The sequence below is a fragment of the Fistularia commersonii genome, chromosome 15 (genome assembly GCF_037954325.1).
Source record: "Fistularia commersonii isolate RoL2024-O1a breed Wild chromosome 15, RoL_Fcom_v1.0, whole genome shotgun sequence".
Lineage (NCBI taxonomy): Eukaryota > Metazoa > Chordata > Actinopteri > Syngnathiformes > Fistulariidae > Fistularia > Fistularia commersonii.
This window is the reverse complement of record NC_141298.1, coordinates 9,225,363-9,365,012: the sequence shown is the minus strand read 5'-3', so window position 1 is coordinate 9,365,012 and position 139,650 is coordinate 9,225,363. Positions and strand designations below refer to the sequence as shown.

General features: G+C 41.0%; 15 protein-coding genes and 3 non-coding genes across 29 annotated transcripts in view; 11 read left to right on the top strand and 7 right to left on the bottom strand.

Moving 5' to 3' along the window:
- havcr1 (hepatitis A virus cellular receptor 1) overlaps positions 1-8,113 on the top strand; it is an 8,756-nt gene extending 643 nt beyond the window's left edge. Inside the window, exons 3-8 of one of the 2 annotated variants that reach the window (XM_086160617.1) lie at positions 597-944; positions 1,658-1,747; positions 3,682-3,740; positions 4,249-4,333; positions 5,523-5,553; positions 6,859-8,113. In XM_086160617.1, the coding sequence (XP_086016743.1) occupies positions 597-944; positions 1,658-1,747; positions 3,682-3,740; positions 4,249-4,333; positions 5,523-5,553; positions 6,859-6,988 (743 nt within the window). In that variant the 3' untranslated portion in view covers positions 6,989-8,113. The remainder of the gene's footprint in view (positions 1-596; positions 945-1,657; positions 1,748-3,681; positions 3,741-4,248; positions 4,334-5,522; positions 5,554-6,858) is intronic. The other variant, XM_086160618.1, reaches the window with a different exon arrangement.
- Positions 8,114-12,088: 3,975 nt separating this feature from the next.
- On the top strand, positions 12,089-14,930 carry nhp2 (NHP2 ribonucleoprotein homolog (yeast)). The gene is made up of 4 exons (XM_086160619.1): positions 12,089-12,378; positions 13,261-13,330; positions 13,434-13,539; positions 14,162-14,930. The coding sequence occupies exons 1-4, from the start codon at positions 12,219-12,221 to the stop codon at positions 14,285-14,287; spliced, it is 462 nt and encodes a 153-aa protein (XP_086016745.1). The 5' UTR covers positions 12,089-12,218; the 3' UTR covers positions 14,288-14,930.
- Positions 14,931-25,355: 10,425 nt separating this feature from the next.
- foxi3a (forkhead box I3a) lies at positions 25,356-26,645 on the bottom strand. Its single transcript, XM_086160745.1, has 2 exons — positions 25,979-26,645; positions 25,356-25,893 (listed from the first exon to the last, which is right to left on the bottom strand). The coding sequence occupies exons 1-2, from the start codon at positions 26,529-26,531 to the stop codon at positions 25,385-25,387; spliced, it is 1,062 nt and encodes a 353-aa protein (XP_086016871.1). The 5' UTR covers positions 26,532-26,645; the 3' UTR covers positions 25,356-25,384.
- Positions 26,646-28,430: 1,785 nt separating this feature from the next.
- Positions 28,431-38,832, bottom strand: lcp2a (lymphocyte cytosolic protein 2a). The gene is made up of 21 exons (XM_086160381.1): positions 38,517-38,832; positions 38,014-38,076; positions 37,709-37,755; positions 37,525-37,605; positions 36,913-36,941; positions 36,648-36,685; positions 36,198-36,384; positions 33,044-33,138; positions 32,865-32,925; positions 32,566-32,643; positions 31,821-31,840; positions 31,268-31,287; positions 30,976-31,086; positions 30,874-30,892; positions 30,768-30,783; positions 30,589-30,661; positions 30,467-30,519; positions 30,005-30,072; positions 29,402-29,476; positions 29,136-29,285; positions 28,431-29,052 (listed from the first exon to the last, which is right to left on the bottom strand). The coding sequence occupies exons 1-21, from the start codon at positions 38,592-38,594 to the stop codon at positions 28,909-28,911; spliced, it is 1,506 nt and encodes a 501-aa protein (XP_086016507.1). The 5' UTR covers positions 38,595-38,832; the 3' UTR covers positions 28,431-28,908.
- A 1,534-nt stretch (positions 38,833-40,366) lies between these two features.
- On the bottom strand, positions 40,367-43,041 carry zmat2 (zinc finger, matrin-type 2). Its single transcript, XM_086160432.1, has 6 exons — positions 42,984-43,041; positions 41,846-41,945; positions 41,551-41,674; positions 41,396-41,469; positions 41,140-41,285; positions 40,367-40,829 (listed from the first exon to the last, which is right to left on the bottom strand). Exons 1-6 carry the CDS (start codon positions 42,999-43,001, stop codon positions 40,686-40,688), a joined length of 606 nt encoding a protein of 201 aa, XP_086016558.1. The 5' UTR covers positions 43,002-43,041; the 3' UTR covers positions 40,367-40,685.
- An 886-nt stretch (positions 43,042-43,927) lies between these two features.
- Positions 43,928-48,982, top strand: slbp2 (stem-loop binding protein 2). 2 transcript variants are annotated; one of them, XM_086160430.1, is made up of 9 exons: positions 43,928-44,134; positions 44,954-45,106; positions 45,243-45,323; positions 45,530-45,610; positions 46,299-46,442; positions 46,579-46,740; positions 46,910-47,045; positions 47,494-47,620; positions 48,831-48,982. In XM_086160430.1, exons 1-9 carry the CDS (start codon positions 44,082-44,084, stop codon positions 48,893-48,895), a joined length of 1,002 nt encoding a protein of 333 aa, XP_086016556.1. In that variant the 5' UTR covers positions 43,928-44,081; the 3' UTR covers positions 48,896-48,982. The 2 variants fall into 2 exon arrangements, with proteins under 2 accessions (XP_086016556.1, XP_086016555.1); XM_086160429.1 differs by having other exon boundaries at positions 45,243-45,329.
- A 1,548-nt stretch (positions 48,983-50,530) lies between these two features.
- On the top strand, positions 50,531-60,117 carry fam53c (family with sequence similarity 53 member C). 4 transcript variants are annotated; one of them, XM_086160367.1, is made up of 5 exons: positions 50,531-50,861; positions 54,315-54,630; positions 54,791-54,848; positions 55,045-56,045; positions 56,410-60,117. In XM_086160367.1, the coding sequence occupies exons 3-5, from the start codon at positions 54,842-54,844 to the stop codon at positions 56,698-56,700; spliced, it is 1,299 nt and encodes a 432-aa protein (XP_086016493.1). In that variant the 5' UTR covers positions 50,531-50,861; positions 54,315-54,630; positions 54,791-54,841; the 3' UTR covers positions 56,701-60,117. The 4 variants fall into 4 exon arrangements, with proteins under 4 accessions (XP_086016493.1, XP_086016494.1, XP_086016495.1 ...); XM_086160368.1 differs by lacking the exon at positions 50,531-50,861 and adding an exon at positions 51,021-51,038; XM_086160369.1 differs by lacking the exon at positions 50,531-50,861 and having other exon boundaries at positions 53,979-54,630.
- Positions 60,118-61,101: 984 nt separating this feature from the next.
- Positions 61,102-61,916, bottom strand: hspb9l (heat shock protein, alpha-crystallin-related, b9-like). Its single transcript, XM_086160371.1, has one exon. It carries the CDS (start codon positions 61,828-61,830, stop codon positions 61,201-61,203), a length of 630 nt encoding a protein of 209 aa, XP_086016497.1. The 5' UTR covers positions 61,831-61,916; the 3' UTR covers positions 61,102-61,200.
- Positions 61,917-63,457: 1,541 nt separating this feature from the next.
- On the top strand, positions 63,458-63,530 carry trnaa-agc (transfer RNA alanine (anticodon AGC)). Its single transcript has one exon. It is a non-coding gene; the product is annotated as a tRNA-Ala (tRNA).
- An 832-nt stretch (positions 63,531-64,362) lies between these two features.
- LOC147226400 (uncharacterized) lies at positions 64,363-67,200 on the top strand. Its single transcript, XM_086160616.1, has 2 exons — positions 64,363-65,203; positions 65,709-67,200. Exons 1-2 carry the CDS (start codon positions 64,414-64,416, stop codon positions 66,830-66,832), a joined length of 1,914 nt encoding a protein of 637 aa, XP_086016742.1. The 5' UTR covers positions 64,363-64,413; the 3' UTR covers positions 66,833-67,200.
- An 804-nt stretch (positions 67,201-68,004) lies between these two features.
- On the top strand, positions 68,005-68,077 carry trnav-cac (transfer RNA valine (anticodon CAC)). Its single transcript has one exon. It is a non-coding gene; the product is annotated as a tRNA-Val (tRNA).
- A 281-nt stretch (positions 68,078-68,358) lies between these two features.
- Positions 68,359-68,431, bottom strand: trnav-aac (transfer RNA valine (anticodon AAC)). Its single transcript has one exon. It is a non-coding gene; the product is annotated as a tRNA-Val (tRNA).
- A 1,012-nt stretch (positions 68,432-69,443) lies between these two features.
- Positions 69,444-76,526, bottom strand: timd4 (T cell immunoglobulin and mucin domain containing 4). Its single transcript, XM_086160667.1, has 8 exons — positions 76,439-76,526; positions 75,282-75,460; positions 74,506-74,668; positions 73,751-73,852; positions 73,409-73,470; positions 72,287-72,401; positions 71,710-71,743; positions 69,444-70,370 (listed from the first exon to the last, which is right to left on the bottom strand). Exons 1-8 carry the CDS (start codon positions 76,512-76,514, stop codon positions 70,286-70,288), a joined length of 816 nt encoding a protein of 271 aa, XP_086016793.1. The 5' UTR covers positions 76,515-76,526; the 3' UTR covers positions 69,444-70,285.
- Positions 76,527-78,426: 1,900 nt separating this feature from the next.
- pgap2 (post-GPI attachment to proteins 2) lies at positions 78,427-82,932 on the top strand. Of its 2 annotated transcripts, XM_086160994.1 has the most exons (7): positions 78,427-78,457; positions 78,629-78,771; positions 79,785-79,953; positions 80,193-80,442; positions 80,930-81,036; positions 81,252-81,360; positions 81,439-82,932. In XM_086160994.1, exons 3-7 carry the CDS (start codon positions 79,786-79,788, stop codon positions 81,567-81,569), a joined length of 765 nt encoding a protein of 254 aa, XP_086017120.1. In that variant the 5' UTR covers positions 78,427-78,457; positions 78,629-78,771; position 79,785; the 3' UTR covers positions 81,570-82,932. The 2 variants fall into 2 exon arrangements, with proteins under 2 accessions (XP_086017120.1, XP_086017119.1); XM_086160993.1 differs by having other exon boundaries at positions 78,427-78,771.
- Positions 82,933-83,403: 471 nt separating this feature from the next.
- Positions 83,404-90,508, bottom strand: rhogb (ras homolog family member Gb). 2 transcript variants are annotated; one of them, XM_086160996.1, is made up of 5 exons: positions 90,401-90,508; positions 84,692-84,787; positions 84,480-84,623; positions 84,217-84,387; positions 83,404-84,122 (listed from the first exon to the last, which is right to left on the bottom strand). In XM_086160996.1, the coding sequence occupies exons 3-5, from the start codon at positions 84,606-84,608 to the stop codon at positions 83,847-83,849; spliced, it is 576 nt and encodes a 191-aa protein (XP_086017122.1). In that variant the 5' UTR covers positions 84,609-84,623; positions 84,692-84,787; positions 90,401-90,508; the 3' UTR covers positions 83,404-83,846. The 2 variants fall into 2 exon arrangements, with proteins under 2 accessions (XP_086017122.1, XP_086017123.1); XM_086160997.1 differs by lacking the exon at positions 90,401-90,508 and adding an exon at positions 88,735-88,843.
- Positions 90,509-91,689: 1,181 nt separating this feature from the next.
- On the top strand, positions 91,690-112,238 carry LOC147226394 (stromal interaction molecule 1-like). The gene is made up of 14 exons (XM_086160840.1): positions 91,690-91,980; positions 92,897-93,025; positions 103,019-103,149; positions 103,231-103,345; positions 104,008-104,119; positions 104,411-104,526; positions 104,708-104,882; positions 106,803-106,980; positions 107,089-107,256; positions 107,480-107,580; positions 107,674-107,909; positions 108,840-108,926; positions 109,534-109,597; positions 110,840-112,238. The coding sequence occupies exons 2-14, from the start codon at positions 92,899-92,901 to the stop codon at positions 111,222-111,224; spliced, it is 1,995 nt and encodes a 664-aa protein (XP_086016966.1). The 5' UTR covers positions 91,690-91,980; positions 92,897-92,898; the 3' UTR covers positions 111,225-112,238.
- A 6,544-nt stretch (positions 112,239-118,782) lies between these two features.
- Positions 118,783-125,421, top strand: dub (duboraya). Of its 5 annotated transcripts, none has more exons than XM_086160375.1 (7): positions 118,783-118,884; positions 121,830-121,910; positions 122,560-122,628; positions 122,813-122,881; positions 122,966-123,208; positions 123,728-124,022; positions 124,102-125,421. In XM_086160375.1, the coding sequence occupies exons 1-7, from the start codon at positions 118,879-118,881 to the stop codon at positions 124,356-124,358; spliced, it is 1,020 nt and encodes a 339-aa protein (XP_086016501.1). In that variant the 5' UTR covers positions 118,783-118,878; the 3' UTR covers positions 124,359-125,421. The 5 variants fall into 5 exon arrangements, with proteins under 5 accessions (XP_086016501.1, XP_086016502.1, XP_086016500.1 ...); XM_086160376.1 differs by having other exon boundaries at positions 118,817-118,884; positions 121,833-121,910; XM_086160374.1 differs by lacking the exon at positions 118,783-118,884 and adding an exon at positions 118,917-118,967 and having other exon boundaries at positions 121,833-121,910.
- Positions 125,422-126,508: 1,087 nt separating this feature from the next.
- On the top strand, positions 126,509-138,785 carry guca1d (guanylate cyclase activator 1d). The gene is made up of 5 exons (XM_086160379.1): positions 126,509-126,544; positions 126,882-128,422; positions 131,732-131,881; positions 132,923-133,010; positions 135,972-138,785. The coding sequence occupies exons 2-5, from the start codon at positions 128,228-128,230 to the stop codon at positions 136,094-136,096; spliced, it is 558 nt and encodes a 185-aa protein (XP_086016505.1). The 5' UTR covers positions 126,509-126,544; positions 126,882-128,227; the 3' UTR covers positions 136,097-138,785.
- The last annotated feature ends 865 nt before the right edge of the window (positions 138,786-139,650 follow it).

Genomic DNA, 139,650 nt, shown 5'->3' with positions numbered 1-139,650 from the left:
ATTTAATAGCACATAATTATTCATTTAAAAAATGAATAAACAATAAACAATTTGGGGTGGTATGGCACAGGATGATAGAGATCAAATTTCCCCACAAGGGATTAATAATGGATAAATTATTATTAAACAGACACCCAGACAGACAGACTTAGATTAGATAGATAGATAGATAGATAGATAGATGGATAGATAGATGGATAGATAGATGGATAGATGGATGGATAGATAGATAGATAGATAGATAGATAGATAGATAGATAGATAGATAGATAGATAGATAGATAGATAGATAGATAGAGTGTAACTCTTCCCTCTAATTGAAAGAGTGAGCATTAAAACAAAAAAGTCAAAATTGCAACAATGAAGGCGCGAAAATCTATAATTTTGCATTATAACTTCATAATTCAAAGCGTGAAAAAAAACATTACAAGAAATAAACAAAATAAACACATCAGGGTCATTGTAAGGGAATAATATTATAGTTTTAGGAGGAATAAGGTTCCTGAATTTGGAGGTTGATGGTAGCACAACGAAAGGGAAATAGTTCCTGATCCATAATGACGGCAGCTTCCTGTCTAAATGTCGCTTCTCTCCAGTTGGTGAATCCAAAGAGAGTGAGGTCACTGCCGTGAGCGGTCAGGACGCCGTCCTGCCGTGTCGCTATGACACCAGTACCTACGGCCTGGTCCACGTCTGCTGGGCCCACGGACATTTACCTTCCTCGGGCTGCGGTGACCAGATCCTCACCACTGACGGAGAGAAAGTGCAAAAGCACACCAGGACTTCGCCCAGGTATGAGCTGCGAGGATCCATACGAGACGGAGACGTGTCCCTAACCATCGTGGGCGTCAGGCCGCAGGACAGGGGCTTGTACAGCTGCAGGGTGCAAATAGTGGGCTGGTTCAACGACCAGAAGCATACCGTCCGTCTCACCGTAAACACCGGTAACTACCCCGCAGCCGGCACGTTGGACCAACTCCATCTCATCACTTGTGATTTATTCTGAGCATCGACGTGAAATAGTATCTGTATTTCACTGAGAATAAAGTGGTCATTCAACCAGCACAACACTGTGCTTTGATACAAATAAATTATTCAACCACAGCTATGATGTTACCACTCAAGGTTAAAATCATAATTCGGGTAAAATTGAGAGACAGATTTCGTAACCCTAATAAATCAATTTAATTTAATTTTGTCTCGCTTTATCTTTATTTAACTTAATTACAAACAAACAAATTAAAGGTTGTTTTGTTTTTTTTTATCTAATTTAACTTCATTTTTAAAAAAGGGACGATTGAATCAGATGTCTTGATTCAATGTATTTTAAAGAGACTAAAATCAGCAAGAAATTTACCATTAATTTGAGCAATAATAAAGATTGAATGGAATGACGATAAAGTAGCAAATTAAAAATTCAACTATAATGTTACAGTTTTCCTTTTTTTTTTAAAATAGCATAAATGTATACTTTAAGCAGTAAATCAACCAGAATAAAGTTGGAATTATATTTAAAAAATGAAGGTCACTTGCCGGTTCGAAGAAAACAAGATATTTCCAGAACACTACTGGGATATTAATGCTGCCAGAAGGGCTTCAGATTCAGTTGAATGGGTCCAACGTTTGACATTAAATGATCCACGGATTTCTGTTTTAGCAAGTCCGACTTCACCGAGCTCAGCCACCGACGCAAACACTTCCTCGCTACCGCTGATGACGGAAACCAGCACAAAGACACACATGCACAGTAAGTGAATTTTGTTTTCCGGTTGCAGTTGTGTGCATGCCGGCGCGTTTGAATGAACACACACTTGACCGACCTGAGAACGTTGGTTGGAGCTCCTGAACATGCTCCTCATAGCGCCAACTGGACTTAAATCTATGGGGCTTCATCCATCCATGTTCTGTGCGAGGTCTTGATCCAAACATGGATCAATAGGGTTTTTGCATGGTCCTTGTCCATTTGGGCAGTCTTCTCGAACGTCCACCACTTAGCTCCTTCATCTCCGCCTCCGACCCGTCCTCCTTCGCCCCATCTTTCCCGACGGAACCTCAACTACGACATGGTCCGAGATGGGGTTGGCTTGGATGCCAACCCCGATGTGTTAGCCAGAAGTAGAAGCTTGGCTCTCCTGGACGACTTCTCCATCCTTCACTCCACTCATGTCATCCTGGACAGTTTGTTGGACAGATCCCCTATTCCTATCGTCACCATATCAATAGACTCCGCCCTTTCCTCGCCATAACCTCGTCCAATCCCCCCATGAACCCCACAATTCTGAATCTGGGATCACACAATCTGGGCCCGACCCCTGAGAGGACACATGACCCCAGTCCTTCAACAGCTCCACTGGTTTCCCGTACAATCTAGGATCGGATTCCCAACCTGGAACCATCTATCACTGCTCATACCGCCACTCCCTTCCGCGAGGTGTTCATCCATGACTCGGGTATTATGGGATGTGGGGTCAGCCACTTTGCACCCCGCCGGCTGTAACTTTTATAAGGTGACCTTGTGTTTCGAAAGACGCCCGAAGATAAAATCCGTCATTAGTATTACTATCAAGAGAGAGACATACCTTCAGCATAGACACTGGCATTCAGCTCTACCAGACCGTGAAATTGAACTCACACAGTGGACACATCGCCACATCATTCACCATGGAGCCCGCCGATCAGACACACACACAGCTGGTAAACACACACAATAAACGCAGTGATTCACATGTTAAAGAGAAAGAGTAAAGTCAAAAAAAAAATTCCATACAACATGTTATAACAGCAAATAACTCGATCTGAATCATATTTCTAAAAATTGCCAAGGTCCACTAGAGGAAGTCTGACTGTGCCAGCATCAGGATTTCCAATCTGCCCGGCAACATCGACAAGAGGAGGCGACCCGATGATTGTTTACTCATTTTTTTCCCGTGCGTAAAGCCAGGACGTTTTTGAAAACTTGGATGGAGCCAACCATGGCTTGGATGTATTTAAAAGTCAAGGTTTGCCCCCCAAGATTAAAATAGCTGTTTGGCCCAGATATGGCCGACCACGTTCTCAAACCTGGCCTAGAAGCCGGTGTTGACTCAATATTGATCGCCTCCAGTCAAACTCAGGTCACGAAAAACTTCTCCTAATCTCTAATTATGACGCATTATGTTTCCTTGTTCATCCCATTTTCCTAAACCCAACTGAACATCTGAGCCCGTGACCACCACTGCAAACGCAAGATTAAATTTATCTGAGTTTATCTAAATTTATCTTTAGCCATCTGAGTGATTCGTAGCTCCACCTTTGACACGGTAGTTAACAGCAACTTCTCCTTCCGTCATCATACCCCTCCTTTGGGTCTGACTCGGCACGCAGGAAACATCAGTCCAGGCCTGATCTGGATTTCCTTCAATGGGTGGCTCACTCCCCCTTCTACCTCCTTCAGGATTTGACTGGACATCAGCGAACACCACCAAATTGGAGACCAATAAATGAGAGCAGCCTGAAAAAATACGGAAGTACAATGGGGTTATAACACACCTTCACAATGCTCATATCATGAGCTACATGAGTTTCCCCTTACTCCCTGGCCCATGACTCTTTGAGATGCAGATGAACACATTAAGTCCAAGTTTTCAGCCTCCTGTTGCTGACACAACCCTGACCATCTGCTTTCACTTCCCCATCCCGCAGGTCAGGTGATCCCCACAGAAACACTCCTGACATCCTCCGTGAACAGCATCAAGGCCGTGGTGAGCTAACCACAGAGAAGGCGGGGATAAATGCTATTGTTACAGAAAATAATATACCATCAAAACACAAGAGGAAATGAAACAGGAACTAGAGGCTTGTTTATCTGAAATTGGAGAAACCCATTAAATCATTGGGAACATATTAACCTTGACCCATATCACACACACGAGAGAGCACAGATTGATCATTGCTAGCCGTTAACTGCTAGCCTCCCATATTAGCAACTACAGCTCGTTTATTTAAAGGTATTTAAAAGTAATCGTACATAAAAGAAGGTGCGTGTAGGGTCCGTCTTTGGCGGGAGCAGAATCCAGAAGGTGCCGGACGCCTTGCCGTCTCCTGAAAAAGTGGCGTGACAAAAGATTCTCGAAGCAGCTACGAATTATTTGAGTGGGGACTAGCATTCGCCCGATTCTCCATGATTTTGCGTACAAACAAAACAAACGACTAAACTGAAATTGACTGTCTAACAGGTTGGTTTCTATGGTTGGTGTCTATGTTGAACAGGGAGGCAGCGACGGGATGCTCATCACGGCGTACGTTGCATTGGGGCTGCTGGTTTTGGCCACCGGAGGTTTCGTTGCCGTTATCAGTGAGTCAACCTTGGTGGTACTGACGACACCTTGAGTGTGATTCTTCCATTCCAGATAGGTTTCAGTTTGATTTTGACGTTGCCCTGTACCCGTGACAGAGCATGAACTTAATTTCTTCTTTTTGGTCGCTCCCTTCAGGGATCACCACAGCAAATCAACTTCCTCTACCCAACCCTCTCCTCTGAATTGTCCACTTTCTCTGGATTCCTGGGACACCAGAAAACTCAAACGCGTTTTTGAATTATTTTGTGTCACTTTGTCACTTTTGTGTTATTCTGGTGTAAGAAACAACTGCAAGGCAACGGTCTGAGTCCCTGAAAATTTCAAGTTTACTTTCATTAACTAGAAAAAAGGAAGAAATCCTTCATTTACCCCTTCAGCTTCTCGTCAGCAGAGAGTTAGCTTGTAGTGACAGGCTAGCACTCCACAGCTTGGACCAAAACACTTCTTCTTTCGACTTCTATGGCAAATCAACTTCCTCCATTTACCCTCTTTATCCTCTTATCTTGGATCAACAAACTTCCTGTGCTCTTTCACCACAGCCATAAATCTCTGAACCGTTTTAATATATTCATTTTCAACATGAGTTAACAGCACAAAAAAAAAAAAAAAAAAACGCTGACAAAGCTCATGAGATAGTTATTTCCAAAACTTGAAAAACCTGAGAAGGAGCGGAGGGATGCTGCAACCAAGGCTAAACTTGGGGCGAGGAACAGGTGCGGATCATTCGCAGCTGTCTAGTATTGACGGTACCAGCCGAGCAAAACTATCGGGCTAAAGGGCCAAAGGGCCAAAGGGCCAAATGCCTGCACATGCTGCACCAGAAACAAGAACGTTGTTCTTCAGTAGTGACATTTCATACTTCGGGTTCAGAGCTTCAGGGAAGGCCTCAAACGCCCGCCCACACGTCTTGTTAGCTAAGCATTAGGGGAAATCTGACAAGGACAACAAAAACCTTTTCAGAAATTTGCTTCCTCCAACGAGACAAATGACACAAGGGTGGAAAATGGAGCTTTCCCATTGGCCACAAACCCCAAGGAATCCAGTTCTTGAGAAGTTACTGCTGTATGTCTTTTTTTTTTTTACAGTCTGTCAATAGGTGAATTAGGGATAAAAAAAAGTTTAACTCAAAATATTCGTTTTATTGAAGTGCTGATGATTTGTTTTTCTTTTTTTTTTCCTTTTTAGCTGCCAGAAGATGGAACCGGCTCAAAGTAATGTAAGTTGTGATTTACATTAGTATTTTTTCTTATTATGAATTTCACGGATTAATTTTGTTCTGATTTCTGGAAACTTCTCATAGATAAGTACATGAAGAAATAGATATGTATAGGTGACTTTTAAATGGCTTTCAGTCACTGTTTAACCTTCCTTGAAATAAACAAATAAATAAATGAACTGCAAAGCAAAACAAAATAGATAAAACAAATGAATGAATAACTATCTCTCTCCTTCAAATTGCTTCCAACCATTTTTACATTTGATGGTGTTTTTAATGTCTTCATTGAAGGGTGGTGACTGAAAAATGAATAAATTGATACATAAGTTATGATTAATAAACAAACAGACGGATAAATAAATGCCTTAAAAAAAGATACAGTTAATGGCTCTTTAAATGGCCTCCAATATTTTTTTTTAATTTAATGAATTATTTTTTTTTACGTCTTTATTGAGGCCCTGGGGCGGAAATAACAGAATAAAAAAAGATGAATAGACAAACAAACAAATAAATATATAAATGAGACAAACATATTAGTTTTAGAATCACCTCACACCAGGGTGCATCTAAAAAACGACAAACCAGAACCCAAAAACGTCCTTGGCCTTTAGCATGAGGCTCTACTGAACAGAAAGCGTCCTTGCCTGCTGCACAGCGAAGTTATAGGGCTTCATGACTCAGCAGCTCAACTGTATCCATTTCTGCACGATTTCAAACGTTAAAAATTAGATACCTATGGGGATCTGTGACTCCTTATTTCGATATCAGCCAGTCACATAAATCAGCAAGGAACCTTCTTTCAATTCAACAAAAAAAGACTTAAAAATAACGTGAAATAACATAAAAATACTAATTAACAAAAGAAACAGATACTGAAAATTAGGCAGTTTTTGTTTTATCTATATGTAAATTGATATATATATATATTCATATATTATGAATGTAATTCTAGTTTATAACTTCTGAACACTAGCATCAGAGATGCTGTGGTTAAGAGGCAATAAGATCATTTCCACTTGGTTTTGGTTTTCTTTCTTCATGTGCGGAGAGGAAGCATCACAAGCGTGCATCGATCCCATGTGTCAGCAACAGACGTCACCTTTTAAACGCAACCAGAAACTTAGATTCTGGGTACAGGAAGGAGTTAGAGCCGACAGAAAGTCGTGAGAATTATTCTCACCTCAAGCGTGATGTGACTAATAACAAAAAATGATCATGTGATTACGGAAAAAGGTCAGAAAACTCGTGACGTTAACAAAATGCTAGGAGAGGTTTTGGGTAATGAAGATGTCGCCATTGTCTCAGTCATCAGCAGCCCGGGCCCTCGGTCCACTTCAGGCCCTCGTCCCCGCCGGCGCAGCTGAACAGATGGGCCCAGGCCGTGGACAACGTCTACCAGATCTACGGCGAAGGAGAGAACGAGTACGAGTACTGACGCGTCATCACCGTCACCGTCCGTCCAGGTTGGACGAAGGAATCCGAGCGAAGGGAAAGAGAGGCGCCGGATCCTGGCGGTCGACTTGGAGCCACCGCTGAGATCAGCTTTCGCGGGGCAAACTATTTGAATTCCCGGGACGCACATCGCCAGGAAACCCCACCTTCCTCCATCTTTTCAAATGAGGGTGTGTTATTGTGTCACTTTCACATCATTTTCCTGCAGAGACTTATACTGAGATGAGAAACGGCTAGGAGGAGCCTGTCTGAAGGTTCTGGAAAATGCTAATTCGCTCGGAGGACGGTTGAGGCTAATCATTAGCTCATTCACTGACACAAAAAAAAGAAAAAGTATTTGACCCATAACAATGAAATCCATTTCCAATCCCAGTCATATGGGCCTTCTTTTGTCACTTAGAATTTTAAATTATAACCTGGAAGTAATCTTTTATTCAGCCCTTTGGCTGATTGCTAGCTGGTAATTAGGGAGCTAGCTAGGATAGCGCTCCACTGCTTGGACCAAAACAAACAATAATAATGGTTTTCACACACCCGATGTTGTTATCCAGTGAATTCACCAAATAGCTAATAATAATACTAATTATCAATATTTTTAGGAAAGATGTTTGTTAATGTTACAAAAACTTTATATCAATATCACAACATTTTCTTTTTTTTTTACTTCGACGAACTTAACAGATAATTTCTCAGGAAATAAAACAACTTCTTGCTGTAGGGGAGGTGACCAAGTGTTCACACACAAGCCCCCACACACACACACACACGTACGCTCACAGGGTTTTGTCCTTTGAGTTCAGCCGATCAATGCGTCTTTTTCTTTTTGATCTAAAAATTGGAAAAGAAATAATACAGGTCCGTAAAAAAAGTCAAACGCTGCAATGACAGACGTCTTTCTAATTTATTTTTTATCTGAATGTGTGTGTGTTTTTGTTTTTTTTTTTACTTTTCATGTTTTTAAATATCCTTACTCAAATACAATCCTCCATGAGAACAAATTTCATTTAATCCCTTTATTTTTTTTCCTGTTTTTATATGTATTATACTCACTGAACAAAGAATAATGCATATAATATTTGAAATAAACATTTCTTGCACTTTTGTAAAACATTTTACATTTTTTCAAACATTGATAGCTATATTTACTCTATATACAACATACACTACTTCACTGTTTATTACTATATATATCTATAATTTTATCTAATCCCCTATCTGAACTCATGTCTGCACATTTTGTTACAAATATATGATAGGAAGGATGTCATAGTTGGTGACATCTTGAAATTATGTCATATGATCACAGTTCGGTAAAATGCCACCCGGCCGGTCGGGCAAGTTTTTCAGAAACTTCTGTTACCCAATGACAGCGTCTCATTTGGGCTAACAGACGCCCAAGAGTGAGTCCATACCTCTGTGTCCTTCTTCGTCACAGCCATTAGGAGTTTTTTTTGTTGTTTTTGTCATTGAAAGCGGATGAAGAGCCAGATCGTCTGAGCATAGAGGCAGAGTGGACGTCGGTGATCCATCGGTGCAGTTGATCGATCCTTGTCCCGATCAGGAGTCACGGACGTTGATCGCTGAAAAATATGGCTTTATGTTGTAGCATCAGTTCATTTTCTTTCTAACTTCTGGACAGAAAAAAAACACTTTTTGATATTTCTTTATTAATTTCAAATATTTTCTTCTCTGACAACCAGGTAAAGAAATATTTTATTTATTTTTGAATTTTATTAATCCGTATTAACAGTGGCGCGATGGTTAGCACTTCGACCTCACAGAACAAAGGGCCCTGGTTCGACTCCGACAAGGGGACCTTTCTGTATGGAGTTTGCATTTTCTCACTGTGTCTGTGTTGGTCTTTTCCGGGTTCTCTGGTTTCCTCCTGCAGTCCGAAAATATCCAGGTTAATTGGAAAAAAATCGCGAAAAAAAATCCACAAATTTTTTTGAATGAGTGAGTGAACAGTTGTGTGTCTATATATGTGGCCCAGTGATTGACTGGCGATCAGTCCAGGGTGAACCTTGCCTCTCGCTCGATGAAGGCTGGGATAGGCTCCAGCATCCCCCGCAACCCTGAGTGCGGGATAAGCGGCAGAAGATGGATGGATGTATTATTTTAGCTGTTTAATGAATACCATTTTTTTGGCCTTTAATCACAAAAAATATAATACAAGAAGATTCTATAAAAAATAAAATTTAAAAAAAGGATCTACATATTTATATTCATAGATGATCCATAGATGATACCAAAAAAAGGTCTGTTTAGTCTTTGAAGAGGAATAATATATTAATAATCAGGACATTAGCAAAAAAATTATATATGAAATGTGTATATCATGTGTGTATATGCAATATACAAATACATGTATCTTTATATATATCACATAGACATATGTACGTTTCACATACATATATATTCAATTTGTTATCTATTTTTTTCCCTTCTACTGTTTGTGGGTTATCTATTTTTATCCTTCTACTGTTTTTGTCTCTGACCTTTTTAATGTCTCTATTTATATTTATTGTTATTACCTATTGTATGAGTTCTGGAGTGGCAGAGAAGTATATTAGACTGGTGCAGGACATGTATGCTAGCTGTGAGACAGTGGTGCAGTGTGCTGTAGGGGTAACAGAGAAGTTCCAGATGGAGGTGGGACTCCATCAGGGATCAGCTCTGAACCCCTTCTTGTTTGCAGTGGTGATGGACAGGCTGACAGATGAGGTTAGACAGGAATCTGCATGGACCATGATCTTTGCAGATGACTTTGTGATCTGTAGTGAGAGCAGAGAACAGGTTGAGGAAACTCTAGAGAGGTGGAGGTATGCTCTGGAAAGGAGAGGAATGAAGGTTGGTCACAGCAAGACAGAGTATATGTGTCTGAATGAGAGGAACCCGGGTGGAACGGTGAGGCTACAGGGAGTGGAGATCAAGAAGTTAGAGGATTTCAGGTACTTGGGGTCAACAGTCCAAAGCAGCAGAGAGTGTGGAAAAGAGGTGAAGAGATGGGTTCAAGCAGGTTGGAATGGGTGGAGAAAAGTGTCAGGGGCACTATGGGATAGAAGACCATTGGCCAGAATGAAAGCAAAGGTGTACAAGACAGTGGTGAGACCAGCGATGATGTATGGAGTAGAAACAGTTACAATGACCAAAAAACAGGAGGCAGAACTAGAGGTTGCAGAGATGAAAATGCTAAATTTCTCTTTGGGAGTGACCAGGATGGATAGGATCAGGCATGAGTCTATCAGAGGAACAGCACATGTCAGATGTTTTGGAGAGAAGGACAGAGTACAGAGGAAGGATAGTGAATATATTGGTAGACGGATCTTGGAATTAGAGCGGCCAGAAAGGACGTCTCGGGGAAGACCAAGGAGAAGATTTATGGATGTAGTGAGAGAAGATATGAAGGTAGTTGGTGTGAGAGAGAAGGATACAGAGAATAGGGTTCGATGGAGAAGGTTGATTCGCTGTGGTGACCCCTGAAGGGAAAAGCCGAAAGGAGAAGAACTTTTGTTCAATGTCTTTTGCTACCTTTCCTCTGCCCTGTACTGATGCGAAAACTGAATTTCCCCCATGGGGATCAATAAAGTATTATAGTTTGCATTATAAACTCCCGGCCATATTGCTTTCCATTGATTAAATTGCATGGGGAAGGAAAGCAGAAGTCAGCAGTTTGTCACCTATATGTGTGTTCACCAGCAAGGATGAGCTGGACCGTGACGTCGCAGCCGGACAGTTTCCCACTTCATGACGACGAGTGGACGTCCGGCTTGTGTTCCTGCTGCAAACACCCGAAACAGTGTAGGGCACGACGCACACACACACACCAACACACTTGCTTAGGGTTTGGGGTCAGTGTTACGCTTCGTGATATTCGGTCGCTATTTTGTTGATGGTGTGCTGATGTTGTGTTGCAGGCTGTATCGTCTGTTGCTGCTGTCCCTGCTTGGCCTGCAGTACCAGCAGAAAATTGGGTCAGTGTTTATGTCTCCCGCTGTTGGACATCTTCGGCTGCATCCCGGCAGCCACCATGGGGATAAGGATTAACGTCCGAAAGATTTACGGTATTAAGGTGAGGACGGACTTGAAAATACGACAGTAAGATGTGTTCTTTTCCAAGTTTGATTAGAAAGCAACACTTGCCGATGTTCAAGGTCTTTATTATGTGTGAAAATTTTACAAAAAATTAGATTTTATAATTAAAAGTATGTAGATCGGAGCATTATGGCGGCACAGTGCACAGTGGTTTGTCTAACAACAAGAAGGTCTCTGGTTAAATTGACGTGTGAATGAGAAGGTTAAGGGCTGTATGTCTCTATATGCATGGGAATGATGCAAGGACAGTTTCATTTGATGTAAGTTTATACTTCGGTTAAAAAGAAATCATGATTGAATCTTAAAATAAGGGGACTATCTTGTCACTGTGGTCGTTGCGTCGTCAGGGCTCGCTGTGCAACGACTGTGTGTGTGCCACCTGCTGCGGTCCCTGCGTCTGGAGTCAAGTGTCCACTGAGATGAAGAACAGGAAAATCCCCACCTTGCCTGGCGACCTCATTGGACAGTGAACACACCACAGTTGTTGGCGATTGTTGATTTGACTTTTCAATGGTTTAAAATGACTTGGAGCAAGAGAAGAAGAAAGGGACTGCAGGATAAAACTCACATTTTTCAAAAGTCTAATTTTTTGGGGGGGGATTTTTTTTCTTCTCTTGCCTTTGTTTAAAAACCGCAGCATGCTGTACCTCCATCTAAAAACTGACTTTGAAACACACGTGTTTACATTTCGAATTGTATTTATCAGAATCATTCTTTGTTTGTAATACATTAAATATTGATATTGATACTATCGTTGGAGGATTAAAAAAAAATCCAAATATTGTTCACGTTTTTTCACACATTGTTTCTCCTTGTTTGTGTCATATAACTATCTAACAATGTGTGTTTGTATATTAATTAGTAATGTGAACCTACTTCGCCGGGATGTTTTGTAAAACTACGCATTAATAAGTATTAAACTATGAAATATTTGATTTTGAAACGTTCTTCCCCGCCTCGCCACTAGGGGGCACTCTTTGGACCCTGTCTTTCGATAAAGCCAAGAAGAAGAAGCCGCTAAACACGTGTGTTTGTCACGCAGCGTGTGTTGTGAGCAGATACAAAAGCCAAAAAAAAAACATTATTTTTGCTGGTGTCGATTATAAACTTGTTTTCAGATGACGAAAGTGAAGAAGGAGAAGGCTGCGGCGGAAGGAGAGGAGGCCGTCGGTGGCAACGAGAAATCTTACCAGGAGCTAATAGCTAACGTCAACTCCATTGCTCAGCCTCTCGCGTCCAAAAAACTCAGTAAGAAGCTCTACAAATGCGTCAAAAAAGGTAAATACATTAAAAAACAGTTTGCCTGCTAAGCGGAGAAAAAACTGACTCGACTCTTTTCAGTCTACGGTGGTTTAGCGGTAAACAACACCGAATTAGGCTCAACAATCCCATGTTTTAGCACTCAAGCAACAAACCATTGGATTGCTAGTCATACGTTCCACATGCATTTATGGAAACTTTATTAGGTTAATATTTAGTATAAATCAGAAAAAAATGTGGTTTGTAATCAATTATATTATACTGGTCTATGCTGTAGCTATTCTGATAACCCCAAACAGTTAGAGAGAAACGTGGACGCGATTTAATACATTTCGGCACAAGCTACCGGTTTTAAAACACTTAAGTTCCGTCTGAGCGGTATCTCCTGGACTTTCGCGCCAAACTCCGTTTTAAAACAGGCACATTTAGACTTTCTGTACATCTGCAGGTGGTTAGCTTGCAAAATAACAACTCGGGTGAAAGTCCGAGTTGTGCTGGTGAATTCGGGTCGCACTTCATCACCGTAAAAGCCCTAAAGTTTAGAAACAGGCAGTTGTTTGGCGTCGCAGACATGGGCAACTATGAATTGAGGGATCGGGCTTCCGGTCACGTGGCCCGCCCTCCGTGGGACAATAACATGGGACCACTGCTTGCTGCCTGCTGAGGCTCCAGGGTGGAAGTAGTTCCACTGGCATGTAGTCTGTCGTGCTCAGACATTTTTAAAGGCTCTTAATATGAATCTGTGGTCTATGCAGCACAGATCAATTCCTTGTCGTTCTTAGCCCTGATGGACTAGACAGCTCTGTATTACCTTCCCTTTTCTCCATTATTTCATATTAGCATAATAAAGGATGGGTGGAATGAGTGCATTGTTAAATCTTTGCTTTTCTGGTGTTCCAGCTGCAAAAGTGAAGAACATTCGTCGTGGCGTGAAGGAAGTTCAGAAATTCATCAACAAAGGAGAGAAAGGGTAACTGTCATTAGTGGTCAGCTGATGTTTGGTTTCAACTGCAGTGATGAATAAGCTGTCGCCAGGCGCGTTGTCAGTACTATGTCTCCGTTTCTTTGTGCAGCATTGTCGTGTTGGCGGGAGACACGCTGCCCATCGACGTGTACTGTCACCTCCCCATCATGTGCGAGGACAGAAATTTGCCGTATGTCTACATTCCGTCTAAAGTGGTGAGTCTGAAACCGCCCTCTGTTTTTACAGATGAGCTTTTCTTTCAAATTAGCAAGATATCGTACATATGCAGAAAATCCCACTTCAGGTGGTCTGATGAATGTCAGTGTGACAGTTTTTTACGGATAAGATACATATAGTCTTTTCACAGAGGTGAACAGGATAAAGAAAACATGAACACTTATGATTTCCACGGCTGTTGTGTTGCACACCTTGCATTTCTTAGTCCATATAAACGCCTCCACTGTGGAGGGAGGTCTAGAACCACCCCCGACGTCATACGTTTCCCTGGAAACAGGAACGGGTCCGCTGTGTTGGAGTTGTCATACAGTTGTGCTGCAAAGTGATTGATATTGTCAGTAATATTAATAACAGGGTCATTGTAGATTAATTAAATTGATTAATTTGGATGGCCAGTAATGAATTACTGTAGGGTCATTTAGCCATCTGTACCACTTATCCTGATCGATTGCGGGGTCCCACATCAAGACTCGTCATATAAGGTCATGCAAACATGAAACATAATGTGTAGGTGTTTTTCCCAGATGTAGAACTTCAAAAATTAACCCAAAAAGTACAGTCTCCTTTTAACTTCAAGATTTTTTTTTTTTTTTTCTCTAGGATTTAGGTTCGTCAGCGGGATCTAAGCGCCCAACCTGCGTGATCCTGATCAAGCCTCACCAGGACTACCAGGATGCGTTCGACGAGTGCAATGAGGAAGTGACCAACTTGCCCAAAGTTCTGTGAGACCATCGCCACCCCACGCCCCCCTCCTGTCCGTCACCACGCCTTAAAGCAACAGTCTCGCTTGTTTTGCCTCTTTCCCGGCAAAAGTCGGAAAGCGGGGCACTGGACCCGGTTAGATGTCTGATTCCGTTACAGAAAATAATTCAGCAAAAGACTGGGACAGAAACACAACTCAAAGTGAAAGATGACAAGACATCACTTTCCTTTTGGAGGGGATAAAAAAAAACACCTCCCCCTTTTCTCATTTTTTTTTTTTTTATTTTAACATAAATGTTTTAAAGAAAGTGTTCTTATGTCAGGAGGAAATAGTCTCAAACTGGATTTCCTTGCATTTTCAGTAAGGCAGAAATTCATTGAGCTTTTCTTTTTTTCAGATGATGGATTACTGTCTGACTTTTTATTCCCCATTTTTTTCTAACGATAGATCTTTTTCAGATGTGTTTGTCCAATTTAGCAGATAAAAAAAAATTTGTGTGATTCACATTTGTATTTAATAAAGGAAACATGATTATTTGTGCATCCACAGTATTCTCTTCCCCTCATCGGGAAATATCACCAGTACAATTCAATTCTTTCAATAAGTACCAAAAACAAGTTAAAAAGTCAGCCAGCGGTTCGATTGCGTGTTTGCAGCAACAGTCGAATTTCAAAAAAGGAGTTTTTTTTTTTTTTTTTTTTTTCAAAAATCAATAACAAAATGGAGATTTATTTATTTATTTATTAGTTCTGTTTTTATGGGGGTGTGTTTAGGTAATGGACTGGATGTAAAGATAAACAGTAACTGGACGTCTCTCAAGGAAAAAATTGTTTTAATTTTTCCATTTTAGCTGAACCATTTATCACTACAGACCAAGAAATGCAGTCAGGGGTTCTGGGTCCGCTGGTCGGAGTAGTTCCACCTGCTCACCACCGGAGGGCAGCAGAGCGCCACGAATGCTTCCCTGCGGTGTCCTAAATTATTATAATATAAGGAAACCGCTTTTAAATCCCTAACAAATACTGAAATCAGTATGTTTCTGATGAACGGTTTATGTTAACACCTGAATGGCAATGTAAAGGAAAATACAAAACTAAAAATTGTTCAATTTGGTTCAGTTATAAGTCACTTAATGATTTCTGCACCAAGATGCACTAGAGGTGACCCCCCCATGAAAAGTTAAGATGGTACAAACCTTTGACCCCCCCAACTATCCCTCCTGGTGGTTGAGACCATTTGTGTTTAACCAGTTTGCAGAGATGGTGTGTATTTGCTCATTCTAAATAGTAAAAAAAAAAAAAATCTGTGCATGGAAACAAATGTATGTATACATGCTCACAAATTGACAAACACCCTACATATATATATGTATATATATGCATACACATACACGTATATTACTGTGCACACACAGATACATGCACACACCTCCAGGTAGGTGTGTGTTTCAAATTCCCTGCAAATTAGCAATATACTGATAATAATGGCAAATTTCTGGTAATGACTTGAGTTCATGGCTGAATTGTGCTCAGGAGACAGTTGATGTTTTGCTCCGTCTAATTCCTGAACATCTTCTTTGAGTTATTTTGCTAAAAATCAAAGACTAAAGACCGGAAACAGATGTAAATTGCTTTCAATAAGAGGGGACAGTGAAATAAGTTAAATAGGTGAATCAAAGTTATATATTTTGCAAAGAAGGTGAAAATAATTTGTGCTAAAATGAGCTCAAACGAAATTATGAGAAGCTGTTTGGTGGATTTAACCCTAAAATTGCTGGACTTTGAGGCCAAAGGTCAGACTGAAAGTCCCCCTAAAAGTTTCCTGTCCGGGTCGAGTGCCGTGAAAAGAAGTTCTTTCCAAAAAAGAGAAACAAGTCCGGGCGCGTCGACGTTCTTCACTCTGATTTTCATAAACTCCTGTCAACATGTCGCCCGCAGCAACAAGAACTTTCCACAGTGGAGCGACGCAAACGGATCCATGCGTCTCCAGAAGAGAAAGTGGTCATTGGATGGGACCCCTACCTCGTCTGTTGTCTGTCTCCGAGGCAGATTTTAACAGAACGAGGGTTGGGTGGTAGGTAAGGGGTTTCTAAAAAAAAAAAATTTAAATCATCTCAGAGTCCAAAATGATGATAAATAGCCTGGCTAACCGTCAGTTGTAGAATTTTGTCAATTATTTCATTGTTTGGCTCTTCTAAGTGATCTGATTGGCTTGTCAAAATAAAATAATCATCCAGCATTAAATTACCTTTCAAAATAAAATCACACTGGATTTGACCCTGGAAATAGAGCATCAAACGCCAACTGAATTACAAAACAATAGAAAACAGTAGCCAAATGAGCAAGAGGCTGATTTATGTTGAGGATTTTATCTTTATTCCCAATCCTCAGTTTTAATAGCACAGTTTTGGTTATGTTTTCATTTCTATGTTTCAGCTTTGGCAAAACCTAGATTGTAATTCAGTTGCACTTCTGACAGTCAACACACACATTCACATACACACCGTGGCGCTGTCAGGGAAAGACATGATTATGGGATGGGAAAACGGCCTCCCTGCTCCAGTAGCGAGACGAACCCAAACATGCAGCAGGTGACTGTCAGACTGAAGATGAAGCTGATCATGTGTTTGCAGGTTAACGGGCGCGGGAGGAGATACGGGTCGTCAGGGTACCAGCATGATGCGGCGCCACTCAGACCCCCGCCACTTAAACTGTGCAGGGCCACCTTCCTCAGGACTCATAAATCCTTTTTTTTTAATTTACTAAAAGTTAACTAAATTAAAAAAAGAAAAGGGGCTTACAATCACAGAAATAAGATGAAACTAAATACGGTGAAAATTCCCTTTATTAGCCCTACAACTGGGGCAATTCACAGTATTAACAGCAGCAAGGACTGTAAGTTTATAATTAAAAAAGATATATAAACATGCAGTATTTTACAAATAATTTTACCAGCTGATTCTCAAAATTTGCATGCAAAGTTTTGAAAATGCAGCTGGGAAGGTTTGAATCATTATATATATATATATATATATATATATATGCATTAAAAATCATTGTTTATTTTTACTTTAATTTTTTGAAGAGATATAAGTTGTTTTTATATCTCTTATAATTTTTAATGCATATATATGTGTGTGTGTATATATATATATATATATATATATACACATACACACACACATACACGCACACACACACACACATATATATATATATATATGCATTAAAAATCACTGTTTATTTTTACTTGAATATTTATAAGAGAAATTGTATCGGTTTAATATAATTTTGATTCTGATGAATCACAATATTTAATTTAATTTTATCAGGAAATGGAAGTTTTTTGTTCAGTTCAATTTTTTTGTAGAGGGTATAAGTTGTTGTATTCTGTTTTATATCATCTTAATCCTGATAAATGCTGGCTAATTACAATATTTGATTTAATTTCATTTCATTTTAGTAGGAAATGGAAGTTTTTGATTGGTTTTATTTGATTTTTTATAGGAAGTTTAAGTTGTTGTATTCCATTTTATATAATTTAATCCTGATAAATGCTAATAAATTATGATATTTCATTTTATATTATTGTGAAATAAAAAAACTGTTTAGGTTTATTTGATATCTAAAGGAGATCTATAAGTCATCGAATTCTGTTTTACATCATTTTGAATATAGAGGGGAAAAAAGAACTGAATTTACTGGGGGGGTTGTTTTTATCATTCAACATGTAATAATCCTACCGTTACAGGTGAATCACTGTGTGTGTGTGTGTGTGTGTGTGTGTGTGTGTGTGTGTGTGTGTGTGTGTGTGTGTGTGTGTGTGTGTGTGTGTGTGTGTGTGACGTTATGCAAATGGCGGCCGTTGGCATCCAACCACCCACAGCGCTCAATTTGCTGCTAATCCCCTGAACCTGCATTCACGTATGACCTCTCCAGCTGCCTTGTAGATTTTGATAGTTTGCTATTGTTACATCTGCATCTACAAACACAATATTCTGCCCATCTGACACCCCTCATTACTTTTTATCCCCATATATATTTACTGTATATACCGCACAGATACACACACACACACACACACACACACACACACGAGCGCGAACGAATGTTTCGTTGTGTCCTATTCACATTTCCTCTTGTTTGTCCGGCACTTTAGTGGGAAACACTTCATATATATATATATATGTATATGTAAATACATAACATACAAGATAACAATACATATACATATATAGCATACACAACATATTTTCTGTTTATATATCTAAAATATTCAACAACATATACAATATTTATAATATGATATAAACATATACAATTTATTCAACACATACAGGTGCCTACACATATATACATGCATACACAAAAAAATAACGTCTGGGAAAAAAAAAGAATAATTTTCTGTTTTTAGCTACAAAAACTGTTCGATTTAATAAATGCTACATCCGAGGACCCATCAGACAGACAGGGGGTTCCAGGAGGTCTCCCATGGCAACGAAGGTAACCTGCCCAACCTGGCAACCAGTGGAACTGGAAGCAAAGCTTTTAAGTCCGTACCAATTGCAGCTGTGCGTCCAGGTGGACCAAATCAGCTGACAAGGTGGAACCAGCCGGAAAAGCACTGAGTCAACCAAGTCGAGTTTTATGCCGGCATTCAAATCAGCGTTTTCCAAACCTCCGGAGGACGGCACATAACCTCTCGTGATGTTTGGCTCGACCTACAAATGTGAGAAGATGTTCAGCGTCATGAACTCCAATGAAGCCTGTCGCAGATCCAAGTTAACCGGCCAACACTTTCAGATCCATCCTAAGAACGGCAGCGACCGAACCAACTCGAGACTCTGATTCACTGGCATAAAAGGGAGATCAACAACGCTGTTCCCATGGAAACTGAACGTGAGTTTCTCTTACTGTGTTATGGAATCAATGCATTTGGATGACAATTTGTGCAATGAGCCTTGCTGATCAGGCTCTGCTAAAAGGTCACTTTCTTTCATATATCGGCTTAAAGATGCACTTCTGTGTCTCAGGCCTGGCCAACCCATGGCTCTTTGCTCAGTTACACACAGCTTTTACATTCATGCCGAATTTTGACTTTTTATACTTATTTCCGGACTATTGAGTGCTCCTGAATATAAGCAGCACTGGTTAAAAATAAACAAATAAATATATGTGTACATATATAGGCCACACTTATGTATAAGCTGCAGGTGTCATGAGATATTTACACAGAAACCTTTTTTTTAATTTTTAATTAAACACATACCGGTAACATTCACAAATATGTACTGGAAATGCTTTTTTTCAAAACAGTGCCTGTAACACAGCTGATGAAAAAGGATAATATTAAATAACACAAGGAAAAGTCCATCCAAGACCAACTTCATTGGTCCAATGTGACGAGGCTAAATGCTTTTAGCCCCCCAAAAAATCCATAAATTCGGCGCATCATTGTTTAAGCCGCAGTGTTTAAAGTGTGTGGGGAAAAAAGAGGAACGGCGTATAGTCTGGAAATTACGGTATATGTGTGTACACAAGTTTGCGTAGCTTGAGTTCAATCAGTATTTTCATCTCGTGCACGTTTGATGCATTTTCAGACGGGAAAATGCATCAGGTGTTTTACCTGAACTTTAACTCAACACACTGTTCCTGTTTTCACTGTTTCTCCGGATACTTATGGCTTCAGCACCTGTTCCACTGAATACTGCAATTCAGATTACTTTATAACTGATACTCTACATAATTCCGACATTCCCCCATCTGGTCATTTTATTCCAGATGCTGTTTCTTCAAGTGTTTTTCTCCCAGATTCATATTTAATCGGACTATTAAATTTAGACACTGTTACTAAAGAAACTTTTTATGTCAAGTACTGTTACATTAGGTGATTTTACTCCTGGACTGGCTGATTTTTCCCTCACGTTTATAGTATTGCAAACCGCATTGTTATTCTGAGTTGGAGGTAAACCAGAGAAGAGATCAGGGCAAAGACAAGCTGGGACACAACCATGACACACACACACACACACACACACACACACACACACACACACACAGGAAGGGGAGATGCAACCAAGACGTTATGGCAGTTAGAGGTTTAACTATCGTAACTTTAACTGTAAAAAGGGGGGACCGGGGAGTGTGCTCCATCTACAGGGGACCAAACTCCCCAGCCTCCCTGGAAAAGTCTACTCTGGGTCCCGCCGGGTTATTAAACCTCAGATCTCGGGGGAGCAGTGTGTTTTTCGTCCTGGATGTGAAACAGTGGACCGGCTCTCTACCCTCAGTAGAGTCCCTGAGGGCGTATGAGCGTTTGCCCAACCAGTCTGCATGTTTTCTGTTTTGCGGACCTGAAGAAGGCATTGGACCGTGTCCTCGAGGGGTGCTCCGAGAAAATGGAATACTGGATCCTGTAATACAGGCTGTTCAGTACTTGCATAAGAATAAACGTTATTTATCCCCGAGGGCCAATCGGGGGATATATGTGGCAGCAGCATCAAATTATAAGCATTAAAATAAAGTATATTGTACAATTGGTAAGAGACTGTGAGGTGAGCTGCACTCTGCATTTATATGATAAATATATCATGAGTGGCTTTACACTCTGCAGGGGGGGTGATGAGGGTGTAAGATGTGGGACCGTTCTGCGAGGATCTTTTTGGCTGTTTTTAAAATTTCGCCGTCATGGAAGCGGAACAGAGGTCTGAGGGGTTGGACGATAATTTCGCTCCGGGCGATTCCTGTCGTGTCGGTTGATGGAACGGAACCAGCAGGTGAATGAGAAGGTCATTACATTCTCAATGAAGGGGTAATAGAACGTGGTTATTGTGCCGGTAACCTCAAATGACCTCAGCTTCCTGAGCAGGAACTGCCGTACGATCGGTGCCCGAGCCTGGACCGCATTGCCGGTTGTAAGTCGGATTCATTTCTGAGGGTTGGATTCCACCAAACCCGCCCTTTGTCACTGATTCTGTTCATAACTTTTATGGATCTTTACGCAGCCAGGTTGGGTGGCCTCATGATTGAGCCTCTGCTTTTTGCAGATGATGTAGTCCTGTTACCATCATGATTTCTAGCTCTCACTGGAACTGTTTGAAGTCGATTGTGAAGCGGCCGGGATGAGGATCGGCACCTCCAAATCCGAGACCAAGGTGCTCAGATGGGAAAATGTGGAGTGGCCACTCCGGGTCAGAAGAGGTCCTGCCTCAAGTAGAGGAGTTCGAGTATCTCGGGGTCCAGGTGTGGTGTCAGCAGTGATGCCGACTGGTGAAGAAGGAGCTTAGCCAAAAGTCAAAGCTCTCAATTCACCGGATCTATGTTCCTACTCTCACCTATGGCCAAGAGCTGCGGGTAGAGATGGAATGAGGGTGAAAATGAGGCCCAGTTCTCCCTTAGAGATAGGGTGAAGAGCTCGGGCGATTGCAGAGGGGCTCGGTAGAGTCACTGCTCCTCCTGGAGGGGAGACGCCTCCCAAGTGAGGCGTTCCAGGCATGTCCGACTGGGAGGAAGACCTAAGAAACGCTGGAGATACTCTCTAGGCTGGCCTGGGAACATCTGGGATCCCCCGGAGATGTGGACCAAGTGGCTTGGGAGAGGGAACTCTAGGCCTTTTCTGCTTCGGGCGCTGCTGCCCCCATGACCCGACCCTGGATAAGCGTTAGAAGATGGCTGGAACTTTGACTGTACTTTTACCGCCTGCCTCTACTTGATGACCCGGTGATGATGAAATAACATAAAGATGTTTGATTTGAATTTTTATCAAATGTCAGAATTGGAAATCGGACCAGTTCAAAAGTCGACCCGGCCCGTCCTCCAGATGTGAGCAAGAGAACGAGGGACAGAGGAGGCAAACAAAACATATTAGGTCGGATGGGGATCAAAATAGACTGAAATTATAAATTAGTATTAAATAAAACACAGCAGACCCGGCAACAGCACTCTCATCACAGCATTGCAAGAACCCTCCACTCAACTGTTTAAAGTACTTGTGTAGACTGCATAGGGTACTCCCATGTACTGATAACAAATACAATTCTAATATAAAAAAAAACGTTTTTATTATTGTATGCAGCTTATTTTTTATTGTGCATTCTTTCATCATGTGGCCTGTTAATATACTGAGTTTTCCTTGTAGCATAACATGTATACTTTTAATGGTGAAACTGTGGTGCAGTACCGGTAATGACCACTAGAGGGAGATAATGCTGTTGCTGCAGACGCGAAAGTGTAGTTTCACAGTGAATTCTCTCTGATTTCTACATTTAAAAAGGGATCGACGAATTATAATTATGACAATTCACTTGTCTGTGTGTAAAGCTGGAAAATAGTCTTTGTCTGATATATCAGTTGTTGTTTTTTTTTATTTAATTTGATGCTTGAAAGTAATCCTTTGACCCACTCCATAGCTCTATGACGCGCACACACACACACAAATAAACCTAACCAATTTTGACAAATGCGGCAGAAATAGGCCATTTCAAATAATTAGAATGGATATGCTTTTGTGTGTGTGTTGAACAGGGTTCAACCTGTTTTGTAGAAAAGTTTATTTTGAATACCAGCCTTTATTTTTTTTTTTAATGTAACCAATGACATTTCTCATGGCATTTTAAATGAATTTTTTCCTGGAATAAGTTATCAAAATATAATTTATCTTCAGTTGTATGTAATTCAAATAAAGCACTGTGTTAAAAGATCAATGACCAAATGAATGATGTCATTTTCACTTACTACGACGTGATGATGCTACACGGTAAACAGCACCAAAATATCTAATCATTTAAGTTTTGTTTTTTGTCTGAAAGAGGTCATCTGATGACCCCCATTGGGAGGGATTTTTTTCATTTAGCAATTTTCTGCCCATTTTTAATTAACCAATGAGCTTTCTCATGGCATTTAAAATGACTTTGCTTCTGGAATACTGGTACTTCGGATCTTCGGTGACTGAATTGCACTTTTTGTAAGTCGCTTTGGATAAAAGCAGTCGTCCTTGGAACCGAACATTCCTTGTTCCTCCTTCCCTGTCAAATTGTTGTTGAGCAAAACAGTGACCCCCCCCAAACTACTCCCCTGGCGCTGTTCCTTTGCTGCCTTCTGCTCATGGTGTCATCCATGATGTGTTAAATACAGTGATCAAATTTCACTGTTGTTGTGCTTTATGATAATAAAAGGCATTTCGTCTTTCTTCTTTCTTCTACAACACGGTAAACAATTAGCGCCAAAATATCTGTTCATTGAAGTTTTGTTTGCATCCAAAAGAGGTCATCTGATGACCTCCATTAGGAGTCCGGTTACCCCTGTAGCCCACCCCCTGCTATTGTGAGCACCTGCATGTTAATGAACGAGGAAGCAGGCATGTTCTTGCATAGTTACTGCTGTTGTAATGTCTGCACATCATCAGGAAAACATACATACTTACACATCAAAGAGGCTGGCATCATGGTTTCTATTGTCACAATAAACGAGCAAAAGAGTGTGTGTGTGTGGGGGGGGCGTCTTAGGGTACAAGGGTGTAAACAAACGGCACACTTTCACTCCCCCGCCTCCTCCAAATGCACGCAGCCACACACGTCACCTTGTGATGTAAACGCATGGACTCTTTCAGCTGTATCGATCAGCTGATGCTATCTGTGCGTCAAAGTGTGCCGCCTGTTTACTGACACGCACACACCAATGGGCGGGTGATGGCTAAACAGACCGTGGAGACACACACACAGGCAGGCGTGCACACAGACATACACATGCACACAAAGATTTCAATCTGATTGGGTCTTAAGTTGGGACTCATGTATGTAATATACTTCAAGTTAAGGATAATTTAATTCAGTGTAATATATATTGTTTTTAATGTACTGAGGGCTGGATCAGTGTTTACATGAATTGATGCCCGTTAAGCTATTATAATAATAGTGTAATATACATAATATAAAGAATAGTACTGCAATGGAGTTTGACACGAAAGTTGTATTCGTATTAGAATTAAACTTTGTTTTAATTTCTTATTTGCTTTTATATATTAAGCAGAAAATGTGTCAATATGTAATATATGAAGCAAAATGCATTTAATCTATGTTAATGGAATTGCATGGTAAAGAGGAGTTTGCGAAAAGGTTAATTTATTTTGAAAATAATACTGAAATAATAAAATGCAACAAAATAACACTGGTCAAATTGTTCATACCCACTGAAGGTAGGAATCTACAGAAATAAGAGCATTTATGCTACACGTGATACAGTATGTTGTAAAATCCTGCAATCAACAAAATACATCCAAGTTTCCAACACAGGTTTCCTTTATTTTTCTTGATTAATGACTGGAGTGAAATGGATTATGTTGATCTCAACTTCCATTTATCTCGATTATTAATTCAGCACTGGGACTGCACGTCTGAAGTTACATGTCGTATCCAATACAAAAACTCCTTTAACTGGAAAACTCCCTCGACCAATCTCCCTTTCGTGGATCCGTTTGGACAGGGGAATCACAGAGAGCGTACGTCGATGAATTTATCATGGTACTGGTTGCAAGATGAAGAAATCAACTGATTTTTCAAGCCCTGACAATTAATAATATCTTGAGAGACATTGAGAGTCATGAGGGGAGCGCAAAGTCCAAATGTTATGAAGAAAAACGGACTATGAATGAAAGTTGACAATTAAGGAGACTTTTACTATTTTATGTAGTTTTAATTTATTTTGTCCAGTTTGTCACAAAAATGACTATATCATCAGCGAAACAAGACATTTAAAACTGTGCCTTTCTTCAACATTTAAGACTAGAATTCGACTAGTGTTATATGTGCTTTAGACACAGGTTGTTGTTTATAAACCTATAATATATTGTATCTTATGACAATTAATTTGTTCATTTTATGTAACTTATAGCACTCACTCTTAACTATTAGTGTACTTAAATATAAGAAAAATAGTTTCACAACTAATCAAAGAAGACCCACTTTATTTAAATTATTCATTTAATTTATTCAATCACAAACATTTGCATTTTTTTTTTTCTACAGAAAATATAAAAAGGAAATCTAACACCATCGTCAGACACAAACACTGTTTCTGCAGTAAGTGTAAACAGGAGATCGGTTTCGACGCCGGAGCAGCAGCAGGTCACTGAAGGCCCCAGGGCAGAGCCGTGGGGGCGAAGGCGGGGGTCTGCGGCTCGTCCTGCTGCAGATGAGGGGTCGTCTGCAGGTTAGCGTACAGCGGCGGCGAATAGGAGGGGGCGGGAGACTGGGAGGCGAAAACCTGGGGCGAGGAACCGCAGGCGTCCCACTGCGGCACGACGGCGCCGGGTGAGTAGGCGGGGACGAAGCCCTGGGGAGGAGGGGGAACCAGGTCCGGTACCTGATTCCCCGAGGGTTGACTTGGGAGGATGGAGTCCGGGAGGTCCGAGAGGAATCTGCTGAGGCCGCGGTCTGATAGGACGGAGAGTTCGGGGTCAGCGGCGGGGGGCGGCGGGGGATCTGAGGAGCAGGACGACGAGTCGGATGACGAGGACGAGGAGCGTTTCTTGGCGCCCGGCGCGTTGGTGGACCTCCTCTTCCTCTTCCTGCAGAAGTTGCCGTTGTCGAACATTTTCTCACAGTTGGGGTCGATGGTCCAGTAGTTTCCTTTCCCTGCAGCAGCAATATCAATCAATCAATATGATCAACATTCAAAGAGGTTGTGAATGGAAACGTGAAATAAGTATGTCGTGCTCACCGGGGTCCTTCTCGTCTCGGGGAACCTTCCAGAAGCAGTCGTTGAGCGACAGGTTGTGGCGGATGGAGTTCTGCCAGCCCGCCTTGTTGCGGCTGTAAAAGGGGAAGTTGTCGGAGACGTAGCGATAGATTTGACTGAGGGTCAGCCGCCTCTCCGGCGCGCTCTGGATCGCCATGGCGATGAGGGCCGAGTAAGAGTAAGGCGGGCGGACGAGTCGTAGCATCTCCTCCGAGGAGGCCATGGAGAACCAGGGGGCTCCGGGGAACATCGACCCCTCCAGGCGGAAGAGCGGATGGAAGGCGGCCCCGTGGGGGAATCCCGACAAATCCGCCCCGGGATGGAGCCCCGGGTCCGGGTTGGCGTAACAGAGCGAGGCCTCGGCGTGGAGGCCGGAGGCCGGGAGCCACGGCACGGGAGGGTCTGGCGGGGCAGGCGGGCTGTAGAGGCTGATGGAGTCACACGGATCCAGGTAAAGCGAGGAGAAGTCCTGCTGGGGGAGGGAGGCTCCACACGGCAGGTCGAACAGGCTGAGCTCAGGAACGGAGGAGGCCATGGCGTCTTCGCGGCGTGAGACTTTCTGCGCTCACCTCCAGGTGTTTAATATCCTGCCGCACCTGAGTTTACACCCTGATGCCCTGCCCACCCTGCAGCCGATTGGCTGCTCACACACACACACACACAAAAGTGCACGCGCATGCATGCTCGCTGATTTGAATACCCCCCCCCCAGCACACACACACACACACACACAAACTCGCAGACAGCCCGGGGATTCTGCTCAGCTGTGATGACAGATTGAGCGTCTTTTTTTTGTTTTCCAGTTCGAGACGTTGAATCTCATTCGATTGAAGTCTTGGATTTCCAGACATTGAAAACAAAAAAAAAAAAAAAAGAAAAAGTCAGTCCGGAGGCAACACAAGAATTTGTTTTTTGATTTATCTACGGGTCACAACTAAAGGTCGTTAGCGTTTAGCCACTGATCTAGAATAGTCTCAGACAGCAATTCTAGCTTTTTAAGCTAAATAATTTGACCTAATAAAATCAGCAATTTAGGTAATAAGATATGTTCATGATGGATCCTCCTTGAGATCGGTATCTGGTTTTAATCTGAAACCATAAACACATAACTCAAGTCTAAATACTGTTTTTTTTTTCTCGTTGGAAATCAAATTAATGTGACCAATTATGTGATCAATTAAGACTCAAATTTTTCGAGAAATGAAACTTGTTTTTTCAAGTCATTTTTCAACATCCCTTTCTCCACCTCGCCAAATCTTATCTCTCGGTTAAAGTTGTGTTTAATGACCCGCAAGATGAAGTGACATCAGAGACCTCGGAGGGCTGACATCAGTGGTTGGAATGTAACTTTAATGAACTGAACCATTTGACGTGTTAATGAAAGCAGACGTGGCGGCTTTTGGGGTGGGGGACCAACAATGGTTGGGGGCGACACCACAAACAGCAGCTGATGGTTCGTCCTGCTCCGAGCGGCAATGAATAAACATCATCGGCCAGAAAAATGAAACTGAATTTTACTATTTTCCTACATTTCTATTGAATTACATCAATTTTTTTTTTTTTTTTTTTTTTTATAGAAATGACATGCAACACAAATTGAAAAATATAAAATTAATATAATGTTTATATGTAAAGAAAAATATAAAATTAAGTTGATGTTTATATATAATGAAAAATTTGGGTGCAATGCTAATAATTATGTGGCTGCTTAATGTTTGGGGTCATAATTCCTTAATCTGAACTGCATAGTTATCCACACACGTGTTTTGTTTGTGGAATAGTAAAAGTAAACGGGTGTAATTGTGTCGTGTGTGTGTGTGTGTGTGTGTGTGTGTGTGTGTGTGTGTGTGTGTGTGTGTGTGAGAGAGAGAGAGAGAGAGAGAGAGAGTGAGAAAGCAAGAGAGAGAGAGGACAGAAAAAGAGGGGTGACTGAGCTTTTTTTTTTTTTTATCAGAGGATAAAAATCTTTCCATCCAGGATAAAGGCTTGAAGGCTATAGTAAAACTTGTGCGTATGTGTGTGTGTGTGTGTGTGTGTGTGTGCGCGCACCTCTGTGGCAGTTGGCAGCATTAATCTTCGCCACGCAATGAGTTTTAAGGGGGATGCAGACAAAACAAAATGTCTGAGCTGTAACTGATGACTGGGATTATGGGTGTGTGTGTCCTTCGGTGTGTGTGTGTGTGTGTCGGTGTGTGTGTGTGTGTGTGTGTGTGTGTATAAACCTTAAGTAACAATGACAGATTTGTAATTCCAGCGGGACATGGTGAACATGGGACATGGTCTCTTGTGTTACTGCAGTTTCCAATGCGGAGGCTTGAAAGTCACATGTTGAAAAGCTAAGAACAGAACTGACCAATCACAGCAACTACTGTCAGATTATCAATCAGTAAACCATCGATCTTTAAAAGTCACTGGAGCATTCGAGAGTCCAATATTTTTTTTAATCCGATGGATTAAAAACTTTATTGACCATGGACGAATCATAAAAGATGGAATACTTGGCTGTGTTCAGATCATCTGAAGTATCAGAGCAAGTTTGAGAGCAAATGAAAAGTTTGACTGTGAGAAATAATACTGCAACAAGGAATCTGACAAAAGATGTTCAAAAAGTTTGATGAGAGAAGTAGCGAGAAGCGCGATGTGAAAAAAATCAAAAAATGTCCTTTCCCTGAACTGTCCCCCGTTCTGAATCAGGATGTTACATCGTGAACCGCTGGCAGGATCCGGTTCCAACCCGAACTGTTGGATCCAGTACGAACTGGTGGCAACAGTTTCAAACCGACGCGGATCGTTCAAAATCAGTTCAACGTAATACCGACCTGTGTAAAGCGGTTAGTAAACTAAAGCTGATTTGTGTGGATTTAGACTGCATAGATGTTCAGATCTGACTTGGTTGGGCAGCTTTGTCCAGGTCACTTGAGTCTGGTCATGTAGACGCCGGCCGGGTCAAGGAGCATACACTGGTTCTGGTGGCTTGGAGTGCGACTCTTGGCATTGATGAGGACCAGGGGTGACTTGGAGTAGTAATTGATGATGTCGCAGACAGCCGGGAAGAGCTGCAGGAGGGGATAAGAGAACGCCTGATTGGCTGAAATCCCAATCAGATCCATGCACCGCGGGGTTTCAGAATCCGGTTTACCTCCTGAACCTTCAATCCCGTTCCCAGCTGGAACTGCTGATTCTGCTCTCGGATCTGGATGTTATAGACCTTGTCCTGGTACAGGACCATGAGGGTGTAGGGCTGGTTCTCCACCTGGCGAGAACTGTCCCTCACAAGGAAAGCCCCATCCTGGTGGATAGATAGATGGGAAGATGTGTCAGATGCCGTGTGTGTGTGTGTGTGTGTGTGTGTGTGTGTGTGTGTGTGTGTGTGTGTGTGTGTGTTTGTGCGTGTGGGTGCATTACCTTGTTGACCTGTTTCAAACATCGTTCAGCCTGACCTCTGGTCACTTTACCGACATACCAGCGAGGATCCAGCACCTACACACACACACACACACATGCAAACACACATACACAAATATGCACACACACACACACACAGGCACACAACATTTTGGAAGTATTTGTATTTACATTGTTCAGTTTTCAGGGACACCCCCCCCCCCCCCGCTCACATTGACAGCAAAAGACACATTATTGTTGTTATTATTATGATTATTATTATTATTATTGTTATTTTTGTTTGGGTGCTGTACGACTTTTTATAAAACCAAAACATTTCTAAATTATGATTCACTCATGGTACAAGAGGCAGAACAGCACAGGACAGGCCTCTATTTCATTGTAATTCTTAAAAATATTTTGCATCCACTCAAAAATTCAAAGATGCTGTGTGAATATGGTTTTTATTTTTACGTGCACAGGTATGCGTTTGCCCCCCTGGTGTCTGGGACAGCACCGCCCTCTGCTGGTCACATGGGCAGTGGCAGGTCAAGTGGTGCAGGGATCTAAATCCACACAGGAACTGATAGATTCATGACAGAGACCAAAATGTGTGCGACTGACCTGCGTATGTGTCTTTGGAAACGGTGGGCGAGAGCGATCCGATCCACTGAAGCTGCCTCTGCTCATCACTAGGCGCACACACACACACACACACACACACACACACACACACAAACACACACATCATCCCGTTGTAGTACATCATCCCGTTCACTTGAATGTAAATACACGTTTTAACACATATTATCGATGAAGTCGGAACCCCCCAAACTGTATTTTGGACCATCATGTACTTATATCACAGTAGTTTATTTATATCATATATCACTTGAAATAGAGAAAAACATATAACTATTTTTCTTCAGATGGTGAAATAACACGTTAAATTGAAAGTCAAAATAACATGTTATTAGATTGGTATAATATCTTTGAAATGTTTATTTATATTCATCATGTGTGGATTTTTACTGGAAAAAAAAATGGATTGATGTTAATGGAATGATAAAAAACTTGGTATCCCACCTGAGGGCACTTTGGGAGGCAGCGAGGTCGCTGAGGCCACAGAAGGGGGAATCCTGTCAAAAACACAAGATTTAATACACAAGTTGACTTTTCGTGTTTTATCTCGACGGGGGAGTTTGTACCCGGGGTGGACGGCCGGTCCGGGCCGGGGGGACGTGCTATTTCTGATGAGGGGGAAGGTGTTGTGTTTGGGACCTGTGAAAAACAAACAGAAAACCAGAAGTAAAATGAAGGGGGATATGGATAAGTCAGCGATTTTTCTTACTTTTGTTGCGATGAATGTAATGCGAATGTGCCTCACCGTCATTCAAAGGTTGCTGCAAAAAAAAAAAAAAAAAAAACAGAAGCGAAGTGAGAATTTGCTTGGGAAAAAAATCTGAGAAGTGACAAAGAAGCGCGGGACTCACCTCTTGCCTCATGTCAAACCTGTTGAACCAACCAGAAGGAAAAAATATAGCGATCATTACGATTATCGTGTTTATCGGGAAATGTAACGGGTTGGAGCTGACCTGTTGAGTGGAGGAGGCAGCGAGGAGTTGCTCCGGCTGACAGAGGTAGAAGATGGCGGGGGGATGAGAGGTTTGGCCCTGAAAGAGGTGTCCGGTACGTCCAGCTGAGGCCTGGACATTTAGCATATATGCAACCACAAGAACGTCAAAACACTCGGCATAAACACACAACTAAAATCATGCATTGACTTGTGTGTGTGTGTGTGTGTGTGTGTGTGTGTGTGTGTGTGTGTGTGTGTGTGTGTGTGTGTGTGTGCACGTTTGTGTGTGTATGCACGTTGTAAGTGCTCACCTCCGTGGGTGTGTCCCAGGCTGTGAAACAACATGGAAGCACAACCAAGTTAAATAAAACTAGCAGTGAACTGCTGTAAGAAGCTGCTAGTGGCTAGCATGCTAACATTCGTTGTGCTAACATTTGTATTTTCTATGATTTCATAAAGAACTATGAATATGTAATGATACATAGGTAATGATATATAAATATGGCAAATTTTACATTGTATACCAGTTTTATTATATTTTTTGGGGTTATTTTATCTTGTATTTTACCCCCTAATGTTATGGATGAGCACGTTGGTTAACATGATCATTACATTGCATTGAGGCTGATTAAACATATCTGGTTATGAAAGAATTTAGTGGAAAAAGGTAATTTCTATCAAAGACAACATGAAGTGAATTAATTTTAATTAAGTTAAAACTAAAAATCTTGAATTGTGTGATGAATAGCCTAAACCTGAACAGAATAACATTCGATTCAATTGACAGGCTTTTGACCTGCTAATAAATTACAGTAGTGCGTTGCATAAAATAGAATGAATTGAATTAATTCAGAAGAAACGTACTCTCTCTGGTGTGTTCAATCCTGGCAAGACAAAAAGAAACAAGAATTCTAAATATCGGGATAACAGAAGCGTTTTTAGATCAACCAAAGTCCATTCATATACAACTGTGTGTTTTCATTCATGATCGAATACAAGTGACATTAGAAATGAGACAGAAGTGAAAACATTGAGTTGTTATCAGTAAACAGAACTCAAAACTCAAATCATGCAGGTGAAACCATGTCATCCTTTGTATTTTCATGATAAAAAAATACAAATACAATTTTTTTTCTAAAAATGTGATCATGATTATTAAATGACCAAAACTACTGTTGTGTTGGACCAGCACTACTGCTGCTACCAATGATAATAATAATCATAATAGTTTTAATAATAATGCTGATAATGATAAAATATAACACCTCCACCAACAACAACAGTAATAATAATAATAATAATTATTATTATTATAACAATAATAATAATAAAGTTTTTATTAATTCATGAGAGGATGGCGATACCTATATCATATACCTATACCTATACCTATACTATATCAAATCTTTGTACTTAAGACCTTAAAACACTTGATAGCCTTAACCTTGACACTTTATATTTTATTGTATTTCTTATTCTCCCTCCTTCCTGCTTTTATCTATTATTGTTATGTTTTGCTTGAAACTCTGGCACAACAATTTCCTTAGGGATAAATAAAGTTGTTCTTATCTTATCTTATCTTATCTTATCTCATCTTATCTTATCTTACCTCTGACAGAGTGGAAGTTGGATCCGGACATTCGTCCCGGTTTGTTTTCTCTGAAGACTTGCGGAGGTTCTGGAGCGGCTGAACAGAAGAGCAGATTGAGGTGTCAGAGTACAGCTAGGATGCCACCAAAACATCCTCAGTTTGATTACTCCTTGTTGGTATATTGTGTAGGAAGCAAATACATAAAAGATACATAAAACCCATAAAATTCTGTTAAATGAGGTTTCTTAGTTTCACAGGTCAGATTACCGATGGAAGATTTAAAACAGTAAATTCGCAGTTTATCAGTGGATACTGACGTTTCCCTGCGGGGAGTCCAGTGCTGCGAGGTGAGGGATCTCTCCTATGCAACTCTCGGGGCTGCAAACACACAGCAACTTTTTAATAATCAATAACTGCTACTGGTTAGTGAGCAGTGTACTAGCCTCTCTTTTTTTGTAAGGCCGCCATATTTTAAAAAATTGCTAAAAATGCTCACCATGCGAGGGGACAGCGCAGGGTCGGCGGGAACCGGGGGGCGAGGACTGATGGCGGGGGGCCGGCCTCTGGTCGACACATGGTTGTCTCTGTTATCTAAAATGGAGAGGTAGTCAGCCTTCACGCCAGGAAGCAGCTGGTTCCTGACTGCGTTATAAAAACTCAGCTGTTACCGCCTTTTTTTTTTTTTTTTCAAATGTCATTACTGTAAGTCATACATATTCATGATGTTGTGGGGGAAATAAAGCAGAACGGTTCATTTCATCTTGCATTTTTAATGTCAAGTCATAAAAACGCTAAACTCTAAAATCTTCACGTGTAAAGATAAAAACAGAATTTGACCATGGACTGCAATAGCGGCCGTCTCAAGAGGTGGGGGTTTGGCCTGAAGATCAGTCGCGGCAAGACAGAATACATACAAGAGGAGCGGTGAGGTTACAGGGAATGAAGATGAAGAAGGTGAAGAAAAGCAGAAGTTGGAGAAAATTGTTAAGATAGTGGAGAGGTGTAAAACAAAGAGATGAGTGGCGCCATTGTGTCTGGTTTACAGATGGTGAGGAGATAATAGAAGATGAGGAGATTCTTTTTAGGCGCAAGGAGGATGGAGAGGATCTGGATTGAGTCCATCTGAATGGAAACACCTGTTAGATGCTCTGGAGTTTAAGTCAGAATGACGCGTTTTGGACACCGTCGCTGAGGGACGGTGAAGATCTGGGATCCTGAGCTCGGAAGGCAAGAGAGGAGGTTAATGGATGACAAAAAAAAAGAGGAAGAGACGATGATGATGTACATGACAAACTACTCGCAGTTTTTACGATAAAATACTTGTGTGTTCGCTATTCAACTTGTTGGATTTGCAGTATTGCCATTCATTATTAGTACCACCAAATATACATGGTATTACAAATTTTGTACTTGTACCAACATGGGTGTCATCTATGCGTCAGAGTACCACAACATGAGAGTAGTACTACTCGCATACCGACACATTAGCGCCATATTGTTCATGATTTCTAGAGATATTACTGAGTGGATACCACCCATCCAACTATCTTTCCCCCCCTGGGAGGCGTCCAAAATGAAAAATAAGCACATCCGCTGCCCAGTCAGGAATGGGTGCTGGACCATAAAAAAACAGAAAAGGTTGAAAATATCTGCCCACCTAGGGGACTCCAAAGGAAAGGTAATTCATTTCAGCGCGATTCTCCTTCAGGTACTTAACAAAATGTTACCATGGCGCCATTTTTAAATGGGTGATTCCCCACATTTGCTGCCCATCACAAATTAAACCAGGGGTGTCAAACTTATTTTGGTCTGGGGGCCACGTATGGCCCAATTTGATGTCAAGGGGGCTGGACCAGTAAAATCATTAACTAGTAGTAACACTAAGTAACACTAAGTCCAAATTTTTCCTTAGTTTAAGTGTAAAGGAGGTAAATTCTAGAAATCTTTATATGTAATGAACTGTTCCTATAATGAAGATGTTGAGGTTCTCTTTGGGAGTGACCAGGATGGATAGGATCAGGAATGAGTCTATCAGAGGGACGGCACATGTTCGATGTTTTGGAGAGAAGGTCAGAGAAGCCAGACTGAGATGGTTCGGTCATGTACAGAGAAGAGATAGTGAATATATTGGTAGACGGATGCTGGAATTGGAGCTGCCAGGCAAGAGGTCTCGAGGAAGACCAAAGAGAAGATTTATGGACGTAGTGAGAGAGGATATGAAGGTAGCTGGTGTGGGAGAGGAAGATACAGAGAATAGGGTTAGATGGAGAAGGTTGACTCGCTGTGGCGACCCCTGACGGGAAAAGCCGAAAGAAGAAGAAGAAGAAGAAGAACTGTTCCTATAAAAAAAATACATGCCGAATTAATACTAAAAATTAATATTAAAAAAGAATTGATGAAATTGCACCCTAAAAATATTTTTGAGTTAAAAGAGAAAATCTTGTCCCTATTGAAAAATTTGCCACTAGAATTTATTGCAAAATTGATTGGTAGCATGTATAAGAGGAGGTATAATGTTTCCAAGACTAATGATGGCTATTCTAGTTATTAAATCAGTCTTTAATTTTGACCCTTTTTTTTTGCTATCATTTTTGTGTTTTTTATAGAAATAAGAAAAGAAAAGATCGTTTTAACAATGTCACCAGGCGTTTTTTTTTTCATAAAAAAATCATTTTGTTTTCAAATTTTGAAGCAAAACTACATTGCAAAGTTACTTTTTAATTTTTTCCTTACCCATTTTTTTTTAACCCACTGTATAAAACCCCCAGATGCATGTGAGAAAAAATACGGGCCGCACTAACACAAAGATTTGATTTCAGGCAAGGGGCTACAAAATATTGTTCCGAGGGCTGCAAGTCTGAGACCCTTGAATTAATCACAGCCTCTATACCAGCAGTTACAAAAGGCACCTCTTGCTAAATATATATTTCTTATCTTCTTCTTGTTCAGATATAGGGCACAAAAATAGATAATCCTAAATATGTAAAGAGATGGAGCTAAACATTATTGATCAGAAAAACATGACAGGAGAACATTGAAGAATCAACATTAAAAATAAAGTCAAGAGGCTGTGGAGGAAATGGAAAGTACATGGCAAAAACAGCAAAATAGACAAAATCATCTCTATAGACATGGTCTGATATCAAAATCTTCATTTATACCTTGTGTTCCCAGTGTGTAGATCCAAAAAAGTTCACGTTTTAAAAGCATAGAGTTTGGGTCCCCACCCATTTTACAGCCTCAATGCTTAAGTACATTAGGGTGGAGACATTATGTTTGGCTTCTTTAAAATATACCGCTATCAGGTTTAAGGCCACTTGATTTCTGATGGCACTGTGATGCTCAGTGATGCAGGTTTTTAACTATTTGTTTTTCCAATGTATGTTAAACAAAATGGGCATTGTAGCATATAAATAACATGTGTGGCGGAACAGTGGCGGAACATGAAATCATACCTCTTATGTTGTATTTCTTACCTGTGTGACGATGATAAAAAATGCTAGTTTTATATATATAATGTATAAATATATAATGGACATCCAGCCATATCATGGTTACTCAAGAAATGAATTTTTGACCTATTTCAAAGTACAATTGGGGATTATGGAACATACATAAGTGTTTTTTGATTGAATTGGGATTTTATTTACCGATGTAGTCTCCATGGGGCAGGGTAGAGTTGATCTTTGGAGGCAGGTCTTCTGCCGGCTCGGAGGGAGGAGGCTCGTAATCGTTGGCGCCATCGGGATCATCGTTGGGCGACTCGTAATCGCCAGCACTGCCGTCTTCGTCGCCACTGTAGGGGCTCTCGTAGTCATCGTCGAAATCGTCGTCGTCCTTCGTGTGTAGATTAAAAAATTAAAAAAAAAGTGAAAGGCATTTTTGAACTTTTTTAGATTTTTTTTTTTTTACTTCTTTTTTTGGGATTTCCTGTGATTTGTTAATTCAGCTGCTTTTCTCCCGTAATTTTTTAGAATATTTTTAATGATGTTTTTAGATTCACTAATTGCGTTAGTAATTTTTTCAAATGAAATCCAAAAAGCACTCGATCACGCCATGAGTTCAAGCAAAATAATAAAAAGTTGAAGATAAGTACTTACAAATTCGCCGTCATCCCAGCCTGAGAACTCTGCTGCAGCTGTAAGATGAGAAATAACTTGATACATATGTGATAGTAAGCTCATAAGTCACCATGAAGTTTATTGTTTAGTAATAAGACACTATAATGACATTACAAGTGACACATTCGTAAATGCTCAGAATTTGCCCTTGAAAATCCTCTGGTTGGATTTTGGTGCGACTCCTGATAAAAAGGCCGATAAGTTATCGATAATATCATCATGACTGATGCAACTGAGCTCCCACCTGGTTCATGGAATTTAGGAGGTGTGATCCTGCAGGAGAAAGAACAACACAAAACACACACACAAAGACGGTCAGTCGTCCGGAGGGAGGCGATGAAAAGGTTGAATTATCATTGGCTTTGACGTGAAACTAATTTAAAAAGGGGCCAGAACATTTTTTTTATCAAAAAGCTTGAAGTGATGTAATAGTGTTCCCATAATGGTAAAAAAAAAAAGCGTCACGCTTTATTGTAATAGGAAGTGTGGTCACATTAGTTAAACACAAACAAGCATTTTGGGCCAAATAGTAATATCAATAATTCTAATAATGAAAACTATAAACACTATATTACATATCACTGAGCTATTTTTTTCTAAAAATGTGACCGCAATAATTATTCAATGATGACAGTAACTACTACCCTGTACTACTGCCACTGCGAGTGATGATGATGAGAACAATAACAATAATAATAATAATAATAATGATATAAATAATAATGATGATAACAATGGTGATAATAATAGCCATGATGATGATAATGATGGAATTAATAATTAGTTCAAAGTGAAATTCGGAAAAAGGTGGTTTTCACATCTCCACGGCAACCAGGATGAACCAATCATTTCTGACCTTGTCGGGGGAATTTTCTTGCCGAACAGGCCTCGCCGCTCCTCCCTCTTGCTGATCTCGGCGCTGAGCTTGGAGACCAACCTGTGGAGGACGGAGAGGGGCACAGGGGAACCGTCACCACCGACAGAGTGAAACTGGAGCACCGGAAGGTTATCCAAAGGTATGAAGGAGGAGAGGAACTTACGGGACGTTGAGTTTGGGGAATTTCTGGAGGTCATTGTCGCTTATGTTCTGAGGGCAGGGAAAAAAAAACACTCGTGACAGAAACTTCGTCTCGAAAGGAGGACGGGAAGTTCTCCATCTTCACCCACCCGTCTCCTTCTCTATCCCCATGGAGTCTTCTCCCAGAACACCCCCCCCAAATTCCCTCATCTATCACCACATCCTCCACCCCTGCCTCAGACCTTCCCTTTCCTTCTACCCCTACTTTTCCGGTTCCCTCCTCCTCTCTATTTTTTACCTTTCCCCTCAAGACAGAGACAAACTCACCACAAATCTGCTTCCACTGATTGAATACTTCAGTACCGCCTTATCGCATCCAGTCAGACTCATCTGCGACACACACATGCACACGCACATGATTGCAAAACAAACACAAAAAAGTGAAAGAGTGTTAATATGTGGTCTCAATTTATACAGTGCTCTATGCTAGCATTCAGCTGTAGCATTCACCCATTCACACACACAAACACACACCAGTGGCAGAGCTGCTGTGCAGGGCAATAACCGGGCCAACCTGGGCTTCGGTGCTTTGCCCGATTACACTTCGGCGTGCAGGAGCAGGAAAATGGAACTGTCAATCATTTCTATTGTGATGTCATCTAGCTTTGTGAGTGTGTGTGCGACACATGGGGCCCTGTGAAGTCGGCCCGCCGACAGACAAACAAGGCTTCCAGAAGGATAGATTCTGACCACGAGCCAAGGCCTCACTTGTAAAATCGAGGAAGTTGAGCGAGAGAGAGAGAACAAGAGAGAGAAAAAAGATGGCTCACCCTCTTTAGGTAGTCGGCGAGCTGCTGAGGGCTCCACGACATGACCTCCGACCTGGACGGCACCCTCTCACCACTCATCCTGCTCAGACGGCCCACCGATCCAGTCCTGTCAGGGGAGGTGTTTTATGGAGATGGACGGAGGCCGCGTCGTCCGGGCGCCCTCGCGGCAAAATAAAAGCAGACGGGCGTCACACGTGTCACTTCCTGCCTGGCTGTCCGTCCAATGTACAAACCGAGAGCGAAGATAAAACAGCCGACATGTCGGGACGGAACCAAGATGGCTTCCTTCTCTCTTGCACTTGTTCCGCCGCCCCCCTCCGCCGCCCTTATCCTTAGAGGAAGTGACTCTGTTGCGGGGGAGAAGTGGTGGTGGGGGTTGAAGCCTCTTTTGTGACCACAGAATAGAAAAACGTCAACTGCTGCTTGCTTTATGTAAATTATTTCCACGTCCTGGACATTCAGGAGGTCCTTGAAACCAAGGGGGGGCGGGGGTTGCACTCTCACTTCTCTCTGCCGTGACCCAAAGGCTTGGACCCTACAGGCAAGAGTTGGGTTTAAAAGGGACCTCTAAAAAACAAAGTTTCCTGCGGAGGCCTGGAGGTCACAACATATCAGACGTGTCCAACATAAAAATAGAAAATTTCCTGTATCTCCATCCCACATCGCTTATTATCGCCATCTTTGGTGAAATATCTTAACCCATTACCAGGAAACAGTGGTGATTTCATAAGTGGAACTACAGTCATGGCTGTAACTGACGTACAACAGCCAGACATCTATCCTTAAGATCTGGTAGTTAAAAGTCTATTTAATATTACCAGCTTGATGAGCGATGAAAAAAAAAGTTTGATATCAGGGTCTGATTGGCTGAAGTGTCTTTCCTGATTCAACGCAGGCTATATTTTGATTGTTCAGCACTGCCTCCCACCAATACTCACACACACAAACACACACTCCTACACCACTGCCTCCTTCCTTCTGTTTGTAATGATTCATCGTGCGCAAACTTCAGTGTGTAGGTGAATAGTTTGTAAAACTGCAAAGACAATGTTAAATGTCATTTCTCGTGTTTCTTGAGAGATTTCCTCTGAGGTACATGTGATTTCGGGGCTATTTTAAAATGTGAATTTTCTTATTTTACATTATTTAAGGGATTTAATCGAAAATTAGTCATTTGGAATATTTATCTATGTTTTTGTAGTTCGATGCATGGCTTTTCTGAAGGCAGTTGGTGTGAGAGAGGAGGATACAGAGAATAGTTAGATGGAGGTCTATTCGCTGTGGCGACCCCTGTAGGGAAAAGCCGAAAGGAGACGAAAAAGTTCTATACATGGATTTTGTGTGTTAGCTTAAAGCAATTGGTTCAGTCTGCCTCCGAATTAGGATCACGCGCACGCAGTTCTGCTTACTGGTAAACACAGTGGACGACTTGAGGCGTTGCGATGTCTCGCTCAAAACCCTAATGACGGTAATGGTTGCATGTGTGCGTGGGGGTAGTTTCCATAGTAACAACCCCAGCCCCAAACTTCTGGCATTTTCACAACTGATTAAGAAAAAGATTAGCAAGATAAACTTTAACACGAATGATATTTGCCAAATGAATAAAAAAATAATCAAATGAGAAATTCGTAAAGCATTATAGCAGGAAAACACCCATTCAAGTTCTAAGACAATTAGGAACATACAGAAGTAATGTCAAGGACAGGGATAGAAAGGAGGATGCGTTTATTTTTAATCTATCTAATTGATATCTAATACAGAAATAAACTGGCAAAATGAAGTTGAATGTTGTCCAAGTTTCTTGTGTGAAATTCAACAAATTAAAATAAAAAATGCATTTTAAGTTTGCATTTACTGCTTTAAAAATACTTTTTATTTTAACCTGTTGAAAGTGTTTACACACAAAAGATTGAATTTTAGGTTTAAAAAATATACAATGCATAATATGTCATCCACTGAAAGGTACATCCTGGGGAGGTTTTGGTCTGATGTTCCTCCATTTCCATGAGGTTCTCTTCAGTTTCAGCAGTGCGTCTGTCAGCAGCAATTGACAGTTTTCTCAACAAACGGGAATGAGGTGAAAAAAAATGAGCAAAACAAGAGTCTGGTTGGGAAAACAGGGGGGCAGTGCAGAAAAAGACTTCCTGTCCCACTGTGCCGCCATCACTGTCAGTGGCTCTTCTTTGACGAGCCGAAGCCAGAGAATCCCATCACGGCCGCCATCTCATCATCCTCTTCCAAGTCCACCTCATCCTCCGCCCTCCGCTTTCTGTCCCTCTGCTTCTCCTTCCTGTAGGCCTTCGCCTTCTCCTCCTTCCCAGGACGAACACAAAACATGTTCAGGTGTTTCTCAACAGTTCGGTCAGTAACAAACATAAAACTGAATCACTATTGGGGTCCACTGCGGGCAAAAATGGGTCCCAGATGCTTCTCAGGTATTTTACATATTAAATCTGCAACTGGCTTGAGCTTGTTTGAATACAACCGACCTTTGTGTGTGTGTGTGTGTGTGTGTGTGTGTGTGTGTGTGTGTGTGTGTGTGTGTGTGTGTGTGCGTATGCATGTCAAGCCCTCACTATCACAGTAGTAAAGTTCAACACTCCTTGGTGGGATAAACTCTCACCTCCTCCCTTAGCTCCTTCATCCTCTCCTCAAAGTCGTACTCTTTTTGTTTCTCCTCCATCTTCTTCTTGTTGACCTCAAAGCGCTTCTTCACCTGATCTAGAGACGAGCGTTCCACACGCATGGACATTCCCAGGTTCCTTTGGTCTGCATATAGGCACGTTCAAACACGACACACATATACATGAGAAAATAGACATGTACAAAATCTGTTTGTAAAAAAAAAAAAAAAATACACATAATAACCTTGCACTTACGTTTCTTTCCATTAATATGATCCAGGAAGTTGATGGAATCTTTCACCACACAGTCGCACACATTACAGTAATAACTGGGAGAGAGCAGGTAAGCAAAACGTCAGGGTCAGACCAGGATGAGAGCGTTCATGATGTCATGTGGCAAGTGGACATACCCCCCCATCTCTGCCTGTGGTGTGGTTTTGGTGATGACAATTGTCTTCCCAAGTTTGGACTCCAGATCCACTTTGTAGTCTCTGTGCCGAAGCAGGTCTCGTTTGACCGGTGGTGCAGTTTTCCCTTAAGAAGAAGAACTTTTAATACCCAACATAGCCTACACTTGCAGACATATGTAACTTTGACATTTCACATAATTTAGATCATAATTAACTCCAGTGGGAACATAAACTACATATTAAGAACTCACTCTTTTGACTGATTGGCATTCAAACAACAATGACTGTCTCTCACCATCTCTCCTTTCTCTTTCTCTCTCCTCCACCAATCGCTTCTGAGCAAGATTTTCATATTCATCTTTATCCCACTTCCTGCGGAAGTCATTCTTACTGGACTGAATTGTAGAAAGAAGAAAAGCCAAGGTGATGGATAATAAAAACAGATGAACAAGGGGACAAAAAAAGAAGAGAAGAAAAAGGAAGTATAAGACATGTGCAGTAAGATAACCAGGAGGTGGGAGAAGAAGTGAAGAGAGAATGAAAAGACATGGAGGATAAATTAATAATCTTTTCCAAATTTCACACAATGTATTGTCTCTTACATGTTTATTACAGATCTGATAAGCGCCCTAGTTCTCTCTGACATCCTTGATATGGTTTATTTCCAAATATATTATTGTCATTGCAAATCAACTTAATTTACTTTTAAACCAGATTTTGATGCATGGATCAATAGAAAAACGTATGTATAAATGACTAGATATTCAAAATAAGACACAACAAATAACTGACATGACAAATCATTTTGGAATTACATGAAACATTTTTTCACGTGTTTAAAGCCCTCCAGTAGGAAACATAATTTAGATCCCTTTAAATGGTTTACGAATCCATAATAAAATAACTACAAAGTCAACTATTTTCTTCATATGAAAAGCAAATGGGTTGATGGGCTTATTTTACGGAATGTTAAATTCTTTTTGAATTGATATTTAAGGGGGTTTCATAGTCATTTTCTTTTTTGATTCACGGTCATGACACATTTCCTATGTGGACCGGAAGTGTGCTTGTTGTTGTTGCTGCTGGCGAAACAAGGGCTAACTTTCTTTAGCATATATTGTCCTAAGACGGCGATACGTGAAACAAAGTCGCACAGATCCAAATAGTTAATTTTCCTGTTAGTCCACATTAAAACGCTATGCTTGGCTGGAACGGAGTTCTACAGATTTAAGGCTTACGTTTGTGCCCGTAATGAAGCTAACTACCATGGTTGCTAGGTGAGTTGGCTCAAGCCTGTTCACCCAGGTTCAATCGAAGAAGCTTGAAAAACTATTAGTAACTGAAATACGGCGAACATAGTAGTGCAATTTCATGTTAATAAATTGCTGGATATTTATATGTTGTCAATTAAAAAAGAGAAAGAGAGAACGAACCCCACTGCCGGACGCCATCTTGTTTACTTGGTGACAACTTCCGGTTGGAGCGAGTCAGCGTGGATCTTCGAAGAAGAACAACGCCGCCTGTGGACCGGAAGACGACCGGATTCATAACAACGTATTTAGGTCTGATTGGAACCCCGATGTAAAGTTTTGGTAAAAACAACCACACCAATCAATATTTAATTCCCAAGAGTATTTAACAGTGGAAACATCAGCACATTAATTGCTGTTTTGCATCACTGTCTTGCAATATCGGGAACTTCTCTGCAGTTTCATGGTAACTTTTTTGCCAATATTCAGACACTTGCTCTGTGATGTGTTGCTACTGCTTGTTAGTCATGAGATTAACCTTGACTTTTTTCTTAAATTTGTCAAATAACAAAGACTTTTTTTTCAAAGCTATTCAACAAGACAGACATTATGTTGGGTATTTATTTCATTAATCAACTTTACAAAGTTTTTCTATAGCTGTAAAGATATATAATGTTCAACTACAATACATGCCTATTCTTTTCTATTCTATTTACAAAAGTGGCAACCAGTGACAGATGGATGCAGGTGACAATATAGTAACTCAGTTTTACGGCCATTGCATCAAGCAGTCCTTTCCCTCACTGTGTAAATCCCCAGATGACATCTTTCACGTTCTTTTCTTCTTTTTATTGAACTCTATACTTTTTTTTATAATTAATGTAATTAATCAATATTTAATTCATTTCAGATTTTTACTGTATTTTTTTAATATCCATTTTTCTCTAGAGCATCTGGAGACACTTTATGATTCTATGCATGTAAAGGCAGATAGATAGGTAGATAGATAGATAGATAGATAGATAGATAGATAGATAGATAGATAGATAGATAGATAGATAGATAGATAGATAGATAGATAGATAGATAGATCATCTATTTTTTTAAGTTATTTTGTGTTTTTTGTCGTTCTTTAAAGATGAGCATTTGGACATTTTCAGGTGACCTGGCCGGAAGTGGCCTTTGCAGGCCACGCCCCCTGCAGGTGCGACTCATTAAAAAGCATTGAAAGCGGAACAATGGCGTCTTAGCTTTCGGAAGGCGCCAAACTCTGAATCCATCATGTCAAGCAGCGGCGTGGAAACAGCTGCCCAGAGCCCACTACTCTCCTCCAGGTTGGTCAACCCCTAAAATACCAGATTAAGCGACCCCACGAAACCCACGGGTTACACGTACACGCCTTCGTGTCAGAGGAAATCTGTCGCCAGCACGTGGAAAACTGTTTGGTTTGAGCTGTCATATACGCGCGTCAATCTAACAAGCTAAGCGAAATGTTCGCTTCCTCTTGTAGCTTTTCACATTAAAAGACAGTGCTTTTTTTTTTTTTTATCTTGAAAAAATGTAGTTTTATATCAGATGAGTTAAATCACATCTCTGGCCACATGTTTTTTCCTTCTTTTTTTGTGCCGACGATGTGCGCAAACTTAAAATGTTGAAAGATTAAGTTAAATTTAGAACAGTTCAAATATGCTATTCAGGACTGGATGAAAAGCCTGAGATGATTTGATTTTAAAATCCCATATTTTGTCTTCAGTTACTACAAATAAAAATATGTATACACACCAACACTTCCAATCTACTACAGCAGTGTAAGTCCGTACCTACATGGGTAAAATTTCATAAATTAATATATACGCACATTAAACACTTGTACCTCAAGGATCCTTAAAGAGAGGATGAGCAAGGCGGACACGAGTGGTATCCTGTCACATTTGTGTAGCTTTTTAAAAATCTCCTAGATGGTGGCACACTTTTGAACTGCCATTGTGAAGTATGGAAGCCATAGAGCCGTGCAAACTGTTCAGGAAAATATTCCAGCTCTCAACCATTTCAATGTGATAAATGTATGAATATGATTATAAAAAGCATTTCCAAGGTTTGAAGAAGTTTGGTGCTTCACTTATCTAATGTTGAAATTGATCCATGTGTCACAGCTTCTGCTTCAGCCCACGGTCCTGTGTTTGTGCAAAGGGCTGGTCGGCCGCGGTTTGGAGCAGTCTGTCCGACCCACTGCTAGCCGCCGGGTGCGCTGCTCCCGAGCCGTGGCTCCTCCCAGAATGCAGTTCTGTCTACGACAGTCTGGTCAGGTGAGTCTGAGAGTAAGTGCTGTTGAATTGAGTTTTATTAAGAAACTAATCCCAGTGGTTGGACACTTAAAGCTTTTGAATACAATGTCATTGCAGAACAGAAATTTATTTCCAGTAAATGTTTGTCCTTCCACAGTAACATGTCTCCCATCTCATCGTCTTCCCCTGCTCTGGGCCTGCCAGGAGCAGACCGAGCCTTTGGGAACAAACCTCGAAGGTTTAAGTTAATTTTAAGTTTACTGACACCAAGAAACAACTGGCACGATGATTTAACTTTCACGATCTTTAGGAAACTTGGATTCAGGAGGCTTAAAGTCCAAATGAACACAAGGACATTATCTATTGTTCTAGAGAACTCACTTGACTTCTACATAATCTCTTGTCTCAAAGCAAGTTAATATTGATCCAGATTCTGTCGTTCAGGCCGTCCATCTTGGAGCGATGCATCCTCAAAGTTTCTACCAGCAGCATCGCCGTGGGAACAGATGACCTCGAAAACAAGAGGTTAGAAAAGGAAACCACCAAGATGTCACTTAGAAGGGGATTATGTATTTTGGCTTGGAGGAAAGACCTTTATAAGAAACTAACCATTTGAAAGCTAAATTTCAGAAGGGGTCAGTGTGTTATTTACCCATTGCAGGAAAAGTTTCTCTGTAGCATTTTAGACAGGGAAATCACCCAGTTGACGGTAAAACGTCCATTTAATGAGCAATAGCTGTTGTTGGCCACAGCCACGCCACACAAGACTGCAATACAACTAAGTGTTTCCGCTCAATTCCAGGTGAAAAAAAAAAAAAATTTCTTGCACCCCAAACGACACCCACAAAATTCCCAGCAACCCCAAAATCACACAGAAAACCAGCATCAACATAAACCCCAACATTCGTGACCCGCTACAGTATTTTACCCATCATTAATGAACCATGAGCAGTGGGCCGCCACGGAGCTGTGTACGGGGAACAGTTAGGGGTTTAGTGTTGGCTCAGCAACACTTCAGCAATGAGCTCAGGAATGGAACCAGGAATATTCTGTTCCAAGATGACTGTTCTTAGCACCTAAGCCACACCACCCTGAAATTGGTGTTTTCAAACTATTTTGAAATCCCTCAATTTACATAAAAGTATAGCTTCACCCCCCCCTTCCCTTTCTCCCGCCTTTTTTGAAACTGATCCTTAAATCTGCAACAACTAAGACCGCCCCTGGGCCGCTGCTTCTCCCGCCTCCCGGACCCGGCCAACACTGAGACCAACGCCGCGGTTCTAAAGCGACGACAAAAACAGATCCAGTACGGCAAGAACACCAGCGGCTACCAGAACTACGTGCAGCAGGTTCCCAAGTAAGACCCCCATAAACCGCTCAAGACACATTATTGACCCTCACAATCTGAGAGTTGGAAATTGTGTGTGACATTCAGCTTCCTCACTGGTAGGACACCAGCAGACGAATCATTAACCCCTACCTCTCCTCCTCAGACACCTACGGGACCCCAAGCTCCACCCTTCAACCCCCAACAAGTACAGGAAATATAGCCGGCGCTCCTGGGACATGCAGGTGCGTCTGTGGAGGAGAGCGCTGCATCTGTGGGACCCGCCCCAGCTGGACACCGTTGAAGCTCCTGATCCTGTGGAGCAGCTGTGGGTGCATCTTTTTAAAAAAAAAATAAAACACACGCGCACCAACAGAGCCTCTTCCTGCAGAATATACATACCTTTTGAGCCTTTTTTAACTCTCCTTCCCCCCAACCTTTATGGTTTCATACTGTAAGACTCTTTGATTTCTTCACTTTTCTTCTGCCTCTTGCAGACAGAGTCAGCTGGCTAAGATGACTTCTGACCTCTGCGAGGACCGAGCAGAGAAGCAAAGAGAGACCCCAGCCCCCTCTGTGTCCCCACTAGTGGCGGGGATGTTGCCTGGACCCTGGACTGTCCCCCTGTCCCCGGTACAAGTAATATTGATCTCAGAAGGCAAAAAAAATCAAAGAATATCATAAAAAAAATCAAAAAAGTATTGTTTTCGAATTACGTTTTTGTTTTTTGTTTTTTTTTAACAGATCTTTCTGCAATGTATCTGCTAGCTCTTAGTACTTTTCAAAAATCTATCTGTTACTTTTTACTCTACAAAATAGGTTAGAGGGAGGGAGAACTAATGACTTTAGGTTACGATTGGTCTGGTGTATGTGGGAGGGGTTTGACATTTAAATTTGATGTTTGGGTTATTTTTATTCTTTGAAAAATGTTCCTTTTCTATTCAATTGCATTTTATTATTTGCAAGATGAAGCAAAACATTAATGCAATGGGAAGTCTAGTGTCTGGCTATTTGGCAGTCATAGCCAAGGGGGGAGTGGGAGGGAAAAAAAATCTGCGGTCTGAAACTTGTTTATCTCCAGGAGCCTGAAAGTAGCCACCGGCCTCCTCGTTCTCCTCCCGGCCTCAGCTACTCCTTGAGGAGTCAGCTGACGAACGACAACATGACAGACTGGCTCCACCTCCTGCTGGAGGCCAACAGAGCCCGAGGTGAGATGCTCAAATTTTCAGTTTTAGTCCATTGTTGTGGTTGTTCCGTGCTGTTCTGAGACCCGCCAGTAGAGGATGCCATGTCAACGATGCATTAAGCTGTTGAGACACTTAAAAAGATGGACGTGAAAGACTCAGATGTACTGTGGGGAGTTGTTAGCATTTCAGAGTTCTGAATTTTCTAATAAGATAAATAACAAGCTCATCTCTATCCCTTGACCCCGGATGCTGTGCTGGCACTTTATAGTCAGTCTTCACAGTTGAAATCGAAGAGGATATCAAGTACCCATAGTTTTACCAATAAAATATAGTACAGAAATATATTACATGGGTGTAAATGTTCAATTATTGTTAATCCTAATACTTTATGCAAGGAGAATATTTGACTCTTCTACACAAAAGATTTAGCTTGTAAGTTATATTTTATAATTAAATACAAAGTTCAATTTTCTTTTCACACATATGCCTCAAAAACTCTTCCATGAACATACCCTATTTCAAAAATGAGAACTTGTTATTTGACTTTTTTTTTTTGGTCTATTTGAGACTAATTTCTGTATATAAAATGAACTGAACTAACACAATCTCAACAAAATTTTGTGTAATGTGAATGCTTTCTTCCAAGCATTTGAACTGTGGAAATATTATAGCATGCTGGGCACCTAAGGTTATAGGAATGAAGTTGCAGTTTAATCTGAGGATGAAAATATGATTTAAGACTTCTTGTTTTTCATATACATATATGAAACAGTAATACTAGATATTATTTCTCACTCTAATTTCTATGAGGATATTGAAGCTTTTTTTCTCTTTACCCCAATCAATTGTCCATGAATAATAAAACGGAATTTTAATGTCTGTGCAGAAAGCTAACTTAGACCCCACTGACTTCACAATGCCTGCATGGCTACAAAAAACAAGCTTACTTAATTGAAATTAAGATACACAAAACTGTAAGACAAACAGATGAGGCCCCCTGCAGCTGGATGCATTATGACCGCTTACATTGACTGAGTCGGAATAGTTTCACGCTATCTAAGGAGCATTTCAAGATGTTTAATAGATATGTAATGCAATACTCTGACAGAATAGTAATTGGTTACATTGGGAGTACGTTGTAACACTTACTTAAAGCTCTTCCGACCTTAAATGCAAAAAGTCAAACCATTTATCCTGACCAGCTAATACTACACTCTGTTCTGTGTTTTAGATCTGGACCAGGATGACCAGCAGGTCCCTGTGGTTTCTGACCAGTTCTTATGGAATCCTTACTGATGTGTGTATGTGTGTGTGTGTGTGTGCGTGCCCCTTCCAGTGTATATTTGTCTTTTTAAGATTGGAGGCGTTAATAAAACCGCAGGGGTGTGATTGTTATCCAACAATGAGCCCGCTGCCCCACCTTCCTGGGTGGGGTGGGGGGAAAAGGGAGGGTTGAACACATTTTTGCACTTTGTTCTGAATCAGATGAAGCACATTTCACCTTTTTTGTTTGTTTGTTGTTTTTTTTTTTGTTTGTTTTTTATTATCACTGAACCGCTACTTTCACCAATTTTGTCTCTGAACCCTTTTTGATATCACTTCCTGCTGTCACTCCCCCCTCATCTGTTAGGCTTTGGCCCCTCCTCTTCCTTCTCCTTGTCAACCTCCATGTTTTTTCTAAAAAACAAAACCTGAGTATCAGGGAAAATAGCTGTCGCTTTTTGTTTGAGGTTACTTTTACTTGTTTCTCAACTTGCGCTGCTTTGAATGTTAAAAGCTGTGAAATTAATAAAGATTTAAATAAAGTGTTACAAATTGAAATTCTCTTGTTTTGTCCTCCTTACTTGGGTTTTTTTAAGTGTTTAATTTAGTACAGATTTTTTTTTTTTTTTTTTACCCTGAAATTTTAATGCTCTGCATAATGTAACACTTTAATTTGACATCCCCCTCTCCTTTGTTTTGGATCAGGGACATTGGTTCAGGTTCTCCACAAATATATTTACACGATTGCTTGTAATGTAAAGCCACTTCAAACTGTGGTTCGAGTCCATCAATCCATCCATTATCTACCACTCCTCCTACACTTGGGGTTGTGTGGGATGCTGGAGCCTATCCCAGTTGCCATCCGGCGAGAGGTGGTACAGGTATACACCATTGACTGGTCACCAGTCAATCACACATTTAAAAATAACCATTTATTGTGCAAATAAGGTCTTAGGATGGGTAAATTACAAGATGATTAAGCTATCTATGAACACTTCTATTTCAGATTGGAGGGTCTCTCTGCCAGTAGAAATACAGCATGGCCCATTCAATAAAACTAAACCTGTCCTTGTGCTTCAATATTTTAATTTTAAATCCTTGCAAGAGCCCCACAAAAAAAGGCATTTAGAAACACTCACAAAAAGTGTCTGACCAGACTAAGAAATTAGTTTTTGAATACCAATGTGCTGTTCTTAGCTACACCTGTTTGGGGGATTTTTTTAACAATAGTCTATGCTATTTTTGATTTTTTTCGGCAAATTAATGCTTTTTTCAAAATCACAAAGGCTCCTTTTTTAAATTTGTTTTATTTTTTTAGGCCGGAGGCCTCGCATACAGTGGATCCGTCCCTGACCGGCGAATCAGACCGCAGAGCTGCTGTAAACAACCTGCAGCTGCCGAACTACAACTCCCATCAGCACCCGCCGACCCCCCCCCCCCCCCTCCCCCTTTCCCCGGTGCTAATTCTGATACTTGGACAATATTTATATGAAGACATATTTTAATTGTAACCATCCGCCGGTGATCAAAACGTCGGGCTGAATTAAAAATAATAGCGACGGTGTACATAAAAAAGCAGGTGCCGAGCGGGGATGAGGTGAAGCGACGCCCCTCCTCCGCCACCCCCCACCCCCCCCGCTGCCACCGTAAATGTTATTTATGAATGCCTGCCGCTCACGGGCGTGTGCGCGTACATATCTTTATTATTATGTTGCGATATTTTAACGACAGCGGACATTGATCGCGCCCGGTGTTTGGACTCGCCGCGGAGCTACCGACGCCCGCTCCGCGTGGTTACATCGAGGCTTTAATTCATCGCCGTCGGTTCGGTGCGGACCGCGGCGGCGGGCGGCAGGCGGAGCGGCACACGGCGCGGTACGCTCTTTAATAATCCTGGGTCAATACACCGCGAACCGCCGCTGTCTGCCCGCGCTGCATCCACCGGCATCACTTGGAGAGACCACCCACCTCCACCTCCACCACCACCCCCCGCGGACAGGTGAGCACACCGCCCGGCTGGAGAGGGAACCCCACGCCGGCTCGTTCGGCGGTTCTGGATGGGGGGGTTAGCGAGCCTGCTCCATCCCGCAGCATCCCGTCGTGTTTTCCTCCTCGCACGCCGCTCACAGAGCCCGCAGGCCGGCCAGTCGCGCATCACCACGAACCGTTATTTCTGGTATTATTATGATTTTATTATTATTATTATGAGTGGGCGCTGGGTCCAGAGTGTCAGGGTGCTTGTTGGTTTTTTCCTTTTTAAATCAGATAAACCCTCTGTGAGCAGGACGTTGGAGGAGGGACGACGAGGAGGAACATCCCCTCTTGATATTTACAGTTTCAGAACCACCGCGGCTAACGCTGCTAACCAAACGCCGAGAGCAGCTAGCTAACGCTGCTAGCTTGTCTGGGCAGGTCAATTAGCTGCCGCTAGCTCGCTGCCGTTGGATGGAGCAGGCGGCGGCTGTGGCTGCCCGCTAGCCTCCGCGGTGGAGAGCAGTCCGACCCCGCGGAAAGCTGCCAGGGGTCGGTAGAGGCACAACACCTGGCGGACAGTGTTGCTTAATCGGGCCAAGCGGCAGACTTTTATTGTGCCGACCTTGAAAAATTATAAGGAGATGACATATTATTTATAGCTTGCTAACCGTTCAGGTGAGCATCGCTAGCCAGCTCGCCGATGCAAGTTAAGCGTTTGGTCAAATTACGGATTTTAAAATGTTTTGTTAAACGAAGCCGCTGTTTTATTGTCACACCGAGCCCTCCTCCGCTTGTCTTGTGTTTATCATACAAATACACAAGTCGTTTGCGTTAGTGTCCCTCCCTCCCCCCGTGAATATAATGTAGTGGGTTAGCCTCATGCTAGCCGTAGTTGGAGATGGCCAAGCGGCCTGAGTCCGTTATCAGAGCGGGCACTGTGCTCGTCAGGCCGGAGGTTGAGGTGTCAACCTCCGGCACATCACTTTTCCATTTCGAAATAAACCCTCAACAAATAAGTCATCTAGCATTTTTTTTTAATCTTCTAAAACCACAAGGTATAAAACTATTATGGCCCCTGACCTCACCAAGGACCCACAACTCCAGTCCTTTTTATCATGTGATGTTTGTTCTGTCACGTCTCCTTTTTTAAGCGTAAACATAGCATCAGATCCAAACTTATTTAAATGTGACCCTCCCCTCCCAAAATGTCCTTTCTGTTTTACGATGTAGTCTCAAATTGGATGATCTGTTCTTTAAATACGGCTTAAAAGTACACTGAGGGTGAGAGGGGTTGCTGGAGCTGGTCATACCTGATATTGGGGGAGGCAGGGTTCATCCTACAGAGGCAAATTTGATGGCAGTTATTTTATAATAATAATAATGATACTAACAATCATAACTGAAAATGAAAGTAAGTTAAACAATGTGAATCACAGTGATGACGGACTGTTATCATCACCATCAAATAATGTTTACATTTAATGGCTGACCTCAACGCCAAACCCGGATTTTAAAATCACTGTCTGCAATGTCCACTGGTCAGGGTTTTGTATAATTTTTTGAAATGAAGTCCACAAATACCAAACTATTTTACTCACGAGTCATGACGAAAGTTGGACCAAAGGCAAACATAGTTGTCCGTGAAATGTAAATAAAACCATGGATATATCCAAATATCACTTTTATTTCACTGTCAGTGTTTTAGAAAAACCTAAAGACCCCTGTTTTCATTCATAGAATCCGGCTATTATTGGATTTCTAAAATATTCTTTTTTCTTTATCTTTCTTTGAACTTTGTTCATGCTACAGCTAAAATTGTTCAGCTCATTGTGTTTACAGTCTAAGCTGGAACTAAATATTTAGGTGGGGATATGTGGTTAAATGTATGTTGTTTTGTCAATATTAGTGTGTCTAATGTGGTAATTTGTTTTAAATACTTACCATCGCTTAGGTTGATATTTTGCAATTATAAATTGTGTTTTTAATTTATCAAAATGAGACCAATGAAGGAAAAATTCATTAACTTCTTCAATGCATTATATTTTGACCTCTCTTTATTTTTTAATACATATATATACTTGATTTTTAATACATTAAAAGCAATGTTGGATATCAGTGCCATCAATTTTTTTTTTTTTTTTCAATTTTATGGTAATGCATGCTCATAGCAGTCTCAGGGACAACTGCCTGGGTGTCTGCTTTCACACTAATGTCACAAAACAGAACAATAAGCAGAAAAGTGATTAAAAGGGTGAAAATCCCATTGATTTTTTTTCCAACTCTACATCTGACATTGTGATGAAAATCCCATTTTCAACCTCACGCCCAAAAGAGATGTCTTTACAATTTTCAAATACCAGAATCACTCGGATCACTGCTAAACTGCCACAGCACCAAAACAGCCTGAAACAAGGGAGCACAAAATGTTTGACACTTTGACATTTGGCAGTCTTCTTTATTTCTCATAGTCACCTCTCACATTCTGTGGTATATTTTCTCCGTGAAGGGGAGAGGAGGGAGCCAAGCAAAATGGTGTTTTTAATTAAGTTTTAATGAAATAAGTAAACACAAACATGACTGGAGACGATGGAGGGGTGGTGCAGAGTTCAGCACTGTTGCCCCACACCGAGAAAGCTCCTGGTTTGGGGCCTTTTGGGGACTTTGCATGTTCTCCTCGGTTCTCTCCACTTTTCTTCCACAATCTAGAAACAGTCAGTTACTTGACGGCTCTGTATTATCCATAGGTGTGATTTTGTGTCATAATGTCACCCCTTCCCCAGGTGAGCTGGTCAGAAAATGACTAACCCAATGAATGAACAAAAAGGGACATGTGCTCCTTAAAATCATTATTCTCACAAGCTGTTACTTGTTCATATAATAATGTTGTTTGGCTACTTCTGTCCAAATGCTCATATATATTGTCATTTTTTAAAATTTTATTCAACTTTTTACTGATTTGAATGTGATTGGAAAAAAGCACACCCCAAAACATAGAGAATAAACAACCATTTATTGAATCCTAAAAAAAAGGCAAAAATTCTAGTTTGTGGAACATATTTGTCTGTGAGTGAAACTGCATAGAAACAATCATGAATTAAGCAAAGTAAACATTTTCCTTGTGTTAAATCAGAAACTATGTGGTACGCACTTTGACTTTTCCGTGTCGTTCACACAAACAGTACCGTTTTTGTTTTGCTACATGCCACACAGTGACTCATTGTGTCACTTCCTGAGAACCTCCTTGTTGGGTGAAGACATGTGTGACCCTTCACACTTTGCATAGATTTCACATTACAATAATAAAGATGCCTTTTCACAAAAGTCACAAAATAGTTGTAAATGCATTAGATTTTAGCCTGCTGGCATTTTGTCCAGGACCTAAAACTGTTTCATTCATATTGATCTCATCTGATTGGCTGCAAATGTTTGGTACTTGAATGTTTTTGATTAACACGTGATCTCCCCTTCCCCAACCTAGGTGGGTTGCCAAGGGCAACAGCTGTTGGAGGATGTCCTTGTAATAGTGGACGGGGCTACCTGGCCCTGATTTGTAAGGAGGAGGCGGTGTCTCCTGCCATCAATCCCTCCTCTCTCCTTCAACAAACAGACACAGAGGCAGGTGTGGCTCTCCCCTCCCTCTTCCTCTTCCTCCCCCTCCACTCCCCATCTTCCCCCCGCCACCCTTCCCTGCCTCCGGCCTCGGCCTCCTTCGCCATGCTTTGGTCACGCTGCTGGTGGAGACCCTGAGGAAGAGTCTGGAAGGGGACCCTGTTCAGACGGGGGACGTTGAACTGGTGAGGCCTGGGCCTTATTTCAGTTTGCTCCGTGCCGGTTCATCTGAAAAACATCTGAGGTCAAATTGACGTGTGACCTGGATTTGTCCAGAGTTAGATGATCAGAGTCCTTGTACTTTTTTTTTTTTTCTTATTTTCATATTTTTAACATTTCTTTTAGTCCCTGCTGGACCCCAAAACCCTGGCAGAGACCTGGACCCCAGATGGCTTGATGCCTGGTGAGTCTGAGTGCGAAAATCACTGATTTTGATCCGTAAGAAAGAATATTGATGCAGAAACCAGCAACCCAATTTCCCATGGTGTGTTTATGCATCACGTGTGTGTGTGTGTGTGTGTGTGTGTGTGTGTGTGTGTGTGTGTGTGTGTGTGTGTGTGTGTGTGTGTGTGTGTGTGTGTGTGTGTGTGTGTTCACAGAAAGCAGTTACTGGCAGCTCTGCCCTTCCTCCAAGTCTGGCCTGCAGGGGGGGTTGCTGAGCTCCAGCTTCCCCCCGGGCCCCCTCCCACTTGTGCCCCCAGATGCCCACCTGCAGGAGGGGGGCGACCCCCTGGACGGCCCACCCCCACAGCCTCCACAGCATCGGCCCTTGGTGCCCAGCACCTCAGCATCAGAGCTGTCCCTTCCCGGAGCGGCACCTCCGCCCGGCCTGCCTCCTCCTCCGCCGCCGCCCCCTAAACGCCACTGCCGCTCGCTGTCAGTTCCCGAGGACCTGTCGCGCTGCCGCTATACCTGGCGGCCAAGCGCCTCTCGGGTCTGGACCCCTGTCAGTCGCCAGCAATGCCATGGCGGGGCGGCGGGGGGCGTCACGGGTGGGGGGCCCGGGCCAGGGGGAGGGGGTATAGGGGCAGGTGTATCAGGGGGCGGTGCCTGTCCTCTCCGTGCCCCCAGCTCCTCCTTGAACTCGTCGCTGCACTCCTCATCCAGCCCCACCTTCTTCAGCCTGGCGCTGTCTCCAGACTCGCCGCTGCCCTGGAGCTTCCCCTGGGACCCCAGTGAGGCTGCGGCAGGGGGCGGAGCCTGTTGCTGCTTCTTTCCATCGCCGTCCTCTTGTTCCTCTTCTCCTTCACCCCTCCACCCGCCGCCTCCCCCACAGAGGCGTTTCTCTCTCTCGCCCGTGCTCATCAGAGACTCAGCAGCCGCCACCTTCTTGCCTCCACCTCCCGCCCCGAGCCAGGCAGTGCCACCACCCCAAGGCTGCTGTGCCACCGCAGGAGGGATGATGGGGGGCCCGGTGCCCGCCTCACCCTCCTCGGCCTGCAGCACGCCGTCATCACTGCGCCGCAGCCTCCCACCTCAGCTGCCACGCTGCCACTCGCAGCCATGCGACCTTCTGCTTCTCAAACCAGGTCTGAAGAGACGCCGTGACCCCGACCGGCCCTGTGCCCGCCCCGTCCTCGACTTCACCAAGATGACTCAGGTATGTCTGCAGCACCCTCGGCTTCAAAACAACAGAGAGCTCGGTTTAGTGGTGTTATCTTAGTTTTAGCTGTAAGTTTAATAATCTTCGATGCACACTGATAATATCATGATACACGCACATAGATGGATGTAACTGGAGAAGTGATACGATTTGGGAACTCTATTAATTACTCATTTGGGAAGTTCATGCCAGCTGGGCACCAGAGGAAGGTGAACAGGCTGCTTGTTTCAGATGCACACAGTCTAGCTCCGTTTCCTAGAATGGGCCCAAGCGTTGGCCGTGATCCACTATCCGGAAAGTGAAGTGTCCTGACCTGTGATACGACTTGTCACATGACCAAACCCTCCATGTCATCCCCCAGACCCGCAGCATTGACCCGCAGTGTTTGGAACGTGGCGGCAGGCTAGCCTGCGGTGGCGATATCTGCATGGGCATGGAGTCCTTCATGGGCGACTTCCGCGGCTCTTGCTCGCCAGCTGAGTGCCTGGGCAGGACGAGCATCGGGCCGCTGAGCGAGAGCGACGAGGAGTGTCGCGAGGATGAGGACGATGACGGCGAGGAGGAGGCGGACGAGCGCGAGGCGGCGGCGCAGCAGGCCGTGTTCGAGCGGGACTGTACCGAGCTGGACCTGAACTTAATAGAGGAAAACTGACATGTTTGTAAATGAAGGCCGTTCCCATTTTTTTGGAGTTTAGTTTGGATTTGGATCGGAACCCCACCCCTCACCCCCTCCTCTCCCGGACCGTCCTGGACCCAACACTCCGGGCCTCCTTGCCTCCAATCAGCAAGGCTCTCAGGAACAACACCGTCTCTCATGGAGGAGCTGCAGAAGCTGATTGACGACAGTGATGATGTGGCTTCCGGTGCCGCAGCTTTATTTCCCGCCGCTGGATTTGAGGGACCCCTGGAGACCAGCTGAGGGCACTTGATCGACCTGCTGAACCGGGGCTCATTTTTCTGTACAAGAAAGGATAAATAGAGGCATATTTTAAAATCTTCAAGAAATAACCTCATAATATATGTTTCCAAATGAACTCTTTTTACATATTATTTAAATTAAAGTTTAAACAAAACATGATTAAACAATAGGAATGAGTTCAACTAAATTTTTATGAAAATTTGAGAACCATATGGAACAATTTTGCAAAAAATGGAAGAACAGATTAAAATAACCTAAAAGAAGGAGCGAAGGATAACAACAAAATTTCTGAAGTGATACGAAAGGGGTAAAAGAGCGCATTAACCTTTTTGACACAAAGTGTCCTCCTGGCATCCAGGTGTCCCTCAGCCCCGTTGCTTCCTGGCATCCAGGCATCTTCCAACATGGCGGCTGACACTCGAACAGGCGGGTCGCCGCCATGTGGCCGGAGCTCCATTGCACCGCCATCTACTCCCCCCAAGGTTCTTATCAAACCGATCCTTTGAACGCTCTCCGCTCGAGTCAAACCTGTTTCTTCAAGGGGGAGGATCACACCTGCCGTAAAAAGCAACAACATTTTGGAAAACTATACAGTGTGTGTGAAACTAAGGCAGGTTGGTTAAGCTGCTTCTTCAATGCATAAAATCCATTGAGGCAAAAAAAAAAAAAAGATGGGCAAGAAGTCAACCAAGAGCCGATTGAATCTGAGATGGGATTGAGATGATCTTCTAGTATTCAGCTGCCGGCTTGTCACGGAGCAAAACACAGTGAGGTCTCGTATAGATAAATTACAGATGAAAGACACAGATGTAAAACTAAAAGCCATAATTAAAGGACTATGCATGTTGATTTATATATGGACAGAAAGAGAACAATATGTCTTTTTAATTTTGACAAATGACCTTTCCATTTTTCTTTTCTTTATTTTTTAACTTGTTTTTCTCATTATTAGCCATCTCTGTGATACAATTTTGAATCTAGAGGATCTTTGAAATATAAAGAGTTGTATCGCTCTTGTCTGAAAGTGAAGTGAAAAGCAGGAATTAAAACAGCAATACTTCTGTACAAAAGTAATGAAAAATTAACATCAAAACAAAGTAATTTTGCAAGTGTTATCATATTTTAACCCGATTCCCAACAAAGGAGGGTTTAAAAATTATATTAATTTCTCTTATTTTTAAGTTATTTCCAATAAGGTCTTTACTGGATATATTGCCTCTCTGGATTTATATGGCATTGAAGAAATATTACAAAAAAATCACCTAAACTGTAAATGTCTGGCTGCTAATGTCATTCAACAACAGTTAATCAGTTGCAATCAACACAGCCTCTCGTTAGATATTTAATAGAAAATTATCGTTTAGGTCATAATGGAAAACTCATTTGACTCAATCAGAGGAAGTTCTGGCGGTGTTGATCACTTGGTGCAGGTGTGACCCGGAGCTCAGGTGTGAAGCGGCGCCTGTTTAGGCTGCGTAGAAGCCAGAGCCACTGATGCTGTTGTTACTGAGTGTTCACATATTCCCTACACACCTGAAGACTCATTACAACTCCTCTCCTCACCCACTCCAACACACCACCCCCAAGCTGTGTGTGTGTGCGTGTTACACACTCTTAGGTGTAAACATTTTGACCAACATAAATCAGTTCCATTGGAAAACACACCCCCCTCCCAGCTGCTTGAACCACAAACCAACACGGAGCTCGATTGTACAAACATTCGGATTTATCGATGATTTTACGTGATGTTGATCATGTGCTAAAAGTCAGCGCTTTGGGGATATCGTCACGTGAGCTCTTTGCTAGGCTATGCTAAATGGGTTAGCATTGCTGAGCACACAGATTAGCTGAAACAATCAAAATGGTCAAATGAGATCTATTTAAATTTCATTCACTTTCATATCACATCACCACATTGCTATGCTACAGGCCAGTATTTTGTGTATCTAAGGTTTGTTTTAGACCATATCAGACAAGTTAATTTTAAGCCTATTGAACCAATTGATTAATTGAAAAGAAAAACGCCATAATTATAGCAAAGTTCAAATGACATTCTTCACTTTTCACCAAAAGACACCTCCTTGGTGCAATCCTTAAGTCAGTGTCATTCTTAATTTTAGATGACTTATTTTTAACAATGTAAATGGTAATAGATGGATATATGGAAGATACAGGCTGTTAGCTCTGCTTCCAGTCTTTATGCTAAGCTAAGCTAAGCTAAAGTAGCCACAGGCCGTGTGTATAAAAGACATTGGTGTGAATGTCTCACTGTCCAAAACAAGAGGAAAAAATTTTATGGGAAATGTTGAGCTCCCAAATGACATTTAGCTTTGGGCTGAGTTTTAGCTTTGTGTGATTTCGATGAGAGATGCTAGTTTTTTATAGAGACAAACAAAATGAAATTATTTGTCAGATAATCAGAAACCATGACGAACACATACACACACACACACACACACACACACACACACACACACACACACATAGGCACAGTGTCCCTACACTACCCATTTACACAGTCTCACTCTTAACATACACACACAGTGTCCATTTCACACATATTTACATAAATGCTCACTCTGACACATGAAGTGCCCCCTGTGACACATACGCACACACACACACCTACAAATCCCATGTTCCTTTAACACAAGTGTTGTGTCCCTGTCACCCATACACACATACAAATGCAGTGTTCCTGTAAACCCACATTGTCCCAGTAACACACACTCACACACGAACAGTTTTCCCTGCATCCCGCAGCATCCTGGCAGATCATCCGGCTGTGGGATAGTTTCTATAGGGCCCAGACGTCCAACACGAGCCTTAACTGAACATATTCTATTATTCTGTAAATCAAAATGTTAACTGGAAAAAAGAAGAAAAAAACTGATGGGGAGAAAAGGAAGTGTGAACTGTAGCTGTTAAATCTTTAGTCCTTCAACTCATTATTTTACGCCGTGTTTTCTTAATATTTCTAATCTGACGTCTGAGCGAGCGAACGCATCATGTATGGAAAAAACAAACAAAAAAATCATAAAAAAAATAGCGTGGGGCTGGAGGAGGACCATCACGAAGGACATTGGCGGAGAGACTCAGAAATCTTTGTCTTTTAGAAATGTTTTTTATTGTATGTGTTTAAAAAAACAACAATGACATCATGGCAATTTGAAAAGCAGTTTGTGAATAAATTAAGTTTATTGAGAATTATTTTATAAAGAAAGATAAAACTGGCGTATTGTGTTTATTCCAATCATCTTTTTATAAAACATTCTTGAAACCTCCCTTGTCCATTGATAAATGAAATACTTGACACTAGAGAAGTTTAAATACCTATATTGAATTGTTAAATATAAATATGAAGAAATTGCTTTTGTTCGGGCAACTTGTCAAGCCCACTTTACAGTTTTACTCCAGCACAAACACACACGCACACTCATTGTTTGTTGATCATTATTTGTAACCAATATCTCTATGAAAGGTAACAAAAAACAACCACATAAAATCTGTATTAGTTTTTTCAGATACTCTACTTGAAATCAGTGATGATTCTAGAATGCTGTTTCTCTGTAGTGATAATGATCATAATTACCCCCCCTTTTATAAGGTTTTAGGTAGGCTTCAGTTAAAACATGATTTTGAAAGTTAAGGGGACTTTCCTAAATGCATATATATGTATATGTATAAAGTTTTTTTTTTAAGTGAGGTGACTCAGCAGGATCCGGTGTTTTTTTTAATATTTTCATGCTCCTGACAGTCCTAAATAATATCTGGTCTGAAATCAAAACAGAACTTCAGCTCAAACTTCAGTCAAGTACTGTAATAGCACAACATATTTTCATTAAATAGGGATAGGGGGAAACCGTAAATAAAATTATCCTGGACGTTTAACCCTACCTGCGAATAAGTAATAAGAACAGTTGAATGTGATGTGAAGATGAAAACATTTAACCTCAATATTAACAAGCTCTCCTGGAATGCTTTGCATTTCCGCCTTTGGCCACCAGGGGCGCCATTAACCCACCCCATAATATAATTAATAAAATGTAATTTATAATAATAATGATCACATTTTTCGAGCCGCCTTTCTCGGCACTCAATGACACCGACATATATACTAAAAACCGAAAACTTCATGTGAATCAGTGGGTTTTATTAAAAAGGGAAACAGTGGACTACAAAGAAACCACAGTGGAACTACAAATAGGGACGACAGCTAGGGCAGGGGTGCTCTCAGGTCTCCGCGGGAGAGGGGCTCTGTCCCTCCGGCCCCCGGGAGGAGCCGTCTGGGGAAGCGATGGCCGGCGCCGCCGTCACGCTGATGGGGATGACCCGCTCCGTGGAGTCGCGCTCCGCCCGCTCCCACGGAGCCTGGATCTGCAGGCGGCCGCCCACCAGGGCGCAGCTCACGGTCTCCGGGTCGACGCCGTTGGGCAGGTCGAGTTCCTGCCTGAACTCCTGGCAGCGGTACGTGTAGGAGCCCTTCCCGTCGTCCTGCTTCTTCTCCGTCTTGCCGCTGACCCTCAGCCTCCGGCCCACCTGTTTGACCGCCAGCTCCTCCGGGGAGAACTCCTGAGTGTCCAGGCTGAGCGCGAAGCCGCCGCCGTCCGGGCGCAGCTCCTGGAAGGCGATGGGCTTGAAGGTGGCCGCCGCCGACTGCTGGTCGATCTCGTCGAAGATCTTCTGGTGGAGCCTCTCCATCGCCTCCATGCTCTGTCGCATCTCCTGCAGGTGGCGAAGCACCTCCTGCTCCACTTGGTAGAAGAGCGGCCGCGTCTCGGGCCACAGGCTCCGCACCGGCCAGTGCAGCTCCATCAGGGGCCTCATGGTCAGGGGCCCCGGGAACACGCTGGGACACAACATCCTAATGCTGCTGCAAGTCCGGGATCCAAAGATGTGAGTGTGTGTCTGTCTGTATGTCTGTCTGATGTCCCCTGAGCCCTTTATATATTTATACACACACACACTTGCAGGAATGTTCCAGTGACATTCCTACAAGTGTGTGTGTCAGTCTAAAAGTGTTCACTCGGCCTCCTGCTACATGCCAGCAAGCAGACACTTTGTTCTATTTGTGCAGAGACTCTGTCAGTGTCTTTATAAAAGCTGTCCTGTCATGCACCCCCACCCCTACCACACCCCACGCAGGGGAAACATTTGCCTCCGCGACACGACACGAGCCGTCATGACACAACTTTGGTTTCAGACTAATTTATGTCATGACATGCTTTGGTTGCAGACACTGGTCTCGAAGGTTCAAAAAAGAAGAATCATCAGATCTATCTATCTGTCTGTCTGTCTGTCTGTCTGTCTATCTATCTATCTATCTATCTATCTATCCATAGATTTATATATACACACACTGTATAATCATACACACACACACACACTGGAAAATACAGCACATGGAAACATATATCTATATATACACACACTGTATAATTTTATATACACACACATACGAAAATACAGTACATGCAAACATCTATCTATCTATCTAGCTATCTATCTATCTATCTATCTATCTATCTATTACCTGGAAATGCAGCATGGAAGTATCAATAAAATAGATTATTATTTAAGCTTTACTTTATTCATTGATTAATTGTTCATGTGGCTAATCAGGGAGTCTTTTCAAGAGTTCAAAATGCTTCATATGCAAAGCAAGGAAACATGTCTCCCCCGAACCAGAAAAAAATATTTGCTGTTCCGAGATGGTAGAACACGAGCATAAATCCATAAGTTTATTGTTGGAAATATAGATGACTATTTTAAAATTAAGGTGACTGATCATATTTGAAGGGGAACAATTTTAGACTGTCCTATCTGGTCTTTCAAATACGTTTTCTGGAAATAACAGGATAAAAAAGCCTTTCTTTCTACCTTTTTATTATTATATGTTTTATCTTTTATGTTTGACCTGTCTTTTGAATGATCTAGACTAGTGTGCCTTTAAAATATTCATACTTTAATACTTTACTGTTAACGTGAAAGTTATGTGTGACATCAGCCTAATGACAAACAGCTGACAGAAAATCCGGGTTTATTTTGTCGACATGTCCGTCACCCCCTAACTGGATCCTCTCTATTTTTACTGACAGGATTTTTGTTTCTGTACGTTTCAATCATCTGCCAATATCAATAAATACTTCTCCCAACTTTCTGATGAATTTTGTGTTCTTCGTAACACAACAACAGGTGGAAAGACAATAAACAACAGAACTCACATTTAAAAGAAAACTTTGAATTGAGTCGTAGGAATGCGTTCTAGCTCAAGTCAAAATCAAGTATATTGTAATTATAAATGACGAATACTAATTTGTTTACTCTTGAAACCTCTGACTTGCTCGTTATGTAAGAAAAGTTATGTGGTGGAATGAAAGGAGAAACTTTTTTAGTATATTGTTCTTAATGACGCCATAAGGTTATATATTTAGCATAACTTTCATTATTTATTGTCAATTTATTTGTTAAGACTACTGATGGCATTGCAGGGGGATTAGCTCAAATGGTAGAGCGCTCGCTTAGCATGCGAGAGGTAGCGGGATCGATGCCCGCATCCTCCATAGTACCTTTATCAACTTTTTTCCAATTTGATATCTCTGCGAATGTTTGTATGACCGTCTAAACAACACACAACAAGCACGTTTTTTATTTATCATTACAGTAACTGAGATGTTTATCATTCAATATTTCATTTTAACACAAGATTACCACTGTGGCCACCGATCTCCTTTTGCGCATGCGCAGCCATAGTGACCCGCCTGATGAGCGCACAAGTCCACGTCCACGGCGTCGCCACGCTCTCACTCGGTGAGTGAGTTCGAATACGACTAGAGGACGGTAAGGTTCACGGAACTTAAATTCAATGACTAGCTGCCAAAAACATAATGTGTAAAGTTTCATAAATGATGTGTTAAATAAACCGACTGAATTGACGAATACTTGCAGACAGCGCACACCCATTTCTTGCAAAACAAACTTTGTTAAGCGAGATCTTTCCCTGTTTTATACCAGACCTTTCCATTTATTTTCGATTGTATTTTTATTCTATCAATTTCAAAGGGGACGAAGTCTAACTGGGGCTGGAAATGACAGAATCACGAAAAATTGTTTTTAATTGCTAATCTAGTTATAAAATACAGGATCCTTTTATTCATGTCCAGAGTTTTAATGTCATACTTTCATGTGCTCTATGATATTTAATCAGCGGTTTATTGAAAGCAGGTGAGCGGGGATGCTGTCTCCGTGAAGCTCCTTCTCATGCTGGATGTTTTTTTCTCTCCTCTTTCTGCAGCAGTGCGCAGGTCTCGCGCCCAGCTGACAGGAACAAACCCATATATGGGCTGAGGAAGTCGTGACGTCACTGGAAGCGTTCCACGTACAGGAGGGCAAAAAAAAAAAAACCTGCCCGAGCCGAGCCGTGACGTGTCCGCCCTGTTTCCGGCCATGGCGGCTTGCTCTGGTGCCTCGTCGCTGTTTTATAAGCTTCAGCGCGGCCGCCGGACCTCGACTCAGCTGCCAGACGGAGCCCTGGATTCGGGTGGGTCATCTTTGCTCCAGGAACCGCCGCTTCAGGGGGCCAAAGATCTCCGGGGCGCGGGCCCGCCGCCAGACGGGCGCGCTTCCCTTTCGAACCAAATATGGGCTTCCTCTCTGCCATATTTGGGGATTTACGTCACGACAGGAGTCTTTATAAAGCCGGGATTCCTCATTCAGAAAAGCCGAAGCTCATGTTCGCAACAAGTGCAAACACACACTCACAAGCGTATCAAACAGTCACGTGACACACCGGCAGCCGACCGGGACCCTCCGGAGTCTAGACCCATCCGGACCCGAGACCCTCCAGCCTTGGCTTCCTCCGGCCATCCGCGTCCCCGTCAGCGTCCCCCGCCGAGACAGGGCGCCTGTCCCGGGGGCTCACACGCTCTCCCCTGTCGGCGGCAGCAGCAGCAGCGGCGGCGCCAGCAGCAACGGCGGGCCGGCGCTCCGGAGCCCCAGGACCGGCACTCGCTCCCCCGCGCCTCCTTCCCCTGCGGAGAGATGGCCGCCACCAAAGCGGAGCTCCTTCTCTCGGCCCTGCAGATCTCCGATCCGCTTGGCAGCTTCCCCCCTCCGCCGTCCCCGCTGGACGGTCACCCGAAGCTGGAGGAGCTGCAGGCGCTTCTGCAGAGCGCCGCGGCCGGAGGTCCGCTCTTCGCCGCGTCGGCGGCGGACGGAGAGACCGGAGAGTTTGGAGGTGAGCAGGTGTGGTGTCGTGTGTCAGTTGATAAATAAAACATTGCTGGTTTAATCGGCAAAAAGAGATTACCATAGAACGGAGCAAGTAAAATAACTCATGCAATTAATACATCGATTTTCTGCTGAAAACACATTAAAATTCTACAGACAAAAGTTCCACAAATACGATTATAGATCAATCAATGCAAATAATGACGATAATGACGTTGACCTAAAAACAGCCAAGGGCATTACTGTTGGCAGAAAACGCATAAAATACTGTTTATGAAAAACCTTGCATCGAAGGGAAAAAAAACAAGAGAAATTTTTTTTTTCTTCTTTCATTTTATTATTATTGCTAATCAAGTGAGGATTGATTAGTCAGTCTTCCTTCCGCTTGACCTGAAAAACCCCGTTATTAATGATCCCCCATGAGGAAAAAGAAAGATACATAAACAGCTGTAATGTAAAGCAACTTAGCATTATTTAATCCAATCTCACCCTCTCTTCTCCCTCTGTTTTAGACTATCTGTCAGACCTCTTGGACCTGCAGGGTGTTCCTCCTCTCACCCCCCGCCTCCCTTCCCTTGCCTACAGTGGCTGTTTCACCCTTGAGCCCGGGACGTCTGGCGGCAGCTCGGGTCTGTGGCCAGAACCTCTCCTCAGCCTCTTCACAGGCTTGGTCAACAGGGCAGCACCGCCGCCTGCAACATGCGGGCTTTCTGCTTCAACATCATCGGCGACATCAACGCCGCCGATGATGCCGTCAAACTTCAGCTGCTCTGCAGACGTAGCCACCGTGTTCTGCGGGGCGCCAACATTCGCTGGTGGCACTGACAACCTGCCACCCAGCACCGATACGCAGCCCACCCCGCCGGCTTACCTGCCACAGGGACCGCCACCTGCTTACCCAAGCTCTGCTCCCACTCTGGGCCTGCAACAGCCCTCCCTGGTGCCAATGCTGCCAGACTACATCCTGCCATCCCAGGATGGTGAGCTGAATGGTTTGAACCCCGACCAGAAGCCTGGATTATCACAGGTCCTGAACTCTCCGCCACCGCTCACGCCCCTCTCCACCATTAAAGCCTTCTCCTCGCAGATACAGACCCAACCCGGGACAAACTACCTACGCGGTAAGCCCGGCCGTGCCCGCAAGATTCCAATTGGACGCCAGAGCAAGACGCCGCCGCAGGAACGTCCGTATGCCTGCCCGGCCGATGGCTGCGACCGTCGATTCTCCCGCTCTGACGAGCTGACCCGTCATGTGCGCGTCCACACAGGCCAGAAGCCATTCCAGTGTCGAATCTGCATGCGCAGCTTCAGCCGCAGTGACCACCTGACCACGCACATTCGCACACACACTGGTGAGAAGCCCTTCGCCTGCGGCGAGTGTGGACGCAAATTTGCCCGCAGTGATGAGCGCAAGCGGCACACAAAGATCCACCAACGGCAACGGGATCAGAAAAACTGTACACCGCATACCACCTCCACCCCACCCACCACGTCCCACACTCCCTCCGCCCTCAGCATGCAGGCATCCCCACCCTGCCTCACCCCACCTTCACCACAGGTATTCCCCACTATGTACCCGCCTACTATGGCAAGTCCTGAGGCGCCTGCCGGTTCTTCCCTCCATAACATCTGCTGAGAGGAAGCACTTTACGTTGACCTTTGACCTTCTGTCAGGGTCACAAATCTGAGACTGCTTGTTTGTTTGGAGCCCCATGACAGAACAAACTAAGACAAAGCATCATAAGAGACAGTGAATTTTTGCTGGCTGTGAAGACATGTGTCTTTAAACGAGTGTAAATATGAATATTTTTGTAAGAAATGAGTCATGATAATATTTATCCCTACTGTGTAGGTTTGTATGTTTACAGTTTGGATTTTATACTGACTGCTTTCCTCTTTGAATAAAGAGCTGGAAGAATGGGATGTAGAAGCTTGTTGGTGCTTCAAACTGTTGCTTTGAAATCTGAGATTTCAAAAATAAAGTTGAAACATCACCTTAATAAAGTTGTGTTCCTGATATTATGTGCTATTTTTGGTGGCCTGTTCATGTCGAACAGGACATAGACTATCTGGTGACATCGAATTAACCAAAAGTTTTCATCAACTGGCACAAAACAAATATTACCAGCTTTGGACACATATCAGCATGCTGTGAATTGACTTTATAAAAATCAAACTTCACATCTTTCCTTTAATCACAGTGAAATGTTCAGAGTGATCTTTCTGGGTTTTTATTCCCATATCAACCTGAAATGCAGTTGGCACACTTTCTTTCTGTCTGCTGTGAAAAGCAGTGGTAATTTTATTCACTGTTAGCTTTTACTTATTTTCTACTTTGTACTGTCCCAGCCCTTTAACTCCAAGCTGTACTTAATTTTCTTTTTTACTGCAGAAAGCCTTTGAATTCTGGCTTTAAACCTCAAAAAAAGCCACCAAGTAAAACAGCGACGGTTTATGTAAATCATGGTGTGTGTGTGAGAGAGTAAGAGAGAGAGTGTGTGTGTCTGGGGGAAAAAAGCAGCCTATAGGATCAGACTTTGTCCCATCGGGGAGGAAGGGGAAGAATATGCCCAAACATGGATTTTCCTGACGCAGCAACGGATGTCCTGATACCCAAATAAGGAGCTTCCGGCTTCCTGGTTCCCTGGCAGGGAGCCCGGCCTGGGTGTGTACGTGCATGTTGAGAGTGATGTAACAAACCCGGCTGGCTAGTCGGACAGGATTTGTGACGTACAAAACCAGGCCACCATTCGCTGGTAATCGTTATATTTGTTTAAATTTTTGTTACAGTGCATGCCTGCCAGTGCGGTTTCCGTAGTGTAGTGGTTATCACGTTCGCCTCACACGCGAAAGGTCCCCGGTTCGAAACCGGGCGGAAACATTATTTTTCAATATTAATTAAATATAACTTGAAATGACATACCACTTTTTCTTCTATCTTTTTTAATCTTTATATTTGTGTTGATAAGGTTGCGTCGCCAACCACGACTGAGGTATTTTGTGTCTATTTGATTTATAAAAGCTGCGTCTAATCAAGATGGGGTCTCCCATTCAAATAATATTCGGTCTATTGGGCGGTGCATTACAATGATGTTGCATGGATAATTGAGATTTTTGTACATCATTTATTAAAATAAAATCAGATGGAGTAAAGGAAAATAGTGTTTCCGCCCGGTTTCGAACCGGGGACCTTTCGCGTGTTAGGCGAACGTGATAACCACTACACTACGGAAACCTTATGATGCAACGTTCGTTTCATTATGAGTCATAATTATTATAATTGTCATGATCGCCAATATTGATGTGGTTCAACTATTTTTACTACATTACATTACATTTGACTATGTACATTTGACTATTTGACTATACTGAAAAGGCACAGGCAACCTTCAAACACATCGTCACCCTCTTAAAATAATCGCCTAAATCATTCTTTTACAATTTACGGCCTGTGGGCCACATCCGGCCCATTTTGCATTTTTATCTGGCCCGTCAAAGTATTTTCTTTGAATATTTTAACTTTTTTTTTTTCCTTTAATTTTTTTCCAAAATAATGTCGGTACATTTATATCATTATAAATCATTTTAAAATTGAAAAAAAAATCCAGAAAAATTAAAGATTTCAATTGCAATTTTCATTTTTTTCACCTTGTTGGCCCGTGCATAGAAATTAAATAAGAAATGTGGCCTGCCAACCAAAATAATTGCCCACCACTGGGTTAGACCATTTAGGTTCAGGCACAGTTCAGGGCAGCTAAGTGTAGAAGAGCTTAGGAGTTGATGGTTGACCTCCGGTGCGGCCTGCTGAGGTGGGCTGCCACGGTTTTGTGGAAAAGTCTGATTGCTCTAATAACTGAGTCGGCCATTCGTGGTTGGAGCATGAAACTAACAATCAGTAACATATCTGGCAGCAAGTGAATGGTTGTGGTTAAAGAGGAAGGATGTTAACTGGGGAGGTCGTTGAGGTAGGATTGTTTGCATGGAGGGGGGGATTTCTAGGACACTGGATTTCACAGCTAAGCCTTTCTGAGGTGTCATGAGCTTACCTAATGCAACATTGAAAAGCCCAATGACATGCCTCAGCCCGCTGTTGGCTAGGTTAGGTAGGTGGTGATTGTATATTGTTTTTAGTTTCTTCACTTGTTTTTTATAGTGGTTGTTAGCGTCTCTATAATTTGAACTGGGCTTCTAGATGTGATTTACCTTGGTTTTGGCACAAGGACAGTAACAATTTGTCCTGTGTATTAATGAATGCATTTTATTGAAACATTTAAACATTATGCCAAAGTGACCTATGACTCCACTGTAAATCATAAACGACTAAAGCAGAATACAAATAAAAAGTCAGAACTACAGTAATCAGAAATGCGTTCTCATACAACAAGCTCTCTAAAACTGGAAACTGCTTCAGCTTTACAAGGAGATTTGCAATTACACTTAAAAAAGTCTTTTAAATTTTGGAGGAACATTTATTACGGACTGAATGGATCCCAGAGCAATGGGGAGACACGGCTGGAGGCCAAGGGCCTTTATCAGATATAAAATAAGTTTTGAGAAATAGGCTGCTGCAAAAAAGAAAACTAAAGTAATTCAAAAATTAACTAAAATCTCTGTCTCTCGATAGATAGATCGATATTGCCATATAAAAATACTGGTGGTAAATCTTCTGAAAATCAACAACAAATCATCAAATTTTCAAGATCAACAAAATAATCAGCATCACATGAAAAAAGAAAAGATTAGAGATAGCTTACCTTTGACACTACTGTTAAAAATATTTACATTTAAAATTTTTGCCCGACACTTTCTGGCTTGAAACACAAACACAGGGACAGTGGGAGGGTGGTGCCGGAGGTGGTAGGGGCATGTGGGGGTAGTTTTTTTGTTTGTCGGCCAGGCGTGAAAGGTTCGTTGGTCCATCTTGGCACGAGATGATCCTGAAACAAGTCCAACAGCAGCCTCATAAAGGCTTTTTTCACAGCAGCCACAGCGTGGGAACAAACAGACAGCATTTCCACTTTAAAGTGAATGAAACAGTTGCAGTTTGTCAGCAGAGGAGGGGCGAGCAGGTCCAGACAGAGGTGAGACTCTAGTCCAGGGTGTAGATGTTCTCCTGCACCGGTCTCCTCATCCGGATCTCATAGATGATGTGAGGAAGATCATCTGAGGAGAAACTGCAGGAAGGAGTAAAGTTATGCCACAAGCTCCAATCATATTAACAGAAGACAACAATTTGTATCGATAAAAGAGATCGGATTGTTTTTAATAATGAGGATCACTTCTCGTAACGTCAAGGAACCCGGGTGGAACGGTGAGGTTACAGGGAGTCGAGATCAAGACGACGGAGGGTTTCAACTACTTAGAATCAACAGGCCAGAGCAGTGGAGAGTGTGGAAAAGAGCTAAAGAAACAGGTTCAAGCAGGTTGGAATGGGTGGAGAAAAGTGTCAGGGGTACTACGTGATAGAAGACTATCAGCCTGAAGGAAAGGAAAGATGTATGGCTTGTATGACGAAAAGACAGGAGGCAGAGCCGGAGGTCGCAGAGATGAAGATGTTGAGCTTCTCTTTGGGAGAGAAGAGGATGGATAGGATCAGCGATGAGTCCATTAGAGGAACAACACATGTTAGATGTTTTAGAAAGAAGGTCAGAGAAGCCAGACTGAGATGGTTGTGCAGAGGAGGGATAGTGAATATATTGAAGTTTGTTAGTGTGAGAGAGGAGGATACAGAGAATAGGTTAAGATGGAAAAGGTTGATTCACTGTGGCGACCCCTGATGAGAAAAGCAGAAAAGAAGACGACTACTCGTACCCTGTCTTCCAAATACTCAAAGACTCATTTGTGGATAAAGCACCGCACGATCACAGGGCCACACATGGAGATATATTCACCTCATATTCACCCTCTCATTCACAAATCATTTAGAGACATACAACCATCTACCCTCTTATTTATGTGCCATATAAACATACAAGTATTCACTCTCTCATTCAGACATAACATAAAGATATGCAACCATTCACCCTCTCACTCACACCATTTCATGTTAAAAATATCAGCATACATAATAGTGAATATATTGGTAGATGGATGCTGGAATTTGAGCTGGCAGGCAGGAGGTCTAGAGGAAGACCAAAGAGAAGATTTATGGATGTAGTGTGAGGATATGAAGATAGTTGGTGTGAGAGAGGAGGATACAGAGAATAGGGTTAGATGGAGAAGGTTGATTCGCTGTGGCGACCCCTGAAGGGAAAAGCCGAAAGGAGAAAAGAAGAAGCATACATAGAGCATTTTCTATTGCTAAATATTGTCTTTGACAGGGAATTTCCAGGAGCTAACACACCTGTTTGCAACACGATCTCACAACTGGCGTAACACTGCAAAAACCCCTTCCTTAAATCAGTTTCTAAATCACAAGATCAATCACAAATCCAGCAATCAAGTTAAATTCAAAAATGATCAAGGTCCTGGATGATTGTCTGACTGGTGCGAGGATTTTGGTGGAGTTCTTACCAGCCTGGCTTGAAGGCTCGTCTGTGCATTCCTCCTGCAGGAAAAAAAAAAGAAAAGCAAATTAACAGATTGAAAAAAGGCTTTTTCTCAACAGCATAAAGTGAGGGATGTGGTTGAATGAAGGTAAATAATGCAGGTGAGTCAACAGTATCAAGACTGAAAAGTAGGAAAATAGTCAACAACACAAAATATCGTATTTTCAGTTGAAAAAAAAGTTAACATTTGTTTGTCAACAGTTTGTTAATAATAGTATTTTGCTACTAGATCCATTAGCATCAACACATGCAACTCATCATTGCTTTTGTCTAGTAGGGTCTTCTGTCTGATCGGATTGATAAGACCAAATTTTGTGTAATGGCGTGAGTATTTGCCAGCGATGTGCCGTTTGGTGTCAGTGTCAGACTCAACGTTCCACTGGTCCAACAGGGACTGAGATCTTTGTGAAAAAAGTTAAGAGCAAAACACAAATAGGATTGGAAAGTAATACACTCATGCTAGGTGAGAGGTGCAAAGCCTCACCCTACTGAAAGGCAATTTTTGTGTTATCACGTGATGAAGAATTCATTGGTTGCCGTACGTTTGAAGGAGAGGAGCAGGAAAACGGCTGCCAGGATGACGAGAAGGATGAGTGACAGTGACAAGACGGGCAGGTTGATCTGGACAGAGAGAGTTGATGGCGGCGCCTCATTGACCTGAGGCACAGAACGGTGTTTACATTCCAGAATACTCAGTGAAACTGTGCATGACATGCCAGTGAGGAAACTACACAAAACATGAACAAGTTTGTAGGATGTAAAGAAACTGTTCGTTCTTTCATTGTAATATTATGTGATTTTTATGTGTTTTTGTGTTACATTTTAAGCGTATTTCAGTTTTTAGCCCAGAGTATTATTATTATTATTATTATTATTATTATTGTCACTGGTAGTAGCAGTAGCACTAGTGACACACAGTAGTAGTTATTGTCATCATTGAATAATTATTGGTCTCACATTTTAGCTCCGCAATATTTTCCTCATGCATTTTTTTATTATTATTTTTATTATTATTTATCCCTGTCATAATTATAGTTATTATTATCACTGTTAGTAGCAGTAGTACTAGTCACACATAGTAGTAGTTATTGTCATCGTTGAATAATCATTCTTCTTACATTTTAGCTCCGCAATATGTTCATCATGTATTTTCATTATTATTATTATTATTATTATTATTGTTATCATCATTACTGTTAGTACAAGTGGCACTAGTCACACACAGTAGCAATTATTGTCGTGTCTGAATAATTACTGTCCTCACATTTTATCTCTATGTTTATTGTGTATTATTGTTATTATTATCATTATTATCATTATTGCTATTATTATTATCATCATTATCATTGGTAGTAGTATTGGTCACTAGAAGACATGACACCTAAAATATGTTGATCATGATATAATCTACTAGCTTCATTTTGATTTCACCGTTGAAGACAAATCTTTAATCAGCACTTAAAACAGTGAAGTTTTGTCACTTTATTGTGACTTGTGGTAGTTTCCTCATATCTCTCCAGAAAGTTGAGCAAAACATATCGATGTCAACTGTTAGCAAGACAGTGTAAACGATTCCTCTACGTGTCCATGCAACTCTGAGGCTTATCCTCCTTCTCTGTTTCTACTGGGTACATGAAGTTCTATCAATAGCAGTGCGATCTCACCAGCAGGGTGGAGTTGTTCCTCAGAGGGTCCAGGTGAGATGATGCCAGTGTTTTCCAGTTTACTGATGATAGAAACGCAATTTATTATTATGTGCCAATCAAATAATAGCAAATACAGCAAAAAAAAAAATTAAATTAAAAAAAAAAATATATATATATATATATAGGTTTATCTAGAGAGTATGTTAGGTTAGATAGATATAGGTTTATCCAGAAAAAAAAACTTGTATGCAGAAAATTGTGCTTTGATGAATTTGTAAGCACAATTGGTTTTCTTTTAAAACCTATTTAACAAGACAGAGTTCTCTGGTGATGCCAATGAGTCATGTGACCTGCTCTCACCCGTGGATGTGGGTGGCTCTGTTGTCAGAGTTTCCTCTGTGGTGGCGATTGTTGTTGCTGTTTTGGTTGTCGTCGCTGCCGTAGTTGTGCTGGTGAATGACGCTGAAAAAAAAATGCATAAAACAATGTTGAAAAAAAGTTTATTTACTTTATTTAGTTCAACTATAAATCCATCAATCAATGTTTTTTCCAATTTGTCATTTGTTTTTGGTGATCACGCTTTGCTATTTGTGTTTATATATGTTTCAGAATATAAAGAGTTACCACGGTAATTTGTAATATAAAAAGTCAAACAGGAGAAAAAATGTTTTACATAATTTTCCGATTAGACTTAGGATTTTTAAGGGATTATGTTATGTTATGTTACGAGAGATGAGATGAGAACAACTTTATTAATCCCGAAGGAAATTGTTGTGCCAGAGTTTCAAGTACAAAAACCTTAACAGTAATGTTTCTATGTAACAGTTATGTTATGTTATGTTATGTTATGTTATGTTATGTTATGTTATGTTATGTTATGTTATGTTATGTTATGTTATGTTATGTTATGTTATGTTATGTTATGTTGTGCTGTGCTGTGCTGTGTTGTGCAATACTACACTACGCTTTGCTATAGCATGGTGGGTCAATCCCCAAACGATATACTGTGTACAAGATAAACAGTAGAATATGAGCTTTGTGGCTGAACCACTACCATAAATATTTGTCATCTACGACATTACAATGTTATCTACATGCGGCATGTAGCTGTCCACCTTTCATCACCCTCAGGTTCATGATGATCTTTTTGTCATTGAAGATGCCGTCTACGTCCACCCTGCAGCAGTATGGCCCGCTGTCCGTCCGCCTCACATTTATGATGTCCAGGTCCATCTCTCCGTCAAGGATGTCCCCAGTAAGCCGGTACCGGTCCTCCACCTGCAGCAATGGGGCCGGGATCAGAATTCCGACTGGATGAAAAAAAATCCAATTGTTTTGCTTTTTTGTTGCTGCAGAGGTGTTAAAGGGAAACAGTTGGATCATTTTTCAATTTGATATGAAGTCAATAGCTTTACGGAAACACCCTGCCTTTGTGCAGAAAACCTTAAATTTTGGCAAAAAAATCAAGTTTTTACAATTCCCACCTTAAAATCAATGCATTAGAACTATATATTGGCATGCACTGAAATGCTTCTGTAAAGAAAGAGTTCTGATCCTCAGTTACATTTTAAAATTGAATCTCAAAAAAAATGTTTATGCGTGTTTCAGTAGCTTTTCACTGAAATGAATGGAGGTCGCGCCTCTGATGCTGTTTTCTGTTCTACAGCAAATCCAGTGTTTTGAGTAGTTTTTTGGTTCATGTCTGACTGGTCCTGAAGGGCGACCTCTCATGGTCAGACACAGCTACTGGAAGTCACTAAATCTTAAAAAGTGTCCCTTTTAAAGATCAGGGTTTGGCATTTATTAATTAATCCGACTCTGTCCTTGATCCCATTGTTTTGCTCAACTTTTGCAAAGCCAACACGGTGATCTAATGTGTCTGCATTCTGACCTTGGAAATGATGCCGTTTTCATCTGTCTGGACCAGGATGTTGCTGCACCAGAAGGTCCCACAACTCCGGCCCCAGCAGACGCGGCTCAGGCCGAAGCGCTTCACCGAATACTGGCAAGACAAAGAGGCAATGCCACCTTCGATCACTTTGAAGGAGGCGACGGGGAGAAAGCAGCCACCTGCAGACGGACAACGTGAGTTCACATTGAAAGAGTGACACTTTCATCAGGCAACAGTGTTAGATGTTCTGATATGAGGAGTAATATTTTATGTATATTGACTGTATTATATTACAAATAACATATAATAATGCGAGAAGGCAATACCAGAATTCTTATAAAAGTTACAAGAAATAATTTGGTCATGGGTGACACACTGAACAGGTAAATATACCATGAAATGGAATTAGGTAAATTATTGAATTAAGATAGCAGGATAAAATGTTTTACAAAAGATATAACATTTCAGATAAAGCAAAATGACGCGTCCATGACAAGATACAAGGTAGAAAAACATTAATTTAAGGATTAGATCTTCAAAACACTCCAAGTAACTCAAATCAAAAGCAGTCTCCTCAAAATGTCAGATGGTTTCAAATTGTGAGCTATGACTCAACACTGACTTGAAACTTTGATGAAGTATTGTCTTAAACCATGCCCAAATAGCATGTCAAGTCACCGTTTCAAAACATACCGCAAGTCATTAAAGTACCTTAAAGTATACACGGCAAAAGCTTTAAAATATTCAGGAAAAAAGGATTCAAAATACTTTAATGTCAAATAGATTAATAAAAACCTTCAAGAAATCTCTTATTTAAAATGTAGTCCATTGTAAATTCAAAGTATTCATATTATTGAGTCCAAGTTTTTCGTATGATTGCATCAAAACATTAAACAAACGATTCCAGAACAACAGCGACTGAAAGCAGTTTTTTTTCTCTGCCCATATCTGATCAATAATCAATAAAGTGAACATCCTCCTGTTAACACGCACCGCCTCGGCCTATCTGCCCGCAAAAACACGAGTCAACTCCGCTCACAATCAAAACAAACAATGAATTCAAAAATTATCACGTGAACCTAGAGCTGCGTGATGTCACGTGCACGTGCAGTGATGTCAGCAGCTGTTGCCATGACGACGACAGCTGCTCGCCTCACCTGACAGGAAGAGGAAGGTGACGGTGAAGGTGGAGGTCCGAGGTAGACGACTGCGGCGAGAAGAGATGGTGGCCATCGTGTTGTTGCGTGTGTGTGAGTGTTTGTGCGCACGTTCATTGTGGGGTGACACACAGTGACCCTGTGACGGAGTGGGGGGGGCATAATGTGTGCGTGCATGTGTGCGCGCGCATGTGTGTATGGTAGATGAATACTTCATTGATTCGCATATTCTGAATGTTTTCTGTGTTTAAGCCTCATCTGGAAGATTTTTCAACCCAGAAACAAACTCAATGCTGCAGCTTTCACTCTTTATAAGCAAATGACAGGATTTGATTTCTTCCAGAAATAGAAATATTAATTCCATTCCAAATGATATTGATTTCCTTTTTTATACATATAATGAATTACCTAAGTCCCCCCCCCCCAATTTTTTTTAAATTCAGCATGAGTAAAGTTGAGGTATAATTTACCAAATATTTTTGATAACTAAAAAAAAATTATACTAATATCAGAACTAAAAACTTGGAACAATTTACAGAAGGAGACTTTTTACATCAAAACCCCAAAACTCAAGCTGACATCATTGTTTTACATGTGCAGGGTTTGGGGTCACTCTTAAATGCCCTCATTGTCTCCAGTAAATAGTGAGATTTTGATTAAAGATCATCTTTTCCTCATGTTGAGGACCCTTGGAGATGCAATGGGCCCTCAACAAACCAAACAAATTCCTTAGTTCTGGTAATAAAAACCTTAAGATGTACTAAACGCTCAAATAAAGTGTTGTAAAAGCAGTAATAAACCAATTCTGAAAGGATAAATAAAATGTGTTGACACTGAATGGAAGGAAACATGGGGACAAAAAGACTGTCTGTTACGCTTACGCACTCGCACACGAACACACACACACACACACACACACACACACACACACACACACACACACACACGCAGACAATGATTGCCTGTTTGGGGGGTCACAGACATGTAAATGGATCCATTATTTACGTCAAATATTTCTGTTATGTCAGTTAAAATGTGAAAGAGCTCCTGATGACGTGGACGCTTAAGATATAAAGAAACTGTCATTGAAAACAGTTCGAAATACAATGGAATATAAATAAATCATAAATAATCAATGTTTCCGAACAGAACCCTCGACTCTTTTGTCACTTGTCTGTCCTCAACCTCAAGGTTAAACATGGGTGCATGTCATTTGTTATCAGGATTTAACAAGAGCAGTAGAAATCTGTCATGGCCACCCACTTTTTGTTTAGAGTCCTGCTGTTAAATTAAAATATGCATGTACTTGTGTAAAAATCAGTCTCTGAAATATTTTAATTTCACAATATGAAACTCAAAGTGCTTATGTGCTTGAAAATACATGCACACAGTTGTAACTTTAGGTTATAAACAATGTACACATGAGATGAAATAAATGAAACAGTGGTAAAGGTACAGCAGTTACAATTATGAAGCCACAGGTTTATAGGGTGTGCATGGACAGTCATCACGAATGTAACATTTAACTGATAAATGTATTTAATGCATTGGCAGGTTCCTCAAATAAAAAGCTTTTCTGTGTCTGAAACATAAGAAATGTGAATCTTTGAATATTCAGAGGCAGCTGAAAAAAACTTATTTGAAACATATATGGGATATCCTAAAATAATACAATAATCAATCCTTGTCTGATAACGAGTATAGATAATATGACAACAGGCATCTGATTGTGGAAAATGACTACTTGAACTGCACTGGCAAGAAACCCCTTTTATAAAGATCATTTATTTATCTAGCATCTACATTATTAGGTTGAAGCTAAGATTTTTTTCAAATTCTGTCGCTTTTTTTGAGCTTTTCATAAAGTGCAAGTGAAAGTTTGTTGCCAGAAAGAGAATTTCATATAATTATCTATTTAATTAACAGTCTCTCAACTTTACAAGAAAGACGATTGTCCTTCGATGTGCTTTTATTTTGAAGGGTTTGTATTTGGACGGAAGTTGATCCCAGCAAGTACCGGTAAGCAGGCACAAAGTTCGACCAAACTGCCAGAAAGTCGTTGAAATACTGTATTGCAATGTTGTCTGAAATGTGTCAGTGAAATAAACTAATGTTGTTGTTGAACTAGAAGCCCGGGCTTTGTTTTCAAAGGTGTTTATCAGATTCGTTGAAGGATTTCATTTTTTTTAGCTAATGCTAACCGACGTTAGCAGACTGGCTAACGAAGATAACCGGGGATAACAGGATTAGCTCGCCGGGCTAAACCGAATATCCGGGATGTAAACGTCCACAAAGAGGAGCCGCGGTGCCGGTGAGCCTGGAGAAAACAGAAGGTAATCTTATATTTTAAATAAAATCTTGTTCCTATAACGGTGTGTAGTGGCAGGTTATTGTTTAGAACGAATCGGACCTTTACCTTTGATGGGTTGGCGTTCAATGGAACTAAAAGTAATTGATAATCAATAAGAATCTCCGAAAAAAAATCAATACCATGAAAATGACCAACCAAAAACCTTAAAAACACAAAATGGTATACGTCCAGTTATCCATAAATGTGTAAAAAACGTGTTTTCATAAATTAAATTACATTACATTACATTACATTTGGCAGACGCTTTTATCCAAAGCGACTTACAATAGAGGACATAAGCACTGCAAATAACACTTGCATCATTCATCATAACACGTAATTTAGCCATAATTTTTCCAGGCTGATAAAGAGCTGTAGGTACTAACAGAACACAAAAACACCTATATAAAATATAGTCCAATATATCATAAATTATTGTTACAACCTCATTGTCAGTGTTATTTACTTGTCTATATTTCCCTCCACGATTTGAAATATTAAATGTGTCCCTTTTAGAAATAACTCAAACCACAGTTTGTTCATTTTATTTTATGAAGTTTATTTTTCAAGGGACCATATACATCATCATTTATCTCACACACAGGAAAGAGAAGCTACTCATGGAATTTAGATGAGTTGACTATACAATGAAACAAGTACACAAGTTCCAAAATAGAATACAAACATTTCAGTAAAAGCAGTACAAAGTGCATGAAGTATAAAACAAAATGCACATTTATATCCAGTATGTAAGTGCATGGGTAGAAATCAGCAACATATGCAAATTGTTGAAAATCTGTACAGCTCAGAGATCCCATGATCCTCTGGAACAGTGAGCAGAAACGTTCATAAATATAAATTAGTTACATGTTCTGTATGAGATAATGGATGAATTGGTGACTCATACATAAAAGCAAGGAATAAATGTGTGCATATGTGTGATTATTCACTATCTAATGGCACTGGTGTTATTTCATTTCAAACCTGTCATCCCAGGATGCTCCAGGGGCCGTATGGCAGCCTGGACAGGGACGGGCCTCTGATTCGTCTGCGTTTCACCAGCTTTGCCGTGGGGACAGTCCTGCTGCCTATGACAGGCCTCATCGCCTGCCTCTTCATCTCACTGGTGTATCACTATGAAGATGCCACATACACCCACTGTCAGGTGACCTTTCTGCGCTGCCCTTGAACTTAAAGAAAACAAAAAACATCATGAAGTTATATGGAATCATATCACTTTGATGAAGGTCATCTTCTCACCAGTAAATATCCAAGTGATGCTGTGAAAGGTTAATAAACTGCTTTGTAGGAATATTGAATTGCCCATCTCTTGTAAGTAGATGTTAGCAGATCTTAAAAGACTTGAGAATCTTGAACCAACCCATTCCCACCTCTTCCTTACAGGTGTCCAACTACTTGCCATCCATAAGCTCCGCCATCAGCCGCATCCCGGAGCGCTACATCTGGCGGTGCTGCATCGCGCTTCACTCGGCACCACGGTACCTTGTGGGTCTCTGCTACTTCAGCTTTTACCACCGCCGTTTGGGAGCTAGGCTGCCAAAACTGCTGCTAAGCATACTGGTGCTGCTGTGCAGCCTGGCTGAGAACTCGGGTTTGCTGCTGCTCACATACGTGTCGTCCACGGAGACCTACGGTAAGTTGCTGGGCGATATATTAAAGAAACAATTGCGTTTTTTTTTTCTTTCCTGCAACCTCCAGCTGACCCTTGCTGGTTTTCAAATACTTCACTTGATCTGGGTACTTTTAAAGGCAAATGTATTTACATTTTTTTCATTATTTTCAGCAATTCACTTTCAGTTTTCAGTTTCATGGTAATTTCTGAAATGTCATTCTCTGCTAATTTTCACTAACATTTCAGCTAGTTTCAGTTCTTGTTCCTGTCAGGTTTTAAAAAAATTGCATATTTATCTATTTGCAGAAACTGTTGTCTTGGTAGTCAGACTGGTTTTAGTTCTTGAAGATGTCCCACTGTGGTTCAGGAGGGTCATTCGGTATTAAAGTGAAAGTTTAAAAAAAAACATCAGCCATTCACTTATGACAAACACAAGTGAGCTCTGGGCTGTCAACAGGAACGACTCTCTGCTCTGATCAGCGGGTATTTTAATGTGTTTCCTTCTCAGATGTCCACAAGAAAAGCTTCATCGTGTTCATCAGCTCCTCGCTGCTGCACATGCTCCTCACCTGCTGGCTGTGGAGAGACATCACAAGGGCCTCCTTCGATCCCGAGGTGATATTTTTGTCCCCTTGAGGCAATCGCAAACTCAAACACAATTGATTATATTTTTCAAACTGCTCCTTTCACTCTGTGAAATCGATCCGTCAAACATCGTGCAAACACAGATGCACCTCAGACCTCTCATCCCGTGACAGATCAGCTTTACTTCTTCTGTGATGAGTCTCTTTATGGATAGGCTCCTCATTCATGAATATTTCTTCTGGCAGGAAGTCACATCCTATAGATGGAAGGTGCGTCTCTTCTTGTTCAACTTGTGCTGCTGCGCAGCCTCTGGCTATTTCTTCAGACGCCACAACAAGTTCTGCGAAACAGGAGGTAAGTGTCTCTTCTCCGTCACCACAGCGATGCCATGCCGACACTGACCCGAGGTCTGTGACGTGTGTCTGCCTTCAGTCTACACCCTGTTCGCTGCGTTCGAGTACCTGGTGGTGTTTTCCAACATGGCCTTCCATATGACCGCCTTCTGGGACTTCAGCAGCAAGGAGGTGATGGTGGCCACACCTCAGGATGACAAACGCTACTGACTGTGAACTGTTGTCGAACTGAGAGCAGTTGGAGCTCTTCCCTTTTCATTTTTATCAACGGCTCTACTGTTTCTGTATAATTACATTCAATTTATAAAAAAGAAAAGGAAAATCAAAGACAAGGTAAATTACCAGTGTTCAGTATTGTGGAAATTGTTGTGGACATCCATTGTTCTATAGTTATACATCCACTGACACTGGTCCGACACAAAAGTGTTTGTATCAAATATGAAAAAAGGTCTATTAATTTTTATGTTTCTGACATTTTGGTTATGCTATAACTTTAACACATGTCAGCTTCAATGTATTTTTTGCCCTTTAAATTCACTGCTCAAAGTTCAAAATTAGCAAAAAATAACCTACAACAGGTATCCAGATGCTCTCTGTTAATATGAGACCGCTTGTAAACAAAACCACTTTGGATTTGAGTGACAAGAACCTCAACCAATCAGAGTGAAGCAAGCACAATTGAGTGCCATGCTAACGACCCAACACCATGGACACTTGTTGAACGAGCAGATGTGGCCTCTTAACAATGAAGGGTTAATATGATTTTGAAGCATATCTCCTTCATGCCACTGCCTTCTTATGCAAACAAAATACCTCTGGAGAAAAGACCAATGCGGTTCGGGGCAATTCTGGATTCCCGCCTTTGATGACATAATGGTATTTTGACCTGAGGGCAGCCTATTCAGCTGGTCCCAAGGTCAGGGCACATCATCTTTTTAATATCTACCTATCTATCTCTATAGATAGATATGAAAATGAATGGGCACTATATATATATATATAAATATAAATATATATATATATATTTATACATATATATAAAAAGTTACTGTGTGTGTGTGTATATATACATGTATGTATATACATGTATATATACATGTACACACACAAATATATATATATATATATGCATAGTAATTAAAAAAAAAAAAACATCAATTGTAGTAAGGTATTGATTCGTCGTCCTCTTATTTCCCAGACAATCATTGTCATTTTAACTGAAAGGTAGTGTGACAGGACATTGATTGACACTGCCCTACAACTTAGAAAATGAAAGTGAAAGTGAATTTTATGATTTTTTCCAGTAAACACAATCATGTTCTCTTTTTTTTGTGGTGAGGAAGACAGCCTGCCGTGGATGTACGGAAATGTGAAAATTATATTTTAACAAATACAAAAATAGATTAGTTTTTTAGAAGTCATAAATCAGGAAGACACCAATCATCTAAAATTATTTTTTAATTATTAAAATGGCCTATTTCAGTGGTAGTTTTTACAAGAGATGCAAAAGTTTTACATGTGAAAATGTTCACAACATAAATTGTTTTGAGATATTAAACATTTTTAAAAGGCCTATCCATATATCTGAGCACCTGCAATAATCCAAAAATCATCAAAATTCACCAAAATTCAAATTATATATTTCTATTATATATACTTTATTTTTATGTATTTACTGTTGATATTGGCCTGGATATGGTGGCTCTGGTTCGAGGCCCTCTGAATTCAGTTGGACTAAAGTCGTCTGGGTCTTCAGCATTTGGAGAAACAAAGCAAAAGGAGACGAAGGACAGGAAGAGGAAGCTGCTTCCTGCCTCGACATCCTGAGGCAGGGAGCCGACTCCAGGCCGGACGGGTTCCTTGTTGCACGTTGTCCTCGTTTACAGCATTTCAAGTAGCTCCCGTTTTTTTGGGGGGGGGGTCATTTTTTTACTAGATTAAAAGTAACGTCTTTCTTTCTTTTCTTTCTTTCATAAATTGTAAAAAAATAAAACAACCTGTTGACGGTCGAATGCATTTATTTTCTAAATTTTCATGGAATTGCTTGCTCGTTTTAAATAAGTTGCCTTCTGATTCACTGTTAATTCACTTCACATTTTAATGTAATTTCTCATACTCATTTTCCAATTAATTTCTGCAAATTGTCCTGTCAAATTTTCTTTGAAATTATAGCTGACTTTCCAGTAATTTAAAGGAAAATTTAAAGACGTTCCTTACTGATTCTGGTCAACTTTTTTTTAGGTAAATAATTATTGATTTTTTTTAAGTTAAATTAACTCTAAAGACTTGAGACATGAAACGGGCCTCCTGTCATTTTGTCGCAAACAATATGGATTTCCAACTTTGGTTTCATGTTCAAATTTCTCATGCACAACATCCACAGCCTTTTTTTTTTCAATTTCGTTATAAATTCATAAAAGAAATTTGAGCATGTTTTAAGCGCAGGACGCACGTTCACAGTCTCGGGCGGTGGAGGTAAAGGTCGTCCTACAGGATCCTGCAGGGCCTCTTGGTGACGGTGGGCTGCGGGTCCAGAAAGGCTCTCACTGCCTCCATGAAGACATCCTTGATGCCGTCCTGGTTCAGGGCCGAGCACTCCAGGTAGCGCACTGCGTTGATGTGGCGAGCGAGGGACATCCCCTGATGGTGCGTGATAGGCGTCTGGTTCTGCTCCTTCAGCTTTCTTTGGATGTCGGCGTCGTCCCGCAGGTCGCTCTTGGTGCCGACCAGGAGGATGGGAACGCCGGGACAGTGATGACACACCTGAGGATGACATTCGGATTTCGGGTGACGGATGAACGCGCGCCCTCAGCTGTCAATCTGACAGACCGTCGATATTGTGTGTGTGACCTCTGACCTCTGGGTGCCACTTGTGCTTCACGTTCTCGTAGGAGGCGGGGCTGGAGATGGAGAAGCAGATGATGAAGATGTTGGTCTGAGGATAAGACAGCGTCCGAAGACGGTCGTACTCCTCCTGCCCGGCCGTGTCCCACAGGTTCAGACTCACTGGACGGCCGTCAACCGTCACCTGAACACACAGGTCACACACACTGGGTCAGAGGGTGTGTGTGATATTCTCCAGAAGATTTTCCATAATGGCACACACACTCAAATACACACTTGGCTACTGTAGTTGTCAAACACAGTGGGAATATACTCTTTGGGGAAAGCTCCGGTCGTGTAGGAGATTAGGAGGCAGGTCTTTCCCACCGCGCCGTCGCCGACGACCACACACTTTATGGTCTGCATGATGACCGTTGACCCCTGAGGCAAGATGGAAGAAAGTAACTTAACACCCAAACCTCATGAATGAATTTCAAAAGGTTCCTCACCTTCTACAGCTCGGTCCGGGCGTCCTGCAAGCAGCTGTCGGGAAACACTTGGGTCAACACGTGCTGTCCACGGACTCGTGACGTCCCATCGTCTGGCTGTGGGGGTCGGAAGAGAGGGAGGGCAGAGGTGGGCAGGGTGTGTTTACATGGTTGTGTGCTTGTTTCCTTTTGTTCTGGAGAAGGAAACAAACCTCTAAACAAAACAGATGTTATCCTACACACACACATGCTTGGAGCGGTGTACATTATACAGATACCACAGTCAGATACAACCACAGAAACACACACCTGGCTTTAGATTGCTCAACATTTGACTTTTTAATCCAATGGGGCAGACCCCCCGGATTAACTTCATTTCGACCGGCCCATAAAGCTCAAGGTTTTATTTGAATTTAGACATAATACGTGCGCAACGTGACGACGACTCCCCGATGCAGGAGCTCCGCGGAGCAAAAGCCCAGAACATTTTTCCTCCAGACGTGGGTGGTTGAGGAGCCTCGGCCCAGACTCTGGGGATGGAGACCCCACCCTCCGCCGGGTGGAGGCTGTGCTGATCTCACTGCAGCTGGAAGCTTCACTCTCCTCTAGTGATTTTGCTCGCCTGCTTTTTCAAAAAACGCACTGACTTTGTGGCGTCTGAAAACAGGAACTTTTTTTTTTAAAGATGCGCGGGCAGCGGATAAACCTGAAGGTATACACGATGCAGGAGGACCTGCGGCCCCTTGGATTTGGTCACAATAAAAACCAAAAAAGGAGAAGGGGGGGGCGCTGCGTTCAGGGTCGTTGACACGATGGGATGCCTGAGTTCGCAGCCGCGGTTGGATGAAATCGCTGGTCCGTTTTCCACTGACATGTCGAAACCCCTTGGTTTCAACTCAGGATGTCAACATTTAGCAACATTTCAGAAATAAATACTTCTGTTTAAGTTGTTTCCTAAAACAGCTTCGGGGGTGGGGGTGGGGGTTATTAAAAAAACTTTTTTTTAAGCGGACAGGAACGCTTAAAGAAGGATCATTTGCTCTTAGAGATTAAAACTTGGCCTTAAATTCCACATATAAAAGTGAACGCCGACAGATTGGCGTGGCTTTTTTCAGTGACGACTGGACTGGTTTATTGCGAAGTGAAAAACTAGAGTCAGGGTTAAACAAAACCTTTGTATTGAAATGGTGTCGTTGGAGAAAAAAGGAAGGCCATCACTCGCAAATACGCCGCGGTTTTTCGTGTCGAAATAAAGCAGCAACTTCAGCGTCTTCTTTACTTTTTTGGCAGGGAAACTGTCTGATTTCCTTTAATGGGATTGTCTAACAGGAATAGAAAAGACACATGGTGTTCTGTATCATCAGATTTCTTTTCACCAGAAATCCCAGCTCTGTGTTTTCCCAGCTCAGTAACTTTATTCGGAATACCCAAAAATCACAATTTCCTCAAATCTGACTTGTCATAATGGAATCCTTCATCTAACTAACTAATGCTAACGGCGTTCTAATAGTGACCTGACTGTGACTTAACTGCAGAATTAGCTCCAGTGTCACTCTTATATTCACCCATTTAGTTTAGTTTTTATAAATAACATACATGTTACACACCAAGCTACACTCAATGTTTTACTTGCACTGCCAACACTGTTCATAATTATAATAATGTTTACAACACCCATTTATTGTCAATACATATCCAAATGCACTGTGGACAGCAAAGCAAGAATTTCATTGTACAGGGAAACACATTTCCATACTGTACATATGAAAATAAACACTTTGAATCTTGAATCTTTGAATTTTAAACTAAGGGCAGTATGGTGGCGTCCAAGTCAGCACTTCTGCCTCACAGAAAGAAGGTCCCTGGTTGGATTCTGACATGCTCTCCCTGTGTCTGCGTCGGTTTGATCCCATATTCCAAAAACATGCGGGAGGTTCATTGGAGCCTTGACATTGAAGCCTATAGATAACGAATTAATGAATAAATTACTGAGTTTTCTAATTACAATGTGCAATTCAAACTGTGAGCACTGGGGGCTTTCAGATGTTTCCCAACAAGGAAAACAACAGAAGCTCACAAAATACTCATTTGGAGTCATGGGATTATTTATAGATAATATTTCAACATGATCTGACGATAATTTCTGATTATTAGAAAAAGAAACCTTCCCTGAACCCCACTCCTACGGTCACATCTTTATTGGAAGCAGCTGGTCTGATGGTGGAAAAAAAAAGAAGAAGAAAGAATTTGAAAAAGAGGAAGAAGTGAATGTATCAGTAACTAAAGCTCATTATTTTTATCATTGGCACCAGACAATAGTTCTCAGTCAGGTCAAACTGCTGTGATGTGAAAATTAAAACTAAAGGTGTGCGAAGTAAGAGATCCTCACCTCAGCGCAGTACATTCAATATTCAAGCATAGTTTTATTGAAAATACCAAAACTTGCTTAAGCTCTGAATCTTATTTCCATTCCTGTCCTATCATTTCGTGACCATTTTTTTCAGGACTCAATATTTATTTTTACTTATTTATTTAGTTTTTTTTTCAAAATCCTGCATTTTTAAGAGATGATTCCCTTCATATTTTGGTTCATTTTAACAGTCAGTCATCTTTCAAACCCTCCACACCTTTCAGAAACTGTAATTTTTTGAAAATCGAGGAATTTGAAGTGCTTTTGTCTGCCTGATAATCACCCTTTCTCCCAATTCTTAATTGACTTAATAATGATAATGATAATGTTGATAATAATAGTATTAATAATAGTGAAAACTAATGAATTTTTGAAGGAACGGAATAAAGTTCCACATGAATAGAGTATAAACAATACATATCAGGGACAATTTGAATAAATGTTTGAAAAACTATTACTTATCTGATATGATCACATCTGATAATAACTGCAATTAAATTTACACAAACATTTACTGTTTTAAGACAAGGAAATATCACCATGAATATAATACATACGTGAGGGAAATTTAAAAATGACCTAATTTAAGATGTTGAAAAAAAAAACCTTTTCAGTAAAATAGTTCAAAATCTTTTTTTGTGTTGGTTTTTAAATCATATCTTCAATTGTGTATGAATTTCAGCAGTATTCTTTCAGTATGCTCTGTTTTGTTGCACAAATGAAGATGAGGATAGCTGAAAAGCTGTCGAAAACAAGAGAATCGGAAATGTCTTTGAATGTTGTCTTGCGTCCTTGCAGAATTTTTGTCTTAAACCCTGTTCTTTACCCATGATGGACAGTCTGTCCATCTTTGTGTCCGTCATCGCTGTCAATTCCTGAAACCACTGACGGGGAGGCGGGGCTTACTGATCGGAAGTCGGCGTTACAGGAACTAACGGGGGGAGTTTCGTTGGATCAGCGGCATTTAATTTTGCTACTGCGTGGTAGAGAAAAAACTCCAGCCTGAGGTGGCTGAAATCACCCCAAAAACATTACCGTAAACCAGGGCCAAATATCACTCCTTAGCAGTGATAACTAACTAGTCCGGAGTGATACCGCTCTCAACCGGGCCTAGTTATTCCTTCGAAACCAGTATTAACTCTGATGCCACACCAGTGCTAAATGTCACTCCCGTCCAAGGCTCGATGTCACATAAAAGCAAATATCATAACGTATCAGTGTTATATGTCACACAAATCTTGATAGCAATGTGATTTCGACGCTCGGCCGAAGCTAAACATACCCTGAATTTATTTTTTAATCAAACACCAGGCCAGGGTTATATTTCCTGCCTTCGGGCCAAATAGCATATTATATCCGAGGTAAATATCATAGCAAGCATGGGCTCAGTGTCTTGGCTTGGCGTCACAGGCAGATACACCCCGAATATGAGAGCTAGGCTACATATCACCCCATTGAGACTAAACTGAAAAAAAAAGAAATACAAACACAGACAGAAGACTAAATCAAAATCTAAACAGCCCAGAATATAAAGACGAAACCACAAAAAGTTCTGAGCTTGTGGTTCAACTCACGATGCAGGGCTAGTTGAACCTGGTAAACAGAAGTCTCAGAGAAAAATCCTCCAAAACTGGGGAACCAAAGTTTTTCTAACCTTTTTTGGGGAGGGCGGGTGACGGTCACCTCTCAGTCCGAGTCCAGCTGTCAAGAGGGAAAACTTCATCTGAGCGCTGACACCTAGCAACCCCCTTCCCCCCTCCTAACAAGCGCTAAGGCCAAAGAGGAAGTGGTGTGTTTCGAAACAGGAAGGGCTTGTCTGCCAGTCTGTTAATCCGGCAGCAGCACGAGAGGAGATTGTCGACCAAACTTTCGTCCCGTCAGTTTGGCGTCAAAAATGACAGCAGAGACAAGCGCATCTTTAAGAGTCTACATTCAGAAGGTTTAAACCGAAGACGGCGCCTTCCTTGTCACATACCTCGTTTCCCAATTCTGGGCTAAAAGTCTGAAAATGATGGAGGTATTAGGATAGAACGGTGGCTAAATGGCCAGAATGTCATGGACCGGAGCTGATGTTTTAGGGCTAAAAACGCCACTGATGTCGCTGATGAAGTGTCGTGTCGCCGCTTGATCTCATCCCCTCTGCAATATTGCAATTTCTGTCTTGTTCTAGGGATGGAGAGCGCCCAGAGACCCCCGGTCAGGGGACATCCAAGGCTCACGCTGTGCGTTGAATCACTTTGTTTTTTTTTCTTCTTTTTGTTTCTATACAATACAAATGAAGTTACATCGAGTTGCGAAACACGCGGAGAAGCACGCAAGGGTGAACAGACAGTGCGGCGCTTCATGGTGACGCAAGTCGGTTGAAAAATAGCAATGACTGAAAGCGATTTGGTATGCCTTTTTTTTTTTTTTTTTGGAAATGCCGCGAAGGCGTTGTGCGGATCTGACCCCTACTGCCGGACCACCTTTGGCCCCGGGGCCTCACATTGGACACCCATGTTCTGAAGGCCACGTAAATAAAACGTTTGCCTGATTTTAATTTGCTAGAAAGGCTAAGATAACAGACATAAGCGATCGATTTTTTTTATCAACTTGTAACTTCCTGATATCTGTTAATTGTGTTAATTAATTAAATCTATAGTCAATTTGTTTGTGAGAAATCTCCTTAGAACGAGGATTTTTTTGTTTCCTTGAAAGAGTGACTTTTACTTCAGTGAAAAGACGGCGATTTAAAAATTAAATCGCAAAACCAAAATATTTTTCAGTGCGAAAAAAAAAACGATACAAGGTACTTCAAAATAAAAGCAAATGTGGGATCAAATTGCTGATTTAAATAGCGTGACCAAAGACGGATGAACACTCAGGCAAATTCAACATATGAAACATTAAAACAGTTAAAATTCGTACATACTTGTATATTGTATTTCATAATCAGTAGCATAATGTAGATTATATATACGTCTATGTATACACAGACTCACATATATACAGCACATATACCGGTAAATACCCACACGCACAAATATATTGATATAAAGTTTCTAGTTCTAAAATATACATATACACACATACAAACACATATACACACACACGCGCGTTGCTATGTGTGTGTATATGTATATATATATATATACATATACACACACATATTTCTCTGCAGCTTTGACAATTGGTTTACACTGAGTAAATTTAAGATGAAAGTGATGAACTGGACTCTACGTGAACACACATACACACACATAGATACACACACTGAGTTAACACACAATAACATAGTGACACACACTCCACTGATCCAGGCTTGAAGCGCAACGACTCACCGGCCTGCAGTCGACCTCCCCGGCTTTGCGGCTCCGCGCAGTCCTGCTCACGGTATGTGTGTCTGTGTGTGTGTGGGTGCGAGTGGGTGTGTGTGTGTGAGATTGTGTTTGAGTGTGTTTGTGGGTGGGTGGAGCATTGTGGTAGAGGAAGACGAGAGGGGGGAAGCAAGCTGGAGGAAGTTCACGAGTGTGTTACTGTAATGTGTGTCCGAGGGGGTTTCATCCGCAGGAGTGAGGACAGGTAGCTTTGACCTCTGACCCTTGAGGTGACAGGTCACCCCCCAACAAGCCCAACATTTAGTGATACGCGACCTCATTTTTGCACCTTTTGATCGCATATTTCTGCTAGAATAATTTCTGATTCACTTTTAGAACTTATTTTTCCAAATGTATGAGTATATTAACAATTACAGGAATTATCAGATTTTTTTTTTTAAAAAGGTTATGTTTTTTTTTAATTACAAGACATCTTATTGACATTCACTACCTTTGGCCCATTTGTTATTGGTTCATGATTCTGTTAAATTTGTCTATTACTGCATTTATTTAGTGTTATAATGTTTTACTGATATTTTAAGAAAAGGGAATATGCATAGAAAAAAGGAAAATTAGGAAATGTGTTTACAGTAAAATTTACTCTGTAAATGAATTCTGGGGCAATGATGATATAAATTTGATCTTAATACATCTTTTCAGACGTTATCTTGACATTTTAAGACATCTTACTAAAATTTGCTGCTTTTGGCTGATTTCTTCCTATTTGTTTTTCCTCTAAATATGCATTTTGTCCTGGCTATTAAGGCATTTATTTATTATGACATGTTACTGTTATTTTAAAAACAAAGTGAATTTGCATCGAAAAAAAGAAGCAGAGAAAAACGCAATTGCGAAAATACATTTAAATACATTGTTTAAATAAATGGAGGGGGTAGAGAAATATATATAAATAAATGAATAATATCAAAAAATAAAATTATCTCTTTATATAAGGGAAACCAGTTTCATTATAGTGTGAAATCCCCCCTCCAACTAATTTGCAAAAATTGGAAACAAAACAAAACAAAACAAAACAAAACAAAACAAAACAAAACAAAACAAAACAAAACAAAACAAAACAAAACAAAACAACATATTTTGATTACATTCATCTCTGACTCGCACCTGTGGTTCCTGACCGCGCAGAGGCGCTAAAGACCCGCTGGGTGACCTGTCTGCTGCCTTCCTGCACATCGGAAAATCCGATAACTTAAAATACAAACTTGGCTTATTTTTATTTATTTATTTATTTATTTATTTATTTATTTATTTATTTATTTATTTATTTATTTATTTATTTAGTAATGCTGCGAACAACTTGCTTATGGAAATGTAAAAATAAAACAGATATTTCTGAAAAATGTAGACAGATGTAGACTTTCCCGATGGCGTGCGGGTCCCTGAACGCACCGCAGGCGGGTCTTTCTCCCGCAGCTGTTTGATTCTGGACTTCGAGTCTTCCCAGCGAACACATCGATCACCACCCTCTCCGCGCGCCGATCGATCGGACCCGATCGGATGTGATCGATGGACTAGACGCGGAGGTGAGCGATGGAGTCGCGGCCCGTCTGATCCGATCGGCTCAGCCGTCGCGTTAATCGATCCATCAGTGACGTCACTGTTTTCTCGAAGTAGGAAATGTATCGATAAGTATCGACGGTCGTATCGCTGCGAGTTCGTCTTATCGTATCTTTTTTTCTCTTCTGCTCGGGGAGTAATTTGAGCATAAAAAGCTTTTAGTGTCAGAAAACTATCCTGACTAAAACATCTATTAGTTTTCCGTGTTTTATTTAAAGTTTAAAAGCCTCATATATTTGACGATCGAACTATTTTCTTGCTGTTGATATTTTTCGTCTTTATTTATGTGATGTTTTGTTTATTTACAGAGGATGTTCCAAGTGTATACTCCTTTCATTAAGTTGATATTTTTTAAGTTTGAATAAATACAAGCTCTTAGATAATTCCCTGGTCGTATTTAGGCAACAGCTCAATGGATTGTGGGTAAACTAGCAACTATGCATCGTTGCTTGCTCATTTTTATTTTATATTTAATTGATTTTACATCGTGTTTTCTACTTTCTTTATTTTTATTGGGTGTCATTTCCCTTTGACAGCTGCAATTTTTTTCCTCTTATATTTGAGTTGCTTTTTTTTTTTTAAATCAATTTCATGGTAAATCATGAAAGTATGGGTACTAGAAAAAGTCAACTCTTTTCTCCTTATAGTGATATATACTTTACAATTACGTAGAATTGTTTTCTGTCTTACGGGCAGAAGAGATTGCTGTATTTTGCTCTGAGGGCGATAAAGTGAGTTCAGTAAACGCTCCCCTGACATTTAAACTGTTTAGTTGTCATCTCGAATAGGCCTCAGTCCACAATTCTGATAGAATATTACTTTTTCAGTCTGCATGTTGAGACGTTTTGCCTGATATGTGACGACTTCCTGTCTTTTTTTCAGGGATGGCAGGTGTTTGGCTGGTGTGTGTGTGCACGCTGGGCCTTCTTATCGGGACGTTCTGTCAACACAACTCCCCGAATCCTCACCATCGTCATGATCATCCTGCCTCCAACGGCGAGGCAGCATCAGGTAGGAGGTCATACTTCTGTATGTATTCAGGTTATAATGTGAGGACCAGTCATCGATGATTTTGTCCTCTGATTTGATAATCAGGAAGAAAATTCCCTCTTGTAGCATTTATCTTTTGGACCATTAGGTTCTGAAGTTTTTAAAAGTAGTGTAAAAATCAAAATTCACAAGAAATTCATATTTCACCCGAAATATGTGCGGCCATATTCAAAATTATAGCAGCAATATTCAAAAGTACTGCAGCAGTATTCAAAAATAGATCAAAATGTGTGTGATGTGATGTGTGATATGTGTGATGTGTGATGATGATGTGTGATACGACTGTGTCTTTTAAAAAAAAATTGAATTAAATTATTTTAAAAAACTATTAAAAACAGTTGCTATTCAAGCAGAAGTTAGCAAGTGAGTTGTTATTGTTATTTAAATGTTCTCACTATATTCCTTGGATTGTTTTAAAATCACAAAAGTAAAAAAATGTCCCAGACATTAAAATTTAATAAAATAAAATTAAGTAAAATAAAGAAATCCTTAAACATTTTCTTTTGACAGAAATATGAAATGTATCACTTGGAACAGTCAGAAAACATCGAAACTTAATGTCACAGACCAAAAATAAACTGTCAAATAAGAAAGCAAAAGAAAGAGTACGTGTCACTGAGAGGCAAAGTAATTTATTGTCAATTCTACACATTTGTAGAATTTATACATTCATTTTGATTGCAGATTTCCTTAAATGGAGACCCCCACATGCTCTTCTTTTGTTTTGTTTTGCACTTACATTTAACATCATTCGTGGTTTGATTTTTGTTTCTGAAAAGTTTTTTTTTTTTTTTTAGTATTGTTCTTCCTTTTGTACATGCATTAAAAAAAATTAATAATATTTTATCACATCTAAGCAGCTTTTAAGGGGGGTGGTTCAAAGTGGTATTCATCCCAGTTCAGTATTTTTTGTTGAATTGGTGAATACAGGTGTTAAAAAAATGGAATCTAGCACAGGGGTGTCACATCAGCATATGGTTGGGCTCAAAGCATCACATGTAACGGTAACAGTATAAAAGTAGTCAAATGTAATGCAAAATAAATGTAGCTACTCCTTAATGTTAAATAACTCTGAATGTACTACTCATTCAAATGCAAAATGTTACATATGCATTTGCATAGATGTAAAAAAATTGTTTACTAGTAGCTCTGCTACAAAGCTACCTGTCATTGCTGCAGTGTTTATGTTTTGCCATCATATTTTGGCTTTTAATTCTTGGACAATTCGTTGTTTTTCTGGAAGGCTAACTTTGGCATACTTGCTTTGTGTTCGGTGTCAAAATGCTGACGTTGATTGTACTTTTTGACAACCTACGCCGCCTCATAGCACAAAAGACACACCCTTTTTTTTCTCCTTGAAGCACAAACATGGATTCGCCTTCCCATTTTTCTTGAAACAGCCTTTCATCTGCATCATCTTTTCTCCTCCTGGACATTTAGGGATTATTTGTATTTCTATTTCTCAATTCCACTTGTTGAAAATTGCATTGATGTGGATACACTGCAATCTGGTGGGATGCCTTCACTTTGCCGGTAACCTGATCGGCATGAGTTGTGGGAAATGTAGTTTTTGGTCAATGCACGCCTTTGACTTATTTATTTTGAGACAATCGGACCCTTTAAGACGTTCTTGCGGGCCACATTTGGCCCGTGGACCTTGAGTTTGACGCGTCATCAAGCATGAAACCTAAAAGCAGCGAGGTATATGAACATAATTCGGTCTTCTGAGTTTGACAATTGTCGAGTGAAGCTCACTGAGCAGGAAGCTGCAAAGATTGTGAGCTCATTTGGCAGGGAACCACAACTTCCTGCAGCTTATGGTGACATAAACACGTCGATGGAGGGAATGGGGGATGTAGCGGGCGGAGCCTGCCTAATTTTGCCTCCTTATAAGGGTTTCATGAGATATGACCAAAATGCTCATTAGCCAAAGATGACAGTGAGTGGCTCAGAAATTTAGAGACGTCCATTTTTCGTTGGAACGTCAGATGGACTTGAAGGTTTGATAGATGCTGTCAGGGAAACCATCTGGTTGTTGTCAGAAATGCATAAGATGGACAAGATTGTAAAATATATCAAATTAACAGCAAAAAGATGTAGATTTTACATCAGACGCGTTATGTTTGACCTGACAGGTATGTCCGATCAGAGATTTAATAAACGAAGTAATGAAGTATCTGCCTTTTAACTGGTGGCGGTGCAATGCTGAGGTCATTTGCATGATGCACATTTTGTCTTTGGCCAATATTTAATAGGCCCACTGACTCAAACCCTGCAGGAGACACATCACAGTAAATAAATGGAAAATGTTTAGGTAAATCCAACGCCGATGGTTAAAATCAGCAGTTTCTGACTAACGATTTTCACTAAACATTCCCGATTCAATATTTGCGTTCTTGAACGTCTCCTCTCTCCTGCATAGAGTGTCTGTTTGACTGCCCACGGAAAGAAAGAGAGGGAGTGAAAACCGAGCTCCCTGTCAGATGCCAGCGATTATTTGTCCGAGCAGCAAACGTGGTGGAGTACAATCTAAAATAATCCATCTAAGACTCTAAAATAAACTGAGGGGAAACATGCAGGGACAGGAAGTGAGGAATTTCCAGCAGGAATGTAAAAGCGTTTCATCAACTTCCTTTCATCCTCCAGCAGGAGCGATTTGAAGTCCTCGAGTTCCATTTGAGGAAAAGTTAATTTTTAGACACTTCCCGCTTATCTCTAGGTGATTTCATAGATTTTTGTTACGTTTTTTAATTCCTAGTACTGTATGTTACATACTGCTGATTTGTATTGAAACATGCATCTTACCACTTTTTTCTAGTAACTTCTTGCTTATTTTACATTGCTATGGATTCAGATCCTTTATTGCTTATTTGTGATCAGTTGCTTTCACTTTTTAAATTTACAAAGTATTGGAAATTCTTGCAATAATTATTGCTCGCTTTAAGATAATTTCGAGCTAATTTTCTCTGAATCCATTGCTTCTTTGCAGTTTAACTTCTTGTACACTTCCTGTTACTTGTTATTCAAATATTACTCATTGATTTTTCCTGGAAAAAATATGTAAGCCTTGTTTATCTAGCTGCGTTATGGTAGATCACGAAATGAGGAGGAAATCATCTCTCAGTTGGGCCTGAGTGCTTTAAGTAATATAGAGTTTGTTCATTTTATTTTTTGAAAACCTTTTTTTTTTTGAAAACTTTTTTTTTAAAACTCAGATTTTGGGAAAAAATTGAATAAACCATGATGGAGTAAAGCTGCTGGAACAGCGGTTAGCAAGAATGTTCGTGGTTGGATTCCCTCAGGGGGCTTTTCTGTTTGAAGGAGTTAGTCTATGGTTGTATAATAATAAAAAAAAAAAAAAAAAAAAAAAAAACATTTTATTTAAGGCACCTCATTCAACACTAAAGTACAGACAGATACATATAATACAGATTGAAAAGAGACAATGAAAATTAAAACAACAAAAGTGACGCTAGTTTAAAAAAAGACATATATATTTACATATATTTGTATGCATATATCAATAATACACATATATATACACATGACCCCCGCATCTCACCCGATGACAGCCAAGATAGGCTCCAGCCCCTCCCCGCGACCCTGAGTGCAGGATAGTGTAGATAAGGAATAAATAAATGAATGGAATAAAGTGAAGATCTGACAAAGTTCAGAATGACCTTCAGATCCTTTCTGTATTTTTATCCTGCAGCTGTTTGAGTTAATCCTCAAACTAACAGGCATCCTGTCTTCCTCTGTGGTGCAGTCGCTCACTGTGGATGACGGGCTTTAGCCTGGACGCCGCGGGTTAAGAACTGTGTGATCTTTTTTACGTCACATGACTTGTGCCGTCTTGTTCTGTCAGATGCTCACAGACAAACTGACGTCTTTCTTTCTGCACCCAAACTTTTAGTTTTTGACTTTGACAACAGTCACAACAACAACAATTATTTTAGTTTATCTTATTATTTTGCACATTCTGATCTAATCCTTACTACCTTACTTAGGTAATGAATTACAAATTAATTGCATGTGATAATCATTTGCTAATTATATCTTTTTTTTTTTTTTTTACAAAGTTGCATCCTGGGAAAAAGTCTGCATGCACAAAGGGTTGATCAGTGATGTCATTAATGATGCACAGGACTCAAGTTCTAGTCTGTTTTCAAGGAAATAGTGGCTATAAACGAATTGGGTTATATAAATCACTTTAAATAAAAACTACCCCTCATCCAAAATAAACAGCATCTTCATCACTGTTGACCTCCAGGCTAGAATGTTAATAGTGGCTATTTGTAGTGCGAGATGTGAGCGTGTGCGTGTGTGCGTGTGTGCGTTTGTGCGTGTGTGCGTGTGTGCGTGTGTGCGTGTGTGCGTGTGTGTGTGTGTGTCCAGAGCTTCTTGTGTTAAAAGATTGTTTTCTATTAATTGGCATGTAAACAAGATCTTCTGTAAAACAGTCTTTTGTCCCTTTTACTGGAATTTCACTAGAATTCACATCATGTGATTATTTAGCAATTTTTGGGATGTTTCTTCACGCTCTTTGGTAATTCCTAGCTGTGTCTTATGTAATTTAATTGACATTATTGTGTCATATCTTGCTTAGTTACTTGCACTAATATATCCAGCAAATGCTATTGGTTTGAGGATATTTAGACATTTCTTGTTTTTTTTGCAAATTAGTAAAAACAGTCTGAACTTATAGTCACAAATGAAATGTTTGATAATTCAGGACACTCTTATAAGTAACTTTTATTTTGTGAAAAAGATTTATAGACCTTTTAGAGTTCACTATAAAGTCAGATTTTATTTATATAGTGCCAAATTTCAACAGAGTTGTCTTGTGACTCTTTCCATGTAAAGTAGGTCTGGACACTCTAAAATAATTTACAGAAATGCAACACTTAGCGACGGATCCCAGCTCAACATGGGCGGCCTTCTGCCTCGACCGGGGTAGAAAGAGAGAAACTGATGGACGGTGAGATAGAGACAGGGGTTCGAGGAATTGCAGGGAAAGGCACAAAGGATTTTTTTTTTACTAATAATGACGGTAGCGCTAACAGTTACACGATAATAGTTATTATGGTACATGGTTGAAAGGAAACATAATTTAACTGAATAAAGTGGTGGTCTCGCCATAGAAAGAGTAGGAAAAACACGGGCTCGGCAGACGGGATTTGAGATGTCAGTGCTTTTCCATTTACGGGTGACATCAGCAGGTTTTTCTACAGCCGCTGCCGCCGCTCCGAAGTTGGATTCCATTAGCAGAACCAGGTGAAAGTCACAAATTATTCTGAATCACTGAACAATACAACCGTTCCCTCGAGCTAATATAAACACTTTTCTTCACTTCCTGGAGACAAAGCACAGGCAGACACACACACACACACACGCACAGATACATACCCAAAACACACGCACAGCTGAGACTCTGGAGGCTGAAATGACCAAATCTAGTCATGAATGTCTCACTCTGATCCCTGTAAATCTGCTCGGTTGTTATGACTACCATACCAGCAAAAGATGGGATGTGACAACGGGTTATGATAGCGGTTAGCTGATAGCTTTGCTTGCTAGCCAAGGTTAAAAAACAAGACAAAGCAAAACAAGTAGTATCAACTCTTAAAGCAACAGTTTGTTGTTGTGGTTGTTTACGGATCTGAAAGTATTATTTAGCATTAGCTTCTAAGCATCTTTAGTTTTGTATTAAGATAGGAGGCTCAGTTAGTAGAGCAGGTCTGTCCGTCCAGTCGTAAGGCTGGCGGTTCGATCCCCGGCTTCTCCTTCCTGCACGTAGAAGTGTCCTTGTGCAAGAAACCGAACCCCAAGCCGCCCCCGAGATGATGTCAATATCCATCAAGTGCCGAAATGGACAATTGCAAAAGAACCAGAAAATAGAATGGAGAAGGAAACTAAGAGACATTTCACATGAGAAGTGGGGCAGCGGTCTGATTGGATGAAAACATCTCAGTGGCCGTCAGCGGCATGTTAAAAAGATGATATTTTGTGGGCCCCTGCTTGAAATCAAATCTTTGTGTTAGTGCAGCCCACATGTTTTTCTCACATGCATCTGGGGGTTTTATACAGTGGGTTTAAAAAAAAATCAAAAAGTAACTTCGCAATGTATTTTTGGCTTCAAAATTTGAAAACTAAATGATTTTTTTAATGAAAAACGTCCGGTGATACTGTTAAAATGATATTTTCTTTTCTTATTTCTGTAAAAAACACAAAAAAATAGCAAAAAAAAATCCGGACAAAATTAAAAAGATTCATTTAATAACCAGAATAGCCACCATTAGCCTTGTAAACATTATACCTCGTCTTATAGATGCTACCAATCAATTTTCCAATCAAAATCCTAGTGGCAAATTTTCCCACAGTATTGAGTAAAAGGGTAAAAGATTTTCACTTTTAACTCAACAATGTTTTTAGGGAGTAATTCCATCAATTCTTTTTTAATATTAATTTGTCATGTATTTTTTAGTTCATTATAAAAATTGTGTATAATTTACCTGTTTACCTCATTTACACTAAATCAAAGTAAAAATTTGGACTTAGTGTTACTTTTAGGTAATGATTTTACTGGTCCGGACCCCCTAATATCAAATTAGGCAGTACGTGGCCCCCGGACCGAAATGAGTTTGACACCCCTGATCTATAGCCCGCCATTAATCGACAAGTCACTAGCTGTCTACTGTCATTGACAATCTACACCCGTCTTTTTATCTCCTCTTATTTTCAAGGTGGTTTTTTTGCATGGGTGTGTGACATGGAGGTGGAGAAGGTGTCGACTCCCTCTGGTACACATTACAAAAAAAAAAAAAAAAAAACGGTGGGCTTTTAGTTCTCCTGGTTTCAGGGCTCAAAGAACAAGCACTTAGGAGATTCCTGCCGGGATCATCCGGTTTAGCCCATGGTTACTTGAAATGGCAATTAAAAAGAAATCGTAATCTTGCAGGTCCTCTCAACCGGTGAAAGGGTGAAATGCCGGGGGTAGGAGCTCCTGTCTGAACTTAAAAGTCTGATACTCCGGTGAAAAATGAACAACGTTGCGCTCACGGCTGTGTCCAAAAATTAGCGTAGATGCCTGGCTCTGCTTTCGCGTCCAGCTTTCCCAACCAGTGGGAGGGAGATATTCCTCTACTCATTTTTGTGGCTGAATTAATTAGTATTTATTCAAGTGACAGCATTTATTTGCAGTTTGCTTGTTAGATGTACTAAATATTGGACGGGCTTTGAGCTGTTGTTGGTCGTTGTGTGTATCTTTGCTATGTGTTAGTTTGATTATCGGAATTAGACTCTGTTTTGAAATGTTGAAATGAAAAGGATTGATAAGCATTACAGGAAGAGCAGCTACTGCTTTAAATACTGACAACGATTTCAGATAAACAAACCCTTCCGTAAGAGCCTGCAGCTCCCCCTGGGGGCCAGAGTTACGCTGCGGGACCCATTAAGTAGACAAGTGTCCAAATCAGATCGACCTCAGCCGACTCCCCGGGACTGAAGGAGGAGGAGGAGGAGGAGGAAACACATTCAGCTGTTCATGACCTCCTTCTTTGCCCCATGGCTGGAACTCAGAGGAAAGGGTCGGAGTTCATATGGACGGCTAAAGTTCCAGAATAACTGTCTGTTAGCCGGAAACACATTTATTCACTGCAGCAACTTCTACAAACCGAAACCCAACCCCGGGCCAATTGGATCAATTGGTACTGGGCCGCCCAAGAAATGATGAATTATTTCCGTTGGATTTATTATCTGAGTCTGAACAATCTTTATTTTGAAGCTGGATTCTTTCGGTTACATCTCGGTCACTTGAGTGCCAATAAATTAACCCACAAGCTAGCAAAATTAGTAAAAAACAGACGTATTTGGAAAATTTCTTTTCGAAGGGGAAAAGCCCCAGAGAACAAAAAGAAGAAGGGCCTATGACTTCCAAGAAAAATAAAGATTTTAACAGACAATACCAGGAGTTCTACTTGAAATGTGGATTTATCCTAACAGGTGATTCCCACAGACCAAGCCGTTCTGCATAATATGCGGCAACGAAGCCTTCATTATTCTCATGTTATGTTGTTGGTGTAATGACACGAGGAAGCTGCTAATAAAGTAGCATACGAGTGGATTCACGTTTATTATTGTAGCCGCAATATAAACAATCTACGTGTGACCGGTTCGTGGTGATGTAAAGCTTGGGGACCACTGTTCTAGAGCACATGTGTCAAACTCAAGGCCCGCGGGCCAAATGTGGCCCACCATGTCATTTTAGGTGGCCCGCAAGAATATCTTAAAAGGTGCGATTGCCTTACACGTGCATTGACCATAAACCACCTGTCCAACAATTCATGCAGATCATGTTACCTGCAAAGTGACGGCATCCCACCATTAGATTACAGTTTATCCACATCGATGCGATTTTCAACACTTGGAATTGAGATATAGAAATTAGTACAATCTACGTCAGCATTTTGACACCAAACATGGAGCTAATTATTCCAACGTTAGCCTTACAGAAAAATAACAAATTGACCAAGAATTAAAAGCCAAATGTTGCTTATGCATCATCATAGATTCTAGACACATCCATATGTAACATTTTGGATTTGAATGAATGATAAATTAAGTGTTATTTAACATTACAGAGTCGTGACAATTATTTGACATTACCTTTGGTTACACTTATACTGTTACCGTTACATGTGGCCCTTTGAGGGCAACCATTATGCTGATGTAGCCCTCAGTGACAATGAATTTGACACTGTTGCTCTAGATCAGGGGTCGGCAACCCGAAACAGTAGTGTGTTGCTTCTGAAATTCACAAAGTATTACAGAGAATATTAAATTTTATTTATGCAATGAACTCATTTTGAGCTTTGGGCTTTCAGAACGTGTAGCGGAGCCTTGACCTGAATTTTAAAAGTAAATTGGGAAAAATCACTGTGTCAGTAAACAATAAAAAATAAATATTTGCAAAATATCTTCATAAATATTTATTTTACCTGGTTTATGGGACTTCTGCTCCTGAACTTCTGCGCACGGCATCTGCAAATCGGGACTTTACCGGCTGGCGGGTATACCGGCTTCTGTGAGTGTGACGTTATTTTGAGCGGTGAAAAATAATAAATGTAATTTTATTTAATATTTCAAGATCACAATAATCTTCCAACTTAGAACTAAAAGTAAAAAAAAGGAATTAACACAAATGAAATACACTTCAATTAAATATTTATAATTTATTTTCCCAAGCCACTCAGAGCCGCGGTGTTAAGATGAAAGAGCCGCATGCTGCTCCGACCCCCGGTTGCCGACCCCTGATCTAGATCTTTGGTATCTGGGACTTTAGGGAGAATCCTGGCCCAACAGCAGCACCCAGACACGTCTGAGACACATACCTGTGGAAGATCTGAATTGGTTCATGTGATGGTTTCCCTCCTGTCTTGGAGGTAGAACTCAGTGTGAAGGACATCAATGTGCCAGAACTATTAATTCAGTCTTTCGTTCACACTCTATATCACGTATCCTGCATTAAAGGGTTGTAGGGGGAGCCTATCCCAGCTGCCATTGGACGAGAGGTGGGGTTCACCCTGGATCGATCACGGGGCCACTTGTAAACTTGCAACCGTTCACTCTCATTCGCACGTCTGGGTAAATTAGGGTCTTCTATGAACGTCCTGCATGTTTTTGGACTATGGGAGGAAACTGGAAAACCTTGAAGAAATGAAAGACTGTGGCGACTCCACGTTCCACGAAGCGTTGCCTCTCATCCTTCAGCCAAACTCAACTGAAAACTGATCAGCCTCTCACATGGGAGGTGGAAAAGCCTGGTGCCACGCCAGGATGGATGGATGGATCGACGTCGTCTCCAGCAGGACTTTTTGTGATATTGTCCTCTGTCAACATGGGACGGATGTTTTTTGCAGATCTGCGTCTAATAGGTGTTCTCCATCTCCGTTGCAGATCTGTGCGTGATAGACCAGCCGCTGTGTCATGACGAGAACGCGCTGCTGAGCTTCGAGGCCATCTGCAGCATCCACAAACTGATGGACGACGACGCCGATGGCAAGGTAGACACGGCGGAGACGGACGAGGTAAGAGGAGAAGGTCATCCACGACAGTCGGAGGTCAGAAGTCGCGGCATCCTCCTGATCGCCGGTGTTTTCTGCCTGAAGTTCCTCCGCGAGGACCTGAAATACAAAGACCCAAAAGCCAAGCACAGCAGCTTCCACCGGGCCGACCTGCACATCAGCCTGGAGGACATGTGGGATGCCTGGAAGAGCTCTGAAGGTGAGTCTCTTTTTTTTTTTTTTGTTTTATAAACAAAAAGCCTCCGCTGAGAAATGAAGATGTGGGGAAAGCCGGCAGAGGTTTTTGGCTACGATTGTAAAAACAGAATTCTATTCTGGGAGCGCATTCATTTTTTTTTCAGCTCTGTTTGTCGCCGCCACGATGAAGTGACAACTTTGTTTTCGAAGCCGATTCGTCACAGCTACGCGGTCGCTTGTTTTAGATGCTTTAAAATCTCGTAAATCGATGTCAAACAAAGCAGGTTTATTTAAACAGGAACCTGGTTTTAACTCGGGCTGTCATGTGACCAGCTCATAAGTCAGCTCGCGATAGTTTGAACTTCTAAAAATACAAATTTGATGCCCGTGACCTCATGGCAGTTTGTCTTGCGAGCATTTAGTATTCCAAAAAAACCAAACAAAAAAACATAGATGTTTAATAATCGAACTGCTGTTTAATACAATTTTAAATAATAAATATAAATAATGAATTTAATACAATGCATGAAAGTATGAAACTTATCTTCAGGCTTCAAAGGGAGATTAGAATAATTCAAAGTTAATTTGTAAACATGATTGTAATTAGTGTGTGTGTGTGTGTGTGTGTGTGTGTGTGTGTGTGTGTGTGTGTGTGTGTGTGTGTGTGTGTGCGCACGCATGCAGTGTACAACTGGACAGAGCAGCAAGTGGAGGACTGGCTCCTGCTCAGTGTGGAGCTACCCCAGTACACAGAAACCTTCCGCAAACACCAACTGGATGGCAAGGCCTTACCTAGGCAAGTGGCACACACACACACACACACACACACACACAGATGTGTGCGTTGATGCTGGCTCGTCAAGTCAAGTAAGGTCAGCTTTTATTGTCTACTCCTTTCACATGCACTGGTCATACATAGGTGTTTATATCGTATTTCTCGCTATCCCATGTGTAAACAAGGACAGGATAAACATTAAAATGCAAGAAAGAACAACATATATAACACATATAGATAGGACAGGACAACATATAGTAATGAGACATTTTGTGTTTTGACCTAACCTAACTGTGATAAGTTCCCTGGCAGGCTGGCGGTGAAGAACATCACGCTCACCGTGTCGCTGCTGAAGATACTGGACAGGAGTCACGCTCAGAAACTGCAGCTGAAAGCTCTGGACACCGTGCTGTTCGGGCCCCCGCCGGGTGTGTGTGTGTGTGTTTGTGTGTGTGTTTGTTATTTCATTCGATTAAGACTGATCGGTAATCATTCCATCCAGAGGATGTTTGTATTCTAATTGGTACATTGTTATTGATGGAGTAACATTATCACATCTAAAAATCATACCTACAGCTTCTGTGTGTGTGTGTGTGTGTGTGTGTACAGGCCGGAAGAACAGCTGGAAGGACCTGGTTCTTGGCGTGTCGGTTCTGATCGCGCTGGGCGGCTGCTGGTTTTCCTACATCCAGACCCGGCGCTCCAGAGACGACCTTGGGAAGCTGATGAAGGACCTTGAGGGTCTTCAGAGGGCAGAGCAGAGTCTGCTGGATCTCCAGGAAAAGTCAGTGTGTCTGTTTTTCTCTTTCCCTCTGTATGTGTGTGTGTGTGTGTGTGTGTGTGCGTGCGTGTGTGTGTGTGTGTGTGTGTGTGTGTGTTCCGACCGAGTGCCTGGAGTCTCTTTGACCATATAAGGAGTTCAGACAGAAATCTCTCGCGGACCGTCACACACTGATATGTTGTCCATCTATAGTTGTGAGGACCATTAAACCATGAATGCAAGGTTTACCCCGAAACACCAGAGCTGTGAGGACTGGTGTCAGTCTGTCGGCAACAATAGAGAAAAACACACACACACACACAAACACACATTGCTATTTGTTATTCTGTTCATATTATAAGAATAAATTCTCCTACAGTAGTAAATAAGCTCCCTACAGTAAGTTTTAACATCCATGTTTTGTCTTTTTATACATGTTGTTGAAAGTTACAGAAAATTTCCCACACTGTTATCGTTCTGTTATAGACCTGATGAAGTTTATTATCCATTCAAGACGTCAAGGAAATGATTATTCCAAGGGTGTGTGACAACAAGTTATACTCCTTTATTTATGACACTCTCAGAGCTCCCTCCCGTCTAAAGAGCTCGTCTGTTAAGTTTAATCCTATAAGGTCCGTATGAAATAACCGAGTGCTAAAATTGATTACTCACATCCTCCAACTGATGCAAATGATTACTGTTTATAGCTCCAACACTGTTATAAATAGAACTTTTTCCTGAAAAGTACTTGTTAGTTGCATGTGATGCTGCGCACCGTGCTCAACTGTTGCCAGCAAGCGTTAGCAGGCTGTGTTAGCATGATACGGCAGCATCCCCTGTGTTTCTGCTCGGAGGACGATGTTTTATGCAAATTTACAAAAACACACACACACACACATTCATGGTCTGTTTGTCTCTCTTGCATCAGCTCACGAATGGAAACACACAAATCATAAAATGTTGCCATGTTTCCTACTGTTGTCACACCTTACAAAAAAACAAAGATTTAATAGTAAACTGATTCTTTGGAATATGTACTGACACAATTAAAAATAAAGTTTGTAGTCTGTCTGAACCAGGGGTCAGCAACCCTTAACACCCCAAGAGCCATTGGGACCAGGTTTCCTCCGAAAAGAAAACACTGGGAGCCGCAATTACTTTTTGACGTCTAAAATAAAGGTACCACTCTATATATTGCTTTTTATTACCTTTACACTTTGTATAAACAAGTGTGTAGTGTGTTGCTTCTGAAATTCACAAAGTATTATCGAGAAAATTAAATTCTATTTATGTAATGAACTCATTTTGAGCTTTGGGCTTTCAGAGCATGTAGCTGAGCCTTGACCTGAATTTTAAAAATAAATCGGGAAAAAATCACTGTCAGTAAACAATGAAAAATAAATATTTGCAAAATATCTTCATAAATATTTATTTTACCTGGTTTATGGGACTTCTGCTCCTGAACTTCTGCGCACAGCATCTGCAAATTGTGACTTTACCGGCTGGCAGGTATACCGGCTTCCGTGAGCGTGATGTTATTTGGAGCAGCGAAAAATAAAAAATATAATTTAATTTAATTTTATTTTATTTCAAGATCACAATAATCTTCCAAATTAGAACAACACAAATGAAATACATTTCAATTAAATATTTATAATTTATTTTCCCAAGCCACTCTGAGCCGCAGTGTCAAGATGGAACAGCCGCATGCGGCTCCGGAGCCGCGGGTTGCCGACCCCTAGTCTAGACATATACACACACACACACACATACACACACACACACACACTGTCTGAAGGGAATGGTGATTTCAGGTAAGGTTGGGTGAAGAGTCATGTTTGGCCAGAGCAGCTGCACGTTGAGATGACGGTGCGTTCAAGTGTCAGTACCCACGTGTTTGAGGGCTCAGCAGCAATGATATGTACAGGTGTCTGCGCTCCGCAGGCTGCAGCAGGCCCAGGAGGAGCAGCGAAATGTTCAGGTCGAGAAGGTCAGGGTGGAGGAGGAGCTGAGGAGCGAGATCGACTCAGCTAAAGAGGAAGCGCAGCGTCTCAGGGAACTTCGGGAGGGAACGGAGAATGAGAGGAGCCGTCAGAAATATGCAGAGGAGGAGCTGGAGCAGGTTTGTCTCCGAAGCTCAAAACAATTCCCAAATTGAAGTAGTAGTCTCTAAGACTCTGTGTGTGTGTGTGTGTGTGTGTGTGTGTGTGTGTGTGTGTGCGCGTTGCAGGTGCGGATGGCGCTCAGGAAGGCCGAGAGGGAGCTTGAAACTCGTTTTTATCGGGCGCCGCCGGAAGCCCTGCAGACGTGGCTGCAACTGACACACGAGATCGAGGTTCAGTATTATAATGTGAAGAAGCAGAACGCCGAGCGACAGCTGTTACAGGCCAGGGAGGGGGTGAGACACACACACACACACACACACACACACATGAGGCAACAACACACAAAAGGAACAATACACATAAACACTCAACATCAGGTTACAGACACGCAATTCAAGGGAAACAGTTAAAAAGAGACACAATCTGCTAATCCTCTCTCACATACACACACACTAACACATACAAACACACACACACAAATGAGGTGGCAGAAGCCAGATAGTCGATTATTTTCAGGCAGAAAAGATTAAGAAGAAAAGAAGTTCTCTGTTCGGGACGTTCCACGTGGCTCACAGTTCTTCGCTGGATGACGTCGACCACAAGATCCTGTCCGCCAAGTGAGTCCAACCCCCCGTGGCCCCTCACCTCCACACACACACACACCTACCTACCTGCCTAACTGTGGTAATGTGACGCCCACCCCTCCGCAGACAGGCACTGGCTGAGGTGACGGCGGCGCTGCGGGAGAAGCTCCATCGCTGGCAGCAGATCGAGTCCCTCTCAGGCTTCTGCCTGGTCAACAACCCAGGGCTGGGGGCTTTGGCCGCTGCCCTCAACCTGGACCCTTCATTCCTGGGTCTGCCGCACCCCACGCCACAGAACCTGCTGCTGTCCGATGACCTGGATGACATGGATGAGGACATCCTGTCCCCTGGGACGCTGCGGTGTGAGTCTCACTCAACATGACCGGGATCTTCACCGAGGTCAAAGGTCAAACCTCTGCTAGTTTCACTGGATACTCTGGGAAAAACATCCTTATTTTTTTTGTCCAAAAGCATTTCAAAATATTCATGTTACTTTGGGAAAAAAAAAATTAAATCTGAAACCACGTGACGCAACCTTCTGAAATGCAGGGCGGCACTAAAATGTCAGAATTCCAGCTGTAAATTGTGATATCGTTTGAAGTTAAACGGGAAGCATCCCTGGAGGGAGAAAAAAAATAAAAGCCTGGAAATTGTGATATAGTCACTTCAATGCATGTGTCAATCAATTTATATAAAATAGGATTTTTCACAAAAATCAAATTAAAAAAGAATTTAATCTTTAAATCCAGAAAAAATCTGCAGGGTGACAAACCATTTTAAACATGCATATGATAGAAAAAGTGGTAAATTATATTTCATTATATGAATTATGAAATTTTATTTTGCTATGAGAGAACAGATTTTTTTATGTTGTGCAAATAAAAAAAAAATAAAGTTGCTTAAGTTGTAAAACATTGTTTGCTGACGAACCAGTCCACATAACAGTGTGTACTTTGCTTAATCAGATGATGTGTGACAAAAGCAGAAACCAAGATGTGGCAAATCAAAAATAAAGGCTAAATGTTAAAATTATATTTTGTAACATGTTGTTTGAAAAAGTTGCATTTGTTTTATTTGTAGACAAATTTGTCATACCGGACAGATCGATCGATTTTATTATTTCATGGAATTATTAGGTGATTGAACGAGTAAATAAATGTCATTTAAAGGTAAAAATGGCTGCGGTTAAAGTCAGAACGGAAGAGGAATATGTAAAAATAGAAAAAAAACCTCTTGGAGGTTGCGGCATCTCTGATTTGTTCGGCCTCTCTCTCTTCATCGGGCCCCTCCAGACGCAGCGTGGCAGATGGACCGGCGTGTGAGCGACCTCTGGCCTCTGAGCAGCATCGAAGACACACAGTCGCCATGGAAACATTCCGGTTGGTCTCACCCTCCCCTTTAAATAACTATTTTATAATAATCCTCGATTGATCACAGCCAGTTGGTGGCAAGTACCATGATGAAACAACTTAAAATCACTTCATTCTAAATTTACTAGATTTACACAAATATTAAATAGGTGAATATTAAGGATATTTTCAAACTTTTTAAACAATCGGACAAGTCATGCATTCAATGCACATTTTTAAAATGACTGCTTTAGTTTTTAGGAGGCTTCATGGGCTGGTTATGTTCTGATTTTTCATGAAAATTATTCATAAATAATAAACTCTTACCTTTGAGAATCAGTGCCATATTTCAAAATTTGACTTATTCTTCTTTATAACATTTAAGGATTTGTTAATCACAAGTGATTTATTTCCTTATTTGCCAAATGTTTTGGAATAAAGCACCCCCAAATATGCACACACACACACACACACACACACACACACACAAACACACACTCCACACTGCAAGCTTCCATCACTTAAGTTAACAGCACTTTTTATTGACAACTTTTCATGCTCTTGTGTTTTTTTTGAGTTTCCTGTCATTTAGCCCCGTAAAATAAAAGTTGTATTTTTTCCCCCTCTTCCCCTGCAGCCCAGAGTTTGATGCCCATGCGTCAAAGGATGGCTGACCCCGCCGTGATGTTCAGCTCCCAGCGGTCGGTTGATGAACAAGGCTCTTCTTTCTCCACCTGCCCATCCTATCCCTCCATCAGGCCAGCCTTCCTACTTTTCTCATCCCCCCCTCCACATACTCAAAATTACCCAGACATGTGAATGAGAGAGTGAATGGTTGTATCTCTGTATTTGACATGGATGATGCCCAATGACATCTGGTTTAAGCTACAGCTCCCTCCCAACCCTACCTGCTGAATCAGCAGTATAGATAATAAATGAATGAATGAATGAATGCAGAGTGACACTTAAGCCCATTTTACACAGCTTTTACTGGGCATGAATATTGTGCCGCTGTTCTACCTCTCTCCGCGGCACGCTGGTACAGTGGTTAGCGCTTCGGCCCCACAGCCCTGGTTCGATTCCGACAAGGGGAGCTTTCAGTGTAGAGTTTGCATGTTCTCCCCATGTCTGTGTGGGTTTCCTCCAGTTTCCTCCCACAGTCCAAAAAGGTTGATTGGAAAAAAATTGAGGAAAATTGTCCCTAATGAGTGAGTGAATGGTTGTCTGTCTGCATATGTGGACATTTGATTGACTGGCGATCAGTTCAGGGTGCACCTCGCCTCTCGCCCGATGACAGCCGGGATAGGCTCTAGAATCACCCGCGACCCTGAGTGCAGGATAAGTAGAAGAAGATGGATGGTGGATGTCCCAACTCTCACCTGCCAACAAACAGGCATCAAGATGTGATGTTTGTTGCTCAGATATAGCGTAAAATGAACCTCAGATGAACAGTAGATCGACTAAATCTTAACTGTTATAGCCGTATGTGGATAAGTCAGCGAAAAATATACCGTCTGACGGTGGAAAAACGAGACTTCCGTGTTTCGCGTAATCGATATGAACCAAATTCCATTCAGAAAATACGTTTTTTCAGACATTGTTCGCTGTTCATGTTCTGTTACAGCCTTACCATGCGTGAAGTTATTATACGGATTCAATAAACCGCAGGACAAATGTAACAATTTTTTTTTTTTTTTTTTTTTTTTTGGAGTAAAATAACAATCACTAAATGTTTCAAATTGAAGTGCTACCAAACAGGGGATGGATATTTGTGAGTGCATGTGTGTGTTACTTCCCTCAGCATTTGAAACACACACACAAATGCACGCATTGAGGGGGGAATAAAGGAAAATGTTTGTACTATGTAATTTTAAATGTGCATATTAGCGACATTAGCTATGATGGTTGACTGTCACTCCCGCTCTCTCTGCTGCTTCCCTCAGGGACATAATGAACCGCTCGGACTCAGATTCTTCCCTCCCCCCCTCACAAGGCGAGTCACGAGCCCCCCACGGCTCCAGGCTGCTCCCCCCGTCGTCCAGGCTCCACCCCCTGCAGGCTCCGGCCCCCGGGGTCAGAGCGGGATTCCTGGAGAAGAGCTCCAGCTTGGGGGAGCTGAGAGGAGTGGGATCGGTCCTCGCCGCCTCCTGCTCCACCCGCTCGCTCTGCGTCAACCCCCTCACCTCGGACGTCCTCCTCAGCAGGACCCCGCAGGAGGAGGAAGCGGAGGAGGAGGAGGAGGAGGAGGAGGGGAGCGAGTCTTCGACCGGCACCCGCAAGAGAAATGCCTTTCAGAAGTTCTTCAAGAAGAAACAGGGACGGAACTGATAAACCTATTCCATCAGTAAACTCTCAACTCAATAAACGATCAGCTTTCAGGAGCTTCAACACCTTGATTTTTAACCGCAGCCTCCGTGAAGCTGCTCCGTCACTTGAAGAGCTTCGACCGGAGACTTGGGAAAAACGTGAGCCGCGCCAAAAGACTTGACACTTACATCATTCTGCTTGTTTGTAATGACATGATTTCATTGTCACGATTTTTTTTTTTTAACAAACAAGGAAACAATTAGAGGTGCATGAAACAGGGTCATCGAGGTAAAACTGATTCACTGGATTTGGGAAAACACTCTAAAATGAGCTAACTTGATTGGAGTCACCAGGTCCGGTAACATCCTAACCCTCGAGAAGAGCTGCCAGACTCGATCACGTTATCAAAAAGCAAATTGATCTTGTTTTTACTGTTTAATCAAACTTTTTTTTTTGTATCTTGTGATGTGGTAGCTTTTCATGAAAAGAGGCCGGAGGCCCCGCTGCATCCGGCTCTGCTCCCCTCTCGGCGGCGGTAGCCGTGGAAACGGCCAGTCATTATCTGAGACTGATTTATTAAGAGAGAAAACAATAATGCGGAGGCCTGATGGAGAACCATCAAAGAAAAAGAGCTGGTTAGATAAACAAAAACAACTTAGATGTGGCTTTCTATATTTATTTCTTTTTTTACATTATATGATTGAACGTTATGATATAAATGTGTTCATGGATTATTTATACTTGACATTATTCAGATAATGTGACTTCAGATAAACACATTTTACCACCAGCAGTCGGCGTTAAAAGGTTTGTATCGAGTGTTACTTCTAATGTAAATAGTATTTCTTCACTGGAAAGAAATGGCCTTCCGTTATTGATCCTGGTTGACGTGGCAACGAGCAAACGATGGAAACCGATATCTCCATGTCACATGCTTCTCTGAGAGCGGAGGGTTTTGTAATAATATAAAGATTATTTTGTCGCTGGTATTTTATGTCCTTGTAAATGGTGTGAAATAAAAGAAGAGAGGCTTTACTGAATTGCACTTCTAAATATTTGTGATGGAGTCGAGCATTTTAACAAGTTTTACTCATTCATTCATTATGTAAACTAAGAGTATTTTTTTCACTTTATATCCATTCATTCTTTCATTTTCTGAACCGGAGAAAACTCACAGATCTGAGAAAGAACATTTAAGCTCCACACAGAACTGGCCCCCATCGGAATCCAACCAGGGACCTTCTAGCAGCGAGTCGGGAGTGTGAACCACTGCGCAACTGCCAAGAGGTATTATTGCATATAAATTTTTATTTGCAGTTTGAATTGCATTCATTTAAAGTCAGAAGTTGGTTTGTGTATCAACTGAAAGAAAGCGAGGAAAAAAAGAGCAACAAAGTTTATTAGCAACCAGTAGAGGTCAGCAGTGGGTCTCTGGGAAAATAGTCTCAATGTTTTTCTCTTAAAAAAATTAACAGTATGGTCACAGTCTCCTCTCAGAGGTTGTTTATTTCATTATTTTGTAACTTTTGTGTGTTTCTGTACTACCATATATTGAGTTAATGATGATATTTTCCAGCAATTCCTCCCCCGATCGGTTATGTTTATTTGTGAAAACATTTCTGACAGTTTTTAAAATAAAACTACAAAAGAACATTTAAATATAAGTTATTTAGGCCTTTTTGAAAATTGGAAAACAAAAATTAAAATCAATGCTTTAATAGCTTTAAAAGTAGTAATGTAGCCTCAACTATAAGTTTAGGAATCAAGGCAACTGAAACTTCCTCGACCTCAAAACGACAATCTTATCTTGTTGTTGCAAACCGCATGACCATAATTTGACCATTCAGAGGTAGAAGAAGGCACACTGAGGGAATTAAGTGTGAAAATCGCAAAGGCAGACTCATGATATTATTTCAACTGTTTTCCAACCCCACTGTAAACATTTAACACAAATAATAATTGGCAACACGAATTTTCAAATTGTTAACTATATATGTGTTACAAAAATCTTTTTGCCCAGATCAAATAAAATATATGAATTTACTTGTAAATCTTGCACAGTTACAAGCTTGAGAACAACAGCAATAATGATAAAAAAGGACGCTTTAATGCAAAAGAAGGGAAGAAAGGAAAAAATAAAGTTCAATGAACCTGAGTCAAAACCATCTGCAGTGTCAGACAGTATAAAAGAGATATTTGGTACAAAAGTTAAAATATATGTATTAATGAATCAAATCACAGAAATTTGCATGTTGTATGAACGCCGCTCAAAGTGAAAACATTTGTGATGAACCAACTGTTCTCTGGCTCTTTTCCTGTTTTTTTTTTTTTTGTTCTCAACGCAGGTTATTGTGTTGCATAACACCGCTCTCAATCTGTCTTCTGTGTTTGGCTTGACCATGTAAGGTCCTTCCATGGCGCCGAAAGCATCGTGTCAGGTGGACGTGCACCTGGATGACCTGGATGGTAAAGATCATCCCAATTGCCATTAAAACACAATCGTGTTTACAGTGATCATTCAAAACGTCAATAGAAAAACGTATTTCCTCCACCTGCTCATCTGTTACTGGCTTCAGATGGCGCCAGAATCTCAGAATCTCCCGGCACTTTCATTGTATGACGGTGAAGAAACACAACAAAAAGCAGAAGCGATTTTTTTTTTTTTTTTTTTTTTTTTTTTTTTTTTTTTTTTCCACCCCAAGTCGCAAAACTTCCTGTCAAAGAGGGACATCCTGTGGAGCGACAGGTTCCTCTTTGAATCTTTCTCAACATCTCGAAAAACATCTGAACGCCCCCGGGCACAGATGGGGAAAAAATGAGAGAAACGCCTCGGTTAATTCATGTTAAACTGAGAAATTACGACACGTATTCTTTAACATCATAAATATGTTTACATTTAAGCACTTTAAACTGACTGTTTTTAAATTTATTTGGATTTCTTGGAAAGCTAAGAACGTTGATACTGTCCTGGAATAACAAGTCAGAGGTTGGTTCCAGGCCCACAGAACATTTCCTCACAAGCTTACAGTAAAAAAAGAGCTGGATGAATGCTTTAACTTTTTTTCAAACTCCTAATGTCACTGATAAGATTCTCTGAAATTGTCCTCTGACAGTCTGGAAAACTAAACCAGGAAATCTAGCGATGTTTTGCATCACGTGGCTTCTCATATCATAGACACTCTGACTCCAGCCCTGCATCCTGATGTGCTTATCCAAGAACAAACCAGCAGACTGTTCTCATGCAGCTTCCTTCTGGCTTGCCTTGGTCACAGATTAGCATTAGCAGCTAAGTTTTGACCTAATAATGGGCAAATTAAATTTATAGATAGCTTGACTTGGTCTTTTAATGCAGCGGTTCCCGACCAGGGACCAGTTTTATGCATGACAATGTTTCCGTGGACTGGCCAGGACACGGGGGTTCAAATATTAAAAACTTTTGTCAGTTCATGGTATTTAATCTGAATACAACAATTGCACAACAAGTGCGGCAATAAGGTGAAGGCAGAAACAGTTGTTTTTCAAATAAGATCCAGAAGGTCTTGTGAAAAAAGACTGTACTGTGTACCGGGAAAGATTCTCTTTGTGGGCCGGTACCAAATGATCCATGGAACGGTACCGGTCCAGGGACCCGGGGTAGGGGACTTCCTGTTTTAATGGACAGAGATATGCAATTTTGCATCGAGGGAGGGTCTTCTTTTCCTTTGGGCTTTTCCATTCAGGGGTCGCCACAGTGAATCAACCTTCTCCATCTAGCCCTTTTCTCTGTATCCTCCTCTCTCACACCAACTAACTTCATGTCCTCTCTCGCTACGTCCATAAATCCTAAATCTTTGGTCTTCCTCCAGACCTCCTGCCTGCCAGCTCCAATTCTAGCATCCGTCTACCAATATATTCACTATCCCTCCTCTATACATGATCCAACCATCTCAGTTTTCCTTGACCTTCTCTCCAAAACATCTAATATGTGCTGTTCCTCTGATAGACTCATCCCTGATCCTATCCATCCTTCATCGTGGAGACCAGCCGCTCTGCCTCCTGTCTTTTCGTCATTGTCACTGTGTCTTGTCCATACAGCATCGCTGGTCTCACCACTGTCTTGTACACCTTTCCTTTCATTCTGGCCGATAGTCCTCTATCACATAGTACCCCTGACAGTTTTCTCCACCCATTCCAACTTGCTTGAGCAGTTTTCTTTAATTCTTTTCCACACTCTCTGTTGCTCTGACCCTAAGTACTTGAAATCCTCCTACTTCTTGATCTACACTCCCAGTAGCCTCACCTTTCCATCCGGGTTCCTCTAATTCAAACACATATTATTTCATCTTGCTGCAACTAACATTCATTCCTCTCCTTTCCAGAGCATACCTCCACCTCAAGATTTTCCTCAACTTGTTCCCTGCTCTCACTACAGATCACAATGTTGCCTGCAAACATCATGGTCCATGGGGATTCCTGTCTAACCTCATCTGTCAGCCTATCCATCACCATTGCGAACAAGAAGGGTCTCAGAGCTGATCTCTGATGGAGTCCCACCTCCACCTTGAACTTCTCTGTTACCCCTACAGCACACCATACCACTGTCTCACAGCTAGCATACATGTCTAGCACCAGTCCAACATACTTCTCTGGCCCTCCAGACTTCCTCATACATTACCAGAGTTCCTCTCTCGGCTCCCTGTCATATGATTTTTCTAGGTCTACAAAAGCACAATGCACCTCCGTGTGACCTTCTCTGTACACTTGCATTAGCATTCTCAAAGCAAATTCCGCAACTGTAGTATTCTTTCTGGGCATGAAGCCATATTGCTGCTCAAAAATGCTGACTTCTGCTCTAGTTTCTACTACTGTATCTAGGCAGGGTGATATATAGATTAATGTCATAAGGGACATTCTTGTCGAAATATTTTTGTCTTGCCAACTGGACTTGAATTTATTCCCTTGAAGACATTTCATCCCTCAACTGAGAGGCTTCTTCAGTTCCAATGACCTGTGGGGAGTTTCCAAGGACAGGTGGTCCTCACTTAAGGACTGCGTTGTCATTAAGCAAGTTCGTAGTTAGTTCGTTTCGAGTTTGTTTCTACCGTACTACCATACAGTATCAGCCATCATATCAGCCATTTGTACCGTTCTTTTTTTTCCTTTACTGTATATATATGCATGAATATAGGCCAATTATAAGCACGGGTAAGTGCGTAGAATACGTACTCACTCACAACTCCACTACCAGCACATTCCGTGGGTATTTAATGTTAGCGCAAAGCCCGTCGGAACTCTGAGTCGTCATTAACCGAGTACATCGGTAAGTGAGGACCACCCGTATAACTGCCAGGGTTGTGGGCGGGTCTAGGTTGTGGTGGCTTCTTATCCAAATGAGTGTTGATAAGCAGAAACTAGGTCAAAGGGGGTTTTTATGCTGATGGGGTGTCATTGGGTGGGGATAAAGGTACAACTTTTGGGGATGACAAATATCCCTTCACCTAAAGGTGGAGTCAAACTTCTCAGAATGTGAAACAAAGCAGTGAAACCCGTTGGATCACATGGACTGAGGCTCAGGTGGAAGTTACCGGGGGCTGGTTCTGGGGGTGGATCTATCCGGGTTGTTTGGAGGGTGCGGACAAGCCTGGTCTGTGTGCGCATCTTGGTACTGATCCCAGTATGGTGTTCTGTTGGTAAAAGGTTGTGCCTGAGGGCCCCTGCTCTGTTCAGTGATGTTTTTTTCTGTTTTGACAAAGTCAAAGTCAACTGTACTGTCAACACTGCCATACATTCACACAGACATAGCACTGAAATGGCGTTTCTCTAAGACCCATTGTGCAAAAGTACAAAAAAATTAAAAATAAGGAGTCACAGAAAACAATAATGAGTTCTCTGGCCAGAAAATGTACATTGCTGTCTTTTGAAGATAGCGATAGCCATAATTCACCATGACCTGTATGACTAAGAACCTCCATAGACACATCTACATGTATCAGTAGTATTTTAAACCAGCTAACTGTCATTAAATAGATCGTGTATTATATTTGCTATGTACACTGGCACACACTGCAATTTCAGTGTGTAATACAATTTTAGCAATACATGTATTTAATTTATATATTTAGAGAGAGAGGGATGAAGATGTTGAGGTTCTATTCGGGAGAGATGACAAGGGATAGGATCAGGATTGAGTCCATCAGGGGGAAGGCGCATGTTAGATGCATCGGAGATAAGGTCAGAGGAGCCGGACGTCACGGTGACACAGAGGTTAGCGCTTCTGCCTCCCAGCATGAAGGATCCTGCTTTCCTGCTTTGAGTCCGACAGGGGCGTTTGCATGTTCTCCCCGTGTCTGCGTGGGTTTCTTCTGGTTTGTTCGGTTTCCTCCCGCAGTCCAAAAATGTGAAGCAGGAAAATTGGGAAGATCGCCCAGTCGTGCAAATGATAGGGAATGGTTGTCGGTCTATATATGTGGCCAGGTGATTGGTTGGTGACCAATTAGGGCAGGGGTGGGCAATTATTCTGGCTGGCAGGCCAGACTTCTTATCTAATTTTTATGTAAATTAAACTAAATGAAAATCCCAATTTAAATTTTTTGGCATTTTATTTCACCTTTAAAATAATGTATAATCATAGAAATGCACCAATATTATTTTGCATGTAATCATCCGTACAAAATTAGACAAAAAAAAAAAGAAGTTTCTAAATTCAAAATTAGTTGAAAAGTTGAAAACACAATAAGCTTCCTTTCTTAAATAACTCATTTCTTTTTTTCACGCATTGAAAACTGAAATGACTGAAAAGTACTTATTGACTTAAACAAACAATTAATTCACTTAATTAGAATGGGTAAATTAAACAAAATGAAAATCACAACTTAGATTTTTTGGCATTTTATTTCACCTTTAAAATAATGCATGATCATATAAATGCACCAATATTATTTTGCATGTAATCATCCGTACAAAATTAAACAAAAAAAAAAAAAGTTTCTAAATTCAAAATTAGTTGAAAAGTTGAAAACACAATAAGCTTCCTTTCTTAAATAACATATATGTTTAGCATCCCTGTGACCATGAGGAGGATGAGTGATAGACAATAGATGGATCAGAGAAGCGAGATTAAATATATATTGGTTGAAAGATACTGGGGTTGGAGGTCCCAGGCAGGAGGACCAAAGAAAAAGAAAAGATTTGTGGACGTTGTGAAAGAAAACATTAAATTTAATTGGCGTGAGAAAGGAAGATACAGAGAGGGTGGGTTGTTTCTCTTTGGCGACCCCTGAAGGAGAAGAAGAAGAAAACAATAGTACTGTCAATAAAAGTGCATTTCTTGCTGCCAATGTTTTTAGAACTTGTCAGATTTGGGGAACCTGCATGCAAAAGTGCAGCTGAGGGTGCTGGAGCATTAAACCAGAGTTTCCAAACAAATGTAATTTTTGCTGAAGAAAGGAAGAAAAAGATGCAAGCAGCAGATTGGGCGCCGTGATTGTGAGACCGAACATGAGCCTCCCTATCACTCTCGCTCTTTCTCTCTCTCTCTCTCTTCGGGGTCTTTGCGTCTATATTTAACCCTCAGGCCCGATCGAGCTCTGTCACACTCACTTGACACACGCCTCTTTGCATGTGTGTGTGTGTCAGTCACACTTAAAACAAACAGACGCACACTGACACAACCGCCCGCCGCCGGACGACAGAGAGGATGGAGGTAAAGCTGGGTTTACTCAGGAGCTGTCGGACTGATTTTGGCCTCCGATGCAGGATTTATGGCTCAAACTCGAGAATTTAAAGGTTGCGCGTCCTGCGATAGAGTTAAAAGTTGGCTGTCCGGTGGTGGTTGATGTTGCTGTTGTTGTATTGAGGCACAAACTTAGCTTCTTAACTTCTACTAACTTCTGAAACTTTTTCAGGAGTTTGTACGAAACACTATCTCTGGATTTTAGAACAAATTCTCTCTTTTTTTTAGTGTAATTTCTTGACAATTAAGGTTTTTTTTTGTATTGTGTTTTTCAATATTCTTATTTATTTATTTTCATTTGATTAGATTCATTTTAATGCATTTTTGAACATTATTTGCCCATTTAAAGACATTTCTAAAGAATTTGTATCAGTAATTGTACAAAATATCTATGTGCATATTTTAATTTTTTTTATTTCAATTAGATTTATTTTTATGAATGTTCGAACATTATCTGTTGATCTAAAGACATTTTTTGAGAATTAGTTTCAATAATTTGTACATATATTTTTGCATATTTTGGTGCAGAGCATACATTTTTTTATTCCAGCATTTCAGCAAGTTTGTTGCTGGTTTTTAAGTCAATAAGTATCAGTCATTTCAGTTTTCGATGCATGAAAAAAAGAAATTTGTTATTTAAGAAAGGAAGCTTATTGTGTTTTTACGTATCATCACTTTGTCATAGGCATGCCAGACCACACACACACACACACACACACACAACATACCCCACTACTAGCCAAATAATGCAGTCAGTGCCTTTGATACGCTGCTATTTTAGGATCTTTAAAACACACTGAGGACAAGATGGATTCACTGTCGACAGGCTTTTTCTTGTCTTCTTTAATTCACCATCTGAAAAATGACTCACACCAAGAGTCCACATTCACTGCTGAAAAAATGTTTCTAACTTAAAAAAAATGAATAAATATATATGCATATAGAGTTAGTGAACATTTGTATCAAATATTTGGTATTGATTTGTGTTTATTCCCCTGCGCATGTGATCCACGTGTGTCAGAATCGGAACATCCAGTGTGTTTAACAGGCTCAAATTAAGTTGTAGTTGCAGGAAAAATCTGATATTTGGCTGTCGCAAATCTGCAACATCTGCCTGGAGAAGGTTAACTCCTTTCATTTGTTCAAGTTGGTCCAACTTTAAACTCATTTCCAAAGAAATAGATGGAAGTAGAAATGTATATAAAATGGGAGGAGTCAGTGAAAGATTAGCTGATAGCATTAGCCACATCTGGTCTCGTCAAAGAGAAGCGAGTTTAAGAGGAATTTAACCAGAGAACTAATCAAAAGAAAAATAAGGAATAATTTCATAGCAAAATCAATAAATTATGTAAATGATAGATTATCATAGGTAAAGAATTCAAGATGAATAAAATAACACATTCACGTGTATCGTGGCGGTTATAGCCCTGCGTGCATGTGACTCAAGACGAACAGAAACTGTTTTTGTATTTAAAAAAACAGGAAAAAAAAGATGTCACACCCACACACACACACATGTGCGCACACACACTCAGATACAGGCACAGAGGAAGTGGTCTAACGGCTCCTTTTTTCAATTACTGACAACAAGCTGTACTGTCGACACACTTCGTGTTCGTGTTTTGCATGGTGTGTGTGTGTGTTTGTGTGTGTTGAATTTCATAGTGGGTGAGGAGGGCAGCATGTCATTTTGCCTTTAGCTGTGATATTCAGGGTGGTTGTTTTGAAGGTTGAAGTTTAGAGTGAAAACCAACGTGTGCGTCAGTGAGTCCAGAACTATAAGTGTGTGTGTGTTTGTGTGTGTGTGTGTGTGTGTGTGTGTGTGTGTGTGTCTCAGCGATGTGATTTGATTATCTGTTGAATGTCAGCAATGTGAGACCTTCAGCTGAAATGGACGTGGATCAACGGCACGTCAACAGCTGTGTGTGTGTCTGTGTGTTAGTGTGTGAGCGGGGTGTGTCTGTGATTGAGAGTGTGTGTTAGTGTGTGTCTGTCTTTGAAGATGTGTGCGTGGTGCGTGTTTCTGTGTGAGTGTGTGTGAGTGTGCACGTGTGAGTGAGTGCGCATGTGTGTGCGACATCCCTTAATAGACTTTTGCTGGCTATGTGTGTTTGGACTCGACTGTTTTGTTTATATATAAAAATAGAATACGCATAATATAAACATATAAAAAGATAAAAAATGAATAAAAATATTTAATAGACTTTTGCTGGCTGTGTGTGTCTGGATTGTAGTGTCTGGATCATATACCCACATATATGATTCGGTGAAAAATGTATATTGTGATGTAATGCTATCAATAACTGTCACCAACAAAATAAATTTACACATGTGTATATATATATATATATGTAGGTGTGTGTGTATATATAAATATACACACATAAGATAAATTTATATATATATGCACTCAGATAGATAGATAGATAGATAGATAGATAGATAGATAGATAGATAGATGTTTGCATATACTGTATTTTCGTATGTGTGTGTATATGATTATACAGTGTGTGTATATATAGATATATGTTTCCATGTGCTGTATTTTCGTGTGTGTGTGTGTATGATTATACAGTGTGTGTGTATAGATAGATAGATAGATTGACTGATAGATTTTTGAGCAGAGCACGTTTACAATCATATTTTGGTTAAAAGATCATTTGAATTAAACTCAATGTATTCAGATTGTAAATGTCATTAAAGTTGAAAGATTGACAATGTCAAGGTTTCTTGTTGGTTACCAGAAAAACAGAACAAAAATTTTGCTTTTTCCTTTTTACTATTTTCCTGGCAGCACTGGCCTCATATTCATCTTCATGCTTGTTTTAACAGATTTAATTGCACAATTTAAGGTTTAATTACAATTGAAGAGTGTTGTTCAAGAGTGCAGATCTAAATTTCGGTGCATTCCTCAGCAGGAGGCCCCGCCCCGGCGCTCTGTGGCCGAACTGGCTGGACGGTTTACAGGCGCACAAGATGTGGCAGCAGATGCACAGGCAGGTCTATGAAACAAAGCTAAAATCTCATGCCATATTGTGAATTTTTCTTTTGGAAAACTGGGTTTGATCTCTGTATTATTGAGTACAATTTTTTATTTTTTTATTTTTTTATTTTTTTAAATCTGACTTTATTTTGTCAATTATCATTTTATTCTTTTTTTATTGTATTGGCAGTTCAAACATCATCTGCTGATTTAAAGATAATTTCTTTAGACTTCATTCAGTAATTTTTACATAATTTCTTACATGTATTAGTACTGATCCTCCATTTTTCTTGCAGTTTTTTTTAAGCCATTAAGTAAATTCCTGGCATTTGAAAACTATTCACACGTCATACACAGATACTGAATTGAACTTCTCTAATGCAGTGGCATATTTTTAATATTCAAATATTATATTCATTTTTTTTTAAGTGTTTAAATGCAGCTGCATTGGCATTTGCGGAGAACAATCATTTTAATTATTGATTATTCACTCACAGAAAACCAAATTAATGTTTATTATCAAGACACAGTTATATTTTAATATACATCCATTTATAATCCTTGTCTTGATGTATTTATATTGGAAAAGCAACTCAGAACAGGATCTGTGTCCATAAATCAAGTAATTGCATCATGTAATGATGACAAAAATGTGTTTTCAGGAGAAGCCGGTCAGACGTCGACCTCCTCGCTCATTACAGCTGCCAAAGACGCAGGAGGACAATTCGGAGGTAGGACAGAGGGGCCCGGAATCAGGAAGTGGTCTGTTTTGGTTACGATGGAAAAACATTTTCACAAATTTCATCCACTGATTCAGACCAAAGTGAAACAAAGGGATGACAACGGTATGTGTGTGTGTGTGTGTGTGTGTGTGTGTGTGTGTGTGTGTGTGTGTGTGTGTGTGTGTGTGTGAAGCCTCCAGGTTTAATCTCTCCTCTGCATGCAAAAGCCAAGAGAAACTCTGCCATCATAGAGAAGCTTCAGGTGAGTACTGTCCTACTGACATCATCGCTCTGACATCACAGCTATGACATCACCACTGTGACATCATCACCGTGTTTCTCGCAGGCCAACCTCGCTCTGTCTCCTACGGCTCTCCTGCCCTCGCCCAAGAGCCCTGGCTTGAGGCTTCTCTCCCCCGCCTTCACACTGCCCTCCCCTGGTTCTACCACGGTTACCATGGTACCGACCCCATCCTCGACGACGCCGACCAGCCCGGCTGCCTCCCCACTTTCAGTGGAGGAGGGACCCGCGTCCTTTGAGACCCCAGCTACCGGTGCGGAGGGGTCCGTCCTGCAGAGCATCAACAAGGTTGTCAAACACAAAAAACACGCTGTCAATCAAACAGACAAACCCCTCAGCTGTCAATCACACGTAAACACACCCAGAAACACGAGAAAGAGTCCGTGAAGATCATTCAGGGTCACAATAGCCTCCGGAGAATACAAAGAGAGGTAACCGGGTTCCGTCTCTCTCAGGTTGCCATGACAACAATCATTTATCCTTTATTAATTACCTGTGGGGAAGTTCATTCTATGCAATTAACCCATCATGGATGCTGTCCACTGGTTAATCCATGATGGGTTAATTGTTAATAGTGTGTCGAAGTAACAACACTTTGACACACTAGGAGAAGCTAAGAACCGAAGCGCGAATTTTCGGTTCCAAAGACGATCGCTCTACATCCTGCCCCACGTTTCGAGTGCCGGGTTTTGTCGGCGGTTTGGGCAGCCGTGTCAGGCTATGAGATCTCCGCAACATCCTCCATTCAGCTAGTCAGGTGAAAGGTGAATCATCTATCTCACCCTGGTCCCATTGGTTTTCTCTCAGGGAAGAGCACGCGTCTCCATCAGGAGACGCCCCCCGTCCCGCCGCCACAGGAAGTCCAGCAGCGGCGAGGATGTGGGCGGGGCTAACAAGGGCGAGGACGCGGCACCGGGCGGTGCGGATGACGATGCGGGGCAGGGAGACATTTTTGACGTCGACACTCAAACCCAAGAGGACATGACGGACGGCCCGGAGAAACGGGAAGCAATGCAAACGGACGGGGACAAGGAGGAGGGGAAGATAGACGGGGAAGATCAGGAGACGCGAGAGGAGAAGGTCGAAGAGAGAGAAGAAGACAGTAAAGTGGTTGGAAATCTGTTCTCAGATTGGTTGACGCTGAATCGCTCTGACCTGCTGCTCCCTCTGTTTTTGCTCAGGACTCGACGTGTCGCAGCTGATGAGGAAACATCTGAACCCCGGCAGGCCTGAGCTTATCCAGGATTTATCTCCCCGTAAAGATCCGTCACTGGCTTCCTTTTTTTTTTTTTTTTTTTTTTTTTTTTTTAGTCAGAGATTGTTTTGTCACTGGAATGTTTTTATATTTCTACATCGAAGACGTTGGATGTTTTTTTCACAAGTCCGTCGAGGAGAACTTTCGGATGTTTCGGAAGCAGGACGCGTAACAAAGAGCTGAATCGGGTCGAGGAGTCAAAGATCCGATCAAACATCTGATTCGGAGTAACGCGAACATTAATTTAGAACTTTCCGCGAAAAAATATGTAGTTGATGAACCATCAGGATGCCTCTCTTGTCTGGATAACCTCCTCCCTTCTTGGTATCGTGCTGCTACTCCGCGCATTAGCTCAGTCTGTCTGTTGCCGTGGTGATGAATGATCCGATTGAATTTTTTGACATTTCTATGTTACGTGAAGCGGAGCATGAGATTTATCCGGAACACGAGATTTATTGCCGTTGCCTACGCGACCTTTGACCTTGAGTTTTCTTCTGAATGCAAGTTACAGTGTCAGATACCTCTTCTATTTTTTACATACATCAGGTCAAGGTGGAGCAGACTAAATGGTGGAAAAGTTTATTGCTTTGAGCCTTTTTTTTTTTTTACATACTATAAAACACCTTGGCATGACAGAAGGTGAGGATTGTCATTAAATCTCATCAGAAGAATAGACCGCTAGTTCAAGTTTGCCTGACTTGTTATGAAAAGGAGAATTATTTTGCCTGGAACTAGGTTGAAGGGGGTTGTTTTGTTGAAGTAGGAACAAAGGTACAACTTCTGGGGACTTACCTGGATTTAAATTTGAAACGGCGTAGCTCATCATCCTTGGGATCGATCCAAAGTTGTATGTCTACATGAATGAGACTGAATCGTCTCTTGTCTCGATATAACGTGTGAATGAAGAAGGGAATGGATGAAAGAGAGGTTTCAACACCAGGATATAATCTTATGTGTTACCCTGAGCTGCAGATGCACACTGAGACTGGAAACAGGACCATTTTGCGTTCAACAGAACATTTCAGAACGATCCTGCCAAGCTCTCTTTTGAATCTTTTTCTCATCCTCTGCATGTCCACCCCCCCCCCAAAAAAAAAAACACTTTGAAAAACACCAGAATTGTCCTTTTAAAGTTTAAAACGAATGATGCATCGATAAGAATCTCAGCGGCCTTCAATGGTTTTTAAACCGAAAAGAAAACTCTGTGCAAAAGCAAACCAAAAAAAGAATAAATATTCCTCGTGCATTTTCCCATTTTTTCTCTCGTGTGTTTCTCTACAGCCATGTTTTTAAGGTGGTCCGAGACAGATCAAGACCTTGAACTGTCACGCGACACTGAACCCCAAGTGGCTCCCATTGGCCTGGTTATCACCTTGCATGGCAGTTGTGTGTGTGTGTGTGTGTGTGTGTGTGTGTGTGTGTGTGTGTGTTTGAATGTCAAGTAAATGCAATCATGAGTTAAGTTTAAATCATTGATCTGCAACCAGTTGATCGGCATCACCGCCATCTTCAGATGGTCAAGACCTGTCAATCATCTGGTCATAATCTATACAACTCAATTGGAACTGGCCAATCAGAGGGTCGGTTATAGCGACTCTAACCAGATTACTAACCCCTGCAAGGCAGAAATTTCATACCAAATGACAATATCATCAAGGGGACGGGGCTTTTTCGAGGTGAGCGGCCACCAGGGGGCCACTCGAGGCGCTCAACGGTGACTTGGGAATATGTTTGGTGGATTGGTGGCGCTGTGTGACAGTTGGGTTTTTAAGAAACCGAAGGTCAGCGGTTCTGAGGATTTTCCTCACCGGGCTTCATGCCACACGACGGGCTGGCTCTTAATCTGATACCTGGAAAAAGGCCGCCGCCAGGAAGCCTGGCAGCTGCCCGACACATTTAAATCTGATTCTGGATTATCTGTTCAATCCAGGGAAATAAAACAAACGCTAACAACCCAGAAACCAGGGTTAGACCGCGACCAGGTGCCACGCCAGGGTCAGAGCAAACACGCAACTTGTTTCATTGTTTTCAATGAAACAATTAATTGATTAATTGATCTGAGGTCAGCTGAGGACCTCGAGGAAAATTCAAACGTACGCCGACAGACGCGGTGTGTGCATGTGAAGGAGAGAGAGCAGAAGGGAAAGTTCATGAACGCTAAGCTGTGATAAAAGAAATCAAGGATTAAGTTTAATTAACACATAATACATTTGATCACGCAAGGAGAAATCAAGTCTTGATCAAGGTGAGATCTTTTTATATTACTTTATTTTTGTACTTCAACATGAGCTGGTTTAAAGTTGTTTTTTTTTTTGTTTTACATCTTGCAGTGTCACACCCCGTGGAAAAAATACTCAATTGCATCTCTGGTGAGAAATGGTCGGTTTATAATCATGTGATCCATTATTAATATTTTAAAGCCAATTTTTGACTGATTTTCAAAAATTGTTTTGATTATGTATATGTCATTTTCTCTATTTTTTAAAATAATGTTTAATGTACTTTCTTTATATTTTAAACATATTTGGATATTATAATCAGGTCAATGCTTTTCAGATTTATCAATGATTTTCTTTTTTTCATTTTTTTTTTTCATTTTTTTTATCTGCAGGATCTTTATTCTTCTAATTTTGTTTTGGCTTTTACTGTTGAAGTCTGATGGATGGACCACTGATCTGATTAAGACTCTTCATCTTCATTTGTCAGGTTGCCATGGGGTATTTGAGGTCAACTCATCTTCCTTGGTGTCAGGCAGAACAACAGTGGGAACACCTTTTGGTATATACTGTAACTGGCCTCACATTCTATATAATAACAAATAATAACTAATCACTTAGCAAATAATGAACTAACAATATGATTATTGGTTTGCAAAGTAGTCAATGATTAAACTCTGAGATTTTGAATGATGATTTTATAGAAAAACTTTTATATCACAACTGGACGCTGTGAAAATATATATTTAGTGTATTCATTAAAAAAAAGTTCTTTATTCCTCCCAAATTGTATTTTTATGAATATTTCTACAAAAATGTAGTCAATGAAATAATAAAATAAAATAAAATATGTAGAGAAGAAGAGAAGCTTCGGTCAATTATCGAGATAGCAGACAAAAATAAAATAATTTAAAAATCAGCAAAAATAATATAATAAATATGACATATATAAAATATGATATAAAAAATATAAAAAATATAATATAAAATTTTAAAAAATAAAAAATATTATATATATATATATATATATACATATATATATATATTATATATATATATATAGAGAGAGAGAGAGAGAAAAATATAATATATATAAATATAAAATATATAATATAATAATATAATAAAATAGTAATAAATTTGTAAAGTAAACATTTGGATATTTCAATGATCAAATAAAACATGTTGATTGAAAATATCAAAAAGAGATGAAATATTGTACAAAAATTGATTTAAAAAAATAAAAGAGAACACCACCATAAGACACTGTTGGGGTGTCTCCCCAGGGAACCCCCGGCCCGAGCGTCCAGGTGAGTTATATAACACCCACTGCTCAGGTGAAGCAGGTAAAGCCTCTTGCCGCAGCAGTGAGATGCAGCGATACACGGCTTGATCTCATTAGCAGGTTATTTAGGGAACTTCCTTTATTCCTGTGGAGAACCTAAGAGGGTTAGAGGCGACCTGAGTTCTGCTTTTTGCTGCAGAGCCTCTGCCGCTGTTACCCGCCAGCCCCCCGATCTGATGCGCCTTCTCAACATCCTTCAGAATTTGATGTGATTCCTTTACCTGACGCTGAGGATTATAAAATTCTTTCCACTTTTTACATGCAATCCATGTTTTTCCAGAGAGGAATTTAATTTTTTGTTGTTGTTTCCCTTCTTTTGTCCCTCCAAGGGGTTGAAATAACGGTAGCTCACTTCATGGTCGAAATTCCGACCCCAAAAAGTTGACTCATCTTCAACCGGGAGACGGATTTCGGCCTCCGGTTTGTCCACAGAGCCTCGGCGGGGCGTCTGTCCTCATCGGACGCCGTCTGCTGGATCTTCTCTCGCAGCAATGGGGAATCACGGCTCCAACCTGGACGACATCCTGGCCGAGGACATGCACCACTGGTACAACAAGTTCATGCGCGAGTCTCCGTCGGGCCTGATCACGCTGTTCGAGCTGAAGGCCATCCTGGGCCTGAAGGGCATGAACGAGGATGCAAACAGCTATGTGGACCAGGTGTTCTTCACATTCGACATGGACGGGGTGAGGCACGCACATCGAAGGCAAATGGAATTTACCCGAAAGTGGAGGGTTGGCTGCTTTCATGGCTTGAATATGCAACGCGGGTAGAAATCAACGGTCGCAACCGTCTCATCGGGTGCTACATTGGCCAAGTAGATTCACTCCAATATAGTAACAACAGCAACAACAATAATAATAATAATAATAATAATAAAAATGACAGCTATCATCATTATCATATCTTTACTTATACAACAATTGTAAAATTACAAAAACAGCAAAACAACAGAATATATAGAATGCATAGATATTTACATGCATATATGCATATATATCGTCATCTTCTTCTAAAAGTATTGCTTGTCATTTTTTGACAAAAATATGATTTAATATGATTTACCTTGTCTTAATATGATTTACCTAAATCAACTCCTTATTTAGCACATGGCTCAGTTTTTTGGGTTTTTTGAAAAATATTAGTTATAATATTATTTTAAGAAGGCAGCGACAAACACACATACATATATACAAATTTATGTACATATACAATTTATCAACTTGTTCTTTTTTATGTACATATATCCATATGTATATATTAGATTATTTGAAATAGCACAGTAAAAAGGAAATTCTTTTTCTTGCATTTTAAACTAAAATGGATCGCCTCTCATCATTTCTTATGATTTGCTCTTATTCCGAAATACTCAGTCTAGATTGAGACTCATTCCTCAACGGAGGAAAACAAGATGTTGTATTCAGAAAAGTAAAAAGTCGACCACTGAATGGGGGAGAAAAAGGGGGAAAAGAGGAAGTAACTCAAAACCATCTCCGCCATTCAGTCTAACATAGACTAAATATAATATGGAATCAGACAAGTCTTTTACTTTTAATAGATTTAATGTCTATATTATCCTGGGATAACCCCCTCCAAAAAGGGATTTTGCTCTGCAGGCACTTCAGGTGAGGGGAGGTTATATAACCGGCTTCCTTTTTAAACAGATTTAAACTCAAGTGATCAGGTCCTCCTTAAACAATTTACAGGACAGAATATTCACAAGCATCATGGAAGAAGTTTGCAGGAAAGGGAAAAAAGGCCGAAACATCCGCAAGATTAATCTATCAGTTAAATAGATATCTGTTTAAAAAAATATAAACTTCAGATGCGATTCTTGAATGCAGCAGTTTGATGATGTCTTTGTACACTAATGGCGATGCTATTTAATAGCAACCGGACCATGCAGACATCATCGTGAGGTCTTTTTGGACCCGGAGGTCAGCAGAGGTCAAGGTCCTGGGATGTGGGGGGTCAGATGGAGGCGGCAGTCCTTCAGCTCATTGTCTAATGTGCTTACGTTGTAAGCATGGTGATGTGGAGCTAATGACCCATAGCCACTTTGCGGGCAGTAAGCAGATTCAGTCTGGGCCGCCTAAAAGTCCAAAAGTCATCGAGCAGGGCGGCCGCTCGGGCTTGTAATCACTCAGGGATTTCGATATCGCTGAAAATTTGACTCGCTGAATAACGGTGGCGACTCTCCAACGCCAGAATGAGGTGGATCTCGGCGGTCTGACTGACGTTCGGGATCCCCCGAGGCTTCAAACAATCTGACCGTTGCTTTTTTGTGTTCTCATTTTCATCGGGTTTATATTTTAAACTTTAAAATATTAAAACCTAATGTACGGTGCCGTAGTGATAACCTGATATGAGCCAATTACGATGGAAACTAATCGTCTGACAGCGACATTTCGTGCGTTATCAGCAGTGCCTCATGGTCAACTAGTCAAAAAGGTGAAAACGACATTTTGGATTATTGGATTGGGATTAAGCGATGCCGTTGGGGGCAAGATGGGGTTTAGAGGAGGATCAGATGGAGGAGATACCTTTAAATGTTGGGAAAATTAGGTTGCTGCTCCGCAGTTTTAAATGTACAATAATGCTATATGCTCTTTTGGACTGATGAAGTTGTGTATGTTGTGGTTGCTCAATTGTTTACTTGTAACAGCCTTTTTAACCTATAGCCCTTAAACCCCATAATACATAATTTAATTTCTGATTATTTTCCCCTTTTGTTTTTAGCCAATGAAGAAGTTTCATGCGCTAGCAGGCTCAAAGAAAACATAGCAAAATTAGCTGCTAAACACCAGCAAGCTAGCAGAACTTTCATTCGTAGTTAGCACTTTAGCATATGGTGTGTAACACAAGCTACTTGTCGGTACCAGGGGCTAAAATACACATTTCAAGATTAACCTCATCTTGAACATGACCTTTTAACACTTTTGACAAGATTCTCATCATTATTTAAAAATTAGTTAAGTCAAGTTTTAGTTTTATGGTGTCACAACACGGTTGCAGATACTTCCTCAACGTGAGCAAAAGCACTGAAACTGCCTTTTACTGCTGCACAAAACCTTGGACGGATCGCAGCTCAAAGTGGGCGGCCGTCTTTCTCGAACAATAGAGTGAAGAATAATGGTGACAGCTACCAAGAAATATTAGGGAAAAGTATTTATTTTAGTAGATTCTGGATGGTTTGAGATGAATTGAGACACTAGACCTTTTGGTGTGTTATATTACTCTTTTTTTTTTCTTGTAAACTTGGTACTTCAAAAATTATGGATGAATTCAGAGGCTGCCAGCAACTGCACCTCACCTTCATTCCGGCAATTTTATTTTCTTTATTTTCTGCTTCTGCAAATGATTGAGATCAGACTAAGCAGTAATGCACACTTTTGCTTTTTAAATACATTTCAATGGTTTTGAATAATTCTATGTGCAATTGTAGACTATATCCATGACAGAATTTCCCATTTTTGGTTTTGTGTGTGTATTTAAAGATGATTTACAAATTTCTTTAATGATATTTTGGCCATTGAAATCAAAATAACACAGGGACAAACTTTTAGTTTGTCAGTAGAGGCCCAAAGAGAAGATGTCAATATATATTTTTTAGTAAAATGTAATTTAAAAATATACACTATTCTGACACAATTCCAAGCCAACAGAATCTGTTTGTGTGTTAAAACTGTAATAATACTAACTTCTTATTACTTCGCAAGTGAAGGCATACATGGAAATAGTAAACATACATATGTACATATATTTTTTATGTTTAAAAAAAAAAGGAAAACATTTAAAAAAAATTAAAATAAAAAAAATTAATTTGGATTGACAAAAATAGATTAGTATTTAGTTCCAAAGTCTGCATGTGAATCTGCTCACCCATATGATCTGCTCACCCAAATGATCCATGACAAACGTAGTAAATACATGTATGTATGTTTGTGTGTGTGTGTGTGTGTGTGTGTGTGTGTGTGTGTATGTGTGTGTTACAGGACGGTTATATCGATTTTGTGGAATACATCGCCGGCATCAGTCTGATGCTGAAAGGAGAAATCAACCAAAAGTTGAAGTGGTACTTCAAACTCTTCGACCAGGACGGCAACGGGAAGATCGATAAGGAGGAGCTGGAGACCATTTTCTCGGTAATCAACTGTTTCTATGAAACATTAACGATGAAAGTGGATTGATGCTCAGACTTGACTCTGTACTTTTTAAAAGACGGTTGGCTCGTTGTCATGAATACCATTACTTATCAACAGGCTTGCCATTCAAGGACCGGCGAGGCCCAATTTAAAATATACTTAGTCATAAATTCGATATAACCAGCTCTTAATGTTATTATCCATCTGAATTAGCATTTGCTGTATGCTTATATTATTATAACCCTAAATCATATTTAGACATCGAATCATCACTGTGACATAAGGTGAAGGATATCACTCATCCATCCCAATTTGTGTAAATTCTAAATTAAGGTGCTTTTTTTTAACATAATAAAACTAGCTTTCAGTGATTTTCCACCTTTTCTGTGTCATATTGAGTTCTTGTGAAATTTCATTGTCATTTTATTATGAGAAGTCATTATTTTGAGAATTTTTGCTTCTACATTGTATTCCATATTGAAAATGATTTATTTAATCAGTCAAAACCCCTGATTGTTATTTTGACTGAATATATCAGTGAGATCGTGTTGGATGAATGGGAACGGACTGTTCCGCCGGGTCCCGTCGCGTTGATCTGCCGTCAGAGACGCTGTTCGACTAACAAACGTCAACCCAGCGTTACCGGCTGATCAGCTCAGGATTAGGCTGAAATTAGACAAGTGTTAATCTGCTGAGCGAGCTGGAGCCGTTGGGCCGCATGAACTCGACCCGGTTTGCGGGGACAACGGCGAGGCCAGAGAAGTCGCCGAATAAATGTCAATATATAAATGTCAAACAAGTGAAATAGTGCTTGTGTGATTGACTTCAGCTGACTTGAACTACTCGGCGTTCAGAAAGAGGAGAGAGCGGAGCAGAAACATTATATGATATTATTTCCGATGGCTGCATGTCTAGATCATGAGTTGATTTTTAAAAATGATGACGCAAGACATGCATTTCTTCTGATTTAACCCCTGATCCCTGTGTATGTGTGTGTGTGTGTGTGTGTGTGTGTGTGTGTGTGTGTGTGTCTCCGACCAGGCCATCCAGGACATCACACGAAACAGAGAGATCGACCCTGAGGAGATTGTCACCCTCATCTTCGAGAGGATCGATGTGAGGGGAGAAGGTAAAGGCATCGATTAAATCTGCCGATTTAATCGCGTTGTTATCCAAACGATTTATCTGTTCTTTCTAAAACCTGATCGTGATCTCACGGGGAGTTTTCTCACCCCCCTCGTCTAATTTGAATTAAAACCCAGAGCGACCGTTTCGGGTAAACAGAAAAAACCCCAGGCTCGCTCGGGCCTGCAACCAGACGGTAACCACCGCTTCCTGGAATGTTAAAAATCATAATCGCGCCATGACTTTATGTTAATCGAAGCTTTTTCACAAGGCAAACTATTACAAACAGGAAGTCAGAAATCAAATCCGCCTTTGGTTAGGGTTTGCTTGGGTTTGTAGCGAGCGATTTGGACAAAGTGTGAGAGCGCTGGGTCTAAAAATGGCGAGATCGGGCCCGGCGGTCAAACTGACAGGATAATCCTTTAACAAGGTCAGTTTTGATTGGATGGACACCGAGAAGAAGCTGCGGACGACCTGATTCCCCGGTGAGTTTGACCCGGTTCCTCGGGGCTTAGGGGCAAATGTTGTCACCTTGATTTTTAGGACCAAGCGTGTAAAGCTCTCTAACACGCAGTCCTAAGGAGGACCGTAACACAAACATAAAGAGGCCGTAATATCATTTTCATCTTTTTACAAGGCGATCAGAGCAGGTGGATCAGTGCAGCTATTAACCTGCTTAGCTCTTCCTCTGCTGCTCAGGCTCAGTGCCAGATGCCTAAGAAGGTGCAGAGGGTTTGTGCGTCCTTGCAGGTGTTGAAAAGAATTAAAAACTCACACAAACACAACACCAGGGAGTAACTCTACAAGTAACAATCGCACATGGATGCTGAATGAATGCTGCGCACAGGAGACGCAGAGACCGATGTTGCGGTTGCTGAGCCAATCAGAGCCCAAGATACAGAACGCCATGATCTGGTTGGACGCCACTGGAAAATGCTTATTTTAGCATAAAAAGAATTGAAATATTAAATCTATAAAAGTACATTTATACCACAATAACCCGTGGTATGGTGAAAAATCTACAAAATGGAATTAGAAAGAAATGTTAGTCCACGTTTAAGTGAAGCTGCAGAAGGTGAACCGAGATATGGCGAGGGACGACCATACTTCTTTTCCTTTCGTCTTTTTCCTTCAGGGGTCACCACAGCAGATCAACTTTCTCCATCTAACCCTATTCTCCGTGTCCTCTCTCACACCAACTACCTTCATATCCTCTTTCACTACGTCCATAAATCATGTCTTCCTCTAGACCCCCAGCCAGGCAGCTCCAATTCCAGCATCCATCTACCAATATATTCACTATTCCTCCTCTGTACATGACCCAACTATACCAGTCTGGCTTCTCTGACCTTCTCTCCAAAACATCTAACATGTGCCGTTCCTCTGATAGACTCATTCCTGATCCTATCCATCCTGGTCACTCCCAAAGAGAACCTCAGGATCTTCATCTCTGTGATCTCTAGCTCTGCCTTCTGTCTTTTGGTCACTTTTTAACTCCTCTTCCTTCAGCTGCAGGGAATCTCAAAATCTCTGTACTTAAGACCTTAAAACACTTAATAGCTTTGACTTTGATAGTTTTATTTGTATTTCTTATTCTCCCCCCCACCCCTTTTTTTTTTTTTACTATTTATACAATGTCCTCCTTTTATTTATTATTCTTATGTTTCACTTGAAACTTTGGCACAACAATTTCCTTCGGGATGTGTAAAGTTGTTCGTATTCTTATTCTTATTGTGACTTTTTCTAGTCCATACAGCACCAGTGTCTTGAACGCCTTTCGTTTCATTCTGGCTGATAGTCTTCTATCCCATAATACCCCTGACACTTTTCTCCACCCATTCCAACCTGCTTGAACCCATCTCTTCACCTCTTTTCCACACTCTCCGTTGCTCTGGACTGTTGACCCCAAGTACCTGAAATCCTCCAGCTTCTTGATCTCCACTCCCTGTAGCCTCACTGCCTCATCCAGGTTCCTCTCATTCACACACATCTTGCTGCGAGTTACCTTCAATCCCCTCCTTTCCAGAGCATACCTCCACCTCTTAAGAATTTCCTCAACCTGTTCCCTGCTCTCACTACAGATCACAATGTCATCTGCAAACTACCGTACAATCGTTTTTAATGTTGTACGGTATTACGGCTGTCTATTGAGGTGACACCACGACACTGGTGGGAAGAAACCTTGGACAGATCCCAGAAAAAATGATTTTCTATGTGGGCGTTCTTCTGCCCCGACAGCTGGGATAGAAAGAGAGAGAGTATGAGCGAGAAGGACAGAGAGATAGAGAGACGATAGAGACAGAGGAGGTACAGACATGAATGATCCTTTACTAATAACAGTAGCGCTAACAGTTACATGCTAATACCTGAAATGATACAATAATAGCTTTAATATTCATTTTATAGATTACAGTGGTGGACGCCTGGGGAACCATGAGGTTACTATCATGCACATATAACTTATCTATTTATTTTTATCTTTATAAATGCGTGTACGTGCTCCAAGCCGGGAGCGCGAATTGCAAAATTTCACTGTGCCTGCACAATGACGATTGAGAATCTTGATTCTTGATTTTGATGAACGAACGTGAGTGCATACAGGGTAGGAGGGGAAATATTTCAAGTTAGTAACGTAAAGCTCTTCATGTTAGAGAGTTTGGCTACTTCATTATCATCATCAGGGTTCATAGAGTTGAGTTGGGCTCTTCTGATAAGGAACTTTTCCCCACGCCGCCGCCATTCAAGTGCTTGCTCACGGGGGAAAGCTGGGTTTCTGTGGATCATTTAGAGACATAAAGAGCATGGTCCAGACCTGCACTACACAGAAAATGTAATTTGACACCAGATAAATAGAATCTGACTCAACTTGAGAAGGAACTTCATGAATAAGAGCAAATCAAATGAAATTATTTGACTGACGACTGTGTTAGATACGGTCTCGAGTAAGTCTCTCTTCCTCTGGCAGGTGAGATGACCCTGGAGGAGTTCATCGAGGGAGCCAAAGACCACGAAGACATCATGGACATGCTTAAAACCCTGATGGATCTGACGCCAGTGTTGGTCCTGATCGTGGAGGGCCGGGCAGGATGAGACAATAAACACTGACTAAAAAAAAAAAACAGACAGAATATAGGAACCAGGTGAGATCCAAAACATGGACCTGTTCCACCCCAGAGGGATGGCAGCACCGGTTGGACGCCGTCCCGCCTCTCCCCCCCCCCAGGCGAGGAGCTTCTCGCTGACACAGGAAGACTGTGACGATCCCACAAACGTTTGTCCAGAAGTGAATCCACGGCGGTTAAAGTGAGTCCACGGGCGTTACTCAATGGCGCTGATTTGCACCATCAGATGATCAGCAAAGAGCCAGGTGTTACCAACAACCAGTTATGAATTATTATTATGAATATAATTTGCACAGAAATGTCAAAATGCAGACGCGCCAGTGAAATCCTTTGTTTACGTCATATCGTCAGCGACCAATCAGTTCTCTCTAGTTCTTGGAGCAAAACGCAATGCAAACAGTGATCATTTTTTCTGAAAACTCTTTTAATGACCTCAAACAAGAACATGAACAATTTCAGCAATTTCCTTCGGGATTAATAAAGTTGTTCTTATTATTCTTATGAACGGAGCACGATTATGCGAAACAGTCCGATGAGCCTTTGCTGAAGTGTCATCAATCTAAGCGCCTTGCTGCCGTGCGTGTTTTTATTTTTCGTAATTTAATTTGACAAAAAAGATGCGGTAGAAAGAAAATGGAAAAAAAAGGAAAAGTTTCCTGACTGATTGGGAATGGTGCTGCGATGATCAATATATAAATTAGAATTAGAAATAATTCTAGAAATTATCAACAGCTCATGTCAAACCAGTTGGTTGACAATGACAAAGATGTTATGAAGTGAAAACGTGTGTTTGAAAAAGTTATTTGATCTCGACAGACAAGAGCTGATCGACCTCCAAGAACAAAAAAATGTTGAGGAAATTTGAGGAGTTGAGGAAATGAAACTAATTGCTCCTTTCAGCTCGTTCATGACTCTGTGTTTGTGACGTTTTTCCTGTTATGGAAAGGCCACAGTATGATTTCGGGTCAGAACATCAGACAGATCAGCTGCAGGGCCGAGAGATGGATGTAAAGTGAGGGTCGTGAAAATGCTGGTTTTAATCGCAGATCTGAAACTTGTCATTCTTTGAGACTTTGAACGCTCCACCTGCTTCCTCTCACTCGCTCTGGAAGCGAAACCTGAACAAAACAGGCCAACTGGGGCCGAACAGGCGAACCTAATGTGTCAGTGCTCACCTTTAAAATAGCTTAAGAAGTTATTTTGCTCTTTTAAACAAATAGGGTACGCGAAACACAGCTCTTCTTCTTCACTCCAATTTTTTTTTTCTTCCATTTCAACATTGAACTGATCACACTCATTACATTTTTGTTGAAACAAACCCAAACTTCAAGTGACATGGTACATTTTCCTCCAAGGTGTTTGTGTCACATTGATGTCATGTAGAAAAACTATTCAAATGTCCAATTTCCCATGATTTATATCGATTGGAAATTCAGTCACAAAAATATTGAACTGATTTTAACAGTACTGAAATAGCAATAGTTTCCAGCTCATTAATTTTCTGAAAATTAAAAAGAGCTTTTTAGCTCAGGACTAAAACACAATTTCACTTGGGATAATCTGCATAAATACAGAAAATACCATTAGCCTTTGCCTTTCAGATTCTTGAGCTTGCACTACCTGAGCTGACCCGATTATGTTATCATGTCAACTTTCTGAAAAATTATGTTTGATCATCGAGAGGATGAAGGCACTTATTTTTTTACTCTAGTTTGAAAACAGTAATTTTAGTTTTATTATGAAAATGTTTCAGGTTATGAACCGCGGGATGTGTAAGAGAGCAAGTTGCAGTGCTGTTGTGGTCTGTGAAAAATGACTGACAAAAAAGAAAAAAAAGAAAGCTCAATGTCACATGACCAACAAAATATTGCATCGCGGGTCCATCCATAGAGCAAGATATGGCCGCTGCGAACATCCCCTTTACTTGAATGGATTGAAGTGATTTCATCTGACGGCATTCAAAATGTTACCAAGCCCATAGAATTTAAGCAAGAAGTCAGTAGAATATATTCAACTCAATAGAAAAGCCAATGTGGTGAAAAAAATTGGACCTTATGAGCCTCCGGACTGATATGCTGACAGCTTAGCCTCGGTTATGTTCTGTCACATGATGGGTTTGTTGAGAAAACTAAATGCATATAGCAGTAATGCTTTTTTTTTTTTCTGAACATTTGTTTAATTTGTCCGGTTAGTTAGCTTGCAACATCTCAGCAGGTGAAGTGTCTGGGTTGAGGTCAGACGAAAAATCTGGGAAATAATATTCTACAATAATTATTTTATATATACACACACATATATGTATACATATACACACACATATTATATAAAACCTATTTTAAAGGTATGGGTTTATATATATATATATATATATATATATATAATATACATTTATATAATATACACACATACTGTATATACATATTGCCACATTGACTTAACATGGTATGGTTTTATATATATATACACACACACAACACCTTTATATATACCTTTTTACTACATACGATGATGTGGAATTATGGGGAGAGAGGATTTTGACGAGACGGTCAGAGACGATGGACTGCTGACTCAAGCTAGCACCGAGGCTCCTGGCGCCAAGGCTATATGTTCTTGAGCAATAGACTTTTGACAGTTAAAACGAATGTTTTAAATGTTGCCTTATCAATAAAGTTTTTTGAAAAAAAAAAAAAAAACGTATTCATGAAGACGCCATCCAGTCATTATGCAAGTGCTTGTTAAGATGTCAGTCAACTTTGTTATTGATACTGCCATGTTTCACACATCTCGAGGATTGTAGCAACTGCGGTGCATTGTGTGTGCATTTACATATATACACATACACACACACACACACACACACACACAGATATATATATATATATGTATGTGTATGTATATATATACATATACATATATGTATGTACATATATATATACACACACACGTATATATATACATGTACATATACATATACATGTATATACATATGTATATATATACACACATATATACATATATACAAATATGTACATATATACACACACGCATATATATACATGTGTGTATGTATACATATTTATACATACATGTATATATATACACACGTGTGTGTATGTATGTATGTATATATACATATATGTGTGTATATATATATATATGTATGTAGAATGTACATATGTAAGTGCGTGAATATGTATATACATGTATGTATGTATATATACATACACACATGTATATATATGTGTGTAGGCATATATATATATATACATTGTATATATATATATATATACACAAGTGTATGTATATATATATACGTTTATTTATATATACACACATATATATACACACACATATATACATATATATACAAATATATACATATACACACACGCATATATATATATATATACATAATGTATATATATACACAGATGTATGTATGTGTATATATACATACATGTGTATATATATACACATTATATATATGTTTGTGTATATATGTATGTATGTATATATACATAC

Bases quoted from the DNA above. Each gene is read 5' to 3' on its own strand.
- zmat2 (XM_086160432.1), bottom strand. The intron at 41,470-41,550 runs GTATGTCCACTT...GCTCTCTCCCAG, and splicing joins CCACAGGCAGAGATGGGGGG to TTATTACTGTAATGTGTGCG. The intron at 41,286-41,395 runs GTAAGTGCAAGG...GCCTATATGCAG, and splicing joins TCATATTAATGGAAAGAAAC to ACCAAAGGAACCTGGGAATG.
- nhp2 (XM_086160619.1), top strand. From the start codon at position 12,219: ATGACGAAAGTGAAGAAGGAGAAGGCTGCGGCGGAAGGAGAGGAGGCC. The intron at 12,379-13,260 runs GTAAATACATTA...CTGGTGTTCCAG, and splicing joins CTACAAATGCGTCAAAAAAG to CTGCAAAAGTGAAGAACATT. The intron at 13,331-13,433 runs GTAACTGTCATT...TTCTTTGTGCAG, and splicing joins ATCAACAAAGGAGAGAAAGG to CATTGTCGTGTTGGCGGGAG.
- pgap2 (XM_086160994.1), top strand. From the start codon at position 79,786: ATGCTCCAGGGGCCGTATGGCAGCCTGGACAGGGACGGGCCTCTGATT. The intron at 79,954-80,192 runs GTGACCTTTCTG...TCTTCCTTACAG, and splicing joins CCACATACACCCACTGTCAG to GTGTCCAACTACTTGCCATC. The intron at 80,443-80,929 runs GTAAGTTGCTGG...TTTCCTTCTCAG, and splicing joins GTCGTCCACGGAGACCTACG to ATGTCCACAAGAAAAGCTTC.
- timd4 (XM_086160667.1), bottom strand. From the start codon at position 76,514: ATGGCCACCATCTCTTCTCGCCGCAGTCGTCTACCTCGGACCTCCACC. The intron at 73,853-74,505 runs GTGGACAGCTAC...TTTTTTTTTCAG, and splicing joins GAACCTGAGGGTGATGAAAG to CGTCATTCACCAGCACAACT. The intron at 70,371-71,709 runs GTAAGAACTCCA...TCCTTCCTGCAG, and splicing joins CGAGCCTTCAAGCCAGGCTG to TTTCTCCTCAGATGATCTTC.
- foxi3a (XM_086160745.1), bottom strand. From the start codon at position 26,531: ATGGCCTCCTCCGTTCCTGAGCTCAGCCTGTTCGACCTGCCGTGTGGA. The intron at 25,894-25,978 runs GTGAGCACGACA...TTGCTGCTGCAG, and splicing joins CCGAGACGAGAAGGACCCCG to GGAAAGGAAACTACTGGACC.
- LOC147226394 (XM_086160840.1), top strand. From the start codon at position 92,899: ATGGCAGGTGTTTGGCTGGTGTGTGTGTGCACGCTGGGCCTTCTTATC. The intron at 103,150-103,230 runs GTAAGAGGAGAA...TTCTGCCTGAAG, and splicing joins ACACGGCGGAGACGGACGAG to TTCCTCCGCGAGGACCTGAA. The intron at 107,910-108,839 runs GTGAGTCTCACT...GGGCCCCTCCAG, and splicing joins GTCCCCTGGGACGCTGCGGT to ACGCAGCGTGGCAGATGGAC.
- fam53c (XM_086160367.1), top strand. The intron at 56,046-56,409 runs GTATGTCTGCAG...GTCATCCCCCAG, and splicing joins ACTTCACCAAGATGACTCAG to ACCCGCAGCATTGACCCGCA.
- lcp2a (XM_086160381.1), bottom strand. From the start codon at position 38,594: ATGAGTGGTGAGAGGGTGCCGTCCAGGTCGGAGGTCATGTCGTGGAGC. The intron at 36,942-37,524 runs GTCAGAAATGAT...TTTCTCCTGCAG, and splicing joins AAGAAAATTCCCCCGACAAG to GATCACACCTCCTAAATTCC. The intron at 36,686-36,912 runs GTGGGAGCTCAG...CTCATCTTACAG, and splicing joins TCCTAAATTCCATGAACCAG to CTGCAGCAGAGTTCTCAGGC.
- rhogb (XM_086160996.1), bottom strand. From the start codon at position 84,608: ATGCAGACCATAAAGTGTGTGGTCGTCGGCGACGGCGCGGTGGGAAAG. The intron at 84,388-84,479 runs GTGTGTATTTGA...CTGTGTGTTCAG, and splicing joins TTGACAACTACAGTAGCCAA to GTGACGGTTGACGGCCGTCC. The intron at 84,123-84,216 runs GTCAGAGGTCAC...TGTCATCCTCAG, and splicing joins AGCACAAGTGGCACCCAGAG to GTGTGTCATCACTGTCCCGG.
- dub (XM_086160374.1), top strand. From the start codon at position 118,932: ATGCAGGATTTATGGCTCAAACTCGAGAATTTAAAG. The intron at 121,911-122,559 runs GCAGGTCTATGA...ATGTGTTTTCAG, and splicing joins ATGTGGCAGCAGATGCACAG to GAGAAGCCGGTCAGACGTCG. The intron at 123,209-123,727 runs GTTGTCAAACAC...GTTTTCTCTCAG, and splicing joins TCCTGCAGAGCATCAACAAG to GGAAGAGCACGCGTCTCCAT.
- LOC147226400 (XM_086160616.1), top strand. From the start codon at position 64,414: ATGGCGGCTTGCTCTGGTGCCTCGTCGCTGTTTTATAAGCTTCAGCGC. The intron at 65,204-65,708 runs GTGAGCAGGTGT...CCTCTGTTTTAG, and splicing joins AGAGACCGGAGAGTTTGGAG to ACTATCTGTCAGACCTCTTG.
- hspb9l (XM_086160371.1), bottom strand. From the start codon at position 61,830: ATGTTGTGTCCCAGCGTGTTCCCGGGGCCCCTGACCATGAGGCCCCTG.
- guca1d (XM_086160379.1), top strand. From the start codon at position 128,228: ATGGGGAATCACGGCTCCAACCTGGACGACATCCTGGCCGAGGACATG. The intron at 128,423-131,731 runs GTGAGGCACGCA...TGTGTGTTACAG, and splicing joins TCACATTCGACATGGACGGG to GACGGTTATATCGATTTTGT. The intron at 133,011-135,971 runs GTAAAGGCATCG...TTCCTCTGGCAG, and splicing joins GATCGATGTGAGGGGAGAAG to GTGAGATGACCCTGGAGGAG.
- slbp2 (XM_086160429.1), top strand. From the start codon at position 44,082: ATGTCAAGCAGCGGCGTGGAAACAGCTGCCCAGAGCCCACTACTCTCC. The intron at 44,135-44,953 runs GTTGGTCAACCC...CATGTGTCACAG, and splicing joins AGCCCACTACTCTCCTCCAG to CTTCTGCTTCAGCCCACGGT. The intron at 45,330-45,529 runs GTTAATTTTAAG...TCTGTCGTTCAG, and splicing joins AACAAACCTCGAAGGTTTAA to GCCGTCCATCTTGGAGCGAT.